This window comes from Cryptomeria japonica, chromosome 3 (genome assembly GCF_030272615.1).
Source record: "Cryptomeria japonica chromosome 3, Sugi_1.0, whole genome shotgun sequence".
Lineage (NCBI taxonomy): Eukaryota > Viridiplantae > Streptophyta > Pinopsida > Cupressales > Cupressaceae > Cryptomeria > Cryptomeria japonica.
This window is the reverse complement of record NC_081407.1, coordinates 348,866,224-349,010,402: the sequence shown is the minus strand read 5'-3', so window position 1 is coordinate 349,010,402 and position 144,179 is coordinate 348,866,224. Positions and strand designations below refer to the sequence as shown.

At 37.7% G+C, this 144,179-nt stretch overlaps 2 protein-coding genes across 3 annotated transcripts in view; one reads left to right on the top strand and one right to left on the bottom strand.

The window, feature by feature from the left end:
* Window positions 1–417, bottom strand: part of LOC131076510 (nuclear pore complex protein NUP43) — an 11,590-nt gene extending 11,173 nt beyond the window's left edge. Inside the window, exon 1 of the mRNA XM_058013739.2 lies at window positions 1–417. This exon is cut by the window's left edge and continues 496 nt beyond it. Coding sequence (XP_057869722.2) covers window positions 1–112 — 112 coding nt within the window. The 5' untranslated portion in view covers window positions 113–417.
* A 47,416-nt stretch (window positions 418–47,833) lies between these two features.
* On the top strand, window positions 47,834–112,595 carry LOC131076509 (peptidyl-prolyl cis-trans isomerase FKBP20-2, chloroplastic). 2 transcript variants are annotated; one of them, XM_058013737.2, is made up of 7 exons: window positions 47,834–48,043; window positions 65,099–65,404; window positions 65,534–65,644; window positions 66,649–66,758; window positions 103,734–103,842; window positions 104,031–104,107; window positions 112,168–112,595. In XM_058013737.2, the coding sequence occupies exons 1-7, from the start codon at window positions 48,007–48,009 to the stop codon at window positions 112,285–112,287; spliced, it is 870 nt and encodes a 289-aa protein (XP_057869720.2). In that variant the 5' UTR covers window positions 47,834–48,006; the 3' UTR covers window positions 112,288–112,595. The 2 variants fall into 2 exon arrangements, with proteins under 2 accessions (XP_057869720.2, XP_057869719.2); XM_058013736.2 differs by having other exon boundaries at window positions 65,099–65,644.
* The last annotated feature ends 31,584 nt before the right edge of the window (window positions 112,596–144,179 follow it).

Sequence of the window (144,179 nt, the reverse complement as noted above, 5' to 3'; positions counted from 1 at the left end):
CCGCCACTACCACATTCCGCTCCATTGCGGCGACGGAAGGGAGCCACCGCACGCCATCAACATACTTCCCTGCGGCCATGCGCTCAACTTGGACACTACCTTCCCCTTTCATTCTCGCAATACACCACAGTACTGAGCTCAACCTCCCGCCCTGTCCTCAACGCTTTCAAATATAATCTAGCAAGAGAAATCATATGGCAGTTTGCTTCCGGTGATGCACCTCCATTTGAGCGTCTTCCTTAATGGGCTTGAAGGAGGAATGGCGGGAACAGGCAGACACGAGCGTGTGCACCAGCAAATAACTGAACGGCTTTTTCGTTGCAGTTCTTTTCCGTTCAAAAAATTGGGTGAAGTTATGGAATTGGCTCATAGATTGAATATTAACATCTATGAGATTAGATTCAGTCTATGAAACACTCAGTTTGGTCATTTGCCATTTTTTATATTTCAATCTTTTATCTTAATCAAAGAGATGATAAATATTGTTATGTTTTTTTTATATTTCAATCTGTTTTTTTTTATTCAAAGAGATTATAAGTATTCTTATATTTTATTTATGAAGGTATTATAGTCTAGTCTAGTTAATCTTTTTGTTTCTAACATCGCATTTCATAAAAGAGTGTTTTTTCTTCAATGTTGCAAAAAATAGATACCCTTTTTTCTCAAGTTTCTTTAGGTCTTTTCTATCTTACCATGCTTCTTAGGTCTTTTCTACCTTCTCGGTCTAAGGTGGAAAACCCCATTTTATTTCAATATAACAAAATGTTTTTATTTGATGTATCGGTATTAGTATAGTGTGATTTTAAATGAGGTGTTGTTCTTGTCACCAAGGTTCAGACTCTATTGGGGTCTTATTGTTGAGTGTTTATGTCATTGATGTAGAGTGTGGGTGGATGATGGTTGAAGATGTTCTTTGTTGTGGATGGATGATGGTTGAAGATGTTCTTTGTTGTGGATGTCCACCTTCTTGGTGTTTGATGTCTACACTCAATATGTTGTAATGGTGCTCATGATGATGATATTGAAGATCAGTGATGGTGTTGAAGTTCATGATTGGATAGCAGAGATGGTATCATGATGATATCATATTAAGATGAGGATTAGAAGCATTGAGATGAGGAATAGAAGCATGATGATGAAGTGGATGTTGATAGTGTTGATATTGTGTATACTACAAGTTGTTGTAGTATCTCTCTTATTTCTCCCAAGTAAGCAAATGTTGCTATAAGGATATTATAATCGTTGCAGTTTGATGAAGTGTATGAATGCAAGAAGGTGTGCTGAAGATTGGTTGGGAGAATGCTCTGCATTCCTCCGCATTTGCAGATATGGTCTTGTGGTTTAGGATTTAATTTGTATGTTATGTGGATGTTGCACTCCTATATTTTCAGGTCCAGAGTGTTGCGATCGTTGTTTCTAGTAAAGGCAGTGTGTTGGCATTTTCACAACTTCTTAGGATTGGTTCAAAAAATGCTCTACATTGATGTTTTTGTTGCTATGACTTGGAGGACATGTTTATAACATTTGTGTAGTGCCTCACTTCACATTTCAGGTGATGAAGTGCTTCGTAAATGTATTTGTCAATGTTTAATCTCATGACTATGTTGTATGGGCATCCAGGTATGAAGAACTTTGTATAGTTTGGTTGCATCAACTTGTTTTAGCATAATAGTGTGAGAGAATAATTTAGAAGTGTTGTTGGATATTCAAGGAATGTCCTTACATGGTCTACATGACAATGTTTTATATTTTTTGTGTCACATTGTGTCTAGAGTTGGTTTTTTAGGTAATTTGTGGATGTTTGGTCGGTAGGGCTTATTATCTTGCTTGCGTTGTGCATTTGAGGGTATGCGCCAACATTGAAGGATGTGATGAGTTGTCTTTGGGCCATGTTATGTCTTGTGGTGATCCACATTGTGTTATTTCATTTGAAAGTTGTATTTTTGGGCCGACTAGTTATGTGCTTCATGTTTCAACTACACATTATCTTGTTTCTGACTTTAGAGGATGTGCATCGACTTGGTTGATATTTGGGGCTACATGGAATGATGTATTGCATATATAGAAGATCAAATCATTTGCAAGTGTGATGATTGGTGTAGATTGTGAAAGATGTGAAATTGAGACATAAGATGTGTGTGGTGGAAGTTGTGGAGTTGAATTGTCAAATGGTTGCTTGAGGTAGTGTGTCAAGGTAGCTACATTTTAAGGAGATTACAAGATGCAGCAATGTTGAAATCCTATTCATTTTAATCCAAATATTCATGTATCTTGCTCTGAGATAGTGAGTCTCTTTAATAAGTCATTATATCTTGTATCTTGACCTAAGGAAATGGTCCTTAGTAGCAAGTCTATTCTAAGAGCAATGAGCTTCCTTAGGTAGTGAGCCTTAAAAAAAATGTAATTCTTGTTCATATATTGTGAGATAGCTCTCATCATGGTTTTTCCCTTCTTGGGTTTTCCACGTAGATTCGTTGTTCTTTTGTGCATGGTGTTCATTGATTTATCTTTCTTTGTTGCTAATAAGATTAAGGTTTTGGAATTTGAATTGTGCTACAAAGTTTTAAGTTTTGTTCAAGATTGATTCACTCCCCATCTCAGTCTTGGGGTGTGTTCAACAAATAACAATACTATTTTTGAGAAAAGAGAAACACAACTCATTGGAGGATAAAATGCGACTTGTGGGCAAAGAAAAACACAAAGAATTGAGTAAATTTCATCATTATTTGGATGCCTCTGTTTACAATGAACTCTTGGGAAATTTCCAACAAGTACCATCTCTATTTTACCAATAATTCATCTTTGTTTTAGTAGTGTATATATATTAATTTGTTTGATTGTGGAAAGATATCATATAGAAATTTAAAGTTATTTAATTTATGATTTTAGATCCACTTCCATGTGAGTCATTAAATAGATTTGTATATCATTGCCTATTTGGCTCGATCTATAGCATATGTATAGTCTCATAATTTATATGTACATGTATGTATATCACATATATACTTAAAAATCAATTCTTTATTTAGGAAAATATAGAGATATACAACTGGTGTTCACTTTCTTTATCATGAAAATATAGAATCGTAGTATCTATGTTTTAATTTTTGATTAAAAACCAACAAGTATGAATATGTCTTTATGTATATATGGGTATGTACACACATGTACATACACATATATGTACATATGTTTAAATATACAATAGATGGTTGAATGTCATGAAATATCTTTTCAAATCCCTTTCTTAGATCTTTTTACGATTGCATTAAGAAACCAAAATGTTTATGAAATTGGATTGTTTATATAATCAAATTTATTTATGAGACCATATTTGCTTACTGTTTGTGAAATCGGTTTAGTATATCAAACAAAATTTGTTTTGAGCATGGACAGCATTAAAAAATAGTTCTTCTTTTGAAGTAATAGTTCATTCATATATATAAATAGGTATACATATACATATAAATTTTTCCCATATACATGTATACCTATACATACATATTCTTTTTATAGGGTGATTACTTGTTTCTATCATTCTACGATCTAAATAACTTTATTACTTGTTACAAAAAGCATGATTATGGTTAGAAGCAAATAGTAACAATATCTCTATTGGAAAGCTTATATTTCTCAAGCTATTAAATAAGTCCTCCCTGTGATTTAGGGATGAATAGTTCTAACAAGAACGAGGTCTACTCGACATGGGTGTCGAACGTAAAGTATTTGACATGTTTCTTCTTGATTTAAATAAAGCATACTTTTGGTGATATAATTTAATTCGACCTAGCTTGCTTCCTCCTCTTATAGATTTCATATTCATTATAATAGAAAATGCATGATCATTCATATCAAAGATTATCATGCACAATGAATCACATAGAATTCAATTTCACATTGAAAGATAATATGTAAACATGTAAAGATGCATGATTTCATGAGTATGAATGAATGCATGTAGATTCATGGTGATTATCATGTGCATGAAAAGAGAAAGAAACAAATTCATTTAAGCATAGAGATTGTTTGTACACGAGTGTCAATTCCTTTAAGGAAAGTAAATTATTTTTCCTTGTAAGTCGAGAATTTATATATCTGAGTATATTTTAAGTGGTTTGTCCAAATGCATGTAGATATGTTAGGTTCCACCAAGGTTCTCTCCTACCTATTGTTTCCAGGTAGGTAGGCATTTTGTGTAAGGTCGGGTATCTTTCATGTCTAAAACATTTTGGGGGAGTGTAAGCTTCGTGGTTGGGTGGAAAAGCATTTGAACCATGTTCTCGTCTCTCAAGCTTGTCGATGACTATCGGGGTTGGTGGCATTCAAAGACTTGTTGCCTATATTTCACATATCATTTAATATATATCATTTTTATTGTACATCATTGTAATTATTAAGTTGGTTATAGGGCATAAGATGCATAAGTTGTACTATTATTTATCTCATTTACATGTGCTAATACCTAGATTAAGAACTGCTACATCTGAGATGTATTTGTCATTTTATGTAAATATTGATTTATTATCTTTTATTTTTATATTTTTGCAAATACGAACATTTAATATATTTTGTGATATGTTTAAGGGGAGAGAAACTTACAAGATGATAGTTTTTTATAAAAAGAGAGTTTATCACATCTCTTACTCCACAAACAATCTAGAATAGCAATGGCCAACCAAGTTTATAATTGTTTACATACATTTGTTACAATAGCTACCTATCCACAACTTAAAGAACAACACTAGTGGTGGATAAACTATCATATATTGAAACCCCAACTTGTTTTGTCTTGTGGCTAGCAAAAACCCAAAAACCAACCCTTAATTGAATAAGAATTTGCTTATATAAAGTGGGCACCTATGAAATCTATTTGAATGAGATGGCATGAGGATTTTCTTTTTTAGAAATCACCCATGCCCTAGCCATTTTCATCATAAAGTTCACATATCAAATCACATTTCCAAGATCTACACATATCTTGAATAATGAATATATCATTCCTTGTCCATTCAACATTCCTTTGAAATTAATATCATGTGAAATCTTGTGCAATGGTGAGGAAATCACCCGAAAATATCATTGAAGGAGTGACCTGGAGATGGTGTGTTAGTTGTTGGGTTACGCAACAATAAATATTATATGGGTGTAGCATAGAACTTCTCCTTTAGATACATGCAAGATTGCCTATATAATTATTTATAGATGTTTTCTAATTAAATATTATTGTTGTAGGGCCAAATTAGGTCATTAATGGAGCATTGGATCGTCTAATACGGTAGGTGGGGTTTGCAAAAAAAAAGGAATGAATTTCATATAGTCGAGGGTTAAATAAAAGTCATATTACATGTCGGATGTACAACATCAAGTAATCAAAGTCGACATGGAAGTTGCGCTAGAACATATGTGATAAGGGGAAAAGCCAATAAGGAAATTGTTGGGATTGGGATTTAGGGATACCTTTAAAGAGACATCGAGATAAGGGTGTTGGAAACTTGTGTCATTTTGTCATTGATGTCAAACTTGTTGTCATTGATTTTGTTCAATTGCGTGGATGTTGTAGATGGTCCAAAAATGAGTGTTCAGACATTGTCATGTTGTTTGGTGGTGATAAGTAAGTCTGAGGTATTTTTGAAAGGCTACTAGAGTGGAAGCTACAATATGCAGAAAATAATATTTAAATGTCTTCATGGAATAATGTTTTGCATTCCTCTGATTCTTGGTGATGATGGCTTGTGGTTTTGCATATAATGTCTATGTTATGTGGATGTTGCACCATCATGTTTTAAGGTTCTCAATTGCTTAGTTGATGAAGTTGCTTGTGGCAATTTACTAACAATGAGGTTGTTTATTAAGGATTGGTCCAAAGAATGCTTTGCATTGCTCCACTATGTTGATTCATGTGTTGTGGCTTTGAGGACATGTTCATATGGTTTATGTTTTGTTACAGTTTAGATTTATAGAGTTGGTTCGATCGACAAGTGAAGTTATGTTATTTTGTGTTCAATGTTGTTAATTGTGTTGGTCTATGGCTGACTCAAGTGGTGTATATTATTTGGATTGTATTTATTGGTTTGAATATGCATTAGAGGTTGAGTTATAATGTTGACATGGGTCTCACCACGTCACGTATAGATCTACATTGAGTATTTTGTATTGGGTGATATTTTTGGGCCAACAGGTTAATGTGCTTCACTATTTTTCTGTACACGTTATGTTTGATGTTGGTTTTTGAGGAAGTGTTATTGTATTTGGTTCATTGGAACTAGCTTAGGAAGATGTGTTGACATGATGTATTTGGGTCCCCTTTATCTCCTAGAGTCGACCATATTATGTATTTTTGGTTCGAGTGGCCGACTTTATGTAATTCATGTATACCATGTCTATGCCCAGCCTAATTGAGGGTTTCAATGAATAACCTTGTATAAATGGTTGTGCAAACTTTGTGATAAGACTAAAGAAAGGATCTAGGTAACACAAATGTAAGTTTCCCTTTAACTCCTTTAATTGTGAAAGAATTGAACATTATGCTTCCAGATGTGCTTTCAAGGAGGACAACTATAAGAGTTCAAATGATGATATCAAGAGAAAAGATAATTATAGGAGAGGTAACTATTGTTCAATGGAGACATACTCCTTTGAAGATGAAGATGGTGATGACTCGAATGAAGGATCATTATTTTTATCCATAAAAGAAAAGGATAGTGAAAGGTTCAGTACTTCGCATGATGAGAATAACAATGGAAGTTCAATGATTGTAAAGATTGTACTGTATGCAAAAGTGGAACCTAAAGCTTGGATAATTGATTATGGATTCTCAAATCATATGACAGGTGACAAAAAGAAGATCACAGACTTTGATAAGTATGATGGTGGATTAGTAATGTTTGTTGGTGAGGAGGCAACACTTATCTATGGTAAAGGAACCTTAACTATTGATGGTAAGCGTAAGAAAAATGATGTTTATTATGTTAAAAATTTGAGACATAATATTTTAAGTGTTAGTTAGATGTGCAGTAAATACTACAAGCTCATATTTCATGGGTTCGAATGTGAGATTAGAAAAGTAGGTTCCAAAAGATTGGTTGAAAAAGGCATAAGACCAAATGAGAATGTCTACTACGTAAAGAAAAATAGATGAAGTAGTTGTTTGTTGACGCGGAGCAATGAATGTTGGTTATGACACAAAAGGTTGGGACATGTCAACTTTAACAAAATAGTGAAGATCACATCAACTCGTGCTATGAGAGACTTACCAAAGATTATCAAACTTGTTGATGCAATTTGAAAGGGATGTCATATGGGAAAGCAGACAAAGAATAGATTTGAGAACAAGGAATATTCTACTAGACAAGGCCTTTGAAGTCAATTCATACAGACCTATGCAAACCTACAACAACAAAAGGACTAAATGGTGAAAGGTATCTTATGTTGTTTATTGATGATTATTCTAGAATGACATGGGTTACTTTCTTAAGAGATAAGTTTGAATCATTTGATAGATTTAAGATATTCAGATCTACAGTTGAGAATCAAGTATATGCTAAAATCAAGTGCTTAAGGTTTGATAGAGGAGGGTAATTTACATTCAATGAATTTGATAGATTTTGTGTAGAACATGGTATTACAAGACAATTATATGCACATAAGAATCCTCAATATAATGGGGTTATTAAGAAGAATAATAAGATTGTTGTTGAGATGTCTATAACTATGTTGAAAGATGCTAACCTCCTACCTAATATGTATTGGAAAGAATTTGTGTTTACTGTTGTGTATATTCTTAACAAGGTACAAGTAAGAGTGAATCATACAAAGACACCTTATGAGCTATGGCATGGTTTGAATGATTGTAATCTCGATTTTGATTTTTGTGAGCATTGCATTTATGGAAAACAAACCGCATTCAATTTTACTTGAGTTCTCATAAATCTTGTAGTGTGTTGGACCTTATCCATTTTGATGTATTTGGTCTTGTAGATGTTCCTTTCATTGGAAAATCTAAATATTATATTTTATTTATTGATGATTTGAGTAGAAGGATGCGGGTATATTTTCTAAAGAGTAAATCTGAAGTTTTTTTGTCGATTTAAAGAATCTAATGCAACAGTTGAGTTGTTGACTGGAAAGAAAATAAATTATTTGAGGACTGATAAAGGTGATGAATTTTTCTCTAATGATTTTGATAGATTATGTAAAGATTTTGGCATTAATAGATAAAAGACAACTTTGTATTCTCCACAACAAAATGGAGTTGCAAAAAGAATAAACAAGACACTGATGGAGAAGGTTAGGATTATGTTGAGTGGTGTTGTTCGAGAACATAAAATTTAAGCTAAAGATGTTGTCATTGCTTGCTACCTGATTAACAGGTCTCTTGCATCGGCTCTTGTTGATAAAACACCTATGAAGGCATGGTTAGATCATAATCCTTCATTGAGACATCTTAGAGTTTTTGGTTGTAAGGAATATGCATATGTGCCAAAGGAGAAGCAAACACAACTAGAGAACAAGGCTATGAAATGTATCTTAATTGGATACAATTATGGTGTGAAAGGATACAAGCTTTGGGACCTTTTTGCACAAAAGGTAATACATAGTAGAAGTGTTGTTTTTAGAGAAATTGAGCCTACTTTTGTTACCTTGCAAGCATAATAGACTAAACAAGAAGATGCAATTTGATTTCCTTCTACGACTGAATAAGTTGAATTGATACCTCTAGATAGGAAAGAAGTTGAGGAGAGCTCATCTAGCTCTAAATATTTGAAAGAGGAGGAAGAACCTCCAAATCATCTTGTTTGAAGGTCTACAAGACATATACAACCACCAAAAAGGTATTCTCTTGATGATTGGAGATGTATTTTTTCTTTGAATACTAATATGAATGAACCTAGATCTGTAGAGAGGCACTAGGTATGAATGATGCAAAATCTTGGAAGATTGCTATGGACATGAAGAAAAAACAACTTTAAAAAAGAATGATACATGCGATCTTGTACCATTGCCTAAAGGACAAAAACTTGTTGGTTGCAAATGGGTGTTCAAGAAATAGATTGGTTCAGATGGAGGTATTGAGAAGAATAAATCAAGGTTGGTTGCAAAAGGCTACTCTCAAGTTGAGGGTGTTGATTATGGTGAGATATTTTCTCCTGTTGCAAAAATGACGTCCATTAGATTTTTCTTTCTATTGTTGTTGCTTATGATTTAGAGGTCGAGAAAATAGATGTGAAAATGACTTTCCTTCATGGTGATTTGGAGGAGGATGTTTATATGATATATCCAAAACACTATATTCTAAAAGTAATTTGGTTTGTAAATTGAAGATATATTTGCATGGCCTCAAATAGAGTCCTAAGATTAGTAAATTTTATACATATGCATTAAGCTTGGGAATTGAGCGTTCTAAATTAGAACACTGTGTTTATTATAAATCTAATGGTGATCATTTCCCATATATTGCATTATATGTTGATGATATGTTATTCGTTGGTAAAGAGAAATGTACAATTTCAAAATTAAAGTCTTAGCTTGCTACTAAGTTTGAGATAAAAGATATTGGTGCAACGAAATGCATTATTGGGATGGAAATTAGAAGAGATAGAGTGAATAAAAAGCTTTGGCTATGCCAGAGAAAGTATGTGAGTTCAATTTTATGGAGGTTTAATATGTAAGATTGTAGACCATTGTGTGTTCCCTCTATAGTTGGAACAAAGTTATATGTTTCAAATTGTCCTACATCTCCATTAGAGACAAAAGACATGAACAAAGTGTCTTACCAAAGTGTTGTTGGAAGTTTGATGTATGCTATGGTCTGCACTAGACTAGACATTGCCCAAGCAGTGGAAGTTCTTTCCAGATATATGTCTAATCCTAGTAGAGTTGTGTAAGGAATGTCAATTGGGTAAGCAAATTATAAGTTATTTTAAGAGCATACATGATAAATCTAATGATGTACTTGATTTGATCCACACTGACTTATGTGGTCCAACAAGGACTAGAAGCTTTCAAGGTGATAGGTATTTCATGTTGATTATTGATGACTATTCTAGAATGATGTGGGTGACTTTTTTGAGGGAGAAGTCTAGAGATTTTGAGAAATTAAAGATCTTTAAAGTGAAGATTGAAACAAAAACTAGATTGAAAATAAAATGTCTAAGATCAGATCATGGTGGTGAGTTCACTTCTCATGAATTTAACAATTATTGTGAGACAAATGGAATCAGGAGACAACTATCTACACCTAGGACTCCTCAGCAAAATGGAGTAGTTGAAAGAAAGAACATAACCATTTTGGATGCAGCTAGATCCATGATAATGGAAGCCCAATTACCTCATATCTATTGGAGAGAAGCAATGAATACAACAGTCTACACATTGAACAAAGTTCACATCAAAGGTGAAACCGGTAAGACCCCTTATGAACTATGGTTTGGACATACACCTATTGTTAAGTATTTCAGAATTTTTGGAAGCACATGCTATATCAAAAGAGATGATTCAATTGGAAAGTTTGATCCTAGATGTGATGAAGGGATATTTCTTGGTTATTGAATTCAAAACAAAGCATATAGATGTTATAACAAAAGATTACAAAAATTGTTGAGAGTGCTAATGTGAAAGTAGATGAACAATACATAAATCATTCTATATCATATGACAGGGAACCGACAGTGGAAATGATCATAACTAAACCAGCAATGCCTCAACCAGTACAGGAAGCTGAAACAGTTACACCGAAACAATCAAAATATTCAACTGTGACTGATGATTAGAGTGGTGAACATGAAGTTCAAAAGACACCAAGGTATGTAAGATTAAATCATTCTGAAGATCAAATTATTGGAGATAGAAATAAGGGAGTTATGACAAGAAGAAAATTGGCAAATGAAGAGGTGTGTCTTATTTCTCAAGTTGAACCGACAACTGTTATTGAAGCTTGTAAGGATAAACATTGGTTAAAGGCTATGGAAGATGAATTAGATCAGATAGAAAATAATGAAACTTGGTCTTTAGTTCCCCGACCTAAAAATAAGAATGTTATTGGAACTAAATGGGTTTTTAGGAATAAACTGAATGAGGGTGGTCAAGTTATAAGAAACAAGGCTGGATTGGTTTGTAAAGGATATTCTCAAATGGAAGGAATCGATTATGGTGAGACATTTGCACCTGTAGCTAGAATTGAAGTTGTTAGACTATTTCTTGCCTATGCAACTTATAAGAACTATAAGGTTTATCAAATGGATGTCAAATGTGCATTTTTGAATGGTGAGCTAGAGGAAGAAGTCTACATTGAGCAACCTAATGGATTTTCACTAACAGATGATAAAGATATGGTTTGCAGATTGAAAAAAGCTTTACATGGTTTGAAACAGGCTCCTAGAGCTTGGTATGCAAGGTTGGATAAATATCTTTCGAAGCTTGGTTTTACTAAAGACAGCGTTGATAGTAATCTATACTACAAGATCACTGATAATGATATTCCGATTATTGAAGTTTTTGTTGATGATATCATTTTTGGAGGAGAAGATAAACCGTGCATGAAATTTGCTAACAACATGAAAAATGAATTTGAAATGTCCATGATTGGTGAGATGAAATTTTTCTTAGGTTTGCAGATTACTCAAACTGACAAAGGGATTTTTATCTGTCAAACTAATTATCTGAGGGAAGTCTTGAAAAAGTTTGGTATGGAGAATTCCAAACCGGTAATTACTCCTATGGCTATAAGTGAGAAATTATCTATCAAGGATATTTCTACACTCGTAAATCCGACAAGGTATAAATCTATGATTGGTGGTCTATAATATCTAAGACTAGACATGATATTATGAATGCAGTAAGTATTGTTTCAAGATATCAAAGTAATCCTAAAGAAAATCATGAATGTGCAGTAAAAAGAATATTTCGGTATTTACAAGGAACAACAAAATATGGTTTATGGTATTCTAGAGATGATGATTTTACTTTATGTGCATATACTGACTCAGATTGGGCAGGTGATACTGATGACAGGAAGAGCACTTTTGGTGGAGCTTTCTTTCTTGGAAAGAAACTGGTTTCATGGATAAGCAAAAAACAGTCATGCATTTATGCATTTTTTTATCCACTGTAGAAGTTGAGTATGTTGCAGCAACAACTAATTGCACTCAAGTTTTGTGGATGAAGCAAATGTTGAAGGATATCAGGGTAAATTGTAGTGAACCGATAGTTATCTACTGTGATAACTCTGCAACTATTGACATGTCTAAGAATTCGGTATTTCACTCTAAGACTAAGCATATTTCAATAAAGTATAACTTTATGAAGGACAAGGTAGAAGCAAAGGAAGTCAAAATGGTTTATGTGAACACTAAAGAACAGATTGCAGACATATTCACTAAGCTGTTGTCTAAGGAATCGTTTGAATATTTGAGAGACAAGATAGGGGTTTCTGCCCCTCCAGTAGAAACTTGATTGATGAAGTTTGTCATCAATTTGGTATGCATTATCATAAACTTTATTCATTTTGGCAATGATGAATAGAGCTACTACTCAGGGGGAGTAGTCAACTTTGAGATTCAGAGGTTTATATCATTAATTTGATATTTTTGTCAGGTTTCTGGCATTGATGTCAAAGGGGAAGAGATATTGATGTGAAAATAAAGAAAAAAGAGAGAGATTTTTTTCGAGCCTTACAGGGATATCATTCTCAGGGGGAGACTTGTTTTGGCACTTCTTGGTACTTAGATGTTTTTTCACATCTAGTGTTGCCATCAATGCCAAAGGGGGAGATTGTTGGCATTATGGATGAATTGATTATGTGTTGCATTGATGTTTTGTCATTGATGTCAATACTAGCTGATATGGATGATTATCGACATACAGGTTTTGGTTGCTGGTAGAAGATCTAGTGTTACCGGTAGAAGAGATTATCTGTTGACACTTCCGACATGTTTGGATCATTGAAGTATATTGGATTTCATGTGTTATATTCTCCATGAGCATGTTTTGGTAAGTTTGTATTGGCTTGGTAATTGGATGTTATCATACACTCTGGTAAACCCTTACCGGCACTGGTTTAAGGCTTTACCGACAGAGCTTTCATTGAGGAATCATGACAGGATGCACAATTGGTGTTGGTGCAGCTTCTTCGAGGATTTCAGGATGCTGAAGATGTTCGTTGATCATTCTTCAATTGCTTGAAGACATTGCTTTGGCGTGGTGGACCCATAATAGGTCTGGTACCTATCTAGGTTATGGATCGGTATCATGCTAGCATGTACTCTACACGTTACCTGGATGATTCGAGATGTTTTATGGATTTGTTATTATTGTTTTGGTCTTAAGCCGACATGGCATATCATTTTAATAAGGAATTATGTAATATTGTAATATCTTTAGGTGGCCAACCTAATTGGTTTAGGCCTTAGGGTTTGTATAAATAAGAGGTAGAAACTCTTTGTAAAGTATCATGGTTATTGGAAAGGTCATGGTAAAGGAATGTAATGTGTGAATATTGTAATATCATTCACATAGAGGAGTTGATCGATCATTGGTGTCGAATTGGATTCAGAAGAGGATTTAGTCCTCCGACATTGAGCTTAACCGAGACCATAATTAGGCATAGTAGATGCCATTTCCAGTAGTTCACTCTATTGTATTGTTGTCCATTTATCTTGAGAAGGTTGTAGCCTCTTTGTAGTCAGTGAAACTCTTTTGTAATGAGCAGTACACTCTAGGCAGTGTGCATTCTTGCAAGTGTAGGCCCTTCATTGTAACACATACTTTCTGCAGAAGTATCATCTGACTGTGGGTAGGTTTCCCACCGTGTTTTTTACCTTTCCGAGTTTTCCACGTACAAATCATGGTGTTGTGTGGTATGGTTGCTTTACATTGATTATCTGCTAATTATTAAGTTGTATTATTTATCGGTATCTGTTCCTACTGGCATCTGTCTGTGCTTTACCGGTACTTTATTTGTTTAAGGTCATATTGTGGATTAAAAGTTATAATCTGTTAACAACTGATTCCCCCCCCCCCCCCCCTCTTAGTTGTTCACCAGTTATCCTAACAGTATCAATTCACCATGGTCCTCTGAATTCCTCGTGACCGAAAGGTGAGCCTATTCATCTTTGTAAATTATGTCAATCCTCCCAAACGTAGCTCTATACATGTTTCCTGCACACAGAAAGAAGAGAGAAATTGTTGGGAATGGGGGTTTTCCTAAGTAAAACCTCGGTTTAGGAATTAACCTTGAATGAAATAATGCAATTATTGAAATGAATGTTGAATAGATATACCTCATATTTGCAATTGCTAATGACTATGCTTTGCTTTTTGAATGAAATCACAAGTGTTGTATGAAATGGCATGACAAACACAAAACCTTAATCACACACACATGCTTGCATGAAAATTGATTTACTTTGATCCACAATGCTTGATGATGAATATGCAACCTTGAAGATCTCTTGAAATGTCTGATTATGAATGCATAATAGATGTTAGGGATGTAGACTTAGAATTCTTGTAGTGTTAGATGAAAATAGGTTGATAAAATGTCTTATATATGTGCTTCTAGGTAAATTACTGGTTAGGTCGACCTCCAATGGTCATGTGGATCCCTGAAGATCAAATCTTACCGATGAGATAAAGCCCTGAGCCCGTTTCAAATTGGGGTCTGATTGAGCGGGACCATGGCGTTTTAGGGTGTCATGGTCCAAACCAAGGCATTCTACGCCCTATTCCCATTACAAGCAGGACCAAAACAATGTTAAAATGTGGTGGGTATCCCATGGTAGGACCCACAAAAGGTTGTTCATGGCCTCAAAGCTATATAATAGGCACAAGCAAACCTAGAAAGGTGATGAGGATAGGACACGCTAAAGTAGGGGCACAAACATGAGGTGTAAATTAACCCAGTGCCAATTTACGATGCTACATTTAGCCCCCACTTTAACGAGAGTACAAGCTCATGCAAATACTTGTGGTAAAGGAGATGAAAGAGAGGATCAATTAGGAGCACAAACACAAGGAGATTAGACATCACTAATTTTGAGAAACCAAGCCCCCAATCTTAGGATCTTAACTCACACCGTAATCACATGCAAGGGCACACATAACAAGACAAAGACAAAAAGGCAAAACAAAGGCAATGAAAAAGACACACAAAAGCTAAAAATGAAAAGAAGACCTCAAGTCAACTAGTTGAAGAGACCTCGATAATCAAAATGTCTCAACCACTGATATCATTCTTGATAATTCCATCACAAAGACACAAGCAATCACATAAAAATAGAAAGAGCACATATCATTCATGAACTACAAATAGCAAAGCTATGAGCTTGTGAGGAGAAGAAACAAGAGAAGACATGGATACACATTCTAGTTGTGTTTTTCTAGGTGACCCATGAGAAGAAGAGTGAGAGAATACATGCATACACATTCTAGTTGTGTTTTAATAGGTGATCCACATTGGGGAAGAGAGTAGGAATAGTCTAACTATGTTTTTCTAGCTCCACTCATCTTATTGTGTGTGCAACTGTCCAGTTTCAAGTATTAAGCATCCCGTATAAGAGTTTGTTTTCTTTGGTTTCAAGCATGTAACAACCTGTGTAAGACATGAAATGCAAATGTGTGTCTAGTATTAGGAACATCTCATGTAAGAGTTTGTTTTCTCTGCTTTCGAGAATGTGTAACCCCATGTATGACAACTATATGCCTGGTTTTGAGGACATCTCGTGTAAGAGATTTTTTCCTCAAATTTTGAGAATGTAACCCCATTTAAGATATATATAAATGTTGTGTCTAGTTTTAGGCATGAAGCATCTCGTGTAAGAGTTTGTTTGCTCTAGTTTCAAGAATGAACACCTTGTTTAAGACATGCAAAAATATAGTACAATATGGCACAAAGAGGAAGATATGTATGCCCCCCCTCCCCCATCCTTAAGATGTCAACATAGCCCTATGTTGATGTCTTAATGAAGCTAGAAACAAGGATACCCACCTTCAACATCAAGGAGATATCCTTGCAGGCAACAATGTTCATAAATCCAAGCTAAAGAGGCAATACTGTTACAAGCAAGGATAAGATAGTTGACAAAGAGATATCTTGCATCAAGTGTAAAGGGAATCCTTGGAGGAGAAGAGAAATTTTCTCAAAATACATCTACCTCCAATAGGAGTTCTTGAATAAACATATCATCTTCTACTAAAAGAATGGAAGGAGAACAAGAATGCCTATCATCCCCCTATTGCTAGGTGAAAGGGACTCTTGATGAAGGATGACACGCTTGTGACCCAAAGTGAAGGGTTTGTTTAAAATAGATATACATTGCCAAGTGAAGAAGGGGTTGTATTCAAGGATACACACTTTCATAAGAGAGAATCCTCGAGCAAACAACAACTTCACACAAGGAATAACATCAAATCATAAGCAAGTACCACTCAACAAAGGAAAAGTGGATCCTTAGAAAGGATAGGAAAAATCAATGCCCCTCAAGTGTAGGGACAATGGGAAGAATTACACAACCTCTAAGGAGAGATTATACACAAGAAAATGCATTATGTACTCACATGAAGGAATATTCAATGCAAGAAAATACATCAAGATATGCAAAATGCAACTATAAAGAAGAGGTAATCTTCAAAGAAGGAAAGATTAAGATGAAGGATCACACAACCCCCTAAGGAGAGATTATTCATAAGAGACATATTATTTTATGCAAGAAAGGACATAAAGATTTGAAAAATGCAACCCCAAAAAGGGAATAGTGAAGCCTTAGAAAAAGAGGATAACATTCTTGCCCCCCAAGCATAGAGGCAAGAATGAATCATGTTGATGCCCCAAGATGATTGTTATTGAAAAATAATCACCTCTTATGACAAGGATCCCCTAATGAGGTTGGATATTAGTGTCACGGGATGAGGAACAACACGAAAGGTGAACGGAGTGCCAAGGAACTACATCTTCACCAAGGAAGAGTGCAAGATCCGTTGTAAGAGCTATGCGAGCTCTCTCATATTGGTCTTGAACAAATGTTTTAAATCCTTTACAATTTCCAAGAGAATGAGAGTAAGTACGATGAAAAATCTACAATCTTCATCACCTTCCTTGTGCTTATAATTTTAATTATGTCTAATGAAAGAAAAAACAACATTCTTATCATACCTCAATCTCCAAAAGATTCTAGCAGCCAGTTTCTCTTAGTCATCAATAGGATTAGGTTTTGTCTCTTGAGATGTAGGACAAGGATTGGTAGAAGAAGATGAATTGTTTCCTATTATTTTTACTATGCCATTATCAATGAGACCTCGCATTCCATTTTGAAAAATCGGACAATTATTGGTATCATGATCATTAGTTTGATGATGTGAGAAAAAAGGAGTGTTTGAAGAAGAAGCACCTTTAGATGGACGATAACTTCTATGTCTTACAAGATACTCCTTAAAATTTTGTATCCTAAGGAGATCATCCATAGATGAATGATGAGAATATTCTAGACCTCCGGTACTAGCTTGTGTAGGAGGGTTTATAGGGACTTTGATTCCTTGTTCAAATTTTCTAAGTCCTTGTCCTCTATAACCTTGTTTTGATATTATGTTATAGCCACTCCTACAAGAAATTTTTAATTAAGAAGAAGAAGGAGCATTGTTATGAATTTCTTTAAAATTTGTGGCGTAGGTACATCTAGAAGGAATAAAGGGATAAGTAGATGAAGAAGGAATATCCTTTGTAGGGAGATTCTCCTTTCTATCATCATGCATATCCTCTTTGATAGGTTGGGAAGGAAGACCCTTATCATCTAAGGCCTCATATTTACTTAATGTTACATGGGGAGATAGATGATTAATTAAATGCATAACATCATCTTATCTACAAATATTTTGATGGTTAAGATAAGCTCTAGGAGAATAAGGGGGGTCTAGAGAGATTGAAACACCAATAATTTGACCTTTCCCCCCTTGCGCTAAGGTATGTGTATGAGAAGAAGATGGTATCATGTTGCTCTTCAATGCTTGCTCTCCATTAGAGAGATCATTGATAGGAGTATTAGCTCTTCATTCACATGAGATACCTTAGGAGAGGTACAAGTGTTAGGTTTTTCATTAACATCTCTAAGATTATGATCTACATAAGCTTTTTTGTAATCTACATATGTAATGCATTTTCCTAAAAAGGTCACCATAAAACAACATGCATCGTGGATAAAAGATTTAAGGTTGAATTAATTATTAGGAAGCATTTTAGAAATCCTCAAAATGAAATATGCCAAAGTGCTATGAATGAAAAGAAGCAATATAAAGTGAAAGAATCCATTATCCAACACATGATTATGATAAATATAAGTGAAAATATATGTAATTATATGTGTAATGGAAAATAAATCAGATCTATTAAGTGCCATTATGAATGTTTAAGATCATATCTGAAAACAAAAGTTACAAATTATGCAACCCACAAATCAAATTGATCAAAATAAATTAGGATTTTAATGAATTTAACCTCTAAATTTATGAATTTTGATTAAAAATATAATCTATGAGTGCAAATATGGAAATTAAAATGCTTACTGATGCTCTGCAAAATGGATTAGAAAATCTGTGGTAAGGCAACACACACAAGAACACAAGAAAGAAATGTTAGTGTTAACAACCAAAGATTATTCTAAGAAGGCATACCAAGAGAGACACTAAAAACATAATAAAGCATTTGACAATGAAGCAAATACAATAAGGCATCTCCAAATGCCTTCCACCATTCTTGTAGCTCCTCCTCCCTCGTTCCTCTCCTCTCCAAGTTCCAAATTAGTGTAGCTCTCAGCAGCTTTTTGCACTATGGATGCCTTATGGAGGTTCGAGATTGAAAAATGATTAATCTAATGCTATGCAAGTGTGAACAAAAGCTAAAATAAGAGATTATCTAATTAGCTAGTGTTGATTTTAAACCAAAAGAATGAATATGATTGATTTATGCTAAATGCTCTCTAAAAATGACTATAATGTAAATGCATACAAGTTTTCAGGATTATGGCTAAGAATGCTAAATGCTCGAGGATTTGAAAATGAGGAATGTGAGCTCTATTTATAGGAAAAATGGAGCAATGGATGGTTGAGATTGAGTAATCTCAACAAGGGTCGGGATTGAATGGTTTATGATCCATGTGAGGACTTTCAACCCAATCCTAGGATGACAAGTGTCAACATGAGATGGGTTGAGAGGAGAGGGAAGAAGCATTAAATGCTTGACATGACCTAAGGGTTAACTTGGTAGGTAAGGTTAAGGTTGAGTTGAGTGGATAAATTCATTATCCAAAGAATAATGCTTTTATCCAATGGATAAACTCTTGTGCAAGAGTTAGTGAGGATAACCATGGTCAAAGCAATAAATGCTTGAGGAGACACATGGGTTACATGAGGGTTGAGTTAGGGGTTAAAGTCCCTAACCATGTGGGTGAGTTGAGTTAACTATTAATGGTCATGTAAGAACCATAAGTGGTTTGGAAGACTTTAGAGGTTAGCTTGTTGGACACATAAAGCATCAAATGCTTTTCAAAGACTTTGAAGTCTTTGAGAAGTGACTCCAAGTTGTTTAGGAATGTGACAATAATTAGGGGATGGATTGGGCTAATTAGGAAGGGGTTAGAAGAATCTAGAAGGGGGTTAGGATTGCAAGTGGGTTTGGTGGGTGAGGAAAAATAGGATTTTTATTAAAATAAAATTCATTTATTTCAACAAATAGGTGCAAGTTGCATTTTTAGGAGAATGCAAGTGGGGGGGTTTAATGATTTAAATAAATGTTTTATTTAATTTATTTAAAAGAAGAAAGGGGGTTAAGTGAAATAAATAGGATTTATTCATTTAATTGATTGTGAATTTAGTTTAATGAATTAATTAAAATAAATTGAATAATTTATTTAATTAATAGGAGAATTTTTGAAGATAAATTAATTAAAAATTAATTTAATTAACTAATGGCTAGTGGATTTTTAATCAAATAAATAGCAAATATTCATTTAATTAAAATGGACAAATTTATGTGATTACATTTGCCCCTCTTTGAGACGATGCGGTTTATCGCGTCGTTTCAAAGGAAAAAAATAGGTGTGAAGAAATATGCCCCATAAATATTAATTTAATGGGTGGTATGCCCCCTCGAGAGATGGGCCGAAAATTTTGAATAATCAAGTGATCTCTCAAAAAAGAATGAAAATTGGCGGGAAGACAGAAGAGAATAATTTAGCAATACCAGTGAAAGAATAGAAGAAATCGACGATAAAATGGAGAAATGGGAGGGTCGAGAAGTTCACAAGGACCACAACGGTGAGCGGGGTAAAATTAGGGTTACGACAAAGGGTATATATGGGGGAAAGGGGTGAAAACAGGTTCATTTGCATTCGTCTCCATAGTGATTTCTAAGCTTTGATAGTGACCTTTTTGAAAGAGCAAGCAACAGTCAGGATGTCGGTACCGATAGCACATCATCGACTAGAGCAAGTTCATTGTATCCAACGGCCAGATGACTACGGACCAACGGTATGTGAATTTGAAATTTTGATTTTCATGCATTTTTTATATGTTTTTTAGCTTGTCCAAGTTGAGTCAAAACAATAGTGCTAAACTGTGTTTTGGTGTTGTTGTCAATTTAATTAGCATTATTGTGCCGCTATAGCGCTTTTGCATAGTGGTTTTAGCGCGTTTGTAAAGTGTAGCGCTATTGTGTAGTTGATTTAGCGCATTTGTAGGTTTAGCACTATTGAGCATTGTGTGTAGCGCAATTGTTTTGATAGAGCGCTTTTGCATAGTTGTTGTAGCGCTATTATTTGTTTAGCGCTATTGGGTAGTGGGTTCAGCGCGGTTGTTAGCATATTAGCGCTATTGTTGGTAGAGTAGCGCTATTGTTGGTAGAGTAGCGCTATTGTGTGCATAGTAGCACTATTGTTAGGAAAATAGATGCCCCAGTATTTTGAAAAAGAATCTCTTGATGCCAATGATGGATGGATGGACAGGTGAGTTGTTCTGAACCATAGCAGCCCTGTTGAGACTTAGGCCATTAGGATAAATTCATGTTGTAGTCTAGGTGTACCATGGTTGCTTACCTGTTGAGATCCGAAGATACTGGATCAAAGTATCTGTTGATAGTCTAGGTTTAAACTTAAGAAAGTTTGAAACAAAACAACTGATGGTGATGGTTGATGCATGTGTGTAGGAGGAGCTTTGCGTCTTACAGATGCGGGAGAGACATCCAGCCACACAGGTACTGCATGATCGATTGACAGAGGTCGAGGTTGATTACATTGCAGTGACAAGCTTGTATGATGTTATGTATATGCCTGTGATTCAGACGAATCGCGGTTTGATTACAACATTGGCAGAGCAGTGGCACAGTGAGACGTGTACGTTTCACTTAGCACAGGGGAAGATGACTGTGACACTGGAGGATGTGTGGCGCATCCTTCACATTCCCATTCGAGGAGAGCTGGTGACGTATGATCAAGCTTGGGGAACAACAACAATGCTGAGATTTTTTGATGAGGATGTATTTATTCACGATGGCTCGATAGCATGGGAGGATATAGCTGCTTTGTATGATCCACTACCGGCTATTTTATCAGGTATTGTTGGGGGACTGCTATGCCCAGATTGACGATCGCATGGATTGGCTGTTGGTTGGGGCCAGGTTATAGAGAAGATGATGACTGAGGGGACCCACTTTGCATGGGGACCGTGCGTTCTGTCGCACTTATATCGGGAGTTGCATGAGGTAGTATACCGAGAGGTGAGCTCACTGGGAGTGGGGATCACTCTTCTTCATATCTGGGCATGAGAGCACTTACCTGTGACTCGACTAGTGAGTCTGAGATTTAGGGCAGTAGACCAGCCCTATGTATATATGTATGGCGGTATGATGAGTCAACCCCACCTGGGGAAGTTAGAGTGGTGGCGGTGGGCACTTGACGATTTAGATTCAGTGATCTGGAGGCTGTATATTGAGTGCGAGCCCTGGGAGGATGATGCAGAGGCCTTGTTGTATGTGTTTATGACATGATACCTCATTGGTAGGACAACCTACAATGTGGAGAGATAGGTACCTGGGAGAGTGCTAAGACAGTTTGGATGGAGGCAGGGACTGCCGAGTGGTTCTGGAGAGTATGCACGGGTGGTACGAGAGAGGTTCTTGTGGGGACGAGTATTACCCTATGATCAAGATTTGGCAAAGTTTCAGACTCTACAAGCGAGACCATGGCAGATGAGGTCGGGGATGGTAGATGCAAGGGTTACTAATGAGTATACGCAGTATATTGCGGCACATCCCATTCCGCAGATATCAAATCCAACAGAGCCTATTCCATCTTTTGAGTAGGAGCGGAGACAGAGACGGAGGAGGAGAGGAGGTCATGGAGTGGTAGTATGTGGATGAGGGAGAGGGGATAGAGGTGGTAGCGATGGAGGAGGAGGTGATGGAGGAGGTGGAGGAGGGGGTGGTGGTTTTGGAGGGGGTGGTGGGTTTGGAGGTGGAGGTGGAGGTGGAGGTGGAGGTGGGGGTGGTGGATGGTGGATGGTTATAGTGGAGAGGGAGAGGTGGTTAGCCATTGCGGCTATCACAGGGACCTTTGATGTAGGGAGGCGCGAGATTAGGTGGCAAGGATGCGGGGGAGGGAGAGGCACCTATGGATACAAGGGAGGGAGCCACTGGAGAGGCACCTATGGATATGGGGGAGGGAGCTACATGTGGTGGAGATCTGCGGGATCATATGATATTAGTTTTACAGACATGGCTAGAGGATATGTAGGCGGAGGTGGCAGCTAGAGATGTGCAACTTTTTGCACGAGAGTCAAAGTTGACTATAGTGCTGCGGGAGAGAGATCGAGTCGTGGATAGGGCGATCCAATTACAGGACAAAGTTCGGGCCTTGGAGGGAGTACAGGGACATGGGTCGTCGACTGATTCCCTAGCAAGAGAGTTATGGAGAGCACGTGCAGAGGTTGATTACTGGTGGGGTCTATATGAGCAGGAGGTGCCATCTAGTCAGCGAGCACTAAAATATTCACATATGCGTCGGGAGAGATCAGTGCAGTCTCAGAGGATGCAGAGCAGTGGTGGTGTGATGGGTCCTCCACGACGAGGTAGTGCTGGTGGTGCAGGGGGTAGTGGGGGAGCAGGTGGTGCGACATCTGGTCATAGTGGCATTTAAGAGAGCATTTATGTATGTTTTTACATTGTCATTTTGGATTATATCTTGGATGGCTCTTGGTAGCCGATATTTTGGACTTCATTGTACTCTGATACATGTATGTTGTTGCGATATGATATGATTTGATATATGAGGAGATCCCATATTTTGTGATGATATGCATTTTGGTGATATGTATGGATTTATGTAGGATGATGATCTATGATGTATGCTTAGATGGATATGTGTACTTGCTATATGTAGGTGTCGATGAGATGATTCCTATATGCATGTTATGTTTGATTTATATGATGTCTATATGCATGTTTTATGAATGTGATACTAACATGTGGATTCAGATTATATGTATGCATGATGTGTTGGGTTAATGCTTTATGTATGTATGAAATACCATGACGATGATGTATGCATAATGAAATGATACTAATGATGATATAGATAGTACTTGTGATTTATGTCAATGAGATGATGAGATGATGTTTGATGCAATGTATGAATGATTTATGTAAATGTATCTAGATGGTTAAAAATGAATGCAACATGGATAAACAAATGTAAAGTACAAATGTTTATATGATAATTTCTAAATGAAGGCATATGTAAAATGTATAATCCAATGTTGAGACAAATGGTTTTGTTTGTTATGATCTAAATGATTGATAAAATATGATTTGAGTGAAATGTTAATGTAATGATAATGCAATTCATGGGTAATGAATAACTGCACCTTAATGCAATTAAAGGATAATGAATGCATTCTAATGAATCATACATGAAATTTGTTGTAAGATGAAATGAATGGTATAAGAATATACGAGATGGATAAATGAGTGCACTTAACTCGTGGATAGATAAATAAATAAATGCAACTACGTAATATAAACAAATGTATGGTAAACAAGTTTAAATGATGATAAATGATGAGTGTAAATGATACTAAATGAATGCACAGTAATGGCTAATAATGGTAATAAATGCAATGATGAGAATTTTTCATATAAATGAATCTAAATGTCATGAGTTTGCAATGATGAAATGATGTAATGATACTAATGCAAATACATGATAATGAACTATATGTGTTTAAATGTGACTAAATGTTATGAAATGCACTCTAATGAATGGCTAAAAATAAAGTTTTTAAACCTATATGCAAGCATATGATAATGAACTAGGTGTATTTAAATGCAACTAAATGTAATGAAATGATGATGTGTTCATGACAGATGAATGCAAGGTTGTTTAGACTTTGCATGATGCACTGCTGATGTATCAGAGAACTTTGTCGTGATTGTATCCAAGACCAATTCATTCTTTAGATAACTTCTCATTAATAATCTAATTCACACTTGCATACAAAACCATGCATATGAATAATGAATGATTAAATGGATGGGTGATATGCAATGGAATGCAATATAAACAGATGAGATGGAATGACGATCCATAGTGCTTTATTTTCACCATTGAGCATGGTAGTATCAATCTTGGATGGACCCTCCATAATGGTTCATGTTCATATGGTCGAGGTATACACTATAATCAGCAAGCCATAGTGATCTATGACTGTATTTTGCATATGATCACGTAGCTTAGTGAACTTCCCACGTAGACACCATTAGTACATGCCCCAAAACGTCATTGGAATAATTCGCAAATAATGAACATTATGATACTTAGGAACCATCCTGGCTACTCTAATCACTTGTGGATATCCCAGAGTAGCGTAGGAACCTGATATAAATGAATAAATAACCGACAAATCAACCAAGTACTTGATAGCTTAAACAAAATTTTCTTGTCAAAGAAAATGTCATCTTGTCTTTGTTTTGGTAAGGAAGGATGCATCCTTGTTAAGATAGTTAGCGTGTCGATGTTGATTGTTTGGTCGATGTGATAAGTGGTCATCATTTGAGTATTTCAAAATGTGTGTTTGGTATCTTCTTGGATGCGTATGTACAATGGTGGTTTCCATGTTTTTGATTGATTTTCAATGGTTTATCATGTTTTTGGATTTTGTGAGTGTTTTCAAATGTTTTTGGTATTTTGTGAGACATTTTTCAAATGTTTTTGGTATTTTGTGAGACAGTTTTGAATGTTTTTGGTATTTTTGTGAGACAGTTTTGAATGTTTTTGGTATTTTGTGAGATAGTTTTGAATGTTTTTGGTATTTTGTGAGATAATTTTCCGAATGAAGAACCCAATGAATCACAAGTAATGCAAAATCCACTTCCATCAATAGGTTAAGGGCATTGCCCCCAGTTTAGACATGACTATGAAAAAGCGGGATGCAAGACGCATGAAGTACCATCCTTGATTGCAGATCAATAACAAGCCATAGTTTTGACTGATGGATGTGTGGATGCAATGAATGTGATCGCAACAAGTCTGAAAGACAATGGAGCCATAACATTTATGAGTGGCGCCTGTTTGCCAGGTTTTCACCATCGCACTTACCCAAGGTGCCACCGGAGTGGTTGTTCACCATTTGGATGCATGATTTTTTTTTACTATTTTGATTTTTTTATATTTTCTTCAAGACATTTACCTGAATTTTTTTGGTGTTTTTTTGGTATGTATGGGAGCCTGATGCTCTATGCAGCTTATGTATAAAACCGTTTGAGGTGCATGTTGTTGATTGGATCTGCTAGTGGTTCTCCTTCTGAAGTAGCCAACTGATATGCCCCAAACCCAAATACAACAGTGATAACATATGGACCCAACTAGTTTGATTCAAACTTTCCCTGATGTTCTCTATTGGGTTGGTTACGAGGATTCTCTCGAAGAACAAGATCATCTACCTCAAATGTATGAGGTCTAACTCAATGATTATAGCTTCTGCTCACGCGTTGCTGATAGGATTTGAGGTGATTGTATGCAGCTTGTCGTTTCTCATCAAGTAGCTCTAAATATTGGAGACGGGATACTCTGTATGCTTCATCATCTATGAGATTATGCAAGGAAACCCATAGAGATGGTATCTCGATTTCAATAGGAAGGATGACTTTTGCGCTATAGACTAGTGAGTAGGGAGTTGCACCTGTAGGGGTTTCAATGCTAGTTTGATACGCCCATAGTGCTGGATTTAATTGAACATGCCAATCACGACCGACATCATTGACTGTATTCTTGAGGATTCTCAATATGTTTTTGTTTGATGCTTCGACCTGACCATTTCCTTATGGGTAATAGGGAGTGGAAAAGCGGTGTTGAATGTGAAACTTCTCACAAAGTTCACGGACATCCTGATTTTTGAAAGGAAGCCCATTATTTGTGATGATGGACATAGGTACACCATACCGATAGATGATGTAATTAAGGATGAATGAGGCGATCTGCTTGCCGATGACTTGGGTAAGTGGAACAACTTCGATCCACTTTGTGAAATATTCAGTAGCGGTAATAATGAATTTGTGGCCGTTGGATGAATATGGATGGATTTTACCCACAAGGTCAAGTCCCCATTGACAAAAGGGCCATGGTGTTGTGATTGGTTGCAATTCCCGTGCTGGTGCATGTATCAGGTCTCCATGAACTTGGCATTTCTTGCATTTTCTGACAAAATAGTAGGAGTCTTTTTCCATGGATGGCCAATAGTATCCAATGCATATGATTTTCTTTGCTAGGGACGGGCCGCTTGCATGAGTTCCACAAATTCCTTCATGTACCTCTTCCAAGACCTTTGTTATCTCATCTTGTTCCAAACATCAAAGGAGAGTACCATCAAGACTGCGTCGGTATAGGGTTTCACCAATAATGGTATATCGAGCGATTTGGCAAATGAAGGTTTTACGTTGGTTATTCGATTGGTTAGGAGGAAGTGTGTGATCACAGAGATAGGTGTAGAACTCACCGTACCATGGGGATTCAGAACCCGCAAGGTGACATATCATCTCGAAGTCAGGGATATCATAAGCGGGAATCCAAAGTTGTTCTACCAAGAACTCATAGCATGTTGAATTCTGAGGAAGATCTGGGAGAGATGCAATGGTAGCCATAGCGTCAGTAGCTTGTTTATGATCTCTGGGTATCTACTCAAAGGTGATAGTAGTAAATGATGTCTTTGATTTGTCCACCATTTGCTTGTACGACATGAATTTATCATCCTTGGTCTGATATTCATTGGTTACCTATCGGATGACCAATTGGGAGTCACCATATATTTGTAGCTCTTTCAATTTCCATTGTATGACTAGTCGGAGTCCTGTGATCAAGGCCTCATACTCTGTTATATTATTTGTGCATGGAAATTTGAATCTGTAAGACTTTGGGATGTTGTCACCTTGAGGTGTGATAAAGAGAAAGCTTGCCCCCGAGCCATGCCTAGTGTATGAACCATTAAAGTACAGTTTCCATGGTTGTGTTGTTGTGATCATGAAGATCTCTTCATCTAGAAAATTGGAAATGAGAGGATGATCTCCTATGAGAGGTGCATCGGCCAACGGATCTGCAATAACTTGACCCTTGATAGCCTTACAGTCCACATACTCGATGTCAAATTCACTTAGAATCATCACCCATTTGGCCAAGCGGCCAGTCAATGTTGCTTTGTTGAGCAAGTACTTTAGTGGATCGATCTTGGCAATGAGTTGTACGTTATGTGTTAACAGAAAGTGCCTCAGTTTAGTGGCTGTCAAGATTACTGCTAAGTAAGCTCGCTCAATAGGGGTGTAATTGAGTTCATAGCCGACTAGTGTGTGAGAGATGTAGTAAACAACACACTCTTTCCCTTCTGAATTGTGTTGTGCCAGTAGTACACCCAATGATGTACTTGTTGCTAAAATATAGAGCAATAGAGGTCTGCTTGGATCTGGTGGGATCAACAATGGTGTATTCATGAGATAATATTTAAGCATCTGGAATGCTTGCTAGCATCCGGTATCCCATTGAAAGCGGATGTTCTTGTGTAATAAGTGTGTAAAGGGGTGACACTTATCTGGCAGTTGTGCAATAAATCTTGGGATGGATTGTAACCGCCCTTGTAATATTCTTAACTAGCTGATGTTCCACGGAGGTGGCATATCCATGATTGCTTTGACCTTTGCAGGATCGACCTCAATGCCTTTGCTTGAGACAATGTATCCTAGAAGCTTCGTTGAGGTTACTCCAAAGACACATTTCTTTGGGTTGAGGCGAACATGATATTGTTCCAGTCTATCAAAGATTTTATCTAATATTTCCAGATGACCTTCTCTTATGAGTGATTTTGCCAGTAAGTCATCACCATAATCTTCCATTATGGTATGCATCATATCATGAAAGATGGTTGTCATTGCTCTTTGATAGGTCGCTCCTGCATTCTTTAGATCGAAAGGCATTACATTCCAGCAGTATGTTCCCCATGGACATGTGAAGGTTGTCTTATGTTGATCCTCTGGTACGATCTTTATTTGGTTGTACCCTGAAAAGCCATCCATGAGAGAAAGCATGGCATGTCCTACTGTTAGGTCTATGATTATGTCAATGTTTGGTAGGGGGAAATCATCTTTAGGACATGCCTTGTTTAGATCTCTGAAGTCAGTACAAATACGAATGCCCCCATTTGGTTTGCCAACAGGCACAATGTCGGATATCCAATCTGCATAATCAATTGGTCTAATAAAACCAACATCCAGGAGTTTCTTAAGTTCTGCTTTGACTAATACTACAATCTGGGGATGCATCTTGCGAAGTTTCAGCTTGACAAGCTTGGCCCCTTCTGCGACAGTGAGGTGATGCATGACTAAATCTGGATCAAGACCAGGCATGTCTGCATACGACCATGCAAAGTTGATCTGACGCTTTTGGAAGAATTCGACAAACTTAGGTTGTTCCTCTAAACTTAAAAGAGATGCCAAATGTATGTGGTGAGGAGTTTCAGGAGTCCCCACGTTGTATTCTTTTGTCTCTTCAATAAGGACTATTGATCGTTCTTGTTGTGTACTAGAAGGGAGGATGTCGAACCTTCCATCCTCCGGCGCCTCAGAGAGGTTTTCACCATTGGATACACTCTTTCTTTTTACTTTTTTGGGATCAAACAGTGCCACAGTGTGGTTTTCATTGGAAGATCCATGCTTTATTGTTATATTTTTGCAGCTGAAAGGTTTGGCATCCACCCCAAAGTATGTTGCACTATTAATTTCAATGGCGAATCCAACTTTGTGATCCGCACTTGGTATGTTATCCCATAGGTTCAAAAATTCAATGATTGTCTCATCATTTTGGAAGTGGTCAAGGCATGGGGGATTAGATTGGTTCCATTCGATGAGTTCGGGATGGATAATGGGCATTACCTCATCGATCAGGTTAAGTTCATCAGAGGTGTTAGTGAGGGTTAAGACGTTGTGGTGAAGGTTGTTGATGGTACTCTCCTTGTCAGAATTAGGCGTAGGATGTGACGTAGGGTCTGTGGAAGGTGTTTCCAGTTCAGGAACCCAAGAGGTCTTTATCTGTGCTTATTCATAAATAGGGATGTCTTTGTGAGGTGGAGGTAGTGATGCGTCTTCCTCATCTGAATTATTAAGCTGGACAAAATCAAATTCCCACTCATGTGAATCAATCTCTGAGTCACTTTCCAGTATTCACTATACCATGGGATATCTTTTGAGTTAAACACTATAGGTATGATCGGTTGATGTACCCTTGTAGATGAAATGATTGGTGCTGCAGGAAGGATTATGGGGATTAGTGAATCCGATATAGGTAGTATCGGCGTTGTTGAATCTATTGCTTCTGCTAGAATTGTCGGTTTTGTGAATATTGCTGGGGGTTATGATACTCCTAATGGTGTTGTTGATGCGGTTGTTGTTGTTGATGGAGTTGTTGGTTTGTTTGGTGGGATGATTAGTGTTGTGGATGTTATTGCTGGGCTGTTCAGCCGTATTGGAGTAATTGGTGTGGTTCTAGGTGCTGCTGATATAATCAAAGGTGACCTCTTTATGTTTGTAGTTGGCTGATATAGAGGTTTGTTGGGTTGCCCTTTGAATATGAGTTTAGGAAGAATCTCTTTTTGAAAACCTAAGCCTATGTTATCTTTGGGCTTTAATTCTGGTTGTAGCGGCTCATGTCGTCCTTGCTTGCAAGGTCCCAAGGCACTCTGACCATCATAACCCATTCTTTGCATAATGAGAAGGCCTTTTCCATATTGATCTGTGGGAAGCTTAGCTTGTGGGATGTCTGTGGTGATAGGGTCTTTATAGATCCATTATGCTAAGTCTTCATCTCTGGTCTCTTCTTCTTGACTCTTTCCAAGGATGAAAGGCATCAAAGTGCATGTTGGCTTGACCAGTGGCGTTTGAAGTAACCTTTGAGGTTTACCATGCGTTCTAGGAGAAGTGGGTAGTTGCCCAACACAAAAGAGTTGGCTGACATTGTACTCCCCAGGACCTTCCTCTGCCATTTTCATCTTTAGCTTCTCTTGTTTGGGTATAGTGGTGTTTGAACTGGAAAGAAAGGTTGGACTTACATATGATGTGGATGGGATAACTTCTTTGTTGTTGGGAATGGTAATCTCTGGTTGATGGTTGATATTGTTACAATATGCAAATGGATTTGCATCACCCAAGATTGTAATTTCTACATCGTTATGAGAAAACTTGATACACTGGTGGTAGGTGGATGTAATGGCTTGCATGGCATGTATCTAAGGTCTTCCTAACAACAAATTATACGGTAGAGGAAGGTCCAAAACTTGACATATGACGTGCTTCACCACTGGGCCCACTCAGATGGGTAACACAACTGCTCCTTTGGATGAACACTCTGCATCATCATAAGATTTTATGGTTATCTTTTTGCGGGGATCCACTGATTCAACTGCATACCCCAATGTTGTGACCAATTGTAGTGTACAGATATTTAGGCCTGCTCCATTATCGATCAAAACTCGCTTGATCCTATGTTGGTTGATAAATCCTTCAATATGGAGTGAGGCATTATGAGGTTGCTAGAAGGATGTATTGTCACTTTCCGAGAAAGTGAGACATGGTGATGACCTTAGATTTCCAACCATAGCTTGGAACTGATTTGTATTTAGATTTGCAAGGACTGATGCCTCTTGGATAGCTTGATACAAGATTGTTTTATGAGATGGGGATAGGCTCAAAATCTCTAAGATGGAGATAAGTGCAGGTGTCTTATCTAACTGTTCCACAAGGTTATACTGCTTTGGGATGGAGGGGGTGCCTTGTGGAGCTGCTTTAATGGTGATCTTGTTACGACGTGTAACAATATTGCAGGTAGAGTTTGGATTTTTAATGGTAATGGTTGCAATTTGTTCATTGGCATCATATAGGTGATTCACAATGTAATTATAGGCGGCTCGCGTATAATCAGTGGTATCTGTGTTTCACCCTGAAGTGGAAGGACCCCTTTGATCTTGTGATGGAAGTGGATTCTTAAACATAAGATGATCATTATTTGTAGTTTTTGGGTCGTGTCCTTCAATTTCAATCTCACCTCGGTCAATGAGATCCTAAATAAGATCTTTCAATCTGTGACAATTGCTTGTTTTATGCCCTTTCCCTTGATGGAATTCGCAATGTTCATTGTCCCTCCATCATGAAGGTTTAACCTGAGGTTCGTAATTGGACGTCTTTGGTAGGGTCACCAGATTTGAAGAGACCAACTGACGTAATACTGTTTCAATAGGTTCCCCTAAGGGAGTGTACGTTCGTTTTTGTTTATAATTTTGCTGGCGTTGTCTTGGTTCTTCTTGTGGTACATTGCGTCCTTGATTTGGTGGGTGAGGAACCATGTTGGTCTTATGAGGGGGGTTTTGCCCTGCAAAGTGGACCATTGGTTGTGCACTTTTGATAGTCCTTGCATCTACAACCCCATTATTGATGATGTTTTTGTTTTTATTCCAGAAGTTAGGTTTATCGTTGTTGAATCGAGGGCGAGGGGCATCTTTGGGTTCATTGTATATTTTGATAAGTCCCTTTTTTATGAGGGCTTGTTCACATTTTAAACCCTGGGTGATCATTTCATTAAAGGACTCTGTGCCTTTCATGTCCAAATGAAATTCCATTTCTTCGTTCAAGTTGGAAATAAATATTTCCACTAGCTCTCTTTCAGGTAGCTGAAGGGAACGTCTGCTAGACATTTGTCGCCATCGTTGCAGGAAAGCTGAAAATAGCTCCCCTGGTTTTTGCTTGGTGTTACACAGACCGACCATGGTGATATCGCGTTCAATGTTGTGTGAGTAATATGCAAGGAATTTATGGACCAGTTCTTTGAATGTCCTAATGTCGCCTGCTAGTCGGGAAAACCATGATGTGGTTGTTCCTCCCAAACTTTGAGGAAAGAGTCGCATTAGGTATGTGTCCTCATATGCCACTTCTAAGCAAGCTGAATGAAATTCTCTAACATGATCACGAGGGTCTCCTTTTCCTCGGTACTTTTCAAACTTAGGTGTTTCAAACCCTCGTGGAAAAGGTGGCATATGTAGATTCCTATCAAAGGGATAGGGACAAATGTCATTAAGTGAAAACTGGTTTGTTTTCACACCACTGTGGAGTTGTTGGGCTAAACTTTCGATTTGTTGCCTCAACATGTCAATGTCATTTGGAGGAGGAGGAGGTGGGGGATTTTCTTGATGAAGGTTGTATCTGATGGGATCTCGACCCCTTTCATCCTCATTACGACTTTGGCGTTTTGATGCTTGCCTTGGTTGTGCAATATCAAAATCAGAGGGTAGTTTGGCTCCCTCTTGGGCAAGTCTTAAAAAGTGAGCATCAGCGTTGCTCCTGAGTATTTCGTCAAAAAGTCGATTAAAGAGAGGGTTGTGTTGTGCCCTTTCTATTACTATAGGAGTAGGAGTACTTGGATTTTCATCATTTGCGTTTCCTCCAAGGGCTTCTTGGAATTCATTGAGATTTTCCTCCTCTTTCTCTTCAATTTCTAGTTGTCTAGACCTTGATCTGGTTTGAGCCATTTTGTTTACAAGTTTTTGTTGAAGTTTGGTGAAAATGATGATGAGTTGGCGATGAAATGAAAGATTAATGTTTGGTGAAGTGTTTTGCATATGGATCTCTAGCACCAAAGGTAGATATTACCAAAGTCCTTCCTTGTATTGTTTGTTGTGTTTTGTTGACAATGTTTGATATGATAAGGCTTAGAGAGATCTGAGATGTGTTACAGACCCAACTACCTAGTAATGAGAGGATTCACTCATAGACTAGTTTTAACCTGTGTAGAAATGCCTCTTAGGATGAGTTTATCCTAGATGTAGAGACACTCTAAAAAGTGATGTATTGTGTTTGATTCAAGCAATATTGAAATAGAACTTAGGACAAAAACCTCTTGATGTTTTGATAGTTGGAATGGATTGATGAGGTGTGAATGTGATAATGGATGAAATGTTAACTTCAATAAAAACTTTGTGTTACAAAAGGAACAAACTCTTCCTCTTCTCTTTTAGGGGTTGGTGGTTCTTCCTTAGTTGAGTTATATGTGATACAAATCTCTGGAAAGAAAGTAGGATTGATTTTGCCTCCCTTGTTTTTATGATAACTCAAAGCTCTATATTGAGTAAGAGCTCTGCGATTTAACGACTCTTGATCAAACTCGTTTGTTTTTCCTTGAAGATATAGACGTATGTGACGTAAGAAGGTTCTATGTGAGACAAAGATTTGTCTATTAAGATAGAAGAATTTCCTTCTTTTGATGAAAGCCTTTGAGCTCAATGGTCTTTTCTTCAAGTTGATATGTTGATGAAGATTCTTCTTTCTCAAGATGTGAAGAATGGTCATATAGTTTGATACTTTGTTTTTGATCTTTAGTTTTTGAAAATGTTTGTGTTGGATGAATACTTATTTTTGGAACTGATTTTTGATTTTTCTTTGACAAGAAAACAAAGCAAGCACACAAACACAAGAATGTTGCCTCAAAAGTCACAAGTAGTATGGGTCTAGATCAACCCAATCTTTGGACTTTTATGACCCTTTCCTTCCAAATGTTTTGAGTATGTTTTTTCCAAAATCCTGAAGTTGGCTTAGTTTATCACTGGTCTTGACACAAAACGAAGACACTTCAAACACTCTTTATTCCTAAGGTCAAATGGCCAATTGCGATAATTTCAGCCCACATCTTGATATTTCTTCAACTTTGGTACTACATACCTTATGAATCCCTCTGTGGCAGGTAAGGATGTGATATACTAAGTCTTGCACGAGCATAACAAATAGATGATCCCTATGATGGGGGAGTCACCACTTTTATTAGGCTACAAGTAACTTTTCAAAAAGCTATGTTTCTACTCAAGGAAATATGTATTGTGAGTATCTTGGGAGAAAAACCTTCTATGCTCTTGCACTGAATTTATCACAAATATTCTCAATCAATAGAACGGGTGGGATACTACATAAAGGTTTTTTAGTAATTTTCGATGTCTTTGGACATAAGTTCATTCTACAGTGACTCACTTAAGAGCCTTGTAAATTGTGGTGGGGCCCATTTGTCCTTTCGGCAAGTTACACTGTAGGAACAACTATACCCAAGGCTACAACTTTCGCTCACACCTGATTTCTATAGCAGCTCGAAGGATTTACCGCGCGAGGTCGTTCTCAAGAGTGATGTGTCTCTTGGCAGGCCTCTCTTAAAAATATAAACTTTGAGTGTTACTAACACTTTTCTCTTGCACCTAGGACCACGAAAGCCAAGGGAGAGGATAGTGTGTGTTAGAAGTAGGACTACTCGACAAAATTTTTGCCCAAGTGTGCCAAACACAAAAGACACTTGTTATTTTTAACTTATCATTGCAATATGATCTAACTATTTGGAGATGTTGCTCCAACAACCATGGTGTTCTTTTTATCCTTCAAAGGCAATATGTTGAGTAAACTAGGAAAATGAAATCCTGGTTAACTGAATGAAAAACACGTTTGCTTGAAGTAAATCACTTTGAAAAACAAAATAAGTTGATTGTTCTTTTTATTTTGCCCAAAACAAAGTGTGGATTGTGAATTTTAGCTTGAGTTGATGCAAGAAAATCAAAATTTGTCTTCTTGAGTTTTAAACACCAAAATAAAGTTTGAGTTCCCTAACTTGCAAGAAAATCAAAGTTTGTTGTGAGTTTTTAAAGCACAAAAAATGAAATCTTTGAGTTCCCTAACTGGCAAGAAAATCAAAGTTTGTTGTGAATTTTAAAGCACCAAAATGAAATCTTTGAGGTGTGATTTTTAAGCACCAAAATGAAGTATTCAAGTTGATTTTAACTTGTAATAAAAAAAGTGAATTTCTAAAATTTTAAGAAATAAATTGGGTTAGTTCAAACCTGCACAAGAAACAAAAAGTCAGTAAAATCTGCATACATGGTGGGCCTCTACAAGCCTAAAAATAATTTGATTTTTCGGTTACAAGACATTTTTTACAACGCTCTGTTACAATAGCACTACTCTGTGTGAGAATATAAGCGCTATTTAACACAAAAGCGCAACAGTAAGTACAAAAATGCTAAAATAAATTATTACACAGAGAGACAACGACGTTAATAATGGAACAGTAGCGCTACTTTAGGGTCGATAGTGCAAATTTTGGGACAATAGCGCTATTGGGGGAACAATAGCGCTAAAAGACGAGATTGCGATAGCGCCAAAGCGCAACCTGTGTGTCAAGTAAAACAGTCAAAAAAGTTAGTATTAAAAAAAAAAGTTGCGTATTCGATTCACGTCGAGTTCACCAAATGATGCTTTGCAAAATGGATTAGAAAATCTGCGGTAAGGCAACACACACAAGAACACAAGAAAGAAACGTTAGTGTTAACAACCAAAGATTATTCTAAGAAGGCATACCAAGAGAGACACTAAAAACATAATAAAGCATTTGACAATGAAAGCAAATACAATAAGACATCTCCAAATGCCTTCCACCACGCTTGTAGCTCCTACTCCCTTGTTCCTCTTCTCTCCAAGTTCCAAACTAGTGTAGCTCTCAACAACTTTTTGCACTATGGATGCCTTATGGAGGTTCAAGATTGAAAAATGATTAATCTAATGCTATGCAAGTGTGAATAAAATCTAAAATAAGAGATTATCTAATTAGTTGGTGTTGATTTTAAACCAAAAGAATGAATATGATTGATTTATGCTAAATGCTCTCTAAAAATGACTATAATGTAAATGCATACAAGTTTTCAGGATTATGGCTAAGAATGCTAAATGCTTGAGGATTTGAAAATGAGGAATGTGAGCTCTATTTATAGGAAAAATGGAGCAATGGATGGTTGAGATTGAGTAATCTCAACAAGGGTCGGGATTGAATGGTTTATGATCCATGTGAGGACTTTCAACCCAATCCTAGGATGACAAGTGTCAACATGAGATGGGTTGAGAGGAGAGGGAAGAAACATTAAATGCTTGACATGACCCGAGGGTTAACTTGGGAGGTAAGGTTAAGGTTGAGTTGAGTGGATAAATTCATTATCCAAAGAATAATGCTTTTATCCAATGGATAAACTCTTGTGCAAAATTTAGTGAGGAAAACCATGGTCAAAGCAATAAATGCTTGAGGAGACACATGGGTTACATGAGGGTTGATTTAGGGGTCAAAGTCCCTAACCATGTGGGTGAGTTGAGTTAACCATTAATGGTCATGTAAGAGCCATAAGTGGTTTGGAAGACTTTAGAGGTTAGCTTGTTGGACACATAAAGTATTAAATGCTTTTCAAAGACTTTGAAGTTTTTGAGAAGTGACTCCAAGTTGTTTAGGAATGTGACAATAATTAGGGGATGGATTAGGCTAATTAGGAAGGGGTTAGAAGAATCTAGAAGGGGGTTGGGATTGCAAGTGGGTTTGGTGGGTGAGGGAAAATAGGATTTTTATTAAAATAAAATTCATTTATTTCAACAAATAGGTGCAAGTTGCATTTTTAGGAGAATGCAAGTTTGGGGGGGGGGGGTTTAATGACTTAAATAAATGTTTTATTTAATTTATTTAAAAGAAGAAAGGGGGTTAAGTGAAATAAATAGGATTTATTCATTTAATTGATTGTGAATTTGGTTTAATGAATTAATTAAAATAAATTGAATAATTTATTTAATTAATAGGAGAATTTTTTAAGATGAATTAATTAAATATTAATTTAATTAACTGATGGCAAGTGGATTTTTAATCAAATAAATAACAAATATTCATTTAAATGGACAGATTTATGTGATTACACCTACAAATTGGATCTAAGAACACAAATAAAAAATAGTGGTGTAAGAATTCGAGTTCATCAAAATGTAATTGTGGAAATTAGGGTTAGGGTTAAATTAAGATAATAAAACCACTAAATGACCTAATTAACCATTACATTAAGGAGGAGAGGAATCTAATAGATCTAGACTTGATAGACTAAGATTCTGATCAGCTTACAGGCTCTTTGGATGGGGCTCTATCCTTCTTAAATTGAATTGAATTGGAATATAGAAGATTAGGGCAAAATAATGAATTATTAAAGTAATCGGACATAAACAGTGAGCTAAAGTTGTCGTATAGAGATACCAACCTAGATTTGGGAAAAATAATATGTCACGAATCTATTCCTAGATGTTCAGCCTGATTTTTTGAGACCAAGTAGTATTAATTCGCCATGGTCCTTTGAATTCCTCGTGGCCAAAAGGTGAACCTATTTGTCTCTGTGAATTATGTCGATCCTCCCGAACGCGACTCTATACTTGTTTCCTACATACAGAAAGAAGAGGGAAATTGTTGGGAATAGGGGTTTTCCTAAGTCAGACCTCGGTTTAGGAATTAACCTTGAATGAAATAATGCAAATACTAAAATAAAGGTTGAATAGATATACCTCATATTTGCAGTTGTTGTTGATGATGCTTTGTTATTTAAATGAAATCACAAGTGTTGTATGAAATAGGATGACCAACACAAAACTCTAATCACACACACATACTTGCATGAAAATTGACATGAATTTGCTCCACAATGCTTGATGATGAATATGTATCCTTGAAAATCTCTGAAATGCCTGATTATGAATGCTTCACGGATATTAGGGATGTAGACTTAGAATGCTTGTATTGTTAGATGAAAATAGGTCGATAAAATGTCTTTATACAAGGGCTTCTAGGTAAATTACCAATTAGGCCGACCTCCAACAGTCATGCAGAGCCTTGAAGATCAAATCTTACCAATGAGATAAAACCTCAACCCCATTTCAATTCGGGGCCTGATTGAGTGAGACCATGGCATTTTGGGGTGCCATGGTCCAAACCAGGGAATTCCATGCCCTAGCCCCACTACAATAAAGACCAAAACAATGTTAAAATATGGTGGGTATCCCATGATAGGACCCACAAAAGATTGTTCATGGCCTCAAAGCTAGAGAATAGGCACAAAAAGACCCAAAAATTTGATGAGAATAGGACATGCTAAAGTAGGGGCACAAAATGAGGTGTAAATAGGCCCAATGATAATTTACGATGCTACAAGTTTTTATTTTATGTTGCTTCTTATATCATATAACCAACTAGTCACTTTTTTGTAGCAACCACAAAGCTATTTGCGATGGAGTTGTCACCTTTCTCCCTCCTAAATGGTAGACACACTTAGTGGACCAAGGATTTGATTTCATTGTTAGATTTAAAAAATAATCTAAAACTACCCAAAACCTAGTGCATGCAATAGAAATAATGAAACTACACTAGTAAGAATATAAACCAAAATAGTTAAATAGATTTAGCTTCAACAAAGAGATATGCAAACATTGAAGAAGTAAAATAGCATTAAAAAATCTCACATTAACATGTCTGAATTTAATAAGTTAGAGTGGATACATATATAAAAAAGGAGGGAGGAAAAATCAACTAATGAGAAAAGCAACTCTAACTACTTACTCTCATATAAGATGCCATCTACCCTTATAATAAGTCTCTTGTTACAACTAAGCACACTAAACTAAATATATTAGAGAATACATAATATCCAACTAAAAAAACAAAAAAAACTATAGTAATAACCGTATTAAAGGAACTTAGGTGCGTGAAAATATGGGTCCCAACAAATAAAGTGCGCATACAAATTGTAAGAGTTGATGGTCAACCACATGAGCCAAGATTCATCAGCAAGCAAAACACCTATCATACAAAAGAGATCAAGCAAAGATTGTATGCTCTATAACAACAATAGAATTATATATCATAGCACAAAACAATATTGTACATACAATTACAATGAATGAATGAAGCCTTGTAAAGTATGAATGAAACCCTAGGTGAAAGCCTTAATGTTAAAATTAAGAGAACTAAAGCAATGTAAAGTAGGAGCTAAATTAAGCTCAACTACAGCTATAAAAGCAAACTCTAGATACCAAAAGCACCTAAGTTTAGCTTAAGTGAAAAAGTATTTAAATGACCTAATTAAAAAATAATTAGATAAATGTCATAATTACTAAAACACAAATAAACCCCCTAAATGTAGAGAGAAAATGTAAGGAAGTTAAGTAGCAGAACAACTTCCTACACTAACCTCAAGATAGGGGCAATGCAAAAACTTTTACATATCTTTACAATAGTTACACAAACTTAATAGAAAAAACACAAATAACATGCATACCACAACACAATTATTACATGGGGAAAACCCTTTCAGAAGAAAAACCCCACACTCCAAAAGCCACCCAATATCTTATTTAGAAATCAACTACAACAGAATACAATATACTTGCAAAGAAAGAGCTTCTCACAAGAGTTTCACCAATGGAGATCTTGAGGTAACTCAACAACTATCAAACTCTGATAATGCATCACACTACATAGCCATAATACAATACCCTTATAATATAGGATTGCCTTTTAGGGCAAACAAAGCACACACGATATCCACCATTAATGTGAACACCTAAAATTATCCCACACTCGTAATCATTGATTTTGAAATTAATTTCCCTCCACTTTAAATTCAAATTCATTTCCCTCTCAATCATATTTAACTTCATGTTTTAAAATATCTAAATTTTCTCAAAATGACATTTCATTTCAAATTTCCTACATCACATGTGGAAATCTTTAACTGTTGTTGACACTCAATTCTAACTAGTGAGTCAACAATCACTTTTTCTAACTATTCAATCACTTCCCCTCTTTTTGAAATCATCTATTTATGACTACTTAGTAAATTCAATTCCACTCTCAATCAAATATCTTGACTAGTCAGTCAAGTGAGTTATTTTCTCAATTAGATTCAGTCATATTTTTTTGCTCGGTAATTAGATTCAGTCATATTGAGTGATTATATCCTGCCAAATTGTCTCATGGATTCTTAGTTTGTGATCAATTTTGTTCTTAGATCAATCTCAACCATTGAATCAAACATGAAAATATATAAATTGAACATCAACCATCCTTTTTCAATAACCACTATCTTCGTATTCTCGTGCATCTATCTTGCAAGTTTTTGTAAAGCGTGACTTTGAGAGCCATCACCCACACAAGGAAAAGAAGAAAAATGGAGGCCAAATGCATAAGAGTCAACATGATTTTGAGTGTTTAATTATGTTGCTTTGTTGATTTTGTTTTGTATATCTTCATTGCATTGTGATTGGATTATGTTATCTAGATTTTAGGTTTAGTGACTGCCTTATTTAGTCTAATTAGCATGTTGATTTTCACCTTGTACACAAATAGATCTATGACTTAATGATAAATAGACAGGATTTACAATGATAATTTATACATAAATGTGGCTTTATCAACTATTGAACAGTAAAGAAGCACTCTCATATCATAAAGAATGCACTAGTAGGAAAAATCAAGCATTCTTTATTCAACACTCTAAATGCACTTAAACACTTGTGCTTTTTAGCCATTCAAACACACTAGTACAATATTCAACATTCTAAATGCACAAGTACAATTTTCATTATTATTGCAAGGTTGAGACACCATTTTCCTAACAAATATCCCACTTGTCAAACACCTTGCAAGAGTGAGGGGAGGGGTTCCAATATCACTGTTTAATCACTAGGGGCCGAGAGGCCCATAGACTCTGAACACCATCTTAAATTCTCTGTACTCACACCCTTAGTTAAAAAATCAACAACATTCATCAAATTCTCTACCTTGACTAGCTTCACCATGTCATCCTCAACCATATCTTTGACAAAAAAATACCGAACATCAATGTGCTTGGTACATGGAATTTCGGGTTCTTAGCTAGGTAGATTGCACTCTGACTATCATAATAAACTATCACTACACCTTTTTTTATTCCAATATCTGAGCACAATCTCTTAAGTCAAATGGCTTCTTTACAAGCATGAGTAGCTTCTATATACTCTACTTCAGTAGTGGACAAAGCAACCATAACATGTTGCTTACTCTAGATGCAAAATGACCAATCTTATTACATACAAAACATTTAAAAGGTACTTTTCCTTCATACTTACTTCCAGTTGGTCCTTTAGGTACTCTTCTAGAAAATAAGGCTTCAAGTTTCTCAAGCTCTTCATCTTCTTTCCTCATGTCTTCCAGTTCTTTTGCATATAGGGCTCTCCAATCACTCTTGCCGGTAGATGTTGATGATGATGCATGAAAAGCAGGTTTAGACTTTACAACTCTAGAAGATCTAAACTCTTTAAGGTCAAAAGCAAATAATTTCTCAATCAGAATATCTCTGTTGATTGAAGTGTTTGCCATTGTTCTCAATTCATTAATTGCAGTTGCCTTCATCTTGTAAGCTGGTGGAAGGGCTCTCAAGACTTTGGAAACTATTTCATCTTCACTTAGAAATCTTCCACAACATTGAATTCCCATAACAATCTCATTTACTGTTTCCATAAACACAACAATTCTTTCATTATCTTCCATCTTCAAGTTTTCATATCTTACCTAGTAACCATCAAGTTTAGCAATTTTGACAGTAGGGTCACCTTCATTCAAAGTTTGTAATTTGTCCCATATAACCTTAGCCAGTGATTTGTCAGTCAATCCCATAATCTGCTGATCAGTAAGTGCACATAGGAGGGCTTCTCTAGCTCTGCCATCATTTTCAATATTATTATCCAAGTTTGCAGGAGCATGATTGCCAGATATCGGATCATAAGGTGTGTATCCTTTCTTAGTGATCTCCCAAATATCCTTTCCAAGACATCTAAGATGAGTCTCCATTCGAATTTTCCATATCCCATAATTTGTTCCATCAAGCTTAGGGATTTCTCTTATGAAAATAGCTGTCGGTGGATTAGTTGTGTTAGTTCCCATAGGATCTACCTCAAGCAGTTAAGCTTCTGCAAAATAGGACCAAAGCTGTGATACCAATTGTTAGGATAATTTGTGAACAACTGAGAGGGGGGGGGGGGGGTGAATCAGTTGTTAACAGATTATAACTTTTAACCCACAATAGGACCTTAAACAAATTAAGTACCGGTAAAGCACAGACAAATGTCGATAGGAACAGATACCGATAAACAATACAACTTAATAATTAACCAAATAATCAATGTAAAACAACCATACCACATAACACCATGATTTATACGTGGAAAAATCGGAAGGGGAAAAACCACGGTGGAAAACCTACCCACAGTAAGATGATACTTTTGTAGAAAGTATGTGTTACAATGAGGGGCCTGCACTTGCAAGAAGGCACATTGCCTAGAGCGTATTGCTCATTACAAAAGAGTCTCACTGACTACAGAGAGGCTACAACCTTCTCAAGATAAATGGACAACAATCCAATAGAGTGAACTGCTGGAAATAACATCTACTATGCCTGATTACAGTCCTGGTTAAACTCAATGTCGGAGGACTAAATCCTCTTCTGAATCCAATTCGATCACCAATGATCGATCAAATCCTATGCGTGAATGATATTACAATATTCGTACATTAAATTCCTTGACCATGACCTTTCCAATAACGATGATACTTTACAAAGAGTTTCTACCTCTTATTTATACAAACCCTAAGGCCTAAACCAATTAGGTCGGCCACCTAAACATATTAAAATATTACATAATTCCTTATTACAATGATATGCCATGTCGGCTTAAGACCAAAACAATAATAAATCCATAAAACATCTCGAATCATCCAGGTAACGTGTAGAGTACACGCTAGCATGATACCAGTCCATAACCTAGATAGGTACCAGACCTATTTTGGGTCCACCACGCCAAAGCAATGTCTTCAAGCATTTGAAGCACAATCAACGAACATCTTCAACATCCTGAAATCCTTGAAGAAGCTGCACCAAGACCAATTGTGCATCCTATCATTATTCCTCAATGAAAGCTCTGTCGGTAAAGCCTTAAACCAATACCGATAAGGGTTTACTAGAGTGTATGATAACATCCAATTACCAAGCCAATACCAACTAACCAAAACATGCTCATGGAGCATATAACATGTGAAATCCAATATACTTCACTGATCCAAACATGCCAAAAGTGTCAAAAAATAATCTCCTCTGTCGGTAACACTAGATCTTCTATCGGTAACCAAAACCTATCTGCCGGTGATCATCCATATCAGCTAGTGTTGACATCAATGACAAAACATCAATGCAACACATAATCAATTCATCCATAATGCCAACAGATACTACCTGTTCTCAAAAAATCGAGGTGAACTTTTGGGAACAGATCTCTGACATATTATTTTGCCTAGATCCAGGTTGGTGTCTTTGTACGACGACTATAGCTCACTATTTCTGCCCAATCACTTCAATAATTCATTATTTTGCCCTAATCTTCTTCAGTCCAATTCAATTCAATTTAAGGATGATAGATCCCCATCTAAAGAGCCTGGAATCTGATCATAATCTTGGTCTATCAAGGCTAGATCTATTAGATTTCTCTCCTCATTAATTTAATGGTTAATTAGGTCATTTAGTGGTTTTATTATCTTAATTTAACCCTAACCTTAATTTCCACCATTACAAAAGTAACTAGGTTCACGAATATTTTTTTGATCATCCCACACTATATTTCTTGTGAGGTATGTCAAACCTTGAAGATTCCATGAGAGAAGGTTCATTTCAAAGGCATATTATCAATACCAAGCTCATGTAGAGTTGCATGACTATTTTCCAAGAAATATATCTCTAAAATGGTTTAAAACATTCTAGTTAAATATCTAGTGTAATTTTTTCCCCATTTATCCAACATATATTCTCCATCCTAAAGACTTCTATATGGCTACACAAATGCTTGGAGAAGGAGGAGGTGACTAAATTAGACTCAAAACCTAAGAGGATAGAACATTAGGTGGAAGAGGAGTGTATGTGAACTTGGGCCTTCTAGCCTCATTGGAAGGTTGTTCTTAAGTAGACAAGCTAATATTTTTTTCGTTTATCTAAGGACTTTGATACTACAATGGTCAAAGATTTTGAAGGCATTCCATTAGTAGAGGGTTGAGATTTTTTTCCCATTATTTTAGTTATTCTTATGACTTATTACCATCAAACATCCCTCCTTTTTTGGGAAGGAGGAACAATTTTTAAAGGCTTAGGCACATGTTTGGATCAACACATGTAACAAGTGTTAGGCATGTTAAGGTGAATCACTCTTTCGGTGCGGTATATTTTCTCAATTTCAGTATGCATAGTCTCCTTTGAATCTTTAAAGAGATCAACCTCAATGTAAACAAATTTTTGTGGGTGGGCGGAGAAAAAATAATCAAGCTTGACACAAATGATAGTCTAAAGAGGCTACAATACAGTCTAAGAAAGGCCAATAGTGAAAAGGACATCCATAGAACTTGACCCATGTAGGAAGAAATAGAGATCTCTCTTCAAAGATAACAAATTCTTGAGTGTAAGTTGTAAACACTAAAAATGAACTATTCATGCAGTAATAACCATGCTTAAGGATGACTTCTATGTGACTAGGTATATGCAAATCTAGAAAGGAAAAACCCCTTAGTGAGGTTTTAGATAGCATAAGGATATAACCCACCAAAGACCTAAGCCTTGTTGAACCACTCTTTTAGAATATTTTGAGATGGAATCCTCCTAACAAAATATTTGACTAAAGCAAATTTTTCAAACCATCTACATGCATTATCAAATCCCAAATAGGGAAAAAATATATCAATTGGAGTTTTAGATGATGTACCTCATGAAACACTTTCAAAAATTTTGAGAATGCTTTATGGGAGCCATTATCTCATGCTTGCAAACTAGAAAGACTAGGGATAATTACTATATTGTTGGAGTTTGTAGTCATTCAAAAACTACATTCATCGCAGGGTGAGAAAATAAAGAAAGCCTACCATAAATATTAGGGCTATACTAATTCTTAGACAAAGAAAAGAGTAGTACTAATGCATGAGGTCTAAAAAAAAACCCCAACACAACTCCACCCTCCTTTTCCCTATCTCCCCTTTCCTTTTGACAATACATATAGTTTTTAAAAATAATGAAAAACCTAAGATTCTCAAGCACATTTTTTTGTTCTATACTAGAGCCTAAGAAGCTTGGACTTGGATTCATGATTTCTTCAAGCCCTTCATGTCTAACTTATTTTTATGGCATATGGTTTTGTTCAGAGATTGACCTTGCCTCTCTTTTAAATTCATCTAAAATTGACATGCTTTTAGGGTGAAGATTCTTTTTAGCATTTGGAAAGACATAAATTTTGTTGTTTAATTAAATATATAGTTGATATATATATTTTTTCTTTAGACTAAAGCTATGATTTGTTCCAATGTATTTACGCAGATTTAGGTGAGAGCAAATAAAGTTGCTCATCTATAGGTGCTTTTATATAGGGGGTAATGCCCCCTTGTATTGTTGTTATAACGTCATCTCCTTTTGCTTCCCACTAGTGTCACTTCCCTCCACATGGGCCTAAAAGTGGATGTATCCAACTTGTTAGAATAGATCATGGGTCCATATCTCATGGCTCTCAACTGCCTTCTAGACAAGCCAAGGATCATGTTGCCCATGGATGGTCTCAACTTTCTTGCTTACCATCAACTTCATCACATGGATATGATGTTTTGACAAGTTTCCCTATCTAGATTTCATAATTTCTCTTGTTCATGTTCAATAATCTATAGATGTAGATCAAGAAGAGGAGGTTGATCTTACTGATTGAGAACCGATTGTTGATGGTTCTATCTCTATTAATGTTGGGGTAAACTAGATGACCATGATCCCCTTTAATGGTGTAGCTCTCGTCATCTATTAACTTTGTTGTTTCTTGTTGTTTGGCCTTGGCCTCAATAGATTTCATATTATTATTTAAGCTTTACCTCATACAAATTTTGAAAGTGTGCCTTCTAGCACTTACTTTTTTTTTGAATAATATATTATTATCTTCTCAGTATATAGAAAATAATAAAACCAAATAAAAAAATAGTAACCATGAATGTAATAACTACCCTCGAGAAAATAGTAACTACGAATGTAATGATAAAGGCAATATGAATGTAATAACTGCTCTGATAACCCCTACAGTATCACCGAATGTAAAATTATTTAATAATGTTAATATATGGATTAATTAAATAAAGTTATTGTAAAAAAAAAGAGCGGAAGGGTAAGGAGAAATTGCGATCAGAGGCAACCACAGATCAGACACTACTGCTGCGAACAGTATAGGTAAGTAATGAATTAATATTTTTATATATATGTAATGCTTACTTACTGTATGTATTAATGAATATAAGTAATTAATATTCTAATATATACATTAATGAATGACTATTTTAATAGATATGTAATGAATGAAATTAATGCATATTTAATACATATGTTAATGAATGTAATTAATGTATATTTAATATGTATGATATTGAATATTTTAATGTAGACATTAATGAGTGGTTTTAGATATTAAGGAATAAGTGTAAACCATATGTTAATGAATATGTACAAACATATGTTAATGAATACATATCAATGAACAGTTAGGAATATACGTTAATAAATGTGAATGTTTTATAATGGACACCTTCTGAACATATGTTATGAAATATATGTTAACTTAGGAATATGTAAATGTGAATTATGGAGTAGGAAGTAGTAATAAATTATAAAATGTAATATAAATGTGATTAAATGATGGAGGTTATAGGGAGGAAACTCCCTTAGCCTAATGGAGGGATTATGATAATCCCTGGTAGGCAGTATATACTGAATATCTATATGCATATATATGGCTCGGTTGACTAAGTTCATCCAAGAAGAGACGGATCTGGCTGGTCCTCTCTGATGGACTTGGATGATGAGATACATCATCCAAGGCAAGGAATTGACCTATGGTCTTCCTTGAATGGCTTGGGTGTAAGAAATTATACCCAAGATAGGAATCGAATTAACCTTCGATTTCTTGGATGGCTTGGGTGTAAGAAGTTACATCCAAGACAAGAATCAAATTAACTTTTGATTTCCTGGATGACTTGGGTGTAAGAAATTACATCCAAGACAAGAATCGAATTTACCTTCGATTTCCTCGATGGCTTGGAACCAAGATGGGTTTCAAATGACATTCGTATTCTTTTTTATTAGATAAAAATTGTGATTGTGTTAATTAAGTATTTTAAAGTTAAATTGTTAGATTAATTATATATATATATATATATATATATATATATATATATATATATATATATATATTTGTTGTATTCTAACAATCTGTTTAACAATCTGTTTTGCAGTACAATGATCTCTAACTAGTAAGAACATTACAACTACCAAAAAAAAATAGTAACTACGAATGTAATGACAAAGGCAATATGAATGTAATAACTAAGGCAATATGAATGTAATAACTAAGGCAAAATGGAGACACTATCTTTTGACTGCTTGTATGTACCATCTTGCATACTCTTTTGTCACCGTGTTGGTAAATTTGAAATGCGCAGAGGAAGATAAGGGGTACTTCCTCCGAGTCATACAATTATCTGGATAATGGCTTCCCCGCTTCACCTTATGCTTCCACATTCCTGTAAGTTTTTCACCACCGCCATTAACATTATTCCACTTCTGGATGGAGTTGCCAGCTAATTACTGCCGTAGAATAGTCTAAATGTCCAGTAAAGAAAGCAATTCATGATGGTTGTAATCGTCTGCATCTCTCCATGCTAATGTTTTTTACAGCTGCAATGGTTATTAGTAACCCTCGCTTGACAAACACTATAATAGCTATTCATTGTTCACATTACAGAGAACGGTCTTGACAAACACTATAATGGCTAAACATTGTTCACATTACAGAAAACCGTAAGAATGGTTCTTTTGTTTCCTGTTTTGGTCTTTTGAAAGTTAAATTACGAATATTCTACAAGCTTCGGCACCAATCTAAACTAAAACATATACAGTACACTAAATTAGCTGCTCATCACAACTAAATAGAAACAACCATCTGTTATATTGCATATTTCAGCAACTTATACTCTTTAATTCCTGCTTCACTAACAAGTTCGTAACTAGAATAGAACATTGCTTATATGCACTCAAATGGCCGTTCACAACATCATTTACAACATAGTTTGTATCAAATTCTGCCATTTTTACATCAGTAAGTGGAACATCAGTTTCGGTACGCTCATCAGGACAAGGTACCCTAACTAAAAAATCTACAACTCGCTTTCGCACCCAATTTTCCTCAGTGAGATCTTCCACATTAAGACATTTTGGCAAGTTTCTCACACATACTGCCATCGACAACCTTAGATTCATCCTTCTTAGCAATTGCTTTCTTCTTACGAAGACCATTTCTTTTTAGATAATGTAATGCAGTATGATAAAAATTCCATATTGCACATGAGGCATATTATGTCGGTTGGATTCAGCATCCACTTCTTATTCTTTGCTAGCCCTATTTTCAGTTTTCTTATCCATAGAACTTTTGCTAGCTTTACCCACTGGCTTCATTCCCATCTATAAAGAAGGGGTTTAAGGACATCCCTCGTCCTATCAAAATTCTTTGTCCGCACTAGATCTTTTTCGAGAGAAAGAATATTAACATATTTATTTCTAAGAAACTACCTCAAGTGCTTTGGTGTTAATTCAAGAATAGACATCGTTGATATCTCTCTAGATATAGAACTGCCACTACGCAGATCTTCACAGTGGAAACTACCATCACTACTGAGGGCTTTCCCAAGCCTTCTAGAAAAATGAGGTCAACCAAGGTTTCTAGAATACCTGTAACTTTGTGTTTTTGGTACTACATCAAAGATCTTTCCAAGACCTGTTCTGCTTCCGTGCACACTGCTTTCATTGCTTCAATATTGGGTTCTAATCTGTTCAGTATGAGCCATGAATTTGTCATTGTCATTCTCTGTTATGTGCACCAAGATCTCATTCTCGCTCTGCTCAATACCAACTTTATCGCTATCATGTTCATCATCTAAGATTCTAAATGCTGTCATATTAGTGGTGAGGTCCATCACTCTCCACACTTTTGGCCTGCTTAGCATTGCTCTATTCATTACTTACTTTGATCTAGCTGTAGTTGTCAAAAGCTTGCTCATGATCTTATGCAGTCTTATTGGAAATGCCACAAGATTTGCAGGAGAAATTTGTCTAATTCTGCCCAGTTGGTTATATTTCACACCATTCTTTATCATTCAGGTAGCAAACAATTCTTTAATTCGCTCTCTGGAATTCTCATCTGAGTACTAACCTGCAGAACAAAATGCCAAAAATTGACTTCACAAAGTAAATCAGTAGTTCTTTCCTCTCCTTCAAATCCATCCATGTTCCTTGTTTTCCTTGAGAACCACAAAGCCTCAGTAGACATGACAAACCTTAATTTGACAAAATTTTGATTACGAGTGTCTGATGAGCTATACTAAATATCTCCCTGTGAAATATTTCTTTGTACAACCCTAGACTGCCATGGAATGATGCATTTTCCAAGAAAATCTTGCCAAAATGCAATAACACTGAGATATGCAATAGTTTCAAGCATATGACAAATTGAGTATTCTCTAACATTCATTCCAGATTATTCAAGGACCATCTAAATTAAGATGATTTGGGTTCGAAGAAAGAAGACAAAGTAAACAATCAAGGACCATTCTTTCTGATGCAGATGAACTAGCAACCTATGAAGACAAAGTAAACAATTAAAGTGATTAATTTATAAAATAAAAAATTACTAGCAACCTATGAAGACAAAGTAAACTATAAATAAAACTTACTTGTGATAAATTTTAAATTAATTAAACTTGTAATAAATTTTTGACTGCGAGGGGTTGTAGGTTTTGGAAGCATGTGCCATGGAAGTACCACCAACTATGAGCATCCTTCTTGAATCTATAACGAAGACCATCAACACTTAGACCATTTCCGTTTGCAAATTCTATGAACTCATTTGTAATCATATCTCACAAATCATCTTCAGGGTAGAGTCTAAGGAATGCTGCCTTGTACCCACCAGACACTTCTAAATCTCTCCATGGTGTAAGCCTTCTTGGTTGATCAATAAATTGACTGCTATAGTACTTTGGTGTCAAGACATAGGCAAGAAGATGCAAAGGAGTGGTCATCTTATTTCACCTTTCTACAACAATTGCTTCCACTTGTTTGAAGAATTTCTCCTCAGGGTCTTGCTCTTTTGCATTTATAATGCACTTCATTTTTTCAAGCATTGAGTCAATGCCATCATAAATCTCTCCAATGCAAGGCCTATCCATGTCAGTGTAGCAAATCATGCTCATAATGGGCTTAGTGAAACTAAGGAGATATGTCTCAAGGTCCCACCATGACTCATCCAATATCCTGATCCTAATTCTTGCTGCCCTCTCAATGCTGCTCTGCTTCCATATAGCCCAATTTTGGCTGATCACCATATTGCAAAGCGCCACTCACAATTCGTCTCAAGACGATTGTGTTTGATGCAAAGTGGGTCTTAGCAACCTATAAGACAAATTAATGCCAAAATGATTAAAACATAAAGCCAAACTTTAAAGAAGAATACACATTATAGCTTACACAATCATATTATGAACATTGAAAATAAAAATTTTATCATCAGAAAATGTAAAATTAAATTACTATTTCACTTACCTTCAATAGCTCCAAACTCGAAAAAGATCTAAAAATCCCTCGAGACATGTGGTGGTTTGTGATGAACATCTGGATGTCCTCAGCCTCTGCATACACTAGTTTAATCCAATCAATTTTATTTCCAATCTTTTGTAGCATAAGATCAAGTGAATGGACTGCACAAGGTGTCCAAAAGATGTGATGATAGCGTTCCTCAACCAACAAACCAGCAGCTCTACAATGTTTTGCGTTGTTCATTATGACTTGAACAACATTGCAGGGTCTCACCGTCTCTATGGCAGAGATGAAAATATCTGCAATTAATTGCCCATCTTTTACCTGGCCCTCACAATCCACAGCTTTCAAAAACATTGCCCCTTTAGGGGACACCGCTTTGATATTGATTAAGGGACGATTTTTAGAATCTTTCCACTCATTTGAAACAATTGATACACCTCTCTCAGCCCATGTTTCCCTTATGGGCTTCAATGCATCTTCAACCCCCTTCACCTCTCTTTCCAACAAGATTCCACATACCTTCTCATAACCTGGGCCCTTATACCCTCTTGGAACTTCATTAACACTTTTCAACATTTTTTTCCAATATGGGGAGCAAACAACATTGAAAGCCAACCCGTTTGCATATATGCATCTTGCTACATCTTGGTCAGCAATGTCTCAACTCTCATTTTGAAATGCGGTTTCTAAAGGCCCCTTTGATATTTTGCGTGCAATGGGTGCTTCACTTTCAGGTTTAGTTGTGGAAAAGATGGGGTGGTTTTCTACTACAACATTGGGATTAGATGGGGGCTGCATTCCCTTTGTTTCTTTTTGGAGCAGTTTGATTTAATCTACAGGCTTCTCTCTCTTCTGCTTCTTCATGCTCCCTAATATATTTCAACACCGTCTCTTGTGGTATAGACACACCATTTTTTCCAAGGCATTTTTTGATGCCTCTTCTTGGTATTCCACACAAATGGCCTACCACCCGATAATATGAACTATTACGTGCTTTATCACATCCTTGGCATTTCCAATGGAATCCCCCACCTCCTAGAAGTGGCCGTATAACGTCAACATACTTTCATAGGGGAGAATTTGGATCTATTCTTTGTTTTGATTGTTCATTTGTGCCTATGGAGGAAGAGGTAGATGCCATTCTAGTTCCCATGGCAAGAAATACTATGAACACATTCAAAACCAAAAACAAAATAATGAAAAAAGAGGTAAACTAAACAAAAATGGTTGAAAAAAATGTACAAAAACCTACCTCTTTCAGCCAACGGAAGCTTGCAAATGTGGAGAAATGATGCTGCAACACTTGTTCAAGCTTTGAAAATCAATCTTCAACTCCTTCTATTTGATGTTGGAAGCCAAACTTTGTTCAACCTGCACTGAAAAAATTGATGTTTGCAAAACAAATGAGGAGAAATGAACTAACTTTATGTTTTAAATGTCACTTTTAGGGTTTTATTTTTGTTTTTCAAGTGTTGGATCTCAAAATTTAATTAAATTTTTCAAAAAAAAAATCATTTTTTGGGCTGTTGGACGCGTGGGTTCACCTAGGCTGAACCAGCCCTCCCAAACGTGGACCCTGGCCAGACCCATAGGCAGATCGAACCAGGACCTGGACTAGGAGCAGACCGGACCAAAACCAGGTGGCCAGATTGCCGAACCTTGCAACTTAGATTTTAATTTATTATATAACTCATAGAAAAGGAACATTACACAATCTAGACTTTTATTGTCTAGAGATAAATAGTACCACAAGGATCTAGAAACCAGACACCTTTTACCATTCCAAGTAAACATAGGTTGTGACACAACCCCATAGTAAGAGGCAATGATAAGTGATGGCAATTGTTTGACATGAAATGTCCCAATTAAGCCGACCATGCTTAGAACCTGGCATCCGTGCTTTTTTTTTTTTTGAGAAGGTAGCAATAATATTATGCTTAACAAAAATCTGCCATGGTGTGCTACCTTAGAGGCTCTAATTATATAGTGTTCCATAGGGATGCATTCGCCTCCCCCACTGAAAAAAAAGAAATTGGAGCCTTTGGCATGAGGATGTTTCTAAGATTGGGGGATGGGGATGTTCTTGGGACTGAGGGACATGAATGAAACATCCCACCACCACCCCTCCGCTATCACTTGTAGCGGGAATGTCCTCGAGATGTTCCTAGGGATGTTTCCCTTTGTAAATGGTGGCTAGGAGATACCTAGGCTTCCCCTCACCCTAAAAAATCAGTTGATCATATAAAATACACTTCAAACAAAATCTAAAGTGCAAACCCTACCCATTATAGCTGGCACAAATTGATGAGGATTGGATTGCACAAGTAAGGTTTGTTAATGCATGATAGCTTCGGTAAGCTAAATGATTGAATGAGAGATAAATGAAGTCTCTCATTCAATCATTTATCCTATCGATAAATTATGATGAAAACTTCAAGCTATTAATCCTTCATTTGATGACCATTCTTCATTCATATACGTTCAACTACTTAGTTCGATCAATGCTTGACTATCGATAATCATCCTATAGCATACCGATTAATATCGGTTTATATTCTGACGTATGAATCTCGATTAATATCGGTTTGTCTTATTAACTGTGATCACCGATTATTAATCAAGCTAACCAATGTATTCCAATTTATATCGGTCAATATATTTAACAGTAAACAAAGATGATTATTGAATTAACTAAACATGGATTGGTATCGGGTGGCAATTTAAATATGCACCGATTGATATCGGGTTAACATACACCGATTGGTATCGGGTGGCAAGGTAAATACACAACGATGGTTATCGGGATGTTAAGATAAGTATACACCGATGGGTATCGGTTTGTTAACATACACCGATTGTAATTACTGCGATAAGCCAAGGGGCACGATCAAGTAATGTCTTGATCAGACATGACCGGTCAAGGCATTGCTTGATCGTACCCAACTTGCATATACATATCAATTGGCATTTGTGAGAAGGACATCGAAATCAATAAATGCTCCTCTCACCTGCCACAGAAAAGAAGATAGTCAGATTTATCAAATAAATAGATAATACATAGTTCAAGTAAAGATAAACTAGAATATAACTTGCATATTGAATTGAGAATTGAATATAATTTACAAGGTTGGTGGGTGGGGGGGGGGAATTAATAGTGGGGATGAATAGTTGATCAAGTGCCAAAAGCTTAGGGTTTTAAACTGCACTTCTAAATGGCCACTAGGGACACAATGAATGAACAATCCTACCTAAAGAAAGAGCCAGAGTCTTACCCATAGCATTCTATACTCTCTCTCCTCGCCAAACTAAAGGACAACTAAGGGCAGTTCGTCAAGGGGAGCATATTGGCAGGTTTAAAATCTAGAGGCTATGAAACCTTTCAACAATTAGAGCAATCCGAAGTTGATAACCAAACCCATTGGAGATAGCCTAGAGCCACACCTTCCTCTTACAAACCAAGGACTAGCTCTAATCCACCACCCAACAAACCCACTAGAAACCTGTTGGGTCACCAAGGGGGGGAAGGGAATTTTCATAAAGTGTGATGGTTGCAATCCTTCCCAATGAACCATCCCTCCCAACCAATTCTAGTTCACCCCCTCCTATTTCCACTGCAAATGGAGTAAACCAAGGTAGGTCTTTGTTGAAAGGAGGTTCGTAGGATCCGTAAAAAAGACCACCGCTTCGAAGGCAGTTCTTTGCTTGGTGTTGTGACGTTGTCATGCATCACCCCATTGCAAATGGGGACCCCCACTTTTCACCTTTTAGGGTAGGTGTTTTGCTTAGGTTGCCTTGGTTTAGTGGTAATTTCCTAGCGTTTGCCTTTGCTAATGAGAGGGTTTTTGAATTTTGAATAGGATCATGTGTTTAAAATGTCAAATTATTAATGTGATCCTAAATTTTGCCTAACTGTAGACTTTTGAGCGTGAATGAGTTTAGATATGTCTATTTGCCACATACGGTAAACGATTAAACGCAGAAAGCAAATGCATCGAACATAATGGAAATATATTAAAGAACCAGTTTCTGTATTAATTCAACAGTCCATGTACATAAAGTGCTTATAACATTACACCCAAATACCACTATGATGATGCCACTACGAAGGGAAGGTATGCAATATATAATACCTGAAGGGGTGTGACCAACTGTCGCGTCCAACTGCCCTTCGGGACGACTGATTGACTGCTGTAACTCATAATTACTGACGACAACATAACATAATACAACAACATGACATAATGATTATTCCCGACAACATCATCCCCCCAAGAAAAGAAGTCGTCTCCGGACGACTTAATACAAAATAGAGATGACATTAAACAAAACCAAGGTAGAGAACTGTAGGAACTGCTAACGCTAGTCGAGCGTGGAACTCATACACCTGCTGCGTCCTCGCCTGAAAACCCTTTTCTGCTACCATCCGATGCTCAAGTGCGGATGTCACCATTATTGCTTCCGCAAGGAGTTTTTCTTTTCTTTTCTTGACATCACAGTCCTCCTGTGCCTAAACCAAACTTGTCTACAAAACACGCTTTTTAGTCTCAGCCTCCACCAACTGTTACTCAAATGATACTGTCTCCCTAGCCAATTTGTCCTCGATAGCCACCCGTGCTGCCCTCTCGACATCCAAGACCTGTGTACGCTGAGTTGAGTCTCCCGCTACTACTGCCTCCAACCTGGTGGTCAGCTCATCCCGAGCCCTCTGTGCATCCACCAAGGCAACCTCACGTCCAACCGAAACATACTCTGAGTTCCTCAAAGCGTATCATTCATGCCTGGAAGTGGCCACAACCTTCTAGCACAAAGGCTAGGAGACTCCTCAAATCCTCCATCACACTCCCCAAAGGCTGATTCCTTGTACCGTACGACTTCGCGTTCTTGCAATTCCTTCCCTCAAACTCTGTTTGTTTGCAACTTCCAAATCCGTCTCCCTCTTCGGCTCATGGCTTCCCCACCAATGCTTAGCTTTAGGCTTCTTTCTCACAGTACGGAAGAACCCCAACACTTACCGTGACTTCTCAAATGCCCTTCGCCCAACTCCAAAAAGTGTATTGTAGCTCAAAAATAAACTGGGGGTCTGGGGGTAGTGCCCCTAGCGGGGTCTGGGGTAGCGCCCCAGCGGGCCAAATGTTTGCCACATACGGTAAACGGTTAAACGCAGAAAGCAAATGCACCGAACATAATGGAAATATATTAAAGAACCAGTTTCTGTATTAATTCAACAATCCATGTACATAAAGTGCTTATAACATTACACCCAGATACCACTATGATGATGCCACTACGAAGGGAAGGTATGCAATATATAATACCCGAAGGGGTGTGACCAACCGTTGCGTCCAACTGCCCTTCGGGACAACTAACTGACTGCCGTAACTCATAATTACCGACGACAACATAACATAATACGACAACATGACATAATGATTATTCCCGTCAACAATGTCTAATTCGGTGGTATTTTTGTGCTTGAGCCTCAAGAGGTCCTTCAGGAGTTACTTTCTTGCTCCTAGGAAGTTAATTTAAGTCAAATGTGCACTTTATCTTGATGAAATCCTTATTTTATCACTCAGTTTTGGATGAATTTGGCTAAGTCCCGATGCGTTTTGATGAAATTTGAAGTGTCTAGTTGATTTTGAATGGAAGAATCATTGAATTCCTGATGAAAATCCATGTTTTAAGGGTCTAAACGTTAAAATTCCTAATGGGAGGTGCTTTCCCCCCCACATTTCCGATGACCCTTAACTTTCCCCCACTCAAAATCCTGATGGGAAGTGAATTTCCCCCAAAAATTCCGATGAACCATGTTTTTCCCTCATTCATGTTCCTGATGGAGGGCGATTTTCCACCAGGAGGGCAAAATTTTGACTAACTGTTGGGAAATCCTCCTGATGACCCATGTTTTTCCCCTGGGAATGTAGATGACTTTGATGCGGATGAAATTTGATCAATTTTAATGGATTTTTATGAGGATGATTGTCCTGATGAATGGCAAGTTCAAGACATGAGCACAAAGGATTCCACATTATGAAATCCGGAACTACATCAAGGGATTCTAATATCAAAGAGCACCAAGGAAGGAAATAATTCAAGATTCCAAGATTGGGAAATTTTCCAAACATGAGGAAATAGTCCAAGGAATTCTTTAACATAAGGATGGAATGCAAAGTATCACAAGGAATTACAAACATTATGAAAAAAAAGAATTGATCAAGTCTCTAAGGCAAGCTGAGGTGGCATCCTAGTCACCATTCGTTCAATCCAAGGGTACCAAGTCAACATTCATTCAAGGAGGGAATAGGTGACACATGGTACTACCTCAAATATTATTTATCTTACCTACCCTCGTCTCTCATTGGCCAATGTAATGATGGTTGTAACAAACCCTAATTAGGGTTTTATCTTGTAATCTTGACCCTTGATTCTAAATGAATCTTGACCATTCATTTCTTTTGAGGCTCTAAATAAACCCCATTGCCTCTCATTTGTAAGGGAGAGATTTTTGAGAATTGTTGGTATATGCTGCAGATTTGAATACAAATCATTGTTCAAATTGATGGTGATTTTTGTTTAAGTGTTGACTTGCATTCAAGGTTCTCAATTCCTCCAAGTTAGATTAGAATTTTAGATTTAGAATTTGTTTTCAAGTATGGTTAGATTGGATGAAAAAATTTGTTGAATGTATTTGTGTGGAATCCATTTATCTATACCACTAGCCTCTTGCTGATTGTAAGTGCGCCCTGCGTGGTCAACTGGAATTTTATGAGCATAACTTCAATTGTTATATGTAATGTCCCTACTAGTTAAAGATTTCTGTCCTGCAAAACAAATTGTTAGAATACAGCATATATATATATATATATAAACCATTTTTTAATTTGCAATCTATCTTTAATACTTAATTAACATAATCATAATTTTCATCTAATAAAAAGGATACGAATGCCATACGAAAGTATGTCCTTAGGCGGCCGTGAAGCTCGCCCTCTTGGAACCCCTTGGTTCCAAGCCCTCCAGGAAATCGAAGATGAGTTCGAATCCTGTCTTGGGTGTAACCTCTTACACCCAAGCCATCCAAGGAAGACCCTTGTCTATTCCTTGCCTTGGGTGATGCCTCCATCATCCAAGTCCTCAGAGGGGACCGGCCAGATCCGTCTCTTCTTAGTTGAACTTAGTCAACCAAGCCATACATATGCATATAGATGTTCAGTATATATACTGCCCTAGGGATTATCATAATCCCTCCTTTAGACTAAGGGCGTTACCTCCCTATAGCCTCCAACATGTGATTACATTTATAATACATTCTTGCCTTTTATTACTATTTTCCTATTCCATAATCCATATGTACATATTCCTAATCTAGAATATATTCAGGAAATGTCCATTATCAAATATTCACCTCAGCGTATATTCCTAACTACTCCTTGACATGTATTCATTAACATATGTTTATACCTATTCATTAACATCTGAAAATCATTCATTAACATATGTATTAACTGTTCATTACTTATATTGTTTACATATGTATTAAAATATTCATTGTTTATATTCATTAAGATGTATATTGAGATGTTCATTATTTACATAATAAACTATTCATGCCTTACCATTAATATAAATATTGAAATTTTCATTATTTATATTATATATAATAAAATATTCATTCATTATATTTACTAACCTTTGTAATGATCCTGGATATACGTATTCTATCTGGGTACCTATTTTTATTACTATATTCATATAATCAAACATTAGTGATACATGTAATTATAAATATGCACTAGTCTATATGTGTGTGTGTGGTACACACGTCCACACACATATTTTATGACCCTTACCGTTCTTACCTGTCCGCAAATCGTAGTTGATGTTGGCATTCCCAATCTGCAGCTCTCCGTTTGTAGCCTTCCCTCTTTCCTCCTCGTGTCCCCTTTACCATTACTCTGCGGTGATCCTCCCTTTATATCCCGTGGAGGGAAGGGTCGCATCCCCCCACGGGATCCCTTCCGTACGAAGGTGTGTGACGGTGGTCGCAGCCCAGGCTGCGACCCCCATCCCACCACTTCTTGCGGGGAGGGGCCACCGTGGAGTTAGGCTGCGACCACCGTCACACCACTTCTTGCGGGGAGGGGCCACTGTGGAGTTAGCTCTCCACGTGGGGGGGGGTTGCCTCCACGTAAACATATAGGCTGCGACCACTGTCACACACCTTCCTGCGGGGAGGGGCCACCGTGGAGTTAGCTCTCCACGTGGGGGGGGGGGTTGCCTCCACGTAAACATATACCTTTACGCAGTTACTTTGTCCATTATGCTCCATGTAACGTGCGTTGATATTACGTTATTTGATTGGTTTATTAAATACTTCATATTTCCATCTTGTAATATATTTACATATATTAATATATATTTTTTTATAGATTATTAATTTCATTTAATATATTAGTATTATATATATATATATATATATTAACATATATTAAATAATTAACTTTATCATCTTTCCAGTATAAATATTAATATACTTATTAATTAAATAATTTATTTAATAAATAAATAAATATCAAAATAATCATTTGTTAATAATCAATAGTAATATTTGCCTCATTTAGGATATATATACCGATCAAGGAGGGGACATGACATTATACGTTCATTGTTTATGCATTAACTTGAATGGTAATCAATGTTTGATGGTAATGATTTGAACATCTTTGCATTATACCTTGGATGATTGCAATAAGCTTGTGTCAAGCTGTTCGACTTGATGGTGAGACCTTGCCTAGTAGGATTCCACTGAATTCGTTCACCCTTTTCTTGCATTCTAGGCTTTAGAATAGAATTCCTAAACCCTATTCCTTTTGCCCCTTTTTTAGAAATCTTTGATAGAATTAGAATTAGGAGTTTTAGTGCAAAATCCTAAGTCATCGGCATACCCATCCTAATCCATGATAAGATTGAGCATTCATGTACAATGTAAGACCCCTTGTGATTCCAGCATTATCACATCAAACCACTGAACTTATCCACATGTCAAGACCTGACATTTCGTAACCTTGGAGTTATCTCATTTGATCACGAAGCATAGCATTTGAGAGACTTTGTTCAAGAGAGGATAAGATACCTTGGTATTTTATTTTGTGTTCGCATGTGCATAAAAAACACATCAACGCTAGGCCACTTTGAAAGATGAGGCGTGACTCTACGAGGCCCTTGGAGGGGGATGGATGGAAATTCCATTGTTGTTGAACACTTGTGCAGGTGTCTTTGCTCAAGAGAGTATGCAGCTTGCTCCCAACCATAGCATAGAGTGTAGTGTGATTAGGTAAGGGTAAGAAGGGGCTAAAGTGGGCTTGTTCCTTCTGAATTGTCTGGTTTCTCTATCTTGGTGTGTATTTGGAGGACCTTTAGCTATATGGGTCCAATAGTTCTAGTGATGAGGAGTTTTCCATAGCATTTGGGGAGAATGATTAGATCATTGAGGCATTGGCCCACTATACTTGAAAGTTGAAATTTGATGTAATCATGATATTGAATGTAATAATATATTGATATTTAGAATTTTCAATGCATTGTCATTTCAATTGACTCATTGTGTTTATAGTTTAACTTTACATGAATGATAAATTGCAATTTACTTAGTGTTTTATATGACTTTTTTTCATGTACTTCCTAAACTTTGGAAAAAGGTCCCTCTATCCCTACAACCCATCCTTGCATCTTGCTGATTCATACTAGATCATAAAATTGTGTTAATATCATTAGGAATCATTTTGACAAGTTTCTATCCTCAAAAAACACCAAAAACCTTGGTAATTTAAACAACTAGTCCTTTGCAGAAAGCAATTTTGAATCTACAGTGGCAAGTTTCAAACTATGACAAATTGTAGCATCATAATGCAGTGATGAGTTGTTAACTTTGGGCCGAGATTGGGAAAGTGGCTGGCTGTAGAAATCCATTTTCTTGAGCCATGTAACAATTATGTTTACCATTTATCACTTTATTTGCAATTCCTTCAAACTTATGTGGGCTAGGCTCGTCTTTGGTCAATGGGTAATCAAAGATAAGCTTGGTGTCAATGATTTGAAGTTGATATTCCATGAAGAAATTTCTGGGAGAGATCAAAATCTTGACAAAACTTTAGCTCTGCAAAATGATGAATTTTATTCTTTCAAACTCTAGCCAATTCTCTTTAGTTAACTTGACGCTTAGGAAAACCCTAGGTGATATGACATAAATCTACTAAGGGATTCCTATGCCAATTTCTAAACTCTAGTTTGCAAATTTTTACCCTTTTTTGAACTCTATTGCTTTGAAAGAAATACTTGTAGATGATGGCAGATCACTTTGGGGACAATTTTCATTGCAAACCTTTGGTGCACCACTTTTGTGAGTATTTGAATGCTCTACAAACCCTAGGCATGATTTTCCCTCTTATGCTAGGAAAAACCTTTGGAAAACCCTAGAGCTTCAGTGTTCTACAAATAATAACTTCTTGTGGGGCAAATTATTCTACAAAAGTGAATCCTACTGACCCTAGTGCTTTGGAATCAATCTTGTGGAAACCCTAGATGTTTTTTGTAAGAGCCCTAGCACACAAGGTTGTGAATATTTTCTTCAAATGGAATGCATTTCAAAATGGATTGCTACCACTTGCTTATTGTTCTTCATCATCCTCTCAAAGGTGTGGGTTGGCCTCAAGTGATTATGGTACGTTTCCTTGCCTAGTGCTTGTACTCTCCATGTAGAGGAGTGCTCAGATACAAGCCAATGTACTAGATTCTCAATTGTAGGAAGGCCTTGAGGAGGTAAAAGACACCGAAACTTTGATGCTGAAAAGTTGTGTAAGCTCCTTTCCATCATGTGAGTGAACGCCAACCTTTGAAACACCCCTTTGAAGGATAGCACAAGACAATCTATCATCCACCACAGAGCTGCACTCAATCTCTTAGATCTTGCCTCCATATGTAGCATTCTTGTCTTTCCTTGTTAGCCCAAGAAGGAACTAATGCTGGATGTAATTCCCAATAGCTATCCTCTAAATGCCCATTATTATCACAATGGGTACAATGAAGTTTCTTTTTACTAATAGAAGTAGCATAGTTTGCTCTTATCATGAACTCCATCTCTCCTTGCAACTTTTTTGCTGCTCCTCATTATGCTGCTTACACTTGTAGGAAGAATTAATCTTCTTATCCAACTCAAGATGATAAGCTTGAGCAGATCCCTTATCTATATCGTTGGGTTTGGCCAAACAGGCCTTTTGAGATGATCAAATATACCCTCAATGTACTTCATCAAGACTACAGGCTCCATGTCAACTTTTCTAAATTACATCACTCTCTTTCTTAAACTCACTGGTATAAGCTTGAACACTTCGGCCTTGCATTTGCTTCAAATAATGCCATTCTATTACCCTTTCTTCTTCATAACAAATCATTTAGAATTGCTTATGAAACAACCCATTAAAATCCTCCAACTTCGAAATTGGTGCTACTTTCCTGATTTCCAAAGAATGTGCATAACTTTCATATCATGTAAGAGAATGCCCAACAAGCTTTAACCTTGCAAAAGAAATTTGCTGATCCAGAGACATTTTGTGAAGGCTGAAGTGAACTTCCATTTGTGAAACACATTGATTGAGCTTCTCGCATTGATTTCACCATCGTAGGGCTGAATGTCTATTTTTGCTTCAGCTTTGAAGAATCTCCCTGATGATAATGCTTCTTGCTTAGGTTCACTCTTTTTAGGTTCTTCTTCTGGATGTTTTGTTGATATTCCCACCTTTCCTATCAAGGCTAGCATCATACTCTCAAACCTATCAAGTTTCTCTTCAACATGGATAATCCTTGCGACATCTGTTTCCAACTTTTTGAACCTTGTGTCTCCATCTTCTTCTGCCATATTCATTGTCCTAACTCTTCTCAACCACTCTCTCGTTCCAATTTCTGCTCAAAAGGCAACAAGTCACCACTCCCACTTGCTCTAGTTGAGGGCATAAACCAAATAATCAACAAATCACTTGAGAAAATCACACACTTGCTATTCGAACCACTCTGATTCACAAACAGGAAGGATTATGCCTCACACAATTTCATCAACAACAGATCCAATTGACACAACACCTTAAACATACTATAACTTGCATACAATCCAATTAACAATGGATAATCTACTACTTCAACTTATGCGAATCATTTGAACAGAAATGTAAAGCAGAAAATAAGTAAACACACACACACATAGAGAATCAGAAACTCAAATATTCATCTAGATAGAAACCCAAACAGGGTCAAAAACCTCCAATCTAGGAAGCATATACTTTCCATTCTACTATATAAAGCAGAAGTTTAGAGGTTAGTAGGTTACAATGACTAATTAAATCTTTAACAAGCTCCAACAATGTATACAAGAGCTTTAAACTACCTCCGAAGCACTCCTCTGCTCACGGTAGCATTCACAGCTATATCTCATGAAAATTGGCTCCAACAATGTCAAACCAAGAGTCTACCCTAACTAAATTGTAAAGAAGGTTCGTAACAAGAGCTACTTGATTCTTATGTCAATAGAAAGCAAAATAATGTCCAAAAAAGACAAGAAAACACTCAAAACTTTTCATTTTCTAGCTCTCATTCCATATAGAGGTCTGATTACCTTTTTATCAATTATATGTTTGTTGGGGTGCATGTCGCTCAAGGGCATATGCCTGATTCAGCAGGATCTTCTGGAGGCCATTACTTTTGCATCTGAGCTTGAATCCAAAAAAAAATTACACAACTCAATTAGTGAAGATGAGGATGATCATATACAGCCAATCTAAGCTTATCTACCAGTTCTTTATGACTCATATCTTTTTGTGAACAAGAATAAAAAAGAGCATCAAATTTTGACTTTTGATTTGAATCTTTGAAATGGAAGAGTTTGGTGAACTTACCTCTATTCAATGCCTTTTGGCTACTCAAACACACCTCTTTGGATGGAAGTACTAGCAATCCTATCATCCACATTGTAGTTGTTCCAAATCTAATTCCCTTAGACAAAGTAATGCACGATCTTCTTCTTATTGTGGTTCTTGGGATGCAATTATCAATTAACCTTCTAAAATTTTTCATCAATATGACCATCTACACCATAATGTCCATGATAATTCATAGTTTCTTTCTTTGATAGAGCAGTAGCATTCCACCCACGCCTTCATTCACCTTTACCCTTTCGGCTTTTGGCTTGTAACCAACTTGCTGATTCAAAGTGTGGGAAGAGGTTGCTAGATCATTTGTCCATCTCAATATAATCTGTGTGTGCACATGCTCTGTCTATATTGTTAGACTTGGCCATTGTTGATCCCATGTGATATTGCTGAACAAAAATACATCTTTAATACTATATAGTTCTAGATAAAACCTAAATCAAATTTTTTCTTACAAACAACACACATACATCATACTCATGCTTATATAAAACATTGTCTGCATGAATGATATCTCATCTTATATGTGCTCATTTGTTTCAAAACAAATTGTGTAAAAATCTTGAAAGCACAGCAGGTATAACTTTCAAGTAGCCAAACTAGCATTGACATGATATCTGTCCAAATATCATGAACTGAAAAACCTTTGTAACAATCATCATTTCCTTTATGATTCCTCAATGAGTTTATTCTTATTAGGAAACCCTGTAATTGTTTTCCCTTACAGAAATAATTTTGCTCAAATTATCATTCTGTTGGCAATAATCCTTATTATAGGTTTTGATTATTTATTGCTTTTCATTTCCTTGTAAAACCTTCTGAGGTCTATTAGGAATAGAATTTTCTCTGTAGAAAACATATTTAATTTTGTTATGGAACCATTGTAAAGCATATTTACAAGATTTGTTGTAATGCTTTTTCTTGATTCCTGTCTAGAACATATATGTTTCAGAATTATTTCTGTTCATCTTAAGCAAAACCACTGGTTCTAATATTTCTGTCATTTGCAGCTGGTTATTATAGGTTGCACATATCATGTAATCATTTTGTACAACCAGCAACACATTTATTCAATCCTTTGTCCAAGAGCCATAAGAAGAATGTTTTTTCTTTTCTCAGTTCGACTTGTTATCTAGAAGAGTTCAAGCTTCATAGAAGAGACACACAGCATACAAATTGTGGGCTAAGAGAAGGTGAACAGCATGGGGTGGATTTTATGTCTCTCACTTCTTTAAATTATAATGCAGAAAAGAGGCAGCCATCTGAGATGGAAAGACATTCTAGCAACTCTTTTTTGAGCAAATATTTGAATGCAAGTAAGGATGATTTATTGGTGAGATCTATGGGTCAAATTTGTGCGAACTTGGTGGGACGAAGGATCTTTCTTTCATTATCTTCCATATGCTTATCTTCATTGCTCACAGTATGTGCAAATCCTGCATCAGCTAAAACAGATCAAAGGACTTTTTATGATGAAAAACGCTTGCTTGAGCAAAATAGGCGCATTCAAAATGCAAATAGTGCTCCTCAAGACTTCCCAAACTTTATCAGAGAAGGTAACGCTCAGTAACACCAATGTTTTGACTAGTGGCATTAATTTGATACAGAGAACACACTGCTATTTCTGTTTGCATTCTTGAGAAGAAAGAAATATTAAACTGAATTAAGATGTGTGGAGTTCTTTTGATTTCTGATATGCAAACCTTATATATATTTTACAGAGAATTTTATCAGATTAAATTTCAGATAGAGAATTTGTTTTGTTGTTAGAATAGATGTTACTGTTTATCTGATGAAATCTGAGAGAACAGAACAGAAAATATTATAGTTCCATATCTGTTTGTGAGTTCTATGGTAAAGGAAAATGAAGAATCTCGTCTACCCTTTCTATAACTATTATAAAGGAGTGGGGGAAAAATAAAGTCTTCTTTCTCCCTATAGATAGTAGGGCCCTCCAGATTATTTGCAAAAGGTTAAAAAATGTGGATCTCTGGATCCATATTTCATACATCTTTCTCATACATGATAACCTTATACTGTTGCCAGTGCATGCGGACCTATTGCCTGTCTATTACATGCAATATGTGTGTTGCTAATTAATAAATTTAGATGAAGCTTTACATCAAGCACGGTGAAATACATTGGCCAAAATGTTGGTATGATTTATTGGTAACAATCCAAGTATCATGTGATTATATGTCTTTGGTATTCCTTGTGTTTCTACAATTTACTCAAACTCTTTGTAGAAATTATAAACTCTTCAAGTTGAATGGATTTCAGTATTCAGGTTATCCAGGACTGAACTTTAACACTGAATAGTAGCTTTCAACATTGACTTATGCTGGTTGTATTTGTAAAAAACAGCAGCATTCTGATTCTTACTTTAAGCTAAGATAATGATTACCTTTGCTGTATATTTATTTTTCTTGTCTTTAAGAAACATTTTTCTTCATTTACATTATCAACTGTTGGTGTTATTCTCCTAGTACGCTGATGCAGACGAGAGAGTTCTGCTTATGGCATTAGAGGCTGATTGCAATGTTTTTTGGATTACATTCAGGTTTTGATGTAAAGGTTGTAACATCTGATAGCTATGTCAAGTGCGACTCAGGACTTATCTATTGGGACATTAAAGAAGGTGAAGGTGACTACCCCAAGTCCGGTCAGCAGGTCCATTATTTTATTTTCCCGTACTGCACATTCTGTTGGATTTTTTATTTTTAACAATCATTTGTTTCCTATATTTCAGGTCAAACTTGACTCAATCTAGTTTCAAGATAAACACCTTCAATGTTATGAATTCTAATCCAACTCCTAATCTTTACCAATTACCACCTTAGTCATATTTTCTTTTACATTTGTTAATAGGTGGTTGCCCACCTAACTTATGGATTATGGGTGGTTGCTTGCGAGAAGTTTTGGGAGTTGTTTTTCTGTGTACGTATGATATAGGGTTCACCAAAATTTTAAGAAAAGAGTTTAAAATTCAGCGAGTTTCCCAAAAAATCATTTCGGTTCATCCTGAAATTCATATGGAAAAAGGCTTATATTTTAAAAGTGCTTTTGGTCAGGTTTTTAAGATATTTCACGAGAAAATAAATTATTGTGAGCTTCATTGTTATTTTGCAGGTGTCTTTGTCTTTGTCCTATTGCGTGGATTGAGTCAATGGTGATGTAGGCAACTTCAGTGGAGGAGTTTTTGTTCGTGTGACTCTTTTCTAGGTTTTAGAATGCACTATAGGATGGGTAGATTCATCGTCCATAGATCTATAGTGCCCTGCAATTGCTGTTATATATTTGTATTAGGCTATTTATCTACTAGGGACTTGATATTGGGATTTACATTTTACATGTATTGTGGGACTTTAGGATATAGTTATAAGGGGACATCACACTATGCATTGGGGGTAATATTCATTTTAAGTGGTTACTCATTCAGTTGGGTACATATGTGATTATATGATGTTTATGTGCCATGTGGGGTTTTTATTGGCATGTCATTCTTCAGGAGATAAAGTTGGTCCGTCTCTGAATTGTCCCACTTCGGTCTTCATTGGGCCTCTCCCTTTTAGCAGCTCCATGGAGATAATATAATGCATGCTGGCTTTTATCTACAGAGTATTTTTTCTTCATCACTTATTGTCATCTCTTGCATTTGCTTATATTTTCAGTAATTAATTATTTTTTATATATTGACCATATCCAGTTATCTTTTGTATGATGAATATAATTTGTTACTATTGTGTGAAGAGCATTCAGTTATACTGAGGGTGGGGGGAGGGGCGGGAAGGGTGTGATGTCCCCACCCTAGTCAGTCTCTGTGATTGATGGGTTAGCCTATCATTTTTGGACTCCCGTAGGCTAACATTTTGGATAGAGAGTCTCAGTGGCAGTTCCACTTCTTCAGTTCAGTCTTGGGTTCAGTTCCAGGGCCTTAGCAGTTGGTGTGTGGGCTTACTTGCGAGACTTACTATTTTTAGTAAGTCAATTTGACAGTTGTGCTATGTTTAGTCAGGGCACCTGGACACCTGGGGGTTATTCAGTGTTGACCCCTGCTTCTGACGGTTCGTCAAAAGATTGAATATTGAGGGAGATATTAATATTTTAGTGGTTAAATTATTTATTTAACTTATGTGCTTATATTATAAAGTCATAAATTGACTTTATTAATTTAAAAGGCCACTTAAATATTATAAAGTGATATCTATTAAATCACTTAAATGATTTGGGCACCCAAGTTGAATATAAACTATGTAAAGTTAATTAAATACATCTGGGTGTACTTATTGAAAATCGTGCCATTTGGGGGTTATAAGGAAATTGGAAGCAATTCAAACTCCATTATTGATTATTTGACATTGCTTGATATTTTCTCTGTGGATTATTTGAGACAAGGGTTTCAGAGGGTTTGCTATTGAAGAATGTTCATTCTTCATGGATCTGTGATTCTGAGGTTGTGAATGTAATGTCCCCTACTAGATTTAAGCCTGTTTTAACCAGAATTAATCCATCTCAACATACTTATGACTTAAACTACATTGACTAGGAGATAAAAGCATCTTAACCAGAACATTCATTCTTCATGGATCTGTGATTCTGAGGCTGTGAAAGATCAGCTGAATTATTGCAAACTGAGAGGGCTTCACACAAAAGTTTTTAGGTGCTTCATTAGAGGTTATTTGTGTTAGTTATTTGTAGATTTTGAATAAGGAAGGAGGCAATACAGGTTAGACGCCTCATTAGCAGCATTCAATTAATTCAATAAGAAGTTGTACCAGTATTTCCAGCTAGCCGTATCAATCAGCTTGGCACGTGGGGCTCCAGAGAAGGGCGTTTTGCTTGGGAGGATGGAACGCCTACCCAAAGTGCATTTTGAATCCACAATTCCCAATGCATAGTACTATCAAGCTATTCCATCTACAATCTAGCTTAGAGAAATCACTTCCTGGACTTGTACGGCCATTTTGGTTAGTTTCCCAGTTTTTGGCTGGCAAACACCAAATTTTTTCATTTAAAATAAGCCAAGGACCCACGGGTATGCAATTAGCAGTAGGATTTATTGTAGCAGGTATCTTATTCATAATATAGTTGTAGTTGCTCTCAATTTTATTTCTATTTGGTTTTATATGCAATTCTTGCCTGGCACGTGTTATTTTATGCTTTAAATATTTTTCAAAACCTTAAAATCCAAAAACACAACAGCAATAGTATTTCAGGAGAGTTAGAACCAGTAGAGTTCCTACAGTGGTATCAGAGCTTTGATCCTGCCTTCCTGGAGGTTTCTTATGCATCAACAACAGACTGGGCCTCACAGGTATTATACACGTAGGAGACCTGGTTTATAGGGTGATCCTGATCAAATTGAAGAGATACCCTTGGAAATTATGGGGGACAGGAATGATGGTGAGCCACACCGAGAGGCTGTTAACAATGAGGACTGAGAAGCTGAAAATATTATGAGGGGTCTTGTAACAGGGCAGCGACATGTGGCAAATGTTTTGCAGCAGTTGACTACAGCCATACAACAAATCATTGGGCCTACGGGGCTAATTAGAACCAGGAAGAAAATGGAAGTGTTGCTGGTCGCCTAAGGGCAAGAGTGACGTCCACACACATCTATGATAGGCCTACACGCCCAACCTTTGTTAAAAATGAACCTGAAGAAGAGGACGCGGCTGAGGAGGAAGATGAGGTGGCCTTAACAATTAATGTAACCACATTTCATGATGAATGGGATGCATTACCACCAAGACTTAAGGAACATCTTAACTTTGACAGGTTTATGAGTCAGAAGAGGGAACACAACAAGAAGTGGATTTGGAATGATAGGAAACCGTGGAATAAAACTAATGATCTCAAATATGCAATCAACAAGCTCACACTTTCTACTTTTGATGGCAGTGGTAGAGTCACAACCAGAGCTTTGATTAGCAAGTTGGATACCTTCTTGACCCTACGTCCTATGTCAAAAGAAGATGCTATTAAGTTTGCAGCTTTGCATTTGGATGGGGTAGCCCATGACTGGTGGCACCATGGGATGGCTACTTTGCATCAGACCTTATTACTACATACCAAGAATTCATTGATAGATTGGTTGAGCGTTTTGATAAAAGAGATCCAAAGTTGTATTTCAGAGATTTAGCTCAGTTGAAACAAATGGGCAGCTTGGAATCTTACATTAGTGAATTTCATAAGCTTTCGGTCATGGTAACTAACATCTTAGAGAGAAGGCTGGTCATTCTTTTTGTTGAAGGTCTTTATGAGCCTATGAAGGGTTGGATTAAGGTTTTTTGATCCCCCTACCTTGCAAGAAGCCATGAGGAAGGCACGTAGCATGGAACTTACTGCTCCTCGTAGTAAGTTCACACCCAACAACTCAAAACCCTCCTCATCATTTAATGACAACAAATCTAATCCAAAGAAATCAGAAAATGTGGACCAAAAGAAGAAGTTTGCAGCACCTTTGGATAGGGAAACACTTAATGACTTTTGTCGAAGGAAGCTGTGTTTTCATTGTAAGGGCCCTTATGATCAAAACCATGATTGCCCCCTTAAGTCTAAGGGTCAAAATAGGCATATGGAGTGGTTTTATGAGGGAGAAAACATGACTGATAACACAGACCAGCAAGCTGATCAAGATGATTCAGAGACTGAAACCTCAGAGAAAGGAGTTGAAAATGAAGGGGAATTTGATCTACAGGAAGCTCATATGTCTAGCATGCAGGGAGAAGGTTCTTTTAGGTTACGTGGACTCTTGGCTGGTCAAAGAGTCATTTCTCTATCTCTACTTGATACAGGTGCAACTCATAATTTCATAGATGCACGGTTGGTGGAGAACCGTGGGATTTAAACTCAAGAGTTTGAAGGCATAAGGGTGAAAGTTGCTGATGGTAACGTTTTGACTCGTGATAAAATGATTTCAGACTTACCTATGAAACTCAATAACTATGAGTTTAAAGTTGATTTTTACATGGTTAACGTGGGAAACATGGATGTGGTCCTTGGCATGACATGGCTTCATGCGATAGGTGAATTTACACTCAACCTTAGAGATATGGAGATGAAATTCAAGGTTGATGGGACTACTCATGTTCTTAAAGCTATCAAGGCCAGCAACTTAAAATTAATCACTCTCAAAAGAATGGAGAGACTTGTCAAACATGACATGGTGGAGTGGGCAGCAGAGTGTAAACTAATGCCTACTTATGAGGAGTAGCATAAAACACCTTACCATTCAGATGTTCAGGAGCATAGAGTTAAGCATACAAAGGTGTTCAGTGACATACCTCCTGGTAGGCCTCCTGATAGAGGCATATAGCACATCATTGAGCTTGAAGAGGGCACCAAGCCCATCATGATTACACCTTACCGACACCCCAAGCGGTTGAAAGATGAAATTGAGAAAACCATCAAAGAACTTCTAGCTATGGGACACATAAAGTCGAGTAAGTCTCCTTTCGCTTCATCAGTAGTTTTGGTGAAGAAGAAAGATGGCACACTTAGAATGTGCATTGATTATCAAATGCTGAATAGAAGGATGATAAAGAACAAGTATCCCATTCCTCGCATCGATAGATGAGCTTCACGGAGCTTGTCATTTCTCAAAGATTGACTTGAGGACAGGTTATCATCAAATTAGTGTTAGGGACCAAGATATTGAGAAGACTGCATTCATATGTCATTGTGGACACTATGAGTTTTTGGTTATGCCTTTTGGTTTAACCAACGCACTAGCCACCTTTCAGTCCACTATGAACAGGGTCTTCCAGTCTCAATTGAGGAGATTTGTTTTGGTTTTCTTTGATGACATTTTGGTTTACAGTAGAACTTGGGAGGAGCACTTGGTTCACTTGGATACTGTTTTAGGCATACTTAATAGGGAGTCTTTTTACGCCAAGGAGTCCAAGTGTGCATTGGATCCTAATAAGGTTCGTGCCATTATTGATTGGCCTACGCCTGAGACTTTGACTTAGCTCAGGGGATTTGTTGGTTATGTGCCTTCTACCGTCGGTTTGTTAGTGGTTTCTCATGGCATGCCGCCACTTACCGATTTGACCAAGAAGGGTGCATTTGTTTGGACACCTCTAGCACAAGAGTGTTTTGAGAAGTTCAAGCAATTGATGACTACATGTCCAGTTCTAGCTCTACCAGATTTCACCAAACCTTTTGAGCTTCATTGTGATGCATGTGGAGAGGGTATTGGGGCTGTGATTATGCAGGATTGTCATCCTATAGCTTTCGAGAGCAGGAAGCTTAGGGGTCCTGAGAGGAGCTATAGTATCTATGATAAAGAAATGTTGGCCATCATGCATACAATGGCTAAGTTCAGGCAGTAATTTTTGTGTCAAAATTGATCATAACAGCTTGAAGCATTTCCTTGGATAGCGGGATCTAAATGAGCATCAACAGAAGTGGGTCAGCAAGTTACAGTCTTATGATTTTGACATCTATGTCAAAGGGACTCAGATCATTGTTGCTGATGCCTTATCTTGTCGTCCCCATTTGAGCTCCATGGCAGCAGTTTCCGAGGATTGGAAATACTTGATTATAGCAGAGTATGCCAAGAATTCATGGGCTTCTAGCATTATTGATGGGACAGTACATGACAACATGTACTCTCTTGTGAATGATCTTATCATTTACAAAGAGAGAATATTTTTAGTCCCAGATTCAGATATGAGGAACACGGTATTGAGATCGCTACATGATTCACCCATGGCTAGTCATCCCGGTTACTTTAAGACCAATAGGCAGGTACGAGAGAGATTTACTTGGAAAGGTCTCAAACCTGATGTTCTCCAGCATGTCAGGGAGTGTTCTGTTTGTCAGCAAAACAAGCAGGAGCATACTTTCCTTGCTGGGTTACTTCAGCCACTTCCTATTCCTGAGAGGAAGTGGGAATGCGTGTCTATGGACTTTATTACGGGCTTGCTGAAAGCTTAAGGGAGAGACAACATTTATGTGGTAGTTGATCGGTTGACTAAGTATGCACATTTCTTCTCGATCACAACTACTTATTCAACTGCACAAGTGGCCAATCTTTTCTTTCGTGGGGTATTCAGATTGCATGGGTTACCTTGGAGTATTGTCAGTGATAGAGACAATAGGTTCATGGGTAACTTTTGGCAGGAGTTATTCAGACTATGCGGGACAGAGCTCACTCCGAGTACTAGCTACCACCCTCAGACTGATGGGCAGACAAAGATTGTCAACAAATGGGTGGAGGGATACCTGCAGAACTACATTTCTGGGCAGCAGAAGGCTTGGGTGAAGTGGTTGCACCTTTGTGAGTATTGTTATAATTCCACTCACCACATGTCTATTCGGATGACACCATTCAGTGTTGGGGATCTATTACAGGAGAACCAAGATATCATGAGCAATCTTCGTGAGAACATTCAAAAGGCTCAGAATCAGTAGAAGCAATATGCTGATCGGAGGAGGGTTGAGAGATCTTTTGAGATCGGGGATATGGTGTATCTGATGCTTCAGTCCTATAGATAATCCTCTCTTAGGAAGAAGGGCTCTGAGAAACTCAAGCCCTGTTATTATGAGCCATTCAGGATTATTAGGCGAGTTGGCGAGGTGGCTTATGAGTTGGATTTATCGACAGATAGTAAGGTCCATAATGTGTTCCATGTTTCGCGCCTCAAGAAGGCATTGGGACAACATATAGCTCCTTCAGACTTACCACCCTTGGATGATGAGGGGAAGTTGATTTTAGCATAGTTCAAAAAATCACGGACTCGCGAGTCGACTCGCGAAGGACTCGCGAGTCTTTTGCACGGACTTGCGAGTCTTTCAGATGGACTCGCTCGACTCAGAAAAAACGTCATGCAACCTTTAAAAGTGAGTTTTATTTTTATTTTTTTGCCTTCATTTGGCGTAATTGAGGGAGTGAAATATCTCATGAAGGGTTTTTTTGCCAATAGAGAATATACACATGAAATATAACATTTAAGTATAAGTGACATTTCAATATGTCTTTTTCCTTTCTTATACTTTATAACACCCGACGCCTTTATAAAATAATAAAAGTATTTTTGACCTCGCGGGGCGCTGCCCCTCGACCCCGCCCTGTATTGCGACAGGGAGTGCGCAAGGGGCGCTGCCCCTTGACCCCGCAAGGCGCGATGCCCCTTGACCCCAAATTGGGGGCGCTGCCCCCAAACCCCCGTCGAAAAATATAGGGGGAAACTGCGCTGATGGAAGTAGTGAAAATTTAACCTCCGAGTTTGATTAGGCTCCATATAACAACATAATTAGCATTGAAGAAATCTGGGTATTTAGATTTAGTATTTCGAATTTCAAATATTGCGTGTTTGTAGATCATATGACATGTGTAATGTTTCAATTATGGCTCCTATGTTCTCTAAATGCATTAATTTCTTTATTTTTTTTGTAAAACTAAGGTTTTTTTTTTGCCGAGTCCTTGCTGAGTCTTTTGCGAGTCTTTCACGAGTTTGAGTCCGAGTCCAAATTTTTGGTTTGCCGAGTTCGTGGCGAGTCCGAGTTTTTGAACTTTGGATTTTAGTACCCGAGGATGTCATAGAGACTAGAGAGCGTCACCTTTGGAGGCGGGTCATCAGGGAAATTTTGGTTAAGTGGAGAGATCTGTCGATAGAGGATGCTACTTGGGAAAGTGAGTATTTTACAACATCCAGCATTGAGTTTCCTTGAGGACAAGCAAATTCAGGGAGGGCGGACTGTGATTTCCCCACCCTAGTCAGTCTTTGTGACTGATGGGTTAGCCTATCATTTTTGGACTCTCGTAGGCTAACATTCTGGATAGTCTCAGTGGCAGTTCCACTTCTTCAGTTCAATCTTGGGTTCAGTTCTAGGGCCTTAGCAGTTGGTGTGTGGGCTTAGTTGCGGGACTTACTATTTTTAGTAAGTCAATTTGGCAGTTGTGTTATGTTTAGTTAGGGTGTTAAGTTCTTTCAAAATTCTGTGATCAAAATAGAAGAGATGGAGATATGATCTGAAAGTTGTATTTTATCTGCTATAGCGTGTTTTAAAGATGCACCGGACTTATCAATTTCGGTGTGTGCATCCTCCTGAATGTAAGCATGCTATATAAGTGGATGAGGGGTTACGTAGTGAAGAGATATGTCTTCCCACGTGGGAAGACACATCTCTTCCCTACGTACCTCTCACCATAGTATATAAACTAGTCACCGTTTACTTGCCCGATCGGAAGGAGTGCAACTTGTTTGAGAATCGCTTTACCACCTGATACCATGAACGGTGTAACCGTTGGTCAAATGCGATAAGTTAACTTTGGTTTTATTTATCATTAGTTAACGTTAACATATTAGTAGATGTAATCATATATATATATATATATATATATATCGGAAGCATTGAATAGTACGACCGACGTTACAAAATTAACACTCCCTCTTAACTAGGGAGGACACATTTCATGTTAGAGACAACATCACAATTCATCCATTGATTGTGAAGAGAGGAGATATCACACCATAGTGATATTCAGAGATATGGTTCAACAATGAATATCAAGTCTCATGATACTCACCATAACTCATAGTTATCAAGGTATGTGCATTGGCATCAAGTCACATGATGCCTACCATACTGATAATGATTTCATGGCATGTCCACGATTATTATGTTCATAATATTCACCATGACGATCTCTATCATAATTATTGTTTATTTAATGATATCAACCAACAGATATCTACCATAATGTCTTAGAGATATATATACTATCATGACATGTCCACAGATATCAAGTCACATGATATCCATCAAGATAGTTAAATTGGTAATTGTAAAATCGTCACCTTACAATATCAATTTGAAACAAGTGTTCATTATTGAAAAGTCGTCACCCTTCAATAATGTTCACAGAAGGCCCATGCAGTCATTGAGTCACACACATGACAAATAAAAGAGTTTACACACTAAACATCTTTAAATATATTAGTATATCAGAATAAATGAGACTCTATCTCAAAATTAAATAACATTTTCAACCATACCAAGTTTATCTCTAAAGTGTTCAATCTTGATCCTGGAGAGAGGCTTGGTAAGAATGTCTGCAATCTGATCACCTGTACTAATATAATTCAGTCGGATCACATTCCTTTCCACCATATCTCGAATATAGTGATAAGGAATCTCAATGTGTTTAGATCTGTCATGAAATGCTGGATTCATTGAAAGCTTGATGCAACTCTGATTGTCACAGTAGATGACAGTAGGATTTAAGGGCTGACCAAACAGTCCTACAAGCAATTTCTGGAGCCATACAGCTTCTCTTGCTCCCATGGAGTTTGCAATGTATTAAGCTTCTGTGGAACTCTGAGCAACTGAAGACTGTTTTCTACATATCCATGAGATCATTCCTGATCCTAAACTGAAGCAACATCTTGATGTGCTTTTCCTGTCAACTATGCTTCCAGCCCAATCAGAATCAGTGAATCCATGTAGGTCAAGTTCTACATGTTTATATTTCAAACCAAAACCAATAGTTCCTCGAAGATATCTCAGAATATGCTTTGCAGCAACAAGATGTATTTCCCTGGGTTCACACATGAACTGACTTAGTGCATTTACAACATAACATATATTAGGTCTTGTGTTTACCAAATACATCAGAGATCCAATAATCTGTCTGTAGAGTGTAGGATCTGCAAACTCAGATTCTGCAGCTGTTTCCTTTAGCTTTTGCAGATTTGTCTCCATAGGTGTGGTCATGGATCTACAATCCAACATTCTAAATCTCTTGAGTATATCAATGGTGTATTTTCCTTGATTAAGGATTATACCATCTGCCTGCTGCCAAACTTCCAATCCAAGGAAGTAGTGAAGAATTCCTAAATCTTTCATATCAAACTCAGAGGCTAATTCTTTCTTACATCGAGAAATACGATTATCCTCTCCTATGATTAGTAGATCATCAACATAAAGAATAAGAATTAATAATTCACCATTGATTACCTTGTAGTAGAGATTTGGATCTACTTCATTCTTGAAAAACCCTAATTCCAAGAGATAGTGATCAATTCTTTCATACCATGCTCTGGGGGCCTGTTTTAGTCCATAAAGAGCTTTCTTTAATCTGCAGACATGTGATTCAGCCTTATGAATCACAAAACCTTCAGGTTGCTCTAAATAAACTTCTTCTTCAATCTTACCATTCATAAAAGCAGTCTTGACATCCATTTGATGGACTTTCCATCCTTTAGATGCTGCAATAGCCAAAACTACTCAGATAGAAGTGTATCTGGCAACAGGAGCAAATGTCTCTTCATAGTCAATACCTTCTTTCTGTGAGAAACCTCTGTTAACAAACCTTTCTTTGTGCTTCTTAATGATGCCATCTGCTACATGTTTGATTTTGAAGAGCCATTTAGAAGATACCACAGATTTGCTTTTAGGCCTAGGCACAATATCCCAGACATCATTTTTCAGAATTGATTGATACTCTTTTGACATAGCATCTTTCCAAACTTGATGCTTGAGCGCATCTTGAACACAGGAATGTTCTGCATCAATGATCTCACTCATCAAGGTAGTATAACTGGAAAATAGGTTAGGTCTCTTACTTTCTCTGAAGGTCCCCTTTGGAGTAGCATAATTTTCAGCTTCTTGAAGCATCTTTTTAGCCCAAAGTGGTCTCTTCCTAGTTTCAGGATAATTTTCTTCTAAAGGTAAGCCTTGAACTTCATGCTCAACATCTTCAGGGGTCTCCCTTTGAATCTCAGGGGTGGAATCCTCATCCAAGCTTGTAGGAGGATCTTGGTGTTCTAATTCAGTAGAGCTTTTGGACCTCCTGAATGCTATGTCTTCCTCAAAGATGACATTTCTGCTTAGTTCAATTTGTCTTTGACTAGGTATGTATATTCTGTAGGTTTTAGAGGTTTCACTGTACCCAACAAATATTCCTTTCTTTCCAGAAGGTTCTAACTTTGACCTCTTTTCTTTGGGGACATGAATATAGACTGGACACCCAAAGATCTGGAAATGACTTATGTCAGGTTTGTTGCTAGTAAAGGCTTCTCAGGGGTTTTATTGTCAAGAAGAGAATGAGGACATCTATTTTGAATGTACACAGCTGTCCTAGATGCTTCAGCCCAAAATGAGGTTTCTATATTTTGGTCAAACAACATAGCCCTGGCAAATTCTACTATAGTCCTATTCTTTCTTTCAGCTACCCCATTTTGTTGTGGGTTATAAGGTACAGTTAACTCCCTCTTAATCCCAGCATTTATACAATAATCTTTAAACATATCAGAAGTGTATTCCCCCCCATTGTCTGTTCTCAAGGTTATGATTTTCTTACCTGTCATATTTTCTGCAAGAGCTTTGAATTCCTTAAATTTAGAAAGGATTTCTTCAGACTCTTTGTACCTCAGAAAATATATCCAGGTCTTCCTAGAATAATCATCTACAAATATTACATAATATAAAAATCCCCCAAATGAGGGTACAGACATGGGTCCACATAAATCAGAATGAACTAATTCTAATACATTTTTGGATTTCCCAGTTGCTAGAATTGAAAGACCTTTTAGTATTCTTTCCCAAGGCACACCCTTTGTAGGCTCCTTTAGATTTTTGACTTAGCTTGGGTAAGCCGATCACCATCTTCTCTTTCTTAGGTAGGGCATGGAAATGAAGGTGCCCTAATCTTCTGTGCCAAAGTTCATTCGAATCCGGAGTCTCATGGATCAGGGCTAGAGGTGGAGTGGTGCAAAGTCTGTAGAGGCTCCCTTGTCTTACTCCAATGGTTTGGGCTTTCTTGATGGTGGAGTTCTTTGGCCAAGCAAGTACCTTTCCTTCCATAAAGGTTAATCTGTAACCCTTATCTCCAAGTGCATAAACTGAGACAAGGTTTCTCTTTATACCAGGTACAAATAGAACCCCAGTCAGCTGTAGGGATATGCCTGACTTTAGGTTGATATTGCAGGTTCCAATTCCCATAACTGGATAATTTGAGTCATCACCAATTGTCACTTCTTCATTTGAACTTTCCACAAGTGTATCTAGGTGCTCACGAAATCCAGTGATGTGTCGAGATACTCCGCTGTCAATCACCCATGTGTTGAAACTAGAGGTGACTTGACTAGAGAGGACTGAGTAGAAGACTAGCTTCTCAGAATTACTCCCTTTCTTAATTTCTGCCATTGAAGCTTGTTGTTTGATCCTGTCTGGACACTTCATTGCATAGTGCCCATATTGGTCACATCTGAAACATTGTACTTCAGAAATGTCTCTCTTCTTCTTTGAAGACCTCTTCCCATTTGAGCCGTTGTCCCTCTTTCTCTTAAAGTTCTTCTTCTTTCCTTTCTTGTGGGAATTAGAGTTTAGAACTTGAATGTCTTCATACCATTGTTTTGTTTTATTCCTCTTGTGACAAGCTGAAATTCCTCTTGAATGCAATCGGTTTTCAATCTATCAAACTTAGGAAATTTAGAACGAGCACTGATTCCTTGAATGAACGATTCCCATGAGGTAGGAAGTTCATTTAGGGCCACCATCATAGCAAGTTCTTTGTTGTCTACTAGATGTCCAATAGTGGATAGTTGATCCCTAAGCTCAGTGATCCTCAAGAAATAGGATGTAACTGTTTCTCCTTTATTCATCTTTATATGGTGTAGTTGATTTTTTAGGTTGAGAACCCTGCTAGCGTTGTTGATTTCATAAATGTCAGCTAGTGCTTTGAACATCTGAAAGGCCATCTCATATTTAGAAATGACTGGTACAATGTGGTCTCTTACTGAATCCACAATTATCTTAAGGGCCTTCTCACTGTTCTTGCTCCACTGAATTTTCTCTGTATCATCAGAGGGTTTAGGAATTTCACTTTTGACATGGGAGTCAATTTTATTTTCTTTCAAAACAAGCATGATCCTGAATTTCCAAGATACAAAATTTGATGCTCCATCTAATCTATCTTCAAACCTAACTTTGGTTGCCATTAGGATTATGGGAATGTGATATTAGCAAGAGCTTGGTGAAAGTTTATGAGATCGTTACAAAATTTTAATATGATCTTCCTTAACTTCGCTCTGATACCATGTTAAGTTCTTTCAAAATTTTGTGATCAAAATAGAAGAGATGGAGATATGATCTGAAAGTTGTATTTTATCTGCTATAGCGTGTTTTAAAGATGCACCACACTTATCAATTTCGGTGTGTGCATCCTCCTGAATGTAAGCATGCTATATAAGTGGATGAGGGGTTACGTAGTGAAGAGATATGTCTTCCTATGTGGGAAGACACATCTCTTCCCTACGTACCTCTCACCACAATATATAAACTAGTCACCGTTTACTTACCCGATCGGAAGGAGTGCGACTTGTTTGAGAATCGCTTTACCACCCGATACCATGAACGGTGTAACCATTGGTCAAACGCGATAAGTTAACTTTGGTTTTATTTATCATTAGTTAACGTTAACATATTAGTATATGTAATTAATATATATATATATATATATATATATATATATATATATATATATATATCGGAAGCATGAAATAGTACGACCGATGTTACAAAATTAACATAGGGCACCTGGACACATGGGGGTTATTCAGTGTTGACCCCTGCTTTTGACGGTTCGTCAAAATACTGAATATTGAGGGAAATATTAATATTTTAGTGGTTAAGTTATTTATTTAACTTATGTGCTTATATTATAAAGTCATAAAGTGACTTTATTAATTAAAAAGGCCACTTAAATATTATAAAGTGATTTCTATTAAATCACTTAAATGATTTGGATGCCCAAGTTGAATATAAACTATGCAAAGTTAATTAAATACATTTTAATGTATTTAAAATGCATTTGGGCGTACTTATTGAAAATCATGCCATTTGGGGGTTATAAGGAAATTGGAAGCAATTCAAACTCCATTATTGATTATTTGACATTGCTTGATATTTTCTCTTTGGATTGTTTGAGACAAAGGTTTTAGAGGGTTTGCTATTGAAGAACGTTCATTCTTCATGGATCTGTGATTCTGAGGCTGTGAAAGATCAACTGAATTATTGCAAATTGAGAGGGCTTCACACAAAAGTTTTCAGGTGCTTCATTAGAGGTTATTTGTGTTAGTTATTTGTAGATTTTGAATAAGGAAGGAGGCAATACAGGTTAGACGCCTCATTAGCAGCATTCAATCAATTCAATAAGAAGTTGTACCAGTATTTCCAGCTAGCCGTACCAATCAGCTTGGCATGTGGGGCTCCAGAGAAGGGCGTTTTGCTTGGGAGGCTGGAACGCCTACCCAAAGTGCATTTTGAATGCACAATTCCCAACGCCTAGTCCTATCAAGCTATTCCATCTACTTTCTGGCTTAGAGAAATCACTTCCTGGACTTGTACGGCCATTTTGGTCAGTTTCCCAGTTTTTGGCTGGCAAACACCAAATTTCTTCATTTAAAATAAGCCAAGGACCCGCGGGTATGCAATTAGCAGTAGGATTTATTGTAGCAGGTATCTTATTCATAATATAGTTGTAGTTTCTCTCAATTTTATTTTTATTTGGTTTTATGTGCAATTCTTGCCTGGCAAGTGTTATTTTATGCTTTAAATTTGTTCAAAATCCTTGAAAATCCAAAAAAACAACAGCTATAGTATTTCAGGAGAGTTAGAACCAGTAGAGTTCCTACAAAGGGTGAGCCAGTATAACAACAATCTTTTACTTTTTCAAAAACTTAAGAAACTACATCTATAATACTTAAAAAATTAATCATTTACAACAATAACTTACATTCAAGATCTAGCAATAAGGAACACAAGATGATCACATGACTTACGTGGAAACCCTTGTGGGAGAAAACCACGCCAAAATATTGCTTATATAGAATTCTTCTTAGAAACTTTTGAGGTACCAACCCATAGGAGACACCAATACCCTTCTTGATGATTTATAGGCACCAGCCCACTAGAGAAACCAATCCCCACCACTGAGCACCAACTCAACAAGAGACACCAATCTTTTCTATTGGGAAGCACCAACTTCCAAATGAGTAAGTTCCACCTTCAAGATGTTGCTCTTCAATGGATGATGGACATCTGATTTGCCTTCACAAACTTTATTTTTTTTTTGATCGGTAATACTTGTATTTTATTAATATTATATCAAAGGAGGATTACAATGTTATACTTTCATATAGAAAACGGTCTTTGTGAGAATAAAAATACAGAGTCGAGCAAAAAACCCTACCCATCCATCCCGACAACCTTCATCAACAAACTGTAACTTGACACCAATTGGCTAAATTTTCAACCACTAGAATCCATCGTACGCATACATCAAAACACCTCGGCACATAGACACTAAACGAATTCAGCCTTAGTGAGACAAAGCACCAAATTCGCAGACTACCAAACCTTACAATTCAAAATTTAATGATATACATTTCCCCTGCAATTACATTCTACAGACCAAACCCTAACCACCCTTTATAGTATATACAGACTCAAACCAAAGACATTACAAGATTTTACAAAATTTTCAACCAAGTGTCTATCATATCCAAACTTCATTACATATGAAGAAAAAGGAACCCAAAAGACAAAAATTTTCCCAAACAACCAGTGAAAACAAAAAACATTGGGGGCCATCTTGCAAAGCCTTTAGCACCGGTCACCCACGTACACTCCTCGCTCATTGCACTCGTGCTCTTCTTCCACATTGCCTCCTCCTCCGCTGTTCCCCATTATCGCCACTCGCATTACCCAGCGGTACCATCATTCCACCACCCATTGCTTCTCTCTGTTGGAGGAGATTGTTTGCCCTCTCGGGTGAATAACTTAAGACATAAAGAACATAACGCAGAATAATGTCGTAAATAGCAGACAAAGTACATCGGATCTTCTATTCATCCATAAGTGTCCTTTACAAGTTACATTCCGAAGTATAAAAGGGTACCGAGGGGGTGCGAGCGCCAACCGTCGCACCGCAACTTCCACCCCTCGGTTGCCAACTAACCAAAACAATTACACATAATTAACTAATGTTATTCCCGTGTACAATAATTCCGCCAACATCATCCCCCCCAAAAAGAAAAGTCGTCTCCAAGCGACTTACAAAAATGGAGATAATGCAACCTATACAATATACATATCTGAAAGACTAGGGAGGGGGCTGAGAAAGCGTCCCTGAAGCAGAAGTGTGAGATGTCGGTGTCTGATCCGCCAAGCGAGCGCGAAGCTCATACACCTGCTGAGTGCGTGCAGCCACATCCCGTTCCGCCACGAGGACCTTCTCTAAAGTTGTCTTCACCATGTGTGCTGCCTCCAGCAACTCCTCTTTTGTATCCACTGCCTCCGTCGCGCAGACCAACCGAGTCTGCTCGGCTGCCAGACGAGTCTCGACCTCGGCCTTCGCTGCCCGGGTCTCAATCGTCTCTGTGCGGGCCATCTCTAACTGTGCCAACAACTGCGCCCTCTCGGCTGCCCATGCGGCCTGTTGACTGGCCACCTCCCTCTCCAACGCTGCTCGGGCAGCCTCCCTGACTGCAGACTCCTGCTGTGTACGCCTCAATGTATAATAGGCATCCCGGTAGACCTGCTCGATCTCGCGGACAACTGCCGTCACCCGACTCTCCACAACGGGCTGACGCAGCCTCCAAGCCTGGAGCATCTCCTCTGTCTCCGCAGTCGGCCACCCCTGAGACTCAAAGCAGGTAGCAAAGGTTGTCGGGCAGCCCACCCGCATAAACTGTAGGACCTGCTCTAGCTCCACCATCACCTGCTGCAATGCTTGCGTCTGGGCGGTGGCCACCACCCGCCTACCCCTCGTCACCATATCAACCATGTCAGCGAGATAGGTCTCAACATCCTCCCCCGTCTGTGTCGAAGGTTGTGAAGTCCCTGGTGGAACGGTCACTGCTATATCTTGCTGTGAAGGTACCGCCTCCGCCACCGAAGGTGCACCATCGCCTGGTGCCTGCCCAGCAGAGGCGACCTCCCCCGCCTCGTTCCCAACTGTGAGTCCATGTGCCTCCCCTGATGAGTCATCCAAGTTGACTACCTCCGCTCCAGTCTCTCGACACGGTGAGAATACAACAGCTCCCTCCGGCTGTGCCAGTGTCATCTGAAACCGCCGTGTGAGCCAGCTCTGCATAGCCTCGAGGTCAGCACGCATCTCCGTGACCGGGGGATGGGTCGCTGTTGTCGGCTCCTCCAACAACGAAGCAGAAACAGTCACCACAGCGTCACTACCCACGACGTCCAACCGCATGTGAGGCTTGGTATCCTCCACCTCCGTCGGCCCCTGCTCGACCACTACTCGGTGCGGTGACTCCTTCGTCCCTGACTCTATCATGTCCTCGGTAAGTGCCGTTGTGGTTGGGCCGAACGGTGCCCCCTGGTGCTCTTGCTAGAGGGGACCAAGTGTAACAGGCGTATGGCTTTGCCCGAAGGCCGGAATACAGGTGCCGCCAACTCCAGATGCTGGCACAGGCGTGCCCATCGGTAACAGAGGTGGGGCAAATAGGACTCGTACAGGCTCCTCCGTTGCCTGACTGCTATTGTCCTCCTCATCTTCCGCCTCCGAATCCTCGGTGCTGCTGGACTCCCTCCTGCTGTCAGGCTCCCCTGAGGCCGAGGCCCTATCTACCGCCCGTTTCCGCTTCGCGGAAGAGTGCCCAATGTCTAAGTGCCTCCAATACATTATTGGAGTTTCTCCTGCTGTCAACGGTCCCTGTGGCCATACCTCCAACTCGTCCTCCGGCACTGCTTCCCGTGTGGCCTCCAGGAATAACCCTATAGTGTAATGAGGCATATAGAATGTGCGATGCTGGAGCGTCAAAAATTCATAAATGCACTCTGCCAGTAACGAGGCCCAGTCATATACGATGCCATTCATCAGCCCATTCATCAGCATAATCTGAGGGAGGGCAATGTCCGATGCCCTACCCAATCCTGTCAATCTGCTCTTGATGACATCCATAATGCATCTCCAGTGGCCCTCCGCAACAAAATTCTTACGGATTCCGCGACTCTTCGTGGCTCTAGCCACGCTATCCAACTCCGTTGTCGTCAAATTCTGGGAGACTAATTTAATCCACCGCTCCTTCTCCTCCTGTGTCATCTTTTTGGCCTTCAAGTCTATTTTCTTGCCTTGGCTGCCCGGAATGCCGAATACCCTCGTGAAATCCCCTGCTTTGAAGGATATGGTAATATCCCTCCGGAGGTATTCAAACGTGCTGGTGCATGTATGCCTGTCGAAGGTGTCCACCATGAAGCGTAGGGCACCCTTGTACTCCCGGATGGGGAACACGGGCATCCGAATAGCCCACTCTAATGTGCCTTCCAGAGGTTTTGCTTTACCAGATCATTATCGGGGGTGTCCTGCCACCATTTTCGGCACTCGAATCCATTCAGGCCTTCAAAAGTAACATTTTGTGGCATCACTGTTTTTCGCACTTACGGCAGCCTGTTTTTGTTTTTGTCGGGCGCTGGCATCCATGGTGCTGCCTGCAACACGTACTCCTGAAGCTAAAATCCTGATATTGCTACCCCTATCCCTTTGGCTGCTACTGGAAGAAGCATGCAGCTGTTTCTTCCAACTCCTTTTCCCTGCTGAATCCATCGATCTCCCTGTAACTGATTTGTTTAGAAAAAATCCACACCTTCGTAACGGCCTTCCTTTTCCTGCGGCTGCTTGGTCTACCTGTGGCGGTCCTTTTTCCCTTGCGTGGCTGTTGCGCGTTGCGTGGTTGGACTATGCGGTGTGTGCGGCGTCCTCCTTTTCCTTTATCCCTTGCTATGCGTGGTGGCCAGGTTGTGCGGTGTTGTGCCCTTGGCGGTGTGTGCGGCGTCTTCTTCTTCGTTGCGCGGGGTGTTATGTTCTTCTGGCGGTGTTTTTATCCTCCGCGGGCTGCTTGGTGACCGCCTTCGGTGGCCCCACCGTCGGTGTGATCACCGCACGGTGGTTCCACCGCACGATGGTTCCACCGTCGGTGGTTCCATCGCACGATGGTTCCACTGTCGGTGGTGTCACCGTCGGTGGTCCCACCGCACGATGGTTCCATCGTACGGTGATGCCACCTTCGGTGGTCCCACCATACGGTGGCCACTTTCTTTTTTCCCCACCGTACGGTGGCCATTTTCTCCCTTTTTTTTATTTGTACTTTTTCTCTCTCTCTCTCTCTTTTTTTTTTTTTTGGGTACTTTTACGATTTTTTATTTTTATTTTTATTCCTCCAATTTTTCAATTTTTAGCGGGCTGACTGACTGGACGGTTCCCTCCATTTGTGATAGATCTTTAATTTTGACCCGTTGACTGCGTCTGGTATCTCCTTCCCGTCCAGCGTCCACAACTTTATCGCCCCGTTCGTATTGACCTCACGTATCCGGAAGGGCCCTAACCATCAGACTTTGAATTTCCCAGGTTTAGTTTCGTTCTTCCCGTTGAATTTTAACACCAGCTGTCCGGGAGTAAACTTCATTCGCCGGAGATGCTTGTCGTGCCACACCTTCCGTCTTTGCTGGGCCATGTCGCCAAGGCGATTATCGATGGCAATCCGTAGACTCGGCACCATGAATTCAACTGGCACCACGGCTTCTTGTCCATACATTAGCTGGAAGGGAGTCTGTCCAGTAGTTACCTTGTAGGTTTTGCGGTATGCCCAAAGTACTGATGGTAGGCGCTCCTCCCAGTCATCCTTCTCCACTCCGCAAGACTTATATATCACCGACTTTATTATTTTATTTGTGGTCTCCGCCTGGCCATTGGCACGTGGGTAGTACGGGCTTGATAATGAGTGAAAAATCTTGAAGTTTGATGTCAACCGCTGTATGACATGGTTCACGAAGTGGCCTCCCCGGTCACTGGTCAACTGAATAGGTATACCATATCGCGTAATGATTTGTTCATAAATAAATTTCGCTGTGCTTACTGCCGAATTATCCTGGAGAGCCCTTGCCTCCACCTACTTGGTCAAGTATTCTGTCGCAACTATAATGTACCGGCACCATCGTGTGCGGCTGGCCTTAAGAGGACCCACAAAGTCGAGTCCCCATCGCTCAAAGAGTTCTTGTGCATGCGACGGGTTGAGGGGCATGAAGTCTCGCTTTAGAGGTTTGCCCGCCCGTTGGCAAGTGTCGCACCTCACAACCCACTCCCTGGCGTCGTGATGTACCGTTGGCCACCATAGTCCTGCGAGAAGCACCTTTCGGGCTGTGGTGTCTGGACCCATGTGTCCACCTGCGGGCCCTTTGTGTGCCTCCCTTAGTACACTCGAGACTTCTTCCTCCATGACACAATGCCTTAATATCTGGTCCGGCCCCATTTTGTAGAGTAACTCGTTAATGAGCGAAAAAGTCCTGCTCCTTAATGTGATCTTTCTTCATTCTCCTGGAGGCATACCCTCCGGAAATCTGGACGTCGATAGGTACTCTCCAATCTTTCTGTACCACGAAGGGAGTACGGCTATTTGGAACAAATGTGCATCCGGAAAATCGTCATTTATTCCCTCTGGAGGTTCCCCTGACTTGATCCGGGACAGCTGGTCGGCTATGACATGGCTTCGCCCTGGTCTTACCACAATTAAAAATGTGAACTCCTGTAGTAGCAATAGCCAACGACTTATCCTCCCCTGGATAATGGGCTTGTTTACTAAATACATGAGTGCCTGGTGGTCTACGTAAAATGTGAATGGTGTGGCCAGGAGGTAATGACGAAATTTTTGTACGGCATAGACCATACCGAGTGCTTCACGTTCTGTGGTACTATAGTTTTTTTCCGCCTTCGAGAGCAACCTGCTGGCAAAATAAACGGGATGGTCCAGCCCGTGGCCTCCTACTTGGGCTAATGTAGCCCCGATGGCATAGTTTGAGGCATCCACGTGAACGTGGAATTCCTTATCCCAATTCGGGTATGCCAGTATGGGCGCTCCCATCAACCTTGTCTTCAGCTCTTCGAAGGCCTTGCTCTGTGGCTCTGCCCAATTGTATGGTTCCCCTTTCCTTGTCAACTTATCCAACGGGTGGGACACCTCAGCGAAGTTCTTGATGAACCTCCTGTAGTACCCCACATGACCAAGGAAGGACTTTACCCCCGTGACGTCCGTAGGAGGTTCCATTTCTACTATTACCCGAATCTTGTCCGGGTCCGTTTTCAATCCTTCCTTACACACAATGTGTCCTAGCAATCTTCCCTGTGGTACCATGAATCTACATTTCTTCGGGTTGAGGGCCAATCGTGCCCTCCGACACCTCTCTAGGCACTCCCCGAGAGTTTTTAAGTTGGTGTCCTATTCGCTGTAAATAGACCAATCATCCAGGAATGCTTTGAAGTTCCCCACCGACATCTTGTCGAAGATGTGCAAGATGATGCGCTGAAAGGTGGCAGGCGCATTGCATAGACCGAAGGGCATTCGGTTGTATGCGTACACACCATCCTCCACCACGAAGGTTGTTTTCAGCTTATCTTCCTCCGCGATGGATATCTGGTTGTAACCAGAGAACCCATCCATGAAGGAATAGATTTCATGTCCAGCTACTTCCTCCAAGATGCTGTCTGTGAAGGGTATGGGAAACGGGTCTTTAACGGTGACAGCGTTTAGGCATCGGAAGTCTACACAGATTCGGATCTGATTGGCCTCTTTCTTGAGGGAAATCACAATGGGGGACACCCATTCGCTCATCTGTACTCTGAAGATTATGCCCGCTTCCAACATCCGCTCAATTTCGTCGTTCACTCGTACAGCATAATTTTTGTTCATTCGGTACGGCCGCTTCCTCACTGGCTGGGCTCTCGGTACCAATGTTATTCGGTGCACACATAGCTCTGGGGGTACGCCCTTCAAATCCTTGTATGTCCATGCAAAGACATCCTTGTATTCAAGGAAAATTTTGAAGGCTGCGGCCTTCAACACTGGATTCCAGTCATCTTTGACAAGGATGATCTTGGGGTCACTTGTCTCCCCGAGATTCATTTCTTTTAACTTGGCTTCCTGATACTTAATAGGCTCCCCCTTCGGGAATTGGTGTGCCGGCGTCTCATTCACTGCTGCCTCCCCTTCCTTGTACTCGCCATATTCTGGGGGAAATATATCTGGTTCTTCTTCGATGCTCAATACGTTGCACGAGGGTGTAAATAGTTCATAATCTCCCATTTGCCAATGGAAGAGGCCATTCAAGGAGTCCCCATCGTCCCCTGAGCATGCCTCCAGTTCCAACACCCCTTCATCACTAGGCTCCATGCGGCATCTATTTCCACCCTTCGCTAACTGGTGTCCCTCAGATTCCGAGTCGGAGGAAGAGGCTAACTCCTCGCTCACCATCTGTGTACGGAGATCAATTACGTACTTCCTCCCGACGTTTTCCAAAGAAAGGGTATTCCGCTTCCAGTTATGGTTCACTTTTGTTGCAATGAGCCACCCCCGCCCCAGGATGGCGTCATATCCTTTCTGCTTTAGGGGGATTACCACAAAATCTAGCACGAATGGCTGTGTGCCGACCATCACTTGCTGGCCTATGAGGGTACCAATGGGTTTAATCCCATGTTGGTCTGCCCCTAGCAGGTTGAACGTAGGGGGCCACAACATAGGCTTTCCCAATTTTTTCCATGTCGCTTCTGGGAGTACATTTACTCCTGACCCTCCGTCCACAATAGTGTCTGTTAAGGTAGTCCCTAGTATACCCATTTCTACCACCGCCGGGTGGCGTCCGCTGTTGACTACCAACAACATGGGGTCGATCGCGGGACTCACGACCTCCCTAAGCCCTGGGTTGGTTGTGGGGCTCCTGACCTCCCTCGTTTTTACTTGTGGGGGTACAGAGTTTAAAATAGCCGTTTTTAGCTGCGGCATAGTCTCCAGGAGGTCTTGAATTCTCACGGGTACCTCTACCTGCAATATTTGCCGTAAGATTTCCTCTTCTCCCTTCGTCCGTGGTGGACTTGCTGTTTGGTGCCTGTTCTGTCCTTGTGCGGCCATTTCCTTTGTGATCTCGTCTCTGGCCTCCCGCACTCTCTCGGTCTCCGTGTGGGGATTTGGGTAGGCAATCTTTTTAGCCTGTGCCCTTGTGATTGCCAATACTTCTGCCTTCGTAGGTTCTATGTTTAGAAGGTGTACACCAGGCTTCGGGCAATTTGCGTCCTCATGGTTGCCTGGCCCGCACCATCGGCAGAGGTGCTGAGGGTTGGCTTCCTTCGTGCAATCGCGGGCGAAGTGTCCCCACTGATTGCAGGCCCTACATTGAATCATCGGCCGGCCCTTGGCATTGTACTGGATCCGGTTTTTGTTGTTGTTATTATTATTATTTCTTCCGCCGCCGCGTCTATTATCCCGGTATCCTCCAGATGATGCCATTGTGTTAGTCTGCTGGCCCGTACCCGCTGGTGCGGATGTTGTGACCTGCTCCATGAACAACACCTGTTTCGTGCTTCGGGTTTTCATATTGTATGGGCACTCCTTGGTGGAGTGTACCATCATTTGGCAAATCTCCCAGAATGCCTTCTTCGAGCAAGTACCCTTTGTGTGTCCGTCACTCCTACAGTCTGTACACCACACTTCATTTTCTTCCGTCTTACTTGTACTCCCTTTCATGGCTTTGAATTCTCTCAGCATTCGTTCCATGTCCTTCTGGAGCGCGTGCACCTTTTTACTCGATTCGCCACTGCTACTGCTCTCTCCGTCAGAATCTTCATCATCGTCAGATGAATATTTATTACTTTTCTTCTTCCTTGATGTTTTGTATTCGCTTTCTAGATCCATTGCCCTGTTATAGGCGTCGTCATATGACGTCGGGGGTACAATCTTCATTTTTTTCCGTAGGGAGGATTTCAATCCTTCTACAAACCATCGTTTTTTAAGCCCTCAGCCAGCTGGCTCTCCATTTTACCCAAGAGTTCTTTCAGCCTCCGACTGTATGCCCGTACTGTCTCCTTAGTACCTTGCTTGGTACTGTATATCTCTGTTACAATTTCGTTGTCATCACGGAGCAATCGAAACTCCTCCGTGAATTCCTTTTGTAGGGTAGCCCATGTGGCCACTTTTTGCTTATCTACATCGGAGTACCAATCTATGGCGACTCCATGTAACGTGGCTGGAAACTGCTGTACCCAGTCATCCTGGTCTGTTACTCCGTTGGCAGACCAAATGGTTTCACATGTACGGCAGTGCCGTAAGGGGTCTTCCTTGCCGTCCCCTGTGAACTTTGGTAATTTTTGTTTGCTCGCCATCCCTGGTCGTCTTCCTGGATGCGGTTGTGTCTGTGTCTGTGGCCCTGCGCTGCTACCTCCGGTAGTGTTGGTGGTGTGTCCTGGAGGTACGGTGTTTTGCCTGTCGCGTGTGGCACCTACACCCGTACTGTTGCCCTCCCCTTCGTTCTGACACGCTCCTACTCCTGCTTCCCGTTGGTGATCTTCACTCCGTGGCGTAAGGGATAAGTTCCTAAACTGATCCCGAGTCTCCTCGACTAGATTTCGCTGTAACCTTGTTTCTTCTAGAAATTCTTCGTGGCTCCGCGTCCTACGATGATCTGGCGACGCGTAGAAATTTCCGTCGGCCTCTGCACCTTCCGTGGCACCTCCTTGGTTCCCCTCGGGCCCCCCTTCGGCAGGTCGTCCTTCGGCAAGTTGCCTCAGCCTCCGTCTACGTTCTACTTGCTGCTCCAGAATCAAAGCCCTCTGCGCGGCCTCCCACTCGTTCGTTTCCGGTTTTCTATTCCTATCTTTATTCAATAGGTTTGGCATTAATTGTCTCACATTTCCATAACTCTAAATTCTTAAATCAAAACATGTCTTTATTAATTCATCTACTCAAGTACAACTCGTGTCAATGACACTTTTATTTGAAAATAAGAAGTTCACGGTTCAATTCCCTCCTGGCCTGGCACCATCTCTTTCCGTGTCCCGTCGGCTGTTCTCTTCGTAGCGTTGCAGGATTTGTTGTCGTCGCTCTTCCTGGGCAATCTCCTCCAGGTGGGCCCGCTGTGCCAGCGATGCCTGTGCAAGCAGCCGGGGGAGGTGGTTCATTAACCGGTTTACTGCCGGGCTAACCTCCAGCGCTGTCCACACGGCACTTGGTGGGATTTCTGCCTCCGCCGCTTCTCGTCGAACATATGTCTGAATGGCTACCTGGAGCAAAATTGAAAATTCTCGCGTTGCCGTGTCTTCTCCTGTGTAAAGTTCTGTCCGCGCGTCGTCGGCCTCCGGGTTTACTTCACCAACGGGTAGGCCCATTATGTCTGTGCGCCATCCGTGTCTTCCGTTCCCGAGTTCGTCTAGGCAACGACGCCAAATGTTTGCCCTCTCGGGTGAATAACTTAAGACATAAAGAACATAACGCAGAATAATGTCGTAAATAGCAGACAAAGTACATCGGATCTTCTATTCATCCATAAGTGTCCTTTACAAGTTACATTCCAAAGTATAAAAGGGTACCGAGGGGGTGCGAGCGCCAACTGTCGCACCGCAACTTCCACCCCTCGGTTGCCAACTAACCAAAACAATTACACATAATTAACTAATGTTATTCCCGTGTACAATAATGCCGCCAACAGAGATTCTTTAGAGAATCCCATGCAATTATGGCCTTTGCTCGGCACTCATCTCTGTTGAAACCCGTCGGCCAACGCATGAATGGGACAAGTTCATGCAGCTCCGCCATCTCCAGATCCTCAAAGCCCTCATTGACATCAAACCCCGCGCTTGGAATAGCCCACTCAAGTATCAAATCCAGTCCCACAAGCCATTCATCATCAAAAATCGACCTCACCATCCATAGAACATTGTTTGTGGAGTCACCCAATTCAAGACCCCATGCAACCACCATTGTAACCACATCCATGTTTGAGCGAAATCTGTGTTTCGCTCCCAAAAAAACCTCCCCAAACAAACTCTCCATCAAATGGATGAATTCATTATCCTTGATTTTGAAGAGCCGCTTCATTCTTAGCAGCGAAACTAAACCAAAAAAAGCAGATTGTGGTCTGTCTGTGTATAAAGGAAAATTCGCCTCCATGATATCTCCACCACCTCAAATTGTTGCAGACAGGTTTGAGAATGACAAGACAACTTTAGGCCTTCGCACAAGCGTCGTCCCATCAAGGTATAATTTCCCTTATAGTTTCATTAATGGCATATTCATGAAAACAAGAGCCACCTCAAAAATCATCAAGGGGAATGATCCGCAAATATTCTATGCGTACTTCCCCAACCCTTACAAAACCAACCGCCCACTTTGCCAAGGTGTTAGCAATGTCATTAGCTGATCGCCGAACATGACCCACACGATAATGCCGTACCGACTCCAGCTCACTTCGAATTGCAGAGATCACCTTGTTCAAGTGCCACGCCTGACACACACACACTATTATTGCATTTATGATGATTAGAGAATCACCTTCCATATGAATCTTGGAAAAGCCCATATTCTTTCCAAACTGAATTGCAGTTAAAGCCGCCATTGCCTCCGCTATGCTATTCGTCCCATCCTCTATCCGTTTCACTCCAAATGCCAGAAAATTGCCTTGCCAATCCCGGGCCACAAACCCAATACCTGATTGACCCAGATTACCTTTCGAAACTCCATCAAAGTTTATTTTTATCCAGCTCTCTTCCGGCTTATTGGACTCTTCCTTAATCTGTTTATCAACACTCGGATTCACCCAATGATGCCCATTCACGGGCTTCGCAAACTCTTTGTTGCTCTTTACAAATTTGATGCAATCACTTTCATATATTTTCCTTCTTAAATCTGCACAAACCTTTTCACATATCTGCTCCAAATTCCTTTACAACTTTGCTCCAAATTTCTTTATCAAATAAGCTTCAAATTCCTTAATATAATATTTATTTTACATCTCCCAAAGAGGTCAGCCAAAAGACAAGTTAAAATATTTATTTTCATTTTGAAAACACCAAATGGGAGTGTCTAGCCAAGGGGGGCCAGCCCATGTAACAATAATTAATTTTTATTTATTTCATTTGCATGCCCAAGATGGGCACTCATGTCAAGGGGGTCGGCCCTCTTTAACAGTAAATAAATTCAACTTCAAACTTTATCTTTTGTTAAGATGAAATCCGTCCTTGGGTACGAATAGTGGCCTTTGGCCATTGCAAACTCATACAACTTCCTTCTTAGCATCAACATACATGGATGGAAACTAATGATGACCTTCATACCTTGAATATGATTTTGCAATGAGTTTCTTTGATAGAAATTTCCTTTGATATCAATGACAACAATCTTTGGACAGCTAATTTATTCTTGACATCAATGATAAAACTTTTCCACGCCCCTTTGACATCAATGACAATATTTCCAACATTGTGTGGTGCAACAATAGTCAAAACTAGATTGTGTGAGAGAGTAAGTTAATTTTGGCTGGTTTGATCCTAATAACTCAAAATTTCTTTTGTTGATGGTGTGTATATCTGATTCTAAGCATTGCTGTTTGGAAGAATAATCTCATTAAGAGAATCATTTTTCATTTTTTTATTGTTTCCTTTTCTTAGATCCATTGTGCTTATGTCTATGGGGCCTTGTCCCAAGAGAAAATATTTACATACACATATTCTTAATGCAGAAGATTTAGCGAAATGTTTGCACAATAAAACTGTCCAAAGTGATTGGCTCCTTCTGATGATGTTGGACTGTGTCTAACATTACTAATGGAGCTATATTACTATGAAGTCATAGCACCAAGGGTTGGCTGAGGCCTTTTAGTATATTACTAACAAACCTATAGTATGCTGTCATGGACAGAGAAAAAGAAATATACCAAAACGTTTTCTGGTATCTGATACATATTAAAATACCAATCTGTTGCGACATTTCCACACATCGCCCCATTGCAAATGGGGATCCCCACTTTTTGCTTTGCTTAGGTGTCTTAGTTAGGTCGTCTTCAAGCTTGGCAGGAGTCATAGTTGTTAACCTTTGCTTGTGAAGGGAGGTATGTTTTGTTCAGTTCAGGATTGAGGTAAGTTGTCATGTTGTCAATGTAGTTAAGATGTGACAATATGAGAGTGGGGCGGTGAGAAAGTTGCAAATGCAAGTGGGTCAATGAACAATCGGACAGTAGTTGCCTTGAGTTACTCCCTGGAATCATTTAAATGGAAAGAGGAGTTACTCCCTGCCACCAACAATTATGTGGCAAGGCTTTCGTCTAAATGTAACCGTTACCCCTGGATGAATCTGAGCTAGGGTCAGGAGAAGAATCTTCCATATGATCATCAAACTGCTTCCACTATGCATATCCAACAAAGAAAAAGCTGATAGAATCAAATTACTATTTCAGAATAACCAGTTATTTAATCGTATCCTGAAACATCTTCCTTCCTTGATGTCACCCCTTGGTATTTCTCACTATTTGGACTGAGCAAACCTCCCTTAAGCCTCTTTATAGGCATGAGGATTGTGTGGGAATAGGTTACGTTACTCATTAATACTGATTAACTCCACAAGGCAATGCAGTTAAGATGTGACAATATGAGAGGGGGGAGGTGAGAAGTTGCAAATGCGAGTGGGTCAATGAACAATCGGCCAGTAGTTGCCTTGAGTTACACCATGAATGCACAAGAACATGGAAGAACAATGAGGAATCAGGAAAACTCATTCTATAATATATGCAGAAGATTCATACATCCTGTAGTGAGAAGTTGCAAATGCGAGTGGATCAATGAACAATCGGCCAGTAGTTGCCTTGAGTTACGCCATGAATGCACAAGAACATGGAAGAACAATGAGGAATCAGGAAAATTCATTCTATAATATATGCAGAAGATTCATACATCCTGTAGTTCACTCTAAAATTCCATGAAACCCAGCTAGCCTATGCTACCTAGCCCAATAAATATTCAGCCTACATATAGACTCTGTGGTATAGTCTAACCCCTTTTATAAGCTAAGTATGCTTATGAAATACTTTGTTCTCACTCTTCCCTTTCACTCTGATTTTCATGTCTGCAGAACCTCAATTTGTCTTCAGCTATGCCTGTAGCTCAACTTCAGCAACCTCTACAGAAGGAAGTGACACTTGATATTCCCTATGAATGCAAGAACTAAAAGGTCTTTTCCGTGCCACTTGTTTGTAGTTCAAGCTCCAAGAAACCTAACACTTATGTTGCCAATTTTTTTGTAACATAAGGCTTAGAGAGTGAACAACATAAAGTGTCCAAATAATCTGTGAATAACATTCAACCCCCAAACTAGCCACTCTACAATTCTTTGTGTTATCCATTATGAACTTGACCATCATTATTCGGCCCCACTCCCTCAATGGTTGTCATTAGGATGTTAGTAATGAATTGGCCATTCTTCACCTCTCCTCACAACATTAACCCTTTAGAAGACACGTGATTACATTGATCAAATACTGATTTTTAATATTCTTCCATCCATTGGTAACAATAGGTATCCCTGCCTTGGCCTATGAATCCCTTATGGGCTTCAACTATTTTTTTACAAGCTTGACTTTTCCCAATAAGGTACTGTGCACCTTCTCATAACTTGGGCTCATGCATCCTTTTGGGGCCTCAAATTTTCTCACCATTTGTTGCCAATAAGGTAAATGAACAACATTGAAAGACAATTCATTTGCATATATACATCTTTCTATGTGTTGATTGGAAATCTCGTAGGATTCATTTTTTGAAATGCCAATTCCAATAATCCCTTTGGTATCTTATTTGTAATAGGCTGCTCTTGGGGCATGGTGAAAAATGGGTGGCTTTCTACCACAACTTAAAAATTGATGGGTGTGGAGGAGCTTTATTCTTCGAGAGCCTTTCTTTGCCAAAGGATGATTTGCTTGATGGCTTGCTACTTCATCTACTTATTGCTACTCATTAATATATGCTATCTCTTGCTTTGATGTTATGTGCACGCCATTATTTCTAGTGCAAGACTTGATGTGTTTTCTATGCCACATAAATGGGCTTTCACCCGATTGTATGAGTTTGAATACTTGATACTCCATTGATTGCAAATCCAAATACACCCCTACCACTTGGAGCTGGCTATGTGTTAGTCCCCTCTGCAATTTTCCCTTTTGATGTTTATACTTGCGGGTTGCCTCATTGTGCCTTTACTTCCGTCGGGTCTTTTCTTCTCCTTCGTACTTGAATCGTTGAACTCTTTCTAAAAGTTCAATAGGTTCAAGGTTCAAAGCGCGTTTTAGGAAAAAGTCATTAGTGGTCTTTGTCTTCCTGAGAGCAAGCGCATTTTTGTTTTATGTCTTGAGTTTTGAACCCGTGAACCTTAATTGGTTCAAGGTTCAAAATGTCTGTTGTGAGCCGCGGCATTGTATTGTTGTATAACGAGCACGTGTTTTTATGTTTAAAGTTAGTTTCCGACCTTGAACTTTGAACCAAATCTCAAGCGGTTCAAACGGTTCAAGGCTTCTGCTTAATAATCATTGTTGATGCTCGTTTCCAGTATTGTTGTGTGCCGCTCATTCATTGATGTACTTCCTAAATGAACTTGAACCGTTGAACTTTTGGTCAAACGGTTCAAGGTTCATGAGTTCACTTCAAAACTAACTTTAAGGCTTTTTGATGATAATGAAAGTGGCACATCAAGAAGGAATATTCCCTCATTCAGCAGTTTAAAATTCAAAACATGGAAAGTAATCATGAGTGCATCAACTACTTGTGCGGAAGTGATGGATGATTAAGGTGTCAGATTTTAGTCATTTCACTGTTACTTCGCACGCATGAGTAAATCATTATGAAGCGTGTGTGGCCTTATAGATATTTTCCCGTCTGATCAAAAAGAAAGTATGCATTTATTTCCATAGTTTGTAAGGGTTGCAGCTGCCATACTTGAGCAAATTGGAGGCACCGAAGGTAAAACCAATTCTGATTTCCTTAGGAAGTTTCCTGTTTTCATGGTGGTAATGGGTAAGTTCAGACGAATCCTCCTAAGCTGTGTTTCTTTAAGTTCTGAAGATTTATCAGTATAGGAGGAAAATCTCTAAATTGTTAGAGTAGAATTCTGCCTTGTTTTAGAATTTCTTGGTTAGAAGTATAGATAGGCAGTATGAGGCCAATATTGCCGAAGCTTGGTCGGACCTCGTGTCTAGTGAACATATTACCAGAGCTAGAAGACACTTGGTTCATGTTGATTTAGGGGATTTCTTAGAGAGAGCCAAGAACCCTCAAACCGGTTCAATGATGGAGAAAATAGTGAAAAGCGGTCTTGTTGAAGCTGTTGCCTTTCCACTTGTCGTGCCATGTCCGGATTTGGTGGTGGCTTGCATGAATAGGTATGATACAGAGAATAGATGCATCAGAACTAGTAATGGTGAGCTGCTAGTCAATATCAACAGAGAAACAGTAATGGCGACAATGGGAATTCCACACAAGGACGAATATGAGGACTGGACCATTGGGAACTCGTATGCCTACTTCTCGGAAAAGAAGAATAAGTACAGGAGTGTGATTGCTAGGAATTGGCTCCTAAAAGTTCAGAAATGAGGGTTAGGGCTGCCAAAACCCCTGACTAGAGAGCACTTCATCACAGAAGTGCGGGATATTGTGATACTTCTGAACAGGGTGAAGGGAAACTCACATTCTTTCTACTGGGAAGATTAGATGTACTTTTTTGTCCAGGTGGTGTTATCTGGTGACAAGTATCTCGATTGGTCTCAGGTAATTGCAGAAAGACTTCATGAAGGGTTGAGTAATTTTGTGGGAATGATGGGTTTTTATATGTCTTCTTATCTTTTCTACATACTAGCTTGTACAAGGGATTGGCCTGGTTTGCCTAATGAACCTTGGGTAGATGGGATGAGGGTGTATAATTTTTATCCCCTATTACAGCAGCAAAGACATGTCGAGCAAATTGATAGATGGAACGGGGTCTTCGCGGGAAGACTTACTTTTGAGCTCCAGGGGAATGTGAACAAGAGAATGTCTGTTGAAGCAATGGAGTTCATAAGCATATATGGTAGTTTCTTTATTCAATTTCCCAGGTTTACTTACCTACAGGTAGGTGGTTTTGAGGGTCAACCATTCAAGCTGCCTAGGTATGCTTTCGACAGCTATGTACTTATAGAGGTGAGCAGGCAGCTAGCTCACATTGATAAGAGATTGGGAACAAAGGGCGAGTCTGGAATTGTATTCCCTGTTGATCTCGGATACTATAGCTGCAAATCTGTATCTGACGCCTTGAGCCTGGAATTAGAATTCAAGAGGATGAACCTGCAGCCATATGTGGCAAGGCGAAAGTTTGACAGTAGAGGTTATGCCATTGAAAACCTAAATGTAGATAACCATTTTTGCCATGAGCCTCAGTTGGAGGATTACTGGGAGAATTGCAGTGATGAATATGAGGTAAGGAAAAGATTGTGGTCAAGGTTCACTTTGCAACAAATAATTACGATGAAGCTTCCGATTAATATATCTGGAGTATCAGAAGATACAGGGGAAGATGTCCTAGATCTTAAGTTCGACACAGAGGTTCAAGGAAAACCAATTCCAGAAATTGATTGGAATAAAAAGGAGGATGACAGTATTCAAACTAGAACCTTCAATGTTGTGAGAAGAATAGAAAGATGGTTGAGAAACCAAAAGTTTCAGGAGGGATCTCCCATGTCCTCGCGTGAACTAAGAATTGATTCACACATTGTGACTCAATCTGCCATTTCTTCCACTAATGAAATTGTTAATGTTGCAGGTGTTTCAAGCCCTATTGTTGAAAAAATCCAACCTAGGAGGTCAAAGAAGTCACCATCAGGTCTCACAGTTGCTCGAGTAACTCGGTCTAGGAGTAAGAAGAAGAGTAGGGAGCCCATATTGAAACAGGTTGTTGTAGACCTAGACCCTAGTGAAGAGATAGAGGAAACAATGGATCCACAGAATCTGGATGAACCTGAAATGCAGGAAATGGACACGAGCAAGGAAGAGGAAAGCCGACAAGATCCCATGAACACCATGGTTATTGTCACTTCACCCGATATACAGACAACTCCTCCACCTAAAGAGCCTACAAGCGCACCACGATGGTTGGAAGCTGCTGTTGGAAAGAAATGGAGTGTAGTGCCGATTACAATCCCTATGGAAGACATGGTCAGCAAATGTTTGGGAAAGGCATCAAAGTCGAAGAAACTCAAGACGCAGACAATGCTTGAAGTAGATGAAGCAATAGGTCACTGGACGACTGAGATAGCCAAACCAATTCCAGGGAAGGATGCAGACAAAGCTACTGAGGAAGATTTCACAGTTGAAAAGATAGATTTGGGAGTTGCTTCGTGTGCTGTGGATGTTAAGCATTTGGAATCATCCACAAAAAGAATAATTTCAAGAACATGGAAGGACGAAAAAGACAAAAGGGAATTGAAGCAAGCTGTCACTCTGATGGCTGAGTATATCAATGCCATCCATAGTCCAAATCCCCAACCTTTGTCACAGATACCGGTATCATTTGATCCCAAATCTCCAGCCAATCAGAAGATGTTGGACTAAGTTCAGAGGAACAAAGTAGTTACAGAAATGTTCAATAAATGGTTGGATCTTATTATGCAATAGGGATCAGATTATATTGTTAATGTGGTAAAAGTTTATAAAGATGCCGAAACTGTCATCAAGGAATTAGAGCTGGAAACGGTGGCTTGGGAGAAAGAAAGAATCAAATGGGTGGCAGTCCTTGCGCAAATGAATGATATACAAAAATACGGGGTGATGAAGTTCTTGGCTGAAAAACTAGTAGAAAGTTTGGATGATAATGTATTGTATGTATTAAGGAAGAATGTGGAGTGGCGCAACTCGATCATCAAACAAGGTCCTGAAGAATCCACCAAATTGCTTAGAGGATTGACAGACTTGATCGATACAATACAGAAGGATCTCAAGTGCATTGACATCCAACTCATGAAAGACGGTGCCAAGACAATTGAGGCAGTTGAGGATATGACCAAGATTTTTCAGGAAAGAATCCAATTCATTCAGATGACAAAATCTTTGACCACGGATGACTTCTCAAAGGTGGCAAGGATCGAATCGATGCTCATAGTCTATTCTGATCATTTGGAGGTACACAAGGCAAAAGTGGCACAAGTGAACATGGATAAGGAGGTGTGGAAGCAAAGGATTCGGCACATTGGTCTTCCTTATTTTCAGGTCATCTTGAACTTCTTGCGGCGCACCCGGAATGGCGTGGCCCTGCGGCAAAGCAGGACAGATCCATAACCTCTTCTGCCACAGTGAAGCATAGTTAATCCAAAAATGAGGTGTCAGCCTCACAGTGGCTATTGATTTAGTTTTCTTTCCTGTTATAGTAAACGGTTTCTTTAACTTTGGTTAAAGTAAAATGTAATTTTGTTATGTAAAACTATGAGCCTGGAGGCTACTTAAGCTGGAAAGCTTGTCTTTGTAAGGGTTCCGAAAAACTGTGATTTTTTTTTGGTACATCAGATAATATTTTGGTTTTTCTATAAATTGTCTGAAAACAGAATGGCTGATTATCAATAAAGTGCTATGTTATGCAGTCTTTGAATCTGTGTGTTTGAAGATTAGTAATCTTTCTTGAGAAAATTGCTATGGGCATGGTATCATTATATGATCAGTTATCTCTGTGTTTTCCTCAATTCATGGTTATCATTAGTAGTTAGAAGACTCATACATATTGATTTGCTTGGTCCCCCTTGCCCTGTGAGGCACGAGAGAGTATCGATCAGCCTTCAATATTGCTGAGCTTCTGCTATGCTTTGAATTTATACAATGAGCATGTTTGTGAATTGGAGTCTGTGAGCTCTCATTAAATTCTTTTAAAAAATTTCTTTGCTCTTAGTTTGGAGGCATTTATTTGTGTTGATGGATGAATGCTGAAGCCTTTCAATGCTTTCTGGTAAAAAGTATTAGCATTTCATTTTAAATTCATTGCAAATCATACGAGGAGCTGCCCTCTAATGTAGAGGTTGAATCTTAATCAATTCATCCAACTGTTGGTAGTTTGTTTCTTTTTATAAAGGGCAAAACAGAGTTATATCTTTGCTTAAGGAAGATAATTATTAAGATTTCAGAAAAGGGACAAATCTGTTTACCAACACTATGTCATATCGACGTACTTCTTCCAAAGAGGATAATTTGGGTCTATTTTGAAGTGGGATTGACCCATGGAACTAGAACTAGCTCCATTGCAATCCATACGGCAACAAATTTGATAAACAACACATTTGAAAAAAATGAAAACAAATATATTTAAAACCTAACTTATTTAATATTTTAAGCATAAATTTATAGAAGAACAAAAACAAACCAAGAGACAAAAACGCAGAAAAAAAAAGAGCTTAATCTTTTCCAAAAATCTTCATCTATGATCTTCTTGGCAACATATTGGCTTGACACCAACTTCTTTGAAACCTTCACTAATCAATCTTCAATTCTATTCATGTGATCACAAGAAAGAATGGATGACTTTTTTGTTTTGCCTTCACAATGAAGTAAAACTAGTTTGTTTTAGTCTTTAAAATGTTTTACAAGTCACTTTTAGGGTTAGGAATTTGTTTTGGGTCATCCTAGTCAAAGTCTGCCAAAAATGAATTAAAAAACAAAAAAGAAAGTTTGGATAAGCATAAAAAAGTTGTGGGTTTTGTTCTACTTTGGCTGGATCCTCATGGATTTGTTATGGGTTCATCCAAGTTTGTCCGAGACAGACCCACAGTCCCAAGTGTGGCTCTCAGATGCACCCCTTGCAGAATTGCACCCACTCCTAGACCCATTACAAATTGGACTCAGATCTGGCGGCTAGGTAGGATGAACCAGTGACATTGCTTTTGAATTTTGATCAATGCTACACAGGCTTATGGACATAAGAAGCCATATCAAGGTCTACAAATTAATGAATATCATTTTCTTTTTTGGTTCGGGGCTCCCATTTTTATTTCGAGAATCTTTACCAATTAGGGATATTTGGCATTCTCAGAGACATTTAAACATTTTAAGATATCAATGGATGCTTTTGTTTTTACAAATTGCAGGTTAATTGATTGTGTTCTATTTTTGGATCATTTGGCACATTCTTACTATATTTCTCCAGGCAAGATGATTGGTTTCCTATGATTTATTCATGTCATTGGTCCAATTCAAAAAACATTGCACAGAACTGCTACTTGCATTCTTTGATCTATATTTCAATTGCACCTGCATGCTCTTTTATGATGGTTTTGATTATATTAGTTGTATGATATTTAAGTCTCCTTTTTGGCTTATTCAAAAAATTATAGGCTTCAAATTTTTGTGTTGCCTCTTTGTAACAGTATTTGCTAGTTTTTGTACATTTCTAGAAAAGTAGATATTTTCCAGTGGAAACAGCTTAACAATCCTTGGTCATGTGTGTTTAGATGGCCAAAGGCTTAGACTATGTCAATGCTGATCATAATTTCACTTGAGCTTATAACCACCAAGGCCAGTTCTCATTATTCTTTTTGAGCATTTTACCTAAATGCATTTTCTTGGGTTGGAAAAATAGCATAGTTTGATGATGGTCTCTAGTTTTTTGTTTGGTTTTTAGATTGCTATTTTATAACGCACATGCATGTATTTGCAAATTGTTGTTTTGTTGCCATTGAAATTATTCTGCGTGCTATTTTTTTGGTATTTCATTATTGTTCATATGAAAATGTGGTTACTTTGGATATCGGGTTATGACATTATGTATAATTGTTCAGACTGCTGACATTAAATTTGCTGTGTTTTGGCAGATAGTTTTTAACTACCAGGGATATAATGAGTCAGGTCGCCGAATAGATAGCAGCTATCAACAAGGTGGGCCAGCTAAGACACGTGTTGGTATTAATGGATTGGTTCCAGGCAAGCATCTATACATTGATGAATATCATTACCTATCAAAAGTTCTCATGCATAAGATCCTTGAAATCTTACTTGTTGGTGATAAAGAAGAAAGAGATCAGTAATTTTGATGGGTTTCAGAAATTTGTGTTACTAATCTTGAATAACATTGATTGACAACTGTGCAAATGTTGCTTGCTGACATTAAGGTTTCGAAGAAGGTATTCGAACAATGAGGCCAGGTGGGAAGCGAAGAATAGTTGTTCCACCAGAACTTGGTCCACCAGTGAGTCAACATTTTTATTTGCTCACTATTGTACTCTTCTAGTTTATAGCCAACTTGACAAATTATATTTATTGCAGGGTATTAACAAAAAGGGTCCAATTGTATGATTATATGTTAGAAGAAGTCTCTAGTTTAATTAATGTCTGTCCCTAAATATCTGACATCTTTTTACCTTTTCCTTAAAAAAATAGAACATCACCTCTATTATCCCTTAATTGGATAATTTTAAAAATTAGTCATTCTGTTTTGCCTTATCCACTTCAGTAGCTAAATAATCATGAAGAATGCATTCATGTTTTAACTTGAAGCAACAGCTGACTGTTAATGCATTGGTAGCTTCTGCAAGATAAGATTTTCCTAACTCGTTAATCTCCTCTGTTTTTGGTCTACTCATCTATAGTATTAGATTGTCTGATTTATGCTTTCCGAACTGAATATGTTTATCAGACTGTAACCTTTGATCTTGATTATGATATTGATATTGGATAAAATGGATTAAGATCGACGACCTGCTTAACACAGTTAAGCGTCGATCTAAATGCTATTGGGCTAGTAACCCGATAGCATATTAATGTCGATTCATTAATGAATCGGCATTAATATACTATCGGGGTATTAACCTGATAACATATAATGCTATTAGTTATTGTTATTGTTTGCCTTGACACCGATTCATTATCGGGTGTGTTGATAATCCATTATCATTTGCTTTGATACCGATTCATTTCGGTTGTGTTTATATCGATCTGTTAACATATACTAATGGCACCGATTAGTTATCATAAACACCGAAGTAAATCGGTAGACAGTCACGACCAAGTGACATCTTGGTTGTACATGTCTAAAAGACATGTCCGATCAAGGTGCCACTTGATCGTGGCTGCCTTGCTATATATACATCATTCAAAAGAAAAGGAAGACATTGAAATCGATACATGTTCTTCCTTCAGACCTGCAAAAAAGAAAGACGATAATATTATTGTCATAATAATAATACCAAAATCAGAAATACACTATCTAGCATATAACTTTTTTATTAAATTGGAAATTGCAATAACTTTTACATGGTATCAGAGCCAAGTTGATCGAACTTGAGGCTATTCAATTTTGTGAATAATTTAAGAACAAGGTTATATACTACATCACATTTCTCCAATGGCCAGTGCTATCAGATTCGAAGACAGACTCGGAGGTGGCGATGATTTTTCAGCCCGGAAGTTCAGAATCCAGATGATCTTAAAAGAGAACAAAGTAGATTCATTTGTTCAAACTAAAAATGATCAACCTGAAAATGAACCCGACAAAACCGCATGGATTGAAGGAAATGAAAAAGCCATCAAAATAATAGTTGATGGGGTGAGAAACAACATAATGCCCATCATAAGAAAACATCAGACAGCCTATAAAATGTTCAAAGCACTTGAAAGCACATTTTGAGATGTCGAATGCAAGTCGAACTCTGGCATTAAAACGAGAAATAAATCATATCACCATGAACAAGGGGGAGACAATCAACGTCTACTTTATGTGGATATCAACTCTAAGAGATGAACTAGCAGCTCTGGATTACGAGATCAAAAGCAAAGAGTTAACACTCGTTGCTCTAGATGGGTTGCCTAGTGGATGGAGTACATTCGTCCAAGGCATCAGTGCAAGGTCCAAATATCCTAAGTTTGAAAGATTAAGGGACGATTGTCTCCAAGAAGAATCAAGATTGAACAAGATGGGAATAAAACAAAAGAACATAGATGAAGACTTTCAAGTCCTAAATACAAACACAAATAAGACAACCAAGAAGAAACAATTTAGGAAGAGGAAGGGTCATCAAGGCAAGAACACTTCAAAGAGAGACCTATCACATATTCAATGCTATAGGTGCGATAAGTTTGGGCACTTTGTTGCAAAATGTCCAGAGAGAGCCAAACAAGCCCCATTTGCCAGAGTAGGAAAATCTAAAAGAGAAGATAACTCCCAGAACTGTGTCCTCTACTCAGCACTTACAAGCCATGCATCAAATAAGTCTAACTCCTGGGTGATCGACAGCGGTTCATCCAGACACATTACAGGGTTTAGAGAAGTGCTAGACTCCATGACAGAGGATAATGAAGAGGAAGTAACCATCGAATATGATTCCTCATATCCAGTTAGAGGAATTGGTTCCTGCACCATCAAACTGAAGACAGGCATATCATTGCAACTCGAAGGAGTATTGTATGTCCCCGACATCAAGAGAAATCTAGTCTCCATATCAGCCCTAGAAGATAACGGATACAGAGTAACCTTCATGGAGAACAAGGTGTTGGCTTGGCCGAAAAATTCTTCCATTAAGAAAGCTAAAGTCATTGGTCAAAGACGAGGCTATTTGTATGAGCTGTGCACAGAGCCCAACCTAGCCCTGATTCACGAAGCAACAAATGCAAATGAGGTCTGGCATAGAAGACTAGGCCACCTGAATTATAGAGCTTTGTCATCTATGGGAAACCTTGTCACAGGGTTACCTAAGTTGCAGCAATATCATTCAGAGGCATGCAAGGGATGTGCCCTAGGTAAAAATATCAAGGGTGTCTTCCATAATAGTACTAAGAAAACAAGCAAAGTATTAGAGTTAATTCATTCTGATGTATGTGGACCTATGTCCGCTCCCTCTCTAGGAGGATGTTTGTATTATGTAATATTTGTTGATGACTACTCTAGGAAAACTTGGATCTACTTTTTGAAGTGTAAAGAATCAAAAGAGATCCTTAGTAGGTTTAAAGAGTTTAAATCACTGACAGAGAACTACTCAGGTAATAAAATCAAAACCCTAAGGACTGATAATGGGGGGGAATACACATCAGAATTATTTAGAGATTTTTGTAAAAACTCAGGGATTAAGAGGGAGCTAACAATACCTTATAATCCTCAACAAAATGGGGTAGCTGAGAGGAAAAATAGGACAATTGTAGAAGTTGCCAAAGCCATGATTCTTGATCATAATCTAAATATCAATCTTTGGGCAGAAGCAACTAACACTGCTGTGTATATCCAAAACAGATGTCCTCACTCACATCTTGAAGATAAAACTCCTGAGGAAGTATTTACCAAACTAAAGCCAGATATCAGCCACCTTAGGATATTTGGGTGTCCTGTCTATATACATGTACCTAAAGAGAAAAGACTAAAACTAGAACCTTCTGGAAAAAGGGGAATACTTGTAGGATATAGCGAAACATCCAAAGCCTATAGAATATATATACATGGTCAGAGAAATATTGAACTTAGTAGAGATGTAATCTTTGAAGAAGACTTAGCCTTCAAAAGAGCCCTAAGTACAATAGAGCCTGAAATTTATATCCCCACTCCTAACATAGAAGACCCCACTCCTGAGCTTGAGAGGGAGAATCTTGAGGAAACCATAGGTGAAACTTCAAACACACCTAGAGAAAACCTCAAAAAAAGACCTCTATGGGCCACCAAGACTTTAGCAGAAGCTCAGAAGTTTGCTGCTCCTTCAGGAACCTTCAGGGAAAGCAAAAGACCAAATAAATTCACTAGCTATGTTGCTCTTATGAATGATCTCTCTAAATCTGAACGAAACAATGTATCAGATGCACTTAAACATCAAGTATGGAAGGATGCCATGTTTGAAGAGTATCAATCCATTATGAAAAATGATGTTTGGGAGATTGTTCCTAGGCCAACCAAGAAATCTGTGGTTTCATCTAAATGGTTATTCAAAATCAAACATGCTGCAGACGACAGTATTGAGAAACACAAGGCCAGATTTGTAGCCATAGGATTCTCACAAAGGGAGGAAATAGACTATGAAGAAACCTTTGCACCCGTTGCCAGGTATACATTAGTGAGAGCTGTATTAGCCATTGCAACAACAAAAGGATGGAAGGTACACCAAATGGATGTTAAGACAACATTTCTAAATGGTGAGATCTCAAAAGAAGTCTACCTAGAGCAACCTGAAGGGTTTGAAATTCATGATGCAGAGTCTCATGTGTGTAGACTCAAGAAAGCTCTCTATGGGCTTAAACAGGCCCCCAAGGCTTGGTATGAAAGAATTGACACCTATCTCTCAGGACTAGGCTTCTATAAAAATGATGCAGATCCTAATCTCTACTACAAAAGAGATAAAGATGATATGCTAATGTTGATTTTATATGTTGATGACTTATTAATCACAGGAAATGATCATCTTATAGATCAATGCAAGAATGATCTATCCAAAGAATTTGATATGAAGGACTTAGGACTCCTTCATTACTTCCTAGGATTGGAAGTATGGCAGAATTCTGACAATATTATACTAAACCAAGGAAAGTATACCTTGGACATTTTGAAGAGATTCGGAATGCATAACTGCAGACCTATGACGTCTCCCATGGAAACAAATTTACATAAACTTAGGGAAGCAGCAGCAGAGTCACAATCCACTGATCCTACACTCTACAGACAGATGATTGGGTCCCTGATGTATCTGGTGAATACAAGGCCAGATATTTGTTACATTGTCAATGCCTTAAGTCAGTTTATGTGTGAGCCTAAGGAAATTCACTTGATTGCAGTGAAACACATTATGAGATACTTACAAGGTACTCTAAACCTTGGTCTAAAATATGAGAAAGTCAATCTAGACCTACACGGATTTACAGACTCAGATTGGGCTGGGAGTGTGACTGACAGGAAAAGCACTTCAGGGTGTTGCTTCAGTTTAGGATCAACCATGATATCTTGGATCAGCAGAAAACAGTCTTCTGTAGCTTAGAGTTCCACTGAGGCCGAGTACATTGCAGCGTCCATGGCTGCTCGAGAAGCAGTATGGCTTAGGAAGTTGCTTGTGGGACTATTTGGTGAACCCATGAAACCCATTGTCATTCATTGTGACAACCAGAGCTGCATAAAGCTTTCTATAAATCCAGTATTTCATGACAGATCCAAGCATATTGAGATTCCATACCATTATGTGCGAGACATGGTAGACAAAAATGTGATCAAACTGGAATATGTTAGCACAGGAGATCAGACTGCAGATATTCTGACCAAACCACTTTCTAGAGTGAAGGTTGATCACTTCAGAAAAGGTTTAGGTATGATGGAAAGGTAATCTGCTTTGTAAATAAGATGTTTAATGTGTAAACTTCTTTTGTCATGTTGGGACATTCTGGGTTTCACCCCCTGTGTTCATATCTAAGAGGTGACGATCTCTCAAATTATGAACACTTGTATGTAGACATCATAAGGTGACGATCTTATGATTCTCTAAACCAGTTATCATGATTGGATTTCTGGTATGTCATGGATGTGCCATGATGGTGTTGTGATAAAATATATGTATAAAATGTTTGTGCACATATCACAACCTGGATAAGATGAGAATCTAACCATTCCCATATGTTTATCCTTAGTATTGCATGTTTAGGCAATACTGATATCACGTGTTTAGGTGATATCTTGTCATAATGAAATGATAAATGTTTTATATCACATGATTAAGTGATACTCTATGTCACATGCTTAGAGTGATGTTTTATATTTGTATATTATGTTCTGATGATACTTCATATCATATGTATAGATAATATATATTCTTAGAGATTGACATTATGGAAAAAGAAATGTGATGCAGGTTACTTTATCTATCTTCCAAAGCTAAGATGGAGTGTTAATGCATTGGTAGCTTCTGCAAGATAAGATTTTCCTAACTCGTTAATCTCCTCTGTTTTTGGTCTACTCATCTATAGTATTAGATTATCTGATTTATGCTTTCCGAACTGAATATGTTTATCAGACTGTAACCTTTGATCTTGATTATGATATTGATATTGGATAAAATGGATTAAGATTGACGACCTGCTTAACACAGTTAAGTGTCGATCTAAATGCTATTGGGCTAGTAACCCGATAGCATATTAATGTCGATTCATTAATGAATCGGCATTAATATACTATCTGGGTATTAACCTTATATGCTAACCCGATAGCATATTAATGTCGATTCATTAATGAATAGACATTAATATACTATCGGGGTATTAACCTGATAGCAAATAATGCTATTAGTTATTGTTATTGTTTGCCTTGACACCGATTCATTATCGGGTGAGTTTATAACCCATTATCATTTGCTTTGACACTGATTCATTATCGGGTGTGTTGATAATCCATTATCATTTGCTTTGATACCGATTCATTTCGGTTTTGTTTATATCGATCTGTTAACATATACTAATGGCACCGATTAGTTATCATAAACACCAAAGTAAATCGGTAGACAGTCACGACCAAGTGACATCTTGGTCGGACATGTCTAAAAGACATGTCCGATCAAGGTGCCACTTGATCGTGGCTGCCTTGCTATATATACATCATTCAAAAGAAAAGGAAGACATTGAAATCGATACATGTTCTTCCTTCAGACCTGCAGAAAAGAAAGACGATAATATTATTGTCATAATAATAATACCAAAATCAGAAATACACTATCTAGCATATAACTTGTTTATTAAATTGGAAATTGCAATAACTTTTACACTGACGAGTATGTTAATTTTTATATATTATTTTAATTATCATCCCTCTTCTATTGCCAGAATTTAAGAAACAAGTGTCATTCTTGAAACCAATTCCCACTTTCCCTATCCCTGAAACTTGAAAAAACATTGCTTTTAATAGGTATTGATTTTGATGCACCAACCAGCAACTTGATTCAGGTTGTGTTGCCACTGAACTTTGGAAGGTCAACGTTGGCATTCGTTTTATACACACATGAATGTTTTTGTCCGTAACTGTTTTGTGAACTTTGTCAATATTCTTCATCCGGACTTAGTAGTTGGGCATGAGCATGATTGTGTTCGCTGCAGGAACTACTTTCCTGTTTTTTTATATAGAGTCTCAACACATTGTGCTAATATTTTTATATATGTATGATAGGCCTTGCGGATCTACTCAACAATTATTTGAAGTTGAATGATATTCTTTCTGGTATTTTTGTTTGTTTTAATACTAAGTATTTTAGTTAAATATTCCTTTTTTCTTTTTAAATTATCCCTACTCCATGTTTTGTTTTGTTCTTACTAATCAAACTTGTTAAATCTAAGGGTTGCGACCTTCTAAAACATTGCACCTTTTTAATTTGCCATGACAAAACCGTCAATTTTGGCTAATAAATTTTATGACCAGGTCCGCCTCACACAACAACAGTCTGTTTATCACTTAATTCTGAACAGCGTTTCAGGACAATTTAGTTGTGTAATTTACCACTAAATCTGATTTTGCAATTTATAACTAAATTGGTGTCATTGAAGTGGAAATCTCTCCTAGAGTGAAAGCTATGCTCTGAACTTCTTATATTAAAGAAAAGCGGATAGAACAATGAATACAATGAATACATAGATTTGATGTAACATGAGATGAGGTGAGAAGAGAGATGAAATGAGTGATAATATATATAAGGTAAGGGATGTGAACATAGGGATGTATCTCCTCAAACAAAGACAGCCAATTCTAAACAATTAGGATTATAACAGCCCAACCTAGAATTGGAAAATTAAGCAGCTCTAGGTTGCTATCCAAGAATCAGATTGATATAAGAAACACTTGTGTAATTGAACAATCTAATTAAATCCGTAAGTGATGATTTCTTGAGTTTGTACCAGTTTCTGCCTCATAGGTTCCATCTCTAGAATTTAGGAACAAATATCAAACTCTGTGTATCTTGGTTTGTATATGTTGCACAGGTTCCTTTAATACATTTCAATTTGCATCTCTAGAATTTAGGAATAAATATCAAATTCTGTGTATCTTGGCTTGTATATGTTATTCATGTTCCTTTAATACATTTCAAATAAGTGAGATTGCTATGGTTGTCTCCATTTCAATGTAAGAAGCATTGCAATTTTCATATTGGTGTTATTATTGTTCTATAATTGAATATTTTGATCATAGAAGCCAAGCATATACTTTTCTGATCTAGGAATTTTAGCTGTTTTGAGTGGAGAATTTTTACTTACACTGCTATCCTCTATGCATGAGTTCCGAAGTGTGTTATTTATAGGTTACAACTGTTGCAGGTAGGACCGTCCACCTTTTTCAGTTCAAAGCAGTTCGAGGTTTTTGATGTGGAACTCGTGAGTGTGCAAGATTGCAAGCGCAGAACTTTTTTATTTTACTCAGATGTTGTATGTGATTGAGACTGTAAGATGCTTTTCATTTCCATAGATTATTGTTGCACAATTGTACGTATTAATTTAATATTCTTTAATTTATGAGCCATCATCATAATACATGTTTTTGATAGTAACTTTAAGGCTTGCAAGGCAATTTGAAATTTGAGTTTTCACACGTCAAAGGAAATAGAAATGTATATTGTTTCTTGGCATGGATGGAAGTATCAAAATAATAGATCAGAGATAGCATATGAGAAATTTGATCACTGAACTTTCAACTTGTAATTCCTGTGGCAAACAAATAAATATTATTAATATATATTAATATTATAGAATTCTATTTGCACAAATTTATAGAATCTGTCTTTCTCCAGAAGAAAAAGGAGTTTGCACTTCCCTCAATAGATCCCTTTTGCCAAATATTCACATGAAATATATAGAATCAAATCTTGACTGACAATTATTGCAGACCATATAAGTCTTATCTATTGCAATTTACTGCGATTCTGTTCTGGGAATTTAGAAACGAGATATTTCTGCAAGATAGATGGGTATAAATGATAAACACAACCAAGTATTGAAACTTTGACATTCAAGAAAAATAAAGTAAATAATGTACAAACAATCTTTAGATATCAAGAAATTAATACACAAAGATATAATCATTGTCACATTCATTAAATGGCAAGCCAGTTTAGTTAGCTTTGGTGCTAGCATATAGAGGAGAGTATGCACTTTTCTGTCAAATCAAATGACATCACCTTTACTCGAAGCTCTGAATCTAAAAATAGAAATATTATGTAATTGAGTGTTAGAATTATCATATTGAAGGGCCAATATTGTTTCATTCATCATGCACATTAGTCTGAGGAAAAGAACATGAATAGAAATATACAATGGAAGTAAATTGAACAGTCAGAGTACACTGTGAAACTTTTTCTTCCTGGATAGTATAATATCAGAGAACTCAACAACCCAGTTATTTACAAAATAATGCCTGGGAAACACGTTGAGAATAACATTGTTTGGAACATTGAGTGTCATGAGATGTCATAAAGGGAAAATATGAAATTTTCAAGTCTGTAATTGTATACTTGTAATGTTTAACTTCGGCTTTCGAGTTCTGTAGTGCATGCATAAACATGCCATTTTTTATCATCTTATTAATATACAAGTACATTTTTTCTGTGGGATTTCATTGCAGTCTAATATCTTCTATGTTCTTGTCCATCCGAACCTTCGAGCATCTTCAAATGGAATTTGCTTTAGTATATCATTTATGTTGATGCATTTTCCACCCCCAAGTCTTTCACTTGACCTTTAATGTGTAATATAGGGGATACTTGAACCTAGGCACATATGCACTGGCTTATCAGCCTTTAATTGAGGAAAGCCCATCAATCAAAGTTCACTTGAACAGCATAAGAAAAACACGCCCTTAATTAGTCAAATGACTAGAGCCTAGTCTACTTTAAAATATGAGGAAGCTTCTTTATACATGTAAATCTACAATACTGCATCAATCCTCTCTTTACCAATTCAAATCTCATTTAGAAAAAGTGACAGCCACTACACTTAGCTTGTCCAACATTCTATCACCCTAAGCTCGACCTCTGGATACAACTAAGATCTACCGTCAACATGAGCTCATAACCTTTCTATATAGGCCCACTCATGGATTTATTCTTTATATTAAACAATGCATGCAATTAGATCCCCTCATATATGACATATAATGGTTTCTTTTGGTGTCAATTTTATTTTGATTCATTTCAAAATTCTATTTCATTTTTTTTCACATTCAATTAAAACTGTAAAATATTGGCCAGACTGATTAGTTGAGCAGAATTTCTGTTCACGATTCTTCCAATTACCAAATTACAATTTTTTTTCATACTTTATAGAAATTTTCTAGTTCTAGCACAAGGTTAGGGTCTACAAGCAGCTACAGTCTCTTCTTTTGCAGAATTCTCAAACTTTAAAATACTTCCTTAAAGGAGCATCTATCTTCCTCCAAGGGCGAGCTAGTGAAGTGTTCATACATATATGCTCAAGGATGTTGGTGAAATCTTCTTGTTGTTACCTACAAGTACAAATGGATCTTCCTTTTTATATCCACTTTCCTATGGAGGAAATGCCCATTAGTCTATTGTGTCTCAGGGAAGGAGTCATGATTTATGAATTCATGAGGGCATATCTTAGTCCTAAGCTTCTTGGTTCTTGGGTTTATGATAAAAATGGAATATTCACCATATTCACCATTATAGAGGAAAGTGGCATTCCTTGATAAAAATGTATTGGGAAATGGGATATTGAGATGAGATCTATCTTCAATACTCGGAAGAATTTGAATATAAAAATAAAGCATAATAAAAAAAAGAAGAGGGAAAGTTGTACGAATAGAGGCAAATAGAGTAACCAAACAACTTTATTATGACTATGGCCTACCTAAAGTTGTATGCCTACTATCCCATGTGAGAGGACGAGTGTGCGCTAGATATCATAGGAGTTACTGTGAGATATAACTCTTAAATTCCTTTTGATTATAAAAGAGAAATTTAATATTTATTCTAAGCAGATAAAAGATGTGTAACATAAAAGTGATGCCTCACATATTCTCTTACTAAACGAATAAAAAAATTTACGTGAGAATAAAATCACTAATTGAAGGCCTATTGAAAACTCAATTTAAAACTGAACCTTCAAACAAATGTAAAATACATCATCAAAATAATAATATTTGATCTCACAACGACCAATAGAATGATTTTGACATATTTTCTTTCAATATATCACAAATTGCGGTTTCCTAAATTTGTTTTTTGTCAAAAATCATTTATAGGCAGTTTTTCATACATTGAGAGCATGAATTTGTATCATCACATACCACAATCTTCTAAGGGCATGCTATTCTCTTTACCAATTCAAACACACTTTGTAATTCACCTTACATTCAAGGCTTGAATGGTTGGCTGATTAATTAATTTGTATCAGCACATGCCAAAACATTCGAAGGGCATGCTATTCACTCTAACCAAACCAAGCATGCCTAGTTATTCACCTTATATTTAAGACTTGTATGGTTGATTGATTAAATTTCCTTACACTTACATGCGATGTAAGAATATACAAGTATTTGTAGTATGCTCTAATAATAGTGATTACTTGATAGAAATATCAATTAAACTTTATTACATAATCATTCAACTAGTGTAACCATGATTTAACCTCTTCCATTGTCAAACTTTAAATATTTTAGCCCATTTCACTAGAGCATTTGTTAAAACTAGAAAAGAAAATAGTGAAATATAACTCTTTAGATCAATTGTGGCATTGGATTTGATATTTTATAGAAGACACATATAAACTAAAATACAAGAACATAAGAGGAAAGAAAATATTACAAAAAAACAACACACAATCAATTAACCAAGATTGCATAAAACTTAGCTATAAAATAAGGAGCAAAATAATCCTTATATAATATTACAAACACCTTATCCATAGTGGATAAGACTAACACCTTAGAGGATAAGATTGACAATTCATAAAGCAAAAAGGTAAACCTTAAAGTCAACATGACTTTTGTAAAGAAGATTCCTAAAGTCTATCTTAAAAGCTAATCAACCATTACAATATAAACATTACTTTAATACCCTCCCTTAGTGGTCATTCTATTAATTATACTAAGCTTATCCAAAATTTTACAAATTGGTCAAGACCCAAAGGCTTGATGTGGGCTTGATAAGGGTGTCTGCACTTTGATCTTCTCAAATCCAAAATTGCAGCATAATTGGTGCATCTTCTACAAGTTATTTGATGAAGTGACCATGTAGATCTATTAGTTTGGTACGCTCGTGGAAGATTGGATTCTTCACAAGTTTGAGCACACTTGATTTTCACAAAACAAGGTTGAAGGCTCTTCTTGAGGCATCTTCATGCTTTGAAGAATCCTTCTGAGCCATATGCCTCATGTTGCTTTTATTGTTTCTCGATATTTTGCTTCAATCAAGGAGAGAGCTACTACCTGTTGCATTTTTTTGGTCCATGTGATTACATTGGTGCCAAGGTTGAAAACATATCTAGAAGTGGATTTTTTGTTATAAAAAAATCTAAATCTTGCCCAATCTAAATTTGTAAACCTAACTAGCCTAGGATCTTTGCTTTTGCTATATGGAATGCCAAAGTGACGTTTCCCTTTCACATATCACAACACCTTCTTCACTGCATTCCAATGTTCTACATTTGGTGGTGTAATGAATTTGGAAATGAAACTCATAGAATAGCTCAAATTAGGTCTAGTGGCTGCAATATATATAAGGTTGGCCATTAGTTGCTTGCAAGTTGACTCATTAACTACCTATGAGTTAGTTTTGGCTAAAAGTGTCAACCCTTTCTCCATAGGTGTTGACAAAAATTTTCAACTTGTCATTCTGAATTTGTTAAGCAAACTCTTGACATATTTGGATTGAGAAATAAAAATATTGCCACTTGTTTGCCAAAATTATGCCCCTAGATAGTAATGTAGGAGGTCTAAAATGATCATGTCAAAAGATTCACTAATAACATATTTGATATTTTCAATAGTACTTACCTCACTACCTATAATAATCATACCATTCACATATATGATGAGAAGAATGAGATTAGAAGGAATGCTGCTCTTGTTGGTAGAAGAAATATAGGCGATCCTTATATTGCACAAATGAACAATCATAATGTTGGAAAGGAAAGTATGGAAGAGCATATTGCTCACTTGCGTTCTAATTCACCAAATATGTCACACAAATATGAGGTTGGACAAGAATCTCCACTCCTCGATGTAATACAACTACTCAATCCAAAAATGAATGAACGAAAAAATGAGTTAGATTAGGAAATTAAGTTGTTAGACCAAATGTATGAAAGTCAACAAGAATTGATGGAGGATATTGAAAGGTAGCAAGCACAAATTGCCCTAAATGCATAGTTGCTCAGCCAGCATAAAAAAATTACTCAATAGCATATTAGAAATTAAAATAATGCATATAATATTTTAACTTACCATTCACACAATGTGCAACCAAATTAACACTACCATCAACAACAATAAGATGTAAGGTAAAACAAATGTATTAATTCTTGAAGACATGCTTAGAGGTTTGCTCCAATAAGACAACCATTGTGAATGGAAGGTGCATGCAACTTGAATTTTATGTTATTCTAGGTACCCTAATCAAATGCCCAAATTCTAGGGCAACAATGCTATCACAAGTGAAGAACACTTAAGATGTTTCATAAATGTAACATATGAATATGAAATAGAATATGAAGATGTTATGATGAAACTTCTTGTGCAATTACATGAAGAAAATGCAATATAATGGTATAGGAGACTGCTAGATAGTAGCGTAGACTCATGGGACGAGTTTATGAGGGCTTTTGAATTGCAATATGGAGAAAGAGTCAATCCAAAATTTGCAATCCATGAGTTATGACAATAAAAGTGGGGCGAATGATGTAGTTGTTAATTTCAATAACAAATTTATGATGATTATGAGGAAAGTGCCTCTCCATGTGAGGCCAAATGAATTTGTGTACCTTGTTTTATATTGTGGATCATTTTTTTACCAAATTGGGCTATTTCTTCTGGGATAAGAGCCCTCAAAGATTAAGGCAAGTTTATGCCATGGACAACAATATGGAGCAACATGAGAGCATCTAGTAAAACCATTAAAGAGCTGATGTAAAAATTCAAAAATTACGTGCAAAAAAATTCAACAAGCCTCTTATAATATAGAGAAAAAATAAATAAATAGGGGCTATGAAGGATCTCTAATACATGGTTGCAAGAAATGAAGAGTTGCCTTCTTATAATGTAGCCACTCATTTCAATGAAGGTTGGAGATTGCATTACGTACCTTACAATCATGATTGGTCTAAAATACTTGGAAAAAATGACAAGAAAATGGTTCTAAGACATGCAAACCAAGGATACCAAGAGAGGCACACCCTTGATCCCTTGAGGAAGGATCATGTGAATCTTCAAGAAGATTTATTCGAGTGTGGTATATGTTATTTGCTTCATGATCCTTCAAATGTGTTGTTGGTACTACACCACACAAAAGAAAGAGAATTCCAAGAAGAAGATAATTCACCTAAGTACTTGTTGGTTGGAAATTTTGTACACTTGGGGGATGTGCAAAATTGTGGTTTCAGCCACAGTGTGTGAGTATGATACTCTCCTAATTTAGGGAAGGCTCCCCCTATCTACAAACTAAACTAATCTAATATGGGTGAGCGAACAATCTTTCTTCTTCTTTCAAGAAAAACTATACTCTTTTCTCTTCGTAGAAAAACAATAGCAATTGGAAATAAATAACAACAAATACAAAAATTAGACTTTTTTGTAAGAAAAACAATAGCAATTGGAAATAAATAACAACAAATACAAAAATGAGACTTTTTTGTAGGATTTTTGGAACATAAAGGGAAGCAAAGTTTCCATGAAGGCACAAAGACCTCCATCACTTCCTCGGGACGCGAAAACAGAAATGAAAGCACAAAGTCTTCAACACTTCTACTGTCCTATCAACCTTTTTTAGACGATTTCCTACTAACCAAGTAGAATATGTAGCAGCTCAAAGTCTAACTACATGATGCACCTCTTATGCACAAACATAGAAAATAAAAGCAACACAAAGTCTGCAAGTTACCTTCTTACTTTGAGCTTTCTACACTGGCTTCAAACATGATAAGCAACTCAAAGTTTGCAAGACCAAGTCTGAAAACCAATCTAAAACTCCAAATGCAATAAGCATCTCAAAGGCTGCAAGATTGCATTTAAATCCCTCTTGTATAACACCTCAAAACTCACAATCAATCTCCAGAAAACATCGTCACATAACACCTTGAATCAACACAAAGTTTGAAAGCAATTTGCCTCTTTTAATTGATTGCAATCTGATTTACAACTAAGCTCAAAGTCTTAGAGTGTACATACAAATTGGCAGAGTCTTGTTGCATTGTCAAAATATATCAATTACAATAGACCCCCTTAAGTATTTATAGGAGAGGAGCCTTGAGAAAAAGGTGGGAGGATCCCAACTAACTTGAGAAATTCTCTCAACCACCATGACTTATTCCAACTACTAACTAAGACTTATTCAAAATTAAAAGTCCTTTTCTAAATTGACTTGTAATCGGGCTTACTTGTAATTACAAAAGTGCAAGTGATAAACTTGCGATTACAATTTTTTTTTTTTTAACAAGTAAACTTGTCGAAAGGAAAACTACAATTCTGAAATTACAATTTTGAAACTATTCTATGTGTCCGAAGACACAACTCTAATTACATCATCCTCTGTTTTGAAAATCTTCTTGCTGCTACAAGATACTCTGTGATTGAGGTAAATGACATCTTGAACTGGAACAAGAACTTGCATCCTTGATAGTCTATGTCTTTAACCAGTGAACTCCAACCTTTCACATGCTTGGGGTAGTACCATTTCTTCAAGAGGGAAAGGGTTGCCTTCCTCTTTTCATGTTATGACCATATCTGTCTTGAAAGCAGTCTATAATTTGCATCCATGAATTGCTGTCGTATCTCTTCTTCTTTTGTTCACTAATGAAGAACCCATAACACCTTATTCAAGATGATATTGTTATAAAACAATGCCCATGCCTTGAATTGTTGGTTTGATAGATTGTGTGTGCAAATAGGATTGACAAGGGAAGAGATAAATTGATGCAAAAGTGGGCTCAAAAGTGAATTTCGGGTTCTGGAAACTGCATTACATGTGTGGAAAAATAAGAGCATTAACTTGCAATTGTGGAGAACAAACATGCAACTTCATATGTGTAATGGGTAACTACAAGTTTGCACTTGTATTTGGACCTTTAAGACTCATTTTCAAGTGTTTTTGAGTGCTTTTTGGACCAATTCCGGGTTCTGGAAGGCTGACTGCAAGTAAAAGAACATTACAACTTGCACTTGTAGTCAGGTTTGAAAGGAAGAAGAGCAAAAATAAATAACAAAACAACTTGTATTAGGGAAATAAAATCCCCATTACAAGTTTTAAAATCATAAAGGAACATAAAAACTTGTAATAGGGATTTTATTTCCCTATTACAACTAAAACAAACAAATAAAAACATAAAAACATAAAAACTTGTAATAGGGAAATAAAATTCCCATTACAAGTAAGACACAAGACATAAAAACACTTTAAAAACTTAAAAAGACTTGTAATAGGGAAATAAAATCCCTATTACAACTTAAAAGCACAAAGTATGAACTTTTATGAGAACTTACAAGTTCTCGTTAAACTTGTATTTTTAATTTAACTTGTAATTTGTCCAAAAAGTTCTTACAAACAACTTAAAAGACCAAAAGGGAGACGGGAAAATAAAAAGCAAGTTACAAGTTACAAGTTACAAGTTACAAGTTTTAGATAAAGTGCACTTGTAATTGCTAGAAAAAACCCCTACAACACTAAAACAAAAGAAAACTCCTAATCTGCAATAGAAGGAAAATTTCCCACTTGCAGTCAGGAAGAAAAAACCCAAAATTGAAGGAAAGCCATAGCAAACGAACTCAAAATGTGATAAAATTTGAAACATGAATCGAGGATGGACCGAAGATCAGTCCAGTTCACCAAGGAGCAAATTTTTTTCCTCGGGAAGCATGCCTTAGAGTAAAATCTTTAACCTGCAATGACTTTTCTGAAACCCGAAATTGCACAAAAACCCAGGAAAATGAAGGCCAAAACTTACCAAAACTTGGACAACGATGGCAAAGACAACCCCTGATGATTTGACACTAACAAATGTGAGTTTTGCACCTCGTAAAACATGCCTTAGAGACAAAAATGACACATTTTGAGATTTGTTTTTTGTAGGGGTTGTCACATTTTTGAAAATCCAAAAAAGAGGACAACAATACTATGAAGATGATAATGTAGACTAGCTAGATGCATATGAAGAAGATCAATTCTTTCAATGCGATCATGATAGTTGTCATGTTTAGTATCAATTATCAAATATATTTTTTAATAAGCTCAACGAACTAATGTAGCAAAAGTACAGAAGAACAAAACCATCCAATAAAGACATTAAAGCTCTAAGTAGAAAAATTATCCTACAAATTCAAATTGATTACCAGGTAAGAAATATGAAAGTAGGTTTCAAGGGCTAAGCTAGAGGTGTTGCTATACGATGTTAGAGCATATTTAACTATTAGTTGCTTTTTTCAACTAGTTACACTAATTTACTTAAGTTCACTTAGGAGTGCTTGCTTCTAATTTAGCTTTTGTGCATCTAGTTTAGCACTAGTTGATCTTTATTTAGCTCCTCATGCTTGCACTTCAATTCTCCTAAATTTAGTTCTATGCTTTCTTTATAAGCACCTCAGTGAGCAATTGTAATTTATTCTATATTCTTTGTTTGTGAGTAATATAGCATTCATTTGTGTAGCTCTCGTTTGTTCCATTTGATCTTATAGGCTTGTGTTGCAAAATTCAACATGGTATCTGAGAATGGATTCATAATGCCCCTTCTCAAGATTTGAGGGTTTTCTTTACTCATAAATGTTACAAGGTTCTAGATTTTTTTTTTTTTGGATTTGGAAGTAGATTTTTTTAATCAACTTTAGAGCGAAATGGGCATCATTATCACGTCCGCAATGTCAAAAAAACCTAAGTTCAACTGTCATTTCATCAAAACCTAAGCAATTGAAATTTAGGGTCAAATTGGCTAAGGGCACATTTTTCAAGGCAATGTTTGCAGGTAGTTGAAAAATCTGGTCACTTTGGAGCAAAACGAAGGTCACTATCATGCTCAGAAGGCCCAAAAGCTTAAAGATCGCTTGTCAATTCGTCAAAATATGCGACTAGATACAAATTGAGGATTTTTTTTGGAAAGTTTGCATTTTTGGCAACTTTCTATTTTTGGAAAGTTTCTATTTTTGAAAACTTAATATTTTCAGAAAGTTGCTATTTTCAATTTTTTTATAAAATTTCTGGGAACTTTTCAAGCTTTCCAAACCATAAAAAGCAGTAGGTTTTTGCCCATAACTTCGTCATACGAAGTCGAAGAGTAAGAGAGATATCATTAGAAAGTTGGTTCTGGTGCCAATTTGTACTCGGTGGTGATTTTGTCAGATTCTACTCTCCGTGTTTGCTATAGGCCATTGAAATTAACCTTCCTTTTCGTGCTTCTGGGGCCATAACTTGTGCAAATGGACTCCGTTTTTTGACTTCCAAATATCCTTAGAAAGCTCTCAAAGTCCTCTATTTAGATCTACTATTACTTTTTACAGATTCTGCTCCAAGTTTATTTTATTCATTTTTTTTGTGTTTGCACTTCATGGCAAATTATTCGGTCTCTTTGGTTCTTGGAAATTTTTTGGTTGTAGTGGATGACTTCTCTTGGGTTGTCCTACATGTATTTGCAACACTTTGTCTTATTTGGGCATTTTGAGCATCATTTTTAAGCACTTCTTTGCTTGTAGACACACTAAGATAAAGTGTCACTCTTGTGTATGGTTTTTTGGGAATTTGTATATTATGTTGTGCCTTATTTTGTACATGCACAATATTATAAAGTGCCATGGGGGGTTGTGTAGTGCCTTTTATTTTTCCATTACGCCTTTGTTTGGTGAGTGTACCTCCACGACATCATCAAATTCCAATGATTTTTATCACGTGTGTGCATCTGTTGCATAACCTTTTTCAATTGTAGGTACTTTCTTGAGCACATTCAGATTCTCCTTCATGCTTTTAATGGTGACACACATGCCTCTCCCTTGTCAACAACATTGTGGGGCTTCTATTGTTGGTGTTGATGCTCCCTTGGTTTCACATTCCAGTTTTGTGGAGGCTACCTTCCATCTTTAGTTGATCAATGTTCTTCAAACTATTGGCACTTGTATTTTTGAGTAGCAGTTTTTTCTTGCATGGTTGAGTAGTGTTGTTGGGGTCACTCGTGTAGATTCATGTGCCATATGTATCTTCAATGGATAGATGCTTTGCCTTTGTTTTCCACCTGATTGTTAGAGTAGTGTCGTTGGGGGCACTTATGCAAATTGTTGTCTTCTCAATCATGATCATCATTTTTATTTCGGAGGAGGTTCTTCATTCAACATTATAGAAGTTATCATTTGATAATTGTTTGCAGCTTCTTTGTGCTTTGAGGATGTTCTTTATGTTCTTGTTTTTTTAGGACATTTTCTTGGAGGCTTTTTAGCCCTTCCTTCCTTTTTAGTAGTTCATGTTTTTTCATGCATTGCATCTCTCGATTTTGAAGAGGGTTTTTTTTCTCACATGGTTTTTCTCCTTTTCTCCGCTTAGAGAGACTTCATTGGTTTGTACATGGGTACCTAGTCAAGCCTTTTGTTGCTGGGACCCATTTCTGCATGCATGTATTTAAAGTTTTTCTACTCACCCTAAGCTTCACTTAAGGGGGTGTTAGAGCATATTTAGCTATTAGTTGCTTTTTTACAACTATTTTTGTTTTTTTGCTTAAGTTCACTTAGAAGTGTGTGCTTCTAATTCAACCTTTGTGCATCTAGTTTAGCTCTAATTGAGCTTTATTTAGCTCCTCATTCTTGCACTTTAGTTCTCCTAAATTTAGCTTTGTGCTTTCTTTATAAGCACCTCATTGTACAATTGTATTTCAATCTGTATTCTTTGCTTTTGAGTAATATAGAATTCATTTGTGCAACTCTCGTTTGTGGAAGGTGTTTTTGTTTGCCATTTGATTTTTTAGGCTTGCGTTGCAAAATTCAACAGGGTATTAGAGCTTTGAAATTTGAAAATGGCATCAGAGCTCAATCTTTAATTCAACATACTAGACATGTCAATTGCACTATTAGGTAAAAGAAAATGAAAATAATGTAAAAAAAAAGTGCATATTAAATTTTACAAAAATAACCACCAAGGAAGAAGATGCATGTGCCAAATCCATCCTTGCAGAAGAAATATGTCTTGAAGCATAAAAGTGCTGATATTTCAATAAAAAACAGGGAGAATACAAATTTGGCTATAAATACTGATAAGCGAAATCAAACCAAGGATGTAATGAGTGAGAAACAAAAGGCTATCAAGGAAGTTTAAAATATAATGAATATGAGGCAGGTTGATTTTAGTGATTATGTAATGTATTCATTCTTGACCCTAATGTTGTAGTTGTTCCCCTATGAACTCCCTTACCAACATAAAGCCCAAATGATATTTCTGGGAGTATGGCTAATAAAGTTTGGAAAACTCTACCACTCATAAAATATTCAACCTTGTTAGATACTATCTAATGCAATCCTATCGATCACATTTCTTTGCTATTGTTAACTCTGGGAGAAAACCTTAAACTTGTTGAACATCCTCTAGAAATAGATTTGGTATTAGAAACCCCAATTAAAAAATATGGACTTAGAGAAGGAAAAATTCTTGAATCAAAGGACAAAATAATTGATTTAGTGAATGATATCCTCTACAAAGTGGGTAATGAGGTTATTGAGGAAATAACAAATGAATGTTAGGATGTTTTCCAACATAACCTACTTCCAATTTCTCAATTTGTGTGGGTTGTAGTCAATGCTAGTCCTTCCTTGAAAACTAAAAGAGGTAGAAAAACCAAGAGTGTTAAAACATAGGATGAGATTGTTGTAGGATCCAAACAACCCTAGAAAAATAGATAAGATCAAGGAGAGTTGGTAACTCTCCTCGAAACCATGAAGATCCTTTCATGGAATGTTAGGGGCTTAAATGACCCTTACAAATGATGCTCGATAAAGAATCAAATAAAGAAAGAAAACCATGAAATTACACTTTCCCAAGAAATAAAGCTTTTAGAACAATTGGGAAATGAAATTTTTTAAGTGACCTAAATGAAAATCATCTAGAATAGCGACAAAAGGTGCTTCTGGGGTCTTGCAATTTTATGGTGGAATAATTCACCTTTAGTAGATTTTGTGGCATCAGGTGATTGTTGGATGCTAGTTACAATTCAAGACATTTATTCATCTCATTGGTCCATATTCCACTACACAAAAGAAACAACTTTGGAATCATCTTTCCTTGATTTCCCCCCGTCAAAATAAATTGGTTATCTTTGGGGTAAACTTTAATTATGTACTAGATATTTCTAAAAAGTTTGGTGGCATTATTCCTCAAAAAGTCATGGAGGACTTCAAGGAATTTATTATTGAGAACAACCTAAATGATCATGCTCTAAAAAATGGAAACTTCCCTTAGACAAATAAAAGAAAAGAGTTTCATCAAATAGCGAAAAGGTTGGACCACTTTCTCTTGTTAGACTCTTGTATCTTAGTTGCACAAGATTTCACATCAGCAATACTCCCAGATTCTGGCTCAAGCCACTTTCCAATCTCTTTATCAATATTTGAGAATAGAGCCTCTACAAAAATAGCCTTCAAAGTTGAGGCCATGTGGTTTAATGACAAAAACTTCATTCTAATGCTAAAGTATTGGTGGCAAACTTCTCCTTATGCACATTGATCTAGAATGTATTAGTTGTGTAACAAATTGGAGTTCATAAAAGTGAAGATAGAAAGAATGGACTAAGGCCCACTTTTAAGAATAATTTTGTTGAAAAACTCAAAGGAGAACAATAGTTGGTGGATTTGAATGAAGAAAATATGGGATGGAAAAGAACTCTTTTGAAGAGGAGAAACTATTAAAATCAAAACTACAAGAGCTTCTAAGTAGGGAGAAATTATATTGGAAGCATAAATTGAGGGAAACCTAGCTTAGAGATGGAGACAAAAATACAATAAATTGAGGGAAACCTGGCTTAGAGATGGAGACAAAAATACAAAGTTCTTTCATGCTTAAATTAAAATTAGAAGACAAATAGATAAAACCAGTTCAATAGAGGGCTCCCTTCTTAAAAAAAAATGAGATAGAAAAGGAAGTAGTTCTCTTCTTCAAAAATATGCTATCAAATTTGAATGCAAGTTCCATTGTAATGTTTCAAACTAATCTTAATAATATTTCTCCTACTATAGATGAAGTACAAAGTGAGATATTAATTCCAAAGTTTCATCCATGAATCTTTCATCGATGATGATCAACTACAACTTTCTCTCATAGAGTATGTGCCTTTTGAGGATCAATTTTTTGTGGGTTTTTTTTTTCAATTCTTCTCCTCCAAAATCCAAAGATTGGAAGTGCTCATTCAATGCCATGGGTCTTAGTTTGAGAAATGGGCTAGTCACATTTCCAGAAAATCCAAATTTTTGTTCAAGGATTTACGTATCCTCAAGCATTCTCCACCTCTATCATTTTTCAATGCAAGGCTCTCCAAGGCTATCAACCTCTCATACGACAAAGTTTTAAGTGATGAAGATATTGATACACTCTCCTTCTTTGCCTAGTCAATCGATTTTGCCTCTTGATTTGCTTGTTGTGCAAATCTTTATGTGGTAGGATTTTCATGATCTCTTTTATATTCACCCAGTTTTGTTTCTACCACCAAATGAATCCTCTTTTGGTTGTTTATTTTTTGCTGGCGCTACAACCTTTGTCTATTTTATGTAACTATTTTCTACAATTAATATATTTCAAGGTTTTATCCCTTTTATCCAAAAAAATCCCTTACTAGAATACCAATCAACTGATATGGCTCAAGTATTGAATCAATTGAAGGTTAAAGTGCTAGTTAAAGAACTAGTTAAGATCCCTAAACAAAAATTAGAGGGCAACATTTGGCTTATCATTCAAGTGGGTCATGTGTTCTACGATGAACAATGTTTTACAACGAACAATGTTCTACATTCTTCATCTCGACCTCCTTTACAACCTTCTTAGTTGACCATGGTTTCATGTCATGTCCATTCCTTCCCCTTATCCTTGGTACATAAAATTTCAAAATCACAATTTTCACTAACTCTCATCCCTTTTAGTACTACAAAATGTTATAAGGCTCTTAATAAAAATCCCACCATTTTCTTGGAACTAATGTTGTCATCCCTACCTTCTTCATCATACATTGACTCTTCTTGTCCTTGGGGCATCATCATCATCATCCAATGTCCCTCCTAAAATATGTGTCAATATCATTAACAAGGAATGTGGGAGATACATGCTTCATGACACCTATGTGGGTCATCTCCCTCTCTCCCCATGCTCCTATTTTAATCCTTGGTGTCACACTCATAAGGCGCCTAACTTTAAGTACTATGAATCCATAACTTTTGTTCAACATGTTCTTCAAGAAGATAAAGTCATTGAAGGTGAAATTAATTCTTTTCTCTACAAGAATGAAGAATACATCCCGTGATTTCTTGAAAAAACCTATTTAACAACATTCATATGTGTAAATACATGACCTACAAAAGCAAGGTCCTAGGATTGGATGAACAAGGAATGTTTGAGTTAATCACTTTTAATATAAGTCATTATAGCTTTGGATTAGGATACATGTCATTAGATGAGGAATCCTAAAATATCAATGATTTGTTTAGGATAATAGACATATCTTTCCTATTGTAGAACACATTAAGGGATAGATCATCAAATAATCCTTGTCGAATTAATTAAAATCTTATATGACATGATCATTTGTACCATCACCCTCATAAAAAAAATGCATTGATTTCCTCCCATACATCCTAAACTCATTATTTAGGACCAATGAGATCTTGTATCTCTAGACACACGACAAAATAACAAAGCTATTGTCAAATTCATGGGACTCCATGATGACATACCAACAAATGAACAGAAGAAAGGTTTTGAATTTCACCTCAATGAAACAACCTACTTTGGTGAACAAGTTGAGTTCCTTAGTCATGAAAACTTAAAAAAAAAGAGATTAACATCCCCTAATAGAAAGCTCCCTCAAGGCACTATTGGGCATAAAAATTGTGTCTATTGATTAAAACCTCCTTGATGCATTGATAAACAAGGAAATTATCTTCCTCTCGTAGGTCTATAGTGGTAGGATCACTCTTCAATGTTCATTAAGGGAAAAAAATAGTTAATATGGGTACAAATATCGATCCCAAGATCACATAATGGCAGGTATAGCATCAACGAAATAAGAAACCATCATATATTTCCTCAAGAAACCTGTAGATATCTTTGTGGCTGGTCATTTGAAAATAAACCAAGCCTAGATCCCTCTCTTGTTCTACATCATCTTGTGGTGCATCTCGATGCAAAACCAGTTAAATAGAAACTTCATAAGATGCATCCACAAATCACCCTTTTGGTCAAAGAACTATAAAAAATATTAGAGGTTGGCTTCATATTCCCCATTGATTATCCCAAGTGGTTCTCCAATATCATTCATGTTCCTAAGAAACCCAAATGAATTAGAATTTGTATAGATTTCAGAGATCTCAACAAAGAATGTCCCAAGGACAACTTTTCACTTCCGAACATAAACATCATACTCAACCTCATAACCCTCATGGACAGTTTCCTTCTATACAACCAAATTTGAATTGCCCTTGAAGATCAACATAAAAGAACTTTTATTGCTAATTAGGGTATATTTATTTTATCAAGTGATGTCTTTCAAGTTGAAAAATGTAGGGGCAATATATCAAAGAAGAATGAATGCCATTTACCACAACATGGCACTTGATATCATGAAATGTTATGTATAAATCTATTGGCTAAATCTACAACAAGAGGTCACCTGTAAGTTCTTGAGTATGTAGTTGACCACTTGAGATAATTAAGGTGCACCTTTATATAAATAAATGTGTATTTAGTGTCACATTAAGGAAACATTTGAGCTTCATTGTCCCTCAATGCTCAACATTGAAGTGGACTCCATCAAAGTTACTATCATAACAAGGATGCCACCTCCAAGAAATCTCAAATAGTTATAGTCTCCAAGGAAACCTTTAGAGTATTTAAAGGTTCATAGCATAACTAGTAGACAAGTGTCACCATTCTCCCATCTCCTAAAGTAAGACACCATTGAGATAATGAATCTTGTCAACAATACTTAGAGAAAATCAAAGAGTATCTTACATCACCACTAGTTCTTATTGCACCCATCTTAGAAAAGCCATTAATCCTCTACATATCCATAATGTCATTCAACTTGGGAAACTCAACACAACGTGATAGAAAAGGTTGTGAACATGCAATTTACTACATCAATAAAACTCTAGAAAGCTACGAGCTTAGCTATACTCCCATGGAAAATGCATGTCTAGTTGTTTTAGTTGTCAAAATATTCAACACTACATTGTTGTCATGAAGCGAAGCTCATATAAAATCGACCTACTTGAGTATCTACTATCCATGGCTTCTTTTATAAGCCATATGGCTAAATGAGTCATGCTATTGAGTGAATTTGATATTGAATATGTTGATAAAAAAAATTAAAAGTCAAAAGTGATGGAAGATCAAATAGCAAAAGCATTGCTTATAGATAGCGATATTATGGACTTTCCTGATAAGTCTATTTTCACTTTGGATGATTCAGCATCTTTGAAATTATATTTTGTTGTTTCCAACACTAATCATAGATCAAGAGCCAAAATTCTCTTTGTCACTTCACATGGATATCCCATACTTAAGGGACTCAAATTGGGGTTTCCTTGCACCAATATTATAGAATATGAGGCCTATGTCAGGGGTCTCAAAATAGAAATTCAATTAAATGTCAAGGATCTACTAGTCCATGGAGATTCTCAACTTATCATAAAATAAGCAATAATGAGTATCAAAGGATGACAAACTAGTCCTTGTAAATGGATGACCAATAATTTTAAGGGGCTCTTCAAAACCATTCAATTTGAATGTACCCAAACTAAAAAAAATAGTTGTCAATGTCATGACCACCATTGGGTCCCTTCTAGACATGCTATAAGATGGTCATCGCTGAAATGCTTGGTTGAAATCCTTTTGGTTCCTACATATAATGTCCCCGATTTTGAGCTTGTGTTTGTGGTTGTTGGTCCCTTCACATTTACACCTACCTCCACGACCAAACCTTACCACACATTTACACCTACCTCCACGACCAAACCTTACCAACCAACTTATCACACACTCGATGCAAAACCTTTATTAATTGCTCATCCCACTTCACTATCCTTGTTGGTACACTATATCAAAGGAGTATTTATGGTTCGCTAGTAAGATTCATAAACTTAGAAGAGCATTCTCTTGTACTCAGAGAGGTTCATGACAATACCTATGGGTGCCTACACTAGTGACACGGTCTTAGCAAAGAAGCTCTTAAGAATAGGATATTACTAGCATTGCATGGAATGTGATGAATGTTATTATGTTAAAAAGTGTTTACCCTATCAAAACATGGAGATTTGATTCACACACCATCACGTAATGTAATCCTCATTATTCCTTGGCCCTTTTCACAATGGGGATTAATCTCATTTGCAAGATTCACCCATCCTCATCTACTGGTAAGAAGTTTATCATAGCCGCCACTAATTTTTTTTTACCAAATGGGTTGAATCTATTGACTTCACCTTGACTACTAGCCAACAAATCTTTAGTTTCATCCTATATTACATCACCTATTGCACACCATGCCTATAGCCATTGCCAGTGACAATTATAAGTCCTTCAAAAACTAGGACATCCATATTCTTTATGAATGTTTCCACATCCAATATCATTGATCCACTCCTTCTACCCTTAAAGTATGTCACGTAGAGGCATTTAATAACACATTACTTAAAATCCTCAAAGAGACTATCAATAATCTTGGTAGTGATTGACACCTCCAACTCTATCTTGCCTTATGAGCTTACTATGCTAGCATCTACACACCCACTAGTGCAACTCCATATCTCTTAGTCTTTGGCTCTAAATCCATCTTGCTAATCAAGATCAAACTCCCATCACTACACATCTCCTTGTGTAATCTCATTGATGATGACTACAAAGTTTTCGTTGTCATAGGGGGTTTGTAAGCTTGTATAGTTAAGTGAAAAACGTGTATAAGCTTAATTAGAGCATTCTTATGTGAAGTGAGGACATGAAGGATGAAAGGCCTAATCATCTTACCTAGACAAATACTTTGTACTAATTATGCTTGCATTTTTGTAAAATTGGGTGGATATTTCATTTGATGATTGCCAATTTTGAGTTTGGGTTGTATTATCCAAGCCTTTGGTCTAGCATAAATTTCCCGCAAAATCACATAGAGTAATTCAAACATTCACATGATAATCATATCTATTGGTGTAAATAATTATTCATGTTGGATATTATTACACCTTACTTAAGTTTACTTAGGAAATGCATTTCATAGTAGTTTGGGTATGAGACACTTGGGTGTTTGTGCCACATTGGGATAGTGTGTGTAGGAGAATTTCCACCTTTTATGGTGTTGATCTTGTTACCACTCTATCATATCCACTTATTGTGGAGTGATAATTCCACCTTCGGTGGGTGATCCACCTCATGTGGAATATTTTATTGTTTCTCCTACCTACCACACCTATTTCTTACCTACCCTTGTTTCTCATTGAGCCACATGTCATGATTGTGTGCTCGTATATCCATATGGCCTTGCCTATATAAGCAGACTCATATTCATTGTAAACAACGCTTGATGATCCAGTTGATTAGTATTTTTTTGATAGAATACAGTTTATTTCTATCATCTATTTTGTTCTCTCTTATTTGTGCTTTCCATTGCCTCTAGATCTTGACAAAATCTCACATGGTATCAGAGCCATTAGAGTGTCATTGGTTTGCCAATTGAGAGAAATTTGGGGTTTTGCATTTTGGAGCTTTCTATTGCAGATTATTATTGGAGCTTGTTGGGTCAAATTTGAGGTCACCATTAGATTGAGGAGGTTCGAGAAAGTAAGAATCGCCTTTTGTTTCGTCCAAATTTGACATCCGAGGCCAAATCTAGAGCCGTTTGAAGGTGGAGGGTGGTGACTTGTCCTAGCAGCGATCTGCAATTTTGGAGCATTTTTTGCCAAATCCGTCATTGCCATTGCGCTCAGAAGGCCCAAAAACCCCAAGATCAACTGTCAATTTGTCAAAATTGGCCTCCGTTACCCTGAGTTGAAATTTTTTCCCTCTTGGCCCGCTGTACGGACTTGCAAGTACATGTTTGAATTTTTTATTTATTTTCTGGTTATTAATTTTTTTAGGAAAATTAAAATAAAATAAAAATTCAAAATTTTTAATTAAAAAGGGGGGGTGTATTTTTTTTGTGTTTCGTTTTATTTTTTAAAAAGGTGGAAATTTTTTATTGGGGTACTGCGGGTACACCACAGTATACATGCGGTCCCGCAGGCACTGCGGCCTCGCAATGTACCTGCGGTGGTCCCACAGTTCTCTGTGGGCCCCTCCTCGTGTGGGGGGGCGGGGGTACAATTTATTTTTTTTGTTTTTTTAATAATTAAAAAAATAAAATTTTTCTTATTTAAAAAAAATAAAAATCCACTTTTTCTTATTTTTTTAAATAAGTTTTAAAATAATAATAATGAAAAAACTTTTTAAACCTTTTTTTTTATCTTCAATAAATTTTTATTAAAGTTTTTTGTCATTTTAAAAAAAAAATTGCCTTTTTTATGTTTTTCTTTATTTTTTAATAAAGTTTTTTTTTTATGGGCACATATAATAATTGTTTTTCGTAGATTTTAATCTTTTAAAAACAAAAATATCATGGAATAAGTCAAATTGGGAACACAATTTTTTCTTGTCACTTCATACCTGTCTTGCAGCACTTCCAACCGGCAGTCAAGGGGGGGGGGGTTGGTTCGCTCCTTTATATCTCTTGGTCACATCCCAATCAGAGACATCTTTTTTTGTAGTATTCTACAGGGCTTCTTGGTGACATCATTTTCATGTTTCTAGATTTGCACTATCATGTTGTATGCTCTTGCATGAACAATGTTGTACTCGCACTATCATAAAGTGCCACACCTCTTTGTATCTTGTCATTGAAGACATATTTGATGTAATCCTCTAGTACATGTAGATTAGGAATATCTTGTGAGACTTGGTGCATAGCTCCAATTGAGACTTAGATTGTACACATTTGTGCATGGCTCCCGTGAGACTTAGATTGTACCAGTATTTCTTCCATTTATGAGTATCCAGATGATGCTCAAAGCAGGTTGTCTCCATGCCCGATCTTCATTTTGTTGCAGTGAGTGATTCATCGTCATCGACATTGGTACCTGGTTTTGTCACACTTTGACATTATTGGTGCAACATTGGCTCTATTTCTTCCTTATGGGGAGGTATTTTGGTCATCATCATTGGACCATCTTTGCAGGAGATTCGACATTGAGGGGGGGCTTCATGGTCTCTTCTTTTCATCATTGAGAGCATTGTGTGCTTTCATAATCTCTTTTTTGGGGGAGGGTTTTTTCCCATTGGGTTTTTCTCTCTTTCTCCGTTTATGGGAGATTGCATTTGCATTTGCATTTGTACATGGGTACCTAACATGGCCTCATAGCCGGGACCCATCTTGCATTGCTTAGTTGCATTGTAGACTTAAGTGCATTCCCCTAAGTTGCACTTAAGGGGGGGTGTCGGTGTAAATAATTATTCATGTTGGATATTATTACACCTTACTTAAGTTTACTTAGGAAATGCATTTCATAGTAGTTTGGGTATGAGACACTTGGGTGTTTGTGCCACATTGGGATAGTGTGTGTAGGAGAATTTCCACCTTTTATGGTGTTGATTTTGTTACTACTCTATCATATCCACTTATTGTGGAGTGATAATTCCACCTTCGGTGGGTGATCCACCTCATGTGGAATATTTTATTGTTTCTCCTACCTACCACACCTATTTCCTACCTATCCTTGTTTCTCATTGAGCCACATGTCATGATTGTATGCTCGTTTATCCATATGGCCTTGCCTATATAAGCAAGCTCATATTCATTGTAAACAACGCTTGATGATCCAGTTGATCAGTATTTTCTTGATAGAATACAGTTTATTTCTATAATCTATTTTGTTCTCTCTTATTTGTGCTTTCCATTGCCTCTAGATCTTGGCAAAATCTCACTCACAATATCATACAAGAAATAAATGGAACAAAATTATATTAATTCACAATCTAACTTTACATTGATAAAGTCTAACATTAAGGCTTATAACCAAAATTAGAGTTTAGTTTTTAATTACAATTAAACACAAGCAAAAACAAGTGTGTCGCTCCTCAATACTCGTTGTGAGCTAATCTTCCGTTTGATGCTCTCTAGGATCTTCTAGATCCTTGCTCTTCCAACTACCTTAATCACATCCCTTTTGTTAAAGGTTGTTGTCCCCTTCTTAATGTTGAAATATTGATCTATTATATAGGACGATAACGTAATATCTTAACACCAATAAAAATGTAATAGTTAGAATCATGGGTCCAATATTTTGTGATTGCTCTAATTTTATAAATGTGAAAATAATCACTTTCATAAATGTGGCAACATGTAACCATATAAATTAATTGTAGCCTTAACCACTAAGTTCCTTAGAACCAATAATGTTATAAATGACATTATTAGTTGGTGCAAGATCCAAATGTGTGGCACAACTCAAATAGGCCTTCATTAAATAGATGTAACAAGTCAAGTGAAAGTTTAAAGTTGTGTCAAATTGGAAATTGAAGACAATGGCGTGTGTGTAGGGGCTCGCGGGTGGCCGAGCTAGGGTTTTGATGCCCTAGCTCGTGGGAGGCAGAGTTGCAGGTGTGTCGTTGGGGGGAGGGAAGTGTAGGTGCGGCGGGGGAGATAAGTGGCAGACGGGGCTGGGCAGGGTTCGGCCGAGGGAGTGGAGGGTGAAATGGTGGGCTTCAGGTGGGGCTTTGGCTGCGAGCGGCTGGGCTTCTGGTTTGCTGCGGGTCGAGGGCTTTCAGGGGGCCAGGGGTTTCGGTCGGCTCCTTCTCTCAGTGGTGCTTGGGAGGCATCGGGTCGTGGGTGCCGTGCCTTCCCGAGTGGCCCTTTGGGGTGTGGGTCCTTTATATTCTTGTATATTTTTTTTGAGCTCCGATGACGAGTATTGGTGGTGGGGCCTCATAGGTACCTCCCACCATGGATTTTCGCATTGCGGTGGGCTCAAAACCCCCACTCCAGAGTATGAAGACTTTTAACAATAACCTTTTCTCACCTGAATCGAGATCGGGGAGTGCTGGTAGCTCTCGCATTATGAAGATTAATGGTTGCTTGGAGAGATGCAGTGAGAGGCCGAAGCTGGTTATTCCTCCTGAGTTGATAGCTGAAGATGTTGAGTACTTTTCAAAACACTTGCTATATTGCAAGTTTTTGGGAATGAGGGTTTCTTTGTAGTTTTTGGAAAACTGGGCGCAGAGGACTTGGGCACCGGAAGGGGAAATGGAGATTATGCTGCTAGCAAACAACTATTTCATGGTTACTTTCAACTGCATGGAGGATCACAATAGGGTCTTTGAAGGAGGCGCGTATTTTTACAACCAGGTGGGGTTGTTCATCAAACCTTGGCATGTGGGGTTTAACCTTTCAAAGGAGCTCCCAAATAGGGTTCTAGTGTGGGTTCGTTTACCATGTTTTCCAGTGGAATGCTGTCGGGAGGATGTGCTACGGTTGCTGGTCGCATTGCTTGGGAAGCCAGTGGGATCTTCAACGCAAACCCTAGGGAGAAAGGTAATGACCTTTGCGCGTATCTGTGTTGAAATTGATCTTAGTAAACCTTTGCCAGATGCTATAGATATGTGTGTGGGCTCTTACTCATGGGTTCAACAACTAGATTATGAGACTTTACCTTTTTGCTATCGTCCGTGTCATGAGTATGGTCATTTACAGTGTAAGTGCCCTCGATATAAACCAGTGGTGCGCCAACCTCAACAGCCGGCCCGGAGTCAAAATATGGCTGATAAAGGAAAAGCTGCTATGTCGGTCGAGGTAGTGGGTGCTAATGGTTTTGTCTCAGTTAAGACAAGGAACAAGAATCGATGACAAAATAGGTCCTTACAAGAGAGACAGGAGGAGGATACCTTTAACAGATTTGAGGCCTTGGATGACCTTAGTCATCAGGAAGTGAATCCGGGGTTAACTCCTTTGGACCAAGGTGCTTCAGGGGGGGGGGGGTCCGGAAAGAGTTATTGAGGATTTTACCCAGGCCCTGCAAGTGATTGGAAGCCAACAAATGGAGATGGATCAGATAGTAGGGGTCCAGTTGGGACTCATTCCTGGTTCGAAGGTGAATTTGGTTTGGGGGAGGGTTCTCCGATAGCTTTGAAATTGGAACCGACTGGGGCTAAAAGTAATAAGTCTTCCGTTCACCTGGGTCTACATCAGAAAGATATTAAGAAAAGTGCTACGGAGAAGAACTCAAAGGTTGGTAGAAAGAAGGATTTGGATAAAATCAAATTGATGGGAGAGAATTTGGTTGAGTCAAGGTCAGTAAAGACTTTGGATTCTCACTTTTCCAATCCTCCTAAATGATTGTGCTCTTGGAATGTAAGGGGCTTGAATAGCGGCCCTAGACAAAAAGCAGTTTGGGAATTGATTAGGAATCATTCACCTGATGTCCTATTCTTGCAAGAAACTAAACTCTCGGTGGAGAGTATGATGGGTCTGGTGTCAAAGCTCTGGGGGTGAGGCGAGTGTCAGTGTATTGGGGCAGTTGGTTCCTCTGGAGGGGTAGCCTATCTTTGGAACCCTTCAAGGATTCTCCCTGTCTGGTGGTGGCTTCCAGATCTTCGTTATCCGGGGTTGCCTCTAGTCTTGAGATCGAAGATCTTATCTTGTTTACTAATATCTATGCCCCCACCGATCTTCAGGGCAAGCAAAACTTATGGTCTCATATTTCTTGTATGCGAAGGCTGGTCCCTTTTCATCCTTGGATTATGGCGGGAGATTTCAATGCTATCCTTGAGTTGAGTGAGAAGAAGGGGGGTGTCATACGGTTGGAACCTTCTTCTTTCCTTTTTCGGGATAGTATATCTTTGTCGCATCTTGTTGACATTGAGCCTAGTAATGGTTTGTTCACTTGGAACAATAGGAGAGTGGGGGAGTATTGGATTACAAAGAGGCTAGATCGATTTCTGGTTTCCAGTTTTTGGGTTGGTGGGGGTGGTCCACAAGTTCTGAGATTCTTGACTGGAGAGGGTCAGACCATTGGCCTATCAAGCTGGTTTCTTCTTCTGCCCGGGTTGCTTGCTCTCCTTCCTTCAAATTCCAACTTATGTGGCTTCAGGATCCTGCTTTGCAGGCTCTTGTTGAGCAGTGGTGGAGGAAGGGGAGGTCGGTCTTTGGCACTGCTATGTACACTTTTGCCAAGTAGCTGCAGTTTGTTAAGTTTCAACTTAAACAGTGGAATTGGCAGGGTTTCGGGAATATTTTTCATGCTAAGAAAGCTGCCTAAACAATGTTAAATGGCATCTCCAGTGAAATTAGAGAGCATGGTTTGTCTGAAGCCTTGCTTAGGGAGGAAGACAGGGTTGTCAAGGCTTTAGAGGAAAGGGTTGTCAAGGCTTTAGAGGAATGGGAGCTCAGGGAAGAAATTTACTGGAAACAGAGAGCCCGTATTGATTGGCTTCAAGAGAGCGATAAGAACACTACTTTCTTTTTCAACTCTGTGAAAGCAAGACGTCATGGAAATTCCATTCCTACTCTGGTCAATGATAGAGGTGAGGTGTTATTATCCATGTAGGAGATATTTAGGGAGGTTGTATAGTATTTCTGATCCCTCTTCAGTGAGGATTCTCAAGGGGAATTGGTGGAGGAAAACCAGGTTCTCACTAGCATTCCTCCTCTTGTTACTGGGAGGATGAATGAGTAGCTTATGGGCCCTATTTTGCTGGAAGAACTCGAGAGGATTGTTTTTCACATGAGGAAAGGAAAAGCCCCTGGACTGGATGGGTTACCGGTTGAATTTTTTTCAAGAGTTCTGGGATATCATCAAACTAGACTTACTGGAAGTAGTCCAAGAGTCCCAGAGGAATAAACAGATGCTTCGGGCCTTGAATGCGACTTTCATTGTGCTAATCCCTAAGTGTGATGGGGCCGACAGGTTAGGCCAGTTCCGCCCTATATCTCTCTGCAATGTGATTTATAAGATCATCTCTAAGCTAATAGCAGACATGCTAAATAAGTGTCTGGGGGATGTTATCTCTGAGGAACAAAGCGAGTTTGTGGAAGGGCGCCAAATTCTGGAAGGTGTGGTCATTGCTACGGAGACCATTCATTCTATGGCAACCTCCAAGGAAAAAGCTATGTTTATCAAGTTGGGTATGGCTAAGGCTTACGATAGAGTTCGTTGGTCCTTCCTCCAGAAGATCCTTAGGGCTTTTGGCTTTGCTGAGGAATGGATCCAATGGGTTATGAGTGGAGTTACGTCCACCTCTTTCTCAGTGCTAATCAATGGTGATCATACTGAGTTGTTTGGTGCGTCTAGGGGCCTCCGTCAGGGGGACCCCTTCTCCCGTTACTTATTCATTCTCCTGGCAGAGGGCCCGGGGAGGCTGATCAAGCATAATGTGGGTCTGGGTAGTATTCAGGGTTGGAGCTGGGTTAATGACTTGCAGTCGCAATCTCATTTGCAGTTTGTTGATGACACGACCTTGATGGGACTTGCTCGGATCAGAGAAGCTACTAATCTACGTAAGGTTTTGGATGTTTATCCGGTGGCCTCGGGCTAGTTGATCAATGAAGATAAATCTTCTATCCTTTTCTTCAACACCCCTGGAACTATTCAAAGGAGGATTACTCTTATCTTGAGATTCCAAGTTGGCTCTTTGCCCTTGACTTATTTGGGTATTCCTATTTCTCCTGGTAACCCTCCTCGGGAGTCTTGGCAGGGTATCTTGGATAAATTTCGCTCGAAGGTTGAACATTGGACTCACAAATCGTTATCATTTGCTGGGAGGGTTCAAGTGATTCAATCAGTGGTTCAGGCTCTTCTGATTTATCAATGTATGCTTCAAGTGGTTCTTGAAGGGTTTGGACTCTTTGGCAAGGCAATTCTTATGGGTAGGCAATCTATCCTCTTCCAAATGGAGTCTTGTCAATTGGGACTTGGTGTGTAGCCCAAAGTAGTCGGTGGGGGGGGGGGGGGGCTTGGTTTAAGGCATGCTATTTTATTCGGGGAGGCTCTGGCGGCTAAATTGTACTGGAGGTGGTGTGTCAAGCAGGATCGTAGCTGGGCTAAGATTTTGGCCTACAAATATATGCAGAGGATCCCAGTGCAGGAGGTTCCAAGATATCCGCTTGAGGGAAAAGGCTCAACGATTTGGTATACTCTCAAGAAGGGGGCCTCTCTCATTAAGGAAGGACTCTTTTGGATCTGCAGGAGGGGGGAAGAGGTCCTTTTTTAGAATGACTCTTGGGACGGGTTACCCCCACCCTTGATCAGTTTCCTAATCTTGGGAACCTTAGCCAAAGGTTTTTGGAGGCAGGGTGGTCAAGGGTGAGTGACTTCAAGGTTGTTTACAGGTGTGGGCGGCTGAAGTTGGAGCGGTGGAAGGCTCCTAATGAGTGACCGATTGCTAGGATAGAGGAAGAGTGTGCTGAGTTGCATGGCATTCTGGCGAGTAGACACTGTAGTGCCCTCAAGGGTAGGGATGGACTTGCCTGGTCTCCGAATCCTAAGGGCGTCTTTATTGTAGCTAGTGGATACCGGGAACTGTTGAACTGAAGATTGGAGGGAAGAGAGGTGCACTGGTGGAAACAGGTTTGGAACAATTCTTCATGGCCGAAGTGCAACTGCTTTGCTTGGACTCTGGCCTTGAATAGATGCCTGACTTGGGATAATATTTGCAAGCAGGGATTCTTGGGGCCTTCTATTTGTGCTTTGTGTGGTAATGGGGAGGAAGATTCCTCACATCTGTTCTTCAGATGCCCCTTCTCTATGCTTATTTGGCATTACTGGTGGGGGGTGTGGAAGTGTCCTTGTGTTCACGCAGATTCTCTAGTGGAGTTTTGGCTCAGTTTCGACATACCTCCTATCTTGTCCCCCATCCTCTAGACGGTCTGGTATATTGGGCCCATTTTCATACTTTGGCAGATTTGGCTTGAGAGGAACAAAAGGATCTTTCGTGAGGCCAGACTGTTAGTGCAGCAAGTGTGGAATAAAATCATGGTTATGATTTGGGAGACGGTGGAAGCCAAATGTGAGATGAATTTTCCTTTGGATAGAGATGAGGCAGATATTGTGAGTAGGTTTGGCTGGCAGGAGTTGTCTCCTGCCTCCGCTTGTGTCAGAAGAGGTAGATGTGCTATGAAGAAGGTCCAAAGGGTGGGAAGGTGGAGATCTCCTCAGGATGAGTTTATCAAGATTAACACCAATGGCTCCTCCAAGGGTAACCCAGGCCCTGCAGGGGTTGGTGGTGTTGGTAGGAATTGTATGGGGGAGGTGGTTTTCTTCTTTTCAGTGCATAAAGGGAGACAATCTAATAATTTTATGGAGGGACTTGCTATTCTCTATGCCCTAGAGCGGCCTTGGGAGTTGGGTAGAAGGAAGGTTATTTGAGAATCGGATTCACAAATTATTGTTAATTTGTTGACAAAGAAGAAGGTGAGTGGGATTCATTGGCAGCTGGTAGGGATTGTTCATTAGATTCTTCAAATTAGTTCTTTAATGGAGCAGGTGTCTTTCATCCACATTCCTTGTGAATGTAATAGAGCAGTTGATTGTTTGGCTAAGTGGGCTTCGGAACATGACAGTGATTGGAAAATTGAAGGTTGGGAGCATCTCTCCTCGGATTATTGTCAGGTCTTGCAGAAGAATTTTGCTGAGGACATGGATAGTTATAATGTTGGCTGATCTTGGACTGGGCCTGTGGCTCTTTTTTGGGGCCTCAGGGCTTTGGTCCTCTTCGTAATTTTTGTCTCTGTGTTTCAATAACGTTTTTACCCCTTTTATTCGAAAAAAAAAGTTCAAAGTTGTGTCACACTTTAATAAAGAAAACAATCAACAATGGTCTAACTTTTAACTTGAATCACTAAACAGTGTTATGTTTTGACTTCTAAAATAATGTTAAAACATGAAATATAGATTTTTTAATATATTTTATATTTGTATGTAAAAATTTTAAAATGTTGTTTGAATGTATTTTCTTATAAAATTGACACTATAATTTAATTACTGATAAAATGTTAAAAAATGAAGTTAAATGATACATCATTTTTTATATAGTAGTTTTGTATTTATAGCTTAAAAACTTTAAGTATATGGATTACTTTTTTACAAATTTAATAAATATATATTTTTAAATAAATCTTAAAACTGGTGTACATTGAAAATACAATCATTTTGATAGGACACCACATTTTGTCTTAACTATTTATTTGATTTAAAAAAAAATCATTAATATAGAATCTTTTCTCTAACACATAATATATTGTTTAAAAAATTGAGTATTTTTCTTGACAAGTCAATTTACTTTATATTTTGGTGCTAATGACCTACTTTTAGTTAAAAAAATATAAATAATAATTAAACTATTAATTATTTTATTAAAAATTACACTTTTAGATTAATAAAAATGTCTTTTCATATTTTCAAAAGTTGTTATTTACATGAGTAAAAATTGTGAAAACATAAAAAACTTTTGTTTTTTTTTTAATTAATTTATAAAATTTTAGCTAGAAAGTTGCGCTCTCAATCTAATTTAGCTAGAATGATTCCAACTAGACCATATGTTTGACCAAAATTGACTTTCAGTTGGAAATACTTAAGCTCATTTAAATTGATAAATTAGCTTGAAATGTGACAACTTTGAATTTTTACCTAATTATGATTTATCAATCTACAATAAACACTTAAGAAAATAATTGGGCATGTTAAGGACACCATTATGATACACTGATTATAATTTAAAGGAACCCTAATGAATTTGTAATACCACAAAGTAAAATTATTATAAGTTGGACAATGTGCTCTAAACAAAGCCTACAATACAAAATGTTTACGTACCAAGATTAAAATGACCACATCAACTAAGAAAACCTACAATAGACAAACACAACAATTTTTATTTATTTTATACAAGATTTCTTACACGCACGTTGCTCCTACATCCTATATCCTAGGTAATTGAAATGTAAGCCTCACTTTCATCCAAAAACTTTCAATCAAAGAAACATCAAATAAATATATGCCATTTCTTAAACTTGTTATTCTAGAATATGTACCGTTCAATTCACCTATATATTTCCTTTCTTTCTGTCAGTCCTTTGTAGTAGTCACCCAATTGTGCTTCATTAAATACTAGTAATGTGCCCATTCCTTTGAGAATTCAAATTTGTATGCATTAATAGAATCAAATTTCCTTATTATCAAGCATGACCCAAACTTTCTCATCTTCAACTTATTATATGCCAGCTGTGGAATCTCTCTTTCCTAAAATATACTATCACTTCATTTCCAACTTCATAGCTTGATCTTCTTGTCAACCTTCTTGTATTTAACATTCATTATATTCAACAATTTGGTCACATTCTCATTGTATCAATTATTGACACACATATAGCACTACAATTTCTCATGGATTTACTATAAAAACTAATTGAACGAGGCAAACTACTTACCTCGAAAATATTCTTCAATATAGGTCATTTCACAATTACTTTTACCTTCTCTAGATCCATCATCAAACCCTTACATAAAATTACGAAACATAAATACATCAACTATAACAATTAGCGTTTTTTATTCTTTTAATTGTCTAGAATGTCAATCTCATATTTGCTAATTATTCATTGTTCTTAGTGAAAACTAGGATATCGTCCAAGGAAACAATAATAACCTTATCCAAATATGTCTTCAATACTTATCTACTAATCCTAAGAGGCATAACCGACCACTCATAAAAATACAAGTATATCAACTTTCCTTTCTTAAGACTATATTTCTTGATATTAAATAGTGTGTTTTCTTGTTTTACTATATAATATCAATCTATTATGTTCTAAACATTCTTCCTTAATCTTATAAATGATAAAATATAATTCAAGAATAACAAACTTACATAGATAAGGCTTCAATACTTCTTTCATTGATCCTAAGAGGCATAATCAACCACTCATACAAACCCTATTTAGTTTTAAATGTTGTCTTCTATTTCTCTCCTCAAATTCTAATATGACAATAACCACTTTTTAGATCTAGTTTACTAAACTACTTTTCTCTATTCAAGCAATACATCAAGGCATATATCTTTGGCAATGCAAATCTAAACCTTACCGAGGTCTTAACTCTAGTCTATACACCACCTTCATTCTCCTCCTCATTTTAGTGTCAATATAGTTAACATTGCATAGGGATCTAAATTTTCTCAAATCAATCATTTTTCAAAAACTATTGCACTTTTTTATTGGTGTCATTATATGTGCAACATTGTTCAACAAACTTCTTCTAAGATCAAATCCATGTTGTGATTAATATTTCTCATTGATGGTAATCCATCGAGTACATTATAATACACTATATCATTGCATTTCTTTAGCAACTTTGAAATCTTAGTATGTGGCAACCCTTCTCCACTTTCACTACCACATATCTTGGAACTATCGCAAACACATCTCGTACTTTAAGTCTTCAAAAGATTTCCTACCACAAGCTAAATGAAGTTTTAATATGATCTCATGAAGTATGAATATGTTTCTCACCTACATTTATTGAAGTATGTGTATTATTTTCCTACTTAAACCTTGTAAGGATTTTTTACCACCAACTAAACAAACTCTAACATTAACATTTACAAGATTTCCCTTATCATGGAGTAAGAATATGTTACTCATCTCCATTCTTCGAAGTATGTTTATTCTCTCTAATATTATGAATAGTTTTTTTTTTTACCATACTACCATATTCTTCCAACAATAAATTGTAAAAGTTTGTACCCTTAACATCAAACAATACCTCATCATACTAGTACCTTATCTTGAACTTTGATAAAAAAAAAAAGTACACTTGCTGATGTCTTATGATCATTTTGCAACCACAAAATTTGGTACGAATGAGTGTTCTATCC

What these genes read in the sequence shown, in the direction of transcription:
- LOC131076509 (XM_058013736.2), top strand. Translation starts at nt 48,007, where the DNA reads ATGGCTTCCCCGCTTCACCTTATGCTTCCACATTCCT. An exon ending in CCCAAACTTTATCAGAGAAG is followed by an intron (nt 65,645 to 66,648) that starts GTAACGCTCAGT and finishes GATTACATTCAG; the next exon opens with GTTTTGATGTAAAGGTTGTA. An exon ending in ACCCCAAGTCCGGTCAGCAG is followed by an intron (nt 66,759 to 103,733) that starts GTCCATTATTTT and finishes GTGTTTTGGCAG; the next exon opens with ATAGTTTTTAACTACCAGGG.